The 121,896-nt window shown below is 47.6% G+C and overlaps 2 protein-coding genes and 3 pseudogenes across 2 annotated transcripts in view; 3 read left to right on the top strand and 2 right to left on the bottom strand.

The window, feature by feature from the left end:
* The first annotated feature begins 204 nt into the window (after positions 1 to 204).
* Positions 205 to 79,751, top strand: LOC136662157 (G protein-coupled receptor kinase 5-like). The gene is made up of 16 exons (XM_066639224.1): positions 205 to 334; positions 43,402 to 43,497; positions 46,071 to 46,183; positions 54,921 to 54,998; positions 57,764 to 57,864; positions 59,374 to 59,466; positions 60,076 to 60,139; positions 62,518 to 62,658; positions 63,199 to 63,389; positions 66,162 to 66,199; positions 68,186 to 68,275; positions 70,108 to 70,316; positions 71,381 to 71,518; positions 73,348 to 73,485; positions 76,601 to 76,732; positions 77,472 to 79,751. The coding sequence occupies exons 1-16, from the start codon at positions 283 to 285 to the stop codon at positions 77,559 to 77,561; spliced, it is 1,764 nt and encodes a 587-aa protein (XP_066495321.1). The 5' UTR covers positions 205 to 282; the 3' UTR covers positions 77,562 to 79,751.
* On the bottom strand, positions 14,546 to 14,665 carry LOC136662776 (5S ribosomal RNA; annotated as a pseudogene).
* On the bottom strand, positions 57,088 to 57,204 carry LOC136662742 (5S ribosomal RNA; annotated as a pseudogene).
* LOC136662595 (5S ribosomal RNA) lies at positions 69,695 to 69,814 on the top strand (annotated as a pseudogene).
* A 40,417-nt stretch (positions 79,752 to 120,168) lies between the features above and the next one.
* The window catches only part of STAR (steroidogenic acute regulatory protein), a 9,339-nt gene continuing 7,611 nt past the window's right edge, over positions 120,169 to 121,896 (top strand). Inside the window, exon 1 of the mRNA XM_066639678.1 lies at positions 120,169 to 120,232. Within this exon, the coding sequence (XP_066495775.1) occupies positions 120,169 to 120,232 (64 nt within the window). The remainder of the gene's footprint in view (positions 120,233 to 121,896) is intronic.

Raw genomic sequence — 121,896 nt, 5'->3', positions numbered from 1 at the left:
CTCGATCCCGGCCTGCTGCATCCTCTTCCTCATCATGATCTCTCCGTGGCAAGCAGACATGTTTGATCTGGTCTTAACATCTGGGGGTGCGTGGCTACCCTAAGATCTCCAGAGCTGGTGGCTTCCTTGGATTCATTTTTTTTTTGGGGGGGGGGGGGAGAACAACAGAAAAGAAACGGCCTTGCAGACTGGGACAAAAGAAAACAGCTTTTTTTGTGTGTGTGTGGGGGGGGAGCAATTTCTCCCACCGCAGCATCACCCCCCACCCAAAGCTGGATCACTATGGAGCTGGAGAACATTGTGGCCAATACCGTCCTACTGAAAGCCAGAGAAGGTAAGAGACTATGGGGCACCCTTGCCTTGCCTTGCCTTGCCTGCCTTCCTGCGGGTGGGAGGAAGGAAGGCGCAGTTTTTCGAACTAATGATTTTAGCAGAAAGTTGGGAACTGGGCACCCGGCATCTGCCAATGGCTCTGTGTTGATGTGGGCCTTGCTTGATACATTTGTCCACCCTGGAGTGTGAAAGGAAGGGCCCCCCCAAATGGGTGGGTGTGTTGGCACAGGGCAGTTTTATTTTCTGTCATTTGTATAAATATTACATTTTTTATCCTGCCAGTTTTCCTGAGAAACCCAAGGTGGCTACATGTTACTCTCCACTCCTTACAACAACCCTGTGAGGTAGGTTACATTGAGAGAGAGAGGGAGAGTTGCTGGCCCCCAAGGTCACCGAATCAGTTTTCTGGCCTAGTGGGGCTTGGAACTCTGCTCTCCCTGTTACACCACTGCCCCATCCTCTTCCCCACTAACTTGGTTGGGGGGTGGGAGAGTAACATCTTATGATACATCTGTATAGAGCAGATGCCAGAGATGTGGCGGGGGGGGGAAGGGGGAATCGCAGCAGCAAGACTGCTTGTAGGGTCTCTGAATTCAAAGATCTTTTATAAAAAGGAGTGGGTGATTTTTCTGCAGTAGTGAGATTTTCAGTTTGCATTGTGATTCTGCTTGCTTGGAAGTAAACCTCACTGAGATCAGTGGGGCTTATGCTTGAGAAAGTGTACATGGAATTGCAGCCCAAAGACTTTGGTCACACTAGGTGCTGAGGAGTTGTTGTCTGTTTAGAAGCTATCAGCCACTGTCCCTTAAGGTTTCCACCTTGTGCCCTTCCAGAGGGTTTTTGTGTGTGTGTGTGTGGGGGGGGGTATTCTTTACCCGAGATGGCAGGCAACACAATAGATTTGGCTTGGAATTCAAATTCCACCAGGTAAGGGCTTGTCGTGTACACAGTGCAATCTTTTGGCCTCTGGATTTTGTCTGTGAACATGGATAGCTGACCTTATTGAGTCCCTCCAAGGAAAGAGAGATACAGACTGTCAGACGTGATGTACCTTAAAGTGGAATTTACATCCATAATATTGTCATTTAGCATTTGCGTTGAACATCTTTTGCAAATGAGAATAAGGAAGCCTGCCTTGTGTTTGTGCCAAAAGGGCACATCACGTTAATTTCTGAACAGTTATGGGGCCGAGGTTGGTAATGATAAGGGCCATAGGCAGGGCGCAAGGTGTGGATCCACAGGTGAAATGGAGGTTTTAGATGTGCGCACGTATCCCAGTCTGTGCTGATCAGTGATGTGAAGACAAACCCTAAATAAATCCTGGGGGGGATCTGTGCCTAAGCAGGCAAATGTTTGCAAGCATTTTCCAGCATGTTTAAAACAAAAATCCAGGGGTGGTTAAAGAGGGAGATTTCTGATAACTCTGGATTGCCATTCATAGGAACAAGCTCAGAGTTATCCTGGCTTTTAAACTAGAAGCACATGATCCTTGCTGCTCACAGTGCATCTCTCTCTCTCTCTCTCTCTCTCTCTCTCTCTCTCTCTCTGAAATCTTGAGATGTGTGCGTGAGAAGATACCTTGCAGGGTGCTATTAATGGGAGCAGTAAATGCATAACCTAGATCCGAGGAAACCAGCCAATGTAGGCCTTATATTGACCTCGGCATCTGTATTCTAGAGGTGAGCTTGTCTGCAAGATGCAACAGAGACCCCTGGGATGATTTGATCCTATTTGTCATGTATTTGAGTAGAATTGGTAAGAGGACTGTTCTCAACTCCTGCTGAGTCAGCCATCAGTCCATCTAGATCAGTATCATCTACTCTGACAGTGTCATCTCTCCAGGGTTTCAGGTGGTGGTGGTGGGTGGTCTCTCTCAACCTTACCTGGATATGTGGGACATTGAAACTGGGACCTTTTGACTGCAGGATGGCTGCCCTGCCCCTGAGCTTCGATCCTTCCCCCTAGTTCTACCCATGGCACAATAAATAAATTGGTACAAAGGGAACCATCTCTCGACCATTGGAATGAATGGAGTACTTGAGAGAGATGTGATTCAGTGGTTGTCCCTATATAACCCCTTTTTTGGAAGAAAAAAAAAAAGGCTACAGTTCCTGAATTCCTAAACCTTTTGTAATTGGGCTTGGGGCCTCTTGAAATGACTAATTTGGTTGGGAGTTGGAGCTGTAAATTTTGTCTACTTACAACCCACCAAAAGAAGGAGCTGATTTTCCAGGTTTGAAAGATACTAGTCCTGGGAAGGGAACAATAAATCGAAAAAACAAGCCTGCTGGGTGGCACAGGAGCCAAGCGGCAGAGGTGGGAATCTCCCATGTGCCCCAGTATTGCATTACAAGTCTGTTCAGTCCTTCTTTAGCAAGGAGCTTAGCAAGGCTTTCCCCTCCTCTTTCATCCTCACAACAGCACAACAAGGTAGGTTAGACCAGTGATCTTTGACTTGGGCCCCATGTCTAAACCCCTAACCTGTAACACCTCTGAAAGCCCAGAGGGCAAGAGGGTTGGGCAAGTCAGTGGTTGCCAATTCATCTTTTCCCACTAGGCGACTGCCAAACATCACACCCTGCTAATGTGGTGTTCTGCTGCCTCTTTCCCTTTAAGCCAGGTGGGAGGAGAGGAGGGGCAGAGAGTGCTAAAGTCACAGTGCTTGCTTAAGTTTGGAGGGGGGAGTGGAGAGCAGAGGGAGTGGTATAGCCAGGGAGAGCAAGGCGGATGGGTGGAGAGATTGATGGAACCCAATGAAGATTGGGGCGGGAGGGAGGCTTGATCAAAGTGGTTGGCAACCTTCAGTCTCGAAAGACTATGGTATAAGCCTACAGCGCCCGGAATTCCCAGGCGGTCTCCCATCCAAGTACTAACCAGGCCTGACCCTGCTTAGCTTCCAAGATCAGACAAGATCGGGAGATAGTGTTCAGTATAGGGAGATGGTTGGCAACCTTCAGTCTCGAAAGACTATGGTATAAGCCTACAGCGCCCGGAATTCCCAGGCGGTCTCCCATCCAAGTACTAACCAGGCCTGACCCTGCTTAGCTTCCAAGATCAGACAAGATCAGGAGATAGTGTTCAGTATAGGGAGATGGTTGGCAACCTTCAGTCTCGAAAGACTATGGTATAAGCGTACAGCACCTGGTATTCCCAGGCGGTCTCCCATCCAAGTACTAACCAGGCCTGACCCTGCTTAGCTTCCGAGTTCAGACAAGATCAGGCTAGGGCTCGACACAGGGTAAAGGAACTGATCAAAGTAACTTGTCTCAAAATCTCTGGGAAGATCAGTTTCACTTAGGACCCCTAGAAACTTTTCACACTGTACAGAACTGAGCCTCAGAGCAAAATGGTAAAATGGTAGTGACCGCGGTGCCATGACCACCTCCCCACCTGAGACCTCAGATTTGTACTCAGAGCCAAACGACACTTTGGTGTGTGGGTGCGTGGTAATGTAACTGAGGGATGAGGATGAGTTAAACAACCAGGGCAGACAGAACCTGCCACCTCCTTTCTCTTTTAACCCTCTTCTGCAGTGCTATAATCCTCCTGTTTTGCAGCTGGATCCAACCTACATCTCTCCCTACCAATGCAGCTGCACCAATGGGGGCATGCCCTACATCCCACAAAGGGGGTGGGGGTCCTGGAGGCCTCTTCACAGTAAGGGAGCATTTGCTCCTTTGCCCCAGGGCAATTTTGCTGGCCCCAAGTAGGTGGATCAAGGCCAGGAAAGGTGGATAGGAGATTGGTGGAACTGCTGCCACCAACCCTTCTCTGACACACCCGCTCCCAATCTTCCGCTCTCACTCCCCGTTCCTCTCATCTCCCACCCACCCTGACCCACTTACCAGCACCAGGCCTTCGCCAGAGGCCACTGGCATGCAGCGGCAGCCCAGCTTCCCTGAACAGTGAGTTGTTTTGCAACAGCCATAAAGCACACTGAACTGCTTGAACATGTGTTCCAGTAATGCAGATGCCCAGTAGGATTGGGCTGTTCATTCCATGTTCAGAAATGTCCTTTTACTGGTAACATGGGAGTGGCTTCTACAAGAACCTGCTTCACCTCTTCTCCACTTGGGACTCCTTAACTAACCACCTGCTGTGGGACATAGGCACGGAAATGATAAAGCACTTTTGAACAGTATTGGATTGTGTTATTTGCTTAGGTCAGGGTGCCCAAACCCCAGCCCTGGGGCCACTTGTGGTCCTCAAGGACTCCCAATGCGGCCCTCAGGGAGCCCCCAGTCTCCAATGAGCCTCTGGCCCTCCAGAGACTTGCTGGAGCCCACACTGGCCTGACAAAACTGTAGTTAAGAACATCAGAACAGCCCCACTGGATCAGGCCATAGGCACATCTAGTCCAGCTTCCTGTATCTCACAGCGGCCCACCAAATGCCCCAGGGAGCACACCAGATAACAAGAGACCTCATCCTGGTTCCCTCCCTTGCATCTGGCATTCTGACATAAATGTCATAAAACATTTATAAGACATGCTCAATGTCTTATGACTTTCCTTAGTGTGCTTGAGAGAGTAAACGGAAAATCATTTTGCATTTCACAGGAGCCTCACTTAATACTGTTGCATTTGGTTTTGGGAGTGAGTGGGTGAGACATTCCTATGCTTCAACCAAGAATCTAGACCCTGGGGGCCAGGGTTTCCCATCTTCTAGGGTTGATTAGATGTCTTCAGGAATCTGCATCAATCTCCAGGTGGCTGCTGTAAGTGGCCCTGGAGATTTTAGCCCTGGATAAATTATATTACACTGTAATTGGGGGGGGGGGGGAGAGAGAGAACCAGATTATCTCCAGGAATACCTTCAATCAAAGCTGGCAAGCTTACCTGGGACAGTCTCTCCTAGTGGTGATGTCTCACAGTGTAGTGAACAAACATAATTTGTTTTGTTGTTTCAAATCCTGCTGAAAGAGAGCTGTCGATATTCAGGAACCCTTGAAAAGACAGTACAGGTTGGTCCTCTCTATCAGCAGATTTGGTATCCACGAATTTAACTATCCCTGGGTTCCGAACCCGCTGCATCAACCAACCTGTACCCGCTGGACGTCAGTGCTTGACTGGCACCTGCTGGAGATGCTGCAGGAGAATTTCCTGCTACAGGGATTAGACTAGATGACCTTATTGGTCCCTTCTGATTCTATTATATCAGCTAGGATTTGGTCAGCATCTTCCCTTCTTTATCGTTAGGGCCATAGCTAAAGTGGCAAAGCTCATCCTTCCCCTAAGGAAAATCTCAGCCTCAGTTCTTAGCTTCTCCAGGCAGGGCTGGGAAAAGACCCTGTCTGAAATCTTGCTACCACTTTGTAGACCAGGGGTGCTCACACTTTTTTGGCTCGAGAGCTACTTTGAAACCCAGCAAGGCCCGGAGATCTACCAGAGTTTTTTTTACAATGTTCGCGCCATCATAACATATAACATTTATGTGTACAATGTATGTTGGTGTACCTTGAGCCCCACTGAGTATAACAGGACTTACTCCTGAGTAGACATGCCTAGGATTAGGCTGTGAGGCTGCAATCCTAGCCACACTTACCTGGGAGTAAGCCCCATTGAGTACAATGGGCCTTACTCCCGGCGTTTCCTCCCAGAGGCACCTGAAGGGGGGAGTCGGCACTCCGCGATCTACTCATTTTGCCTCGTGATCTACTGGTAGATCGCGATCCACCTATTGAGCACCCCTGTTGTAGACAATACCAGAATAGACAATTCTGAGCCAGCTGCGCCAAGGTTCTAACTTTGTCAGGTTTCCATCCATGAGGCCGTCTGAAACAGGCACTCATCTCTGCCTGCACTTCTTTTTCCTCTCCCTGGACTGAAAAGGAAGAGTGGGACAAAAAGGAAGAGGAAAAGTGAAGGGGAGTGCTGAGATAGAACACCAGAGAGTGGGAAGAGCAGAGGCTTGTACATCATTGGGTAAGATGGAGCAGCGTTTGGCATGCTGCCTCAGACGCTGGGAGGTCTTCAGCCGTCCCTGAACTCAGTAGTAGACAGCTTTCTTGGTGTACTGTTCCCATCCATTGTCCCTGCCCCTACTCCCGTGTCATTGGTGGGATGAGATTCCTATTTGTGCCAAAGGTTTTGCTCCATTGATGCTGAATCAGAGGAGGGATGAGAAGCACCTGCGCTCTCCACAATCCTAGATTTAATTTTGCTAGTTAATTAGCATTGCCAATTTATTCCTAGCAAATTGCATTGGACCCAGAGGAGTGCACGTGGCTGTATTCTCTTGGCGGTCTGCAAATTGATCCGTGCAAGAGCGGAAGTGTGTGTTTCTCAAACAGGGGAGAGGGCAGCATCTGTCTGACTCATTGTGGTACCCAGCTGGTAATGATGTGGGATCGCAACAACTGGGCAGAGCTGATCAGGAGATCACTGTGCACACAATGAACCGAGAACTGCCTTAGTCAAGGATTCCCTGTGTATATTGATAGCTCTGGAGCAGGTTATAGATGACTTTCAATGTAAAGCCGGTAATGGTGGGGGAAAAGCATGAATTTTGTGCTCAGGCTTGTACAGACAAACTCACTGTAGTCTAAAAAAAAAAATCACACTTGCATAAATGCATAAACTTATTTTATTCCATGGAGATTTTGCTTGCTTTGACCTGAAAGAATCTCTATCTTCTCACTTATAAGAATCTATCTGGTAAGGATGTAGTCCAAATGGGACCATTCAGAAAGATGGTGAAGGTTTCTGGGTAGTGGCTAAACTTCAGAAGTGTCTTGGTAAAGAAAACCGAAGGGACAATAAAGCTCTAATGCTTTCTGTTATCTATGATGGCCAAAGGATTTTGTGTGTGTATGAGAGAGAGGGAGAGAGTCTGTATTCTTAGAGCAGTGGTTCTCACACATTTAGCACTGGGACCCACTTTAGTAGAATGAGAATCTGTCAGGACCCACTGGAAGTGATGTCATGACCCAAAGTGACATCATCAAGCAGGATAATTTTTAACAATCCTACGCTGCAATCCTAACCACACTTAACCAGGAGTAAGCCCCATTTACTATCATTGTTCAAAGAATATACATAGTAGCTTGTTAAAATTACAGGTCTGTAACATTTCCCCAAAAGCAGTCACATACCATGGTAGTATCAAGTCTAATAGATTAAAAATAAAATATTGAAATGAATGGGGACCCACCTAAAATTGGCTCGCGACCCACCTAGTGGGTCCTGACCCACAGTTTGAGAAACACTGTCCTAGAGGTATGTAACTATGACTTTCCTGCTGGTTGACCAGGAAAGGAATTTCAGTTCAAATGCTTTTACAAGAACATAAGAACAGCCCCACTGGATCAGGCCATAGGCCCATCTAGTTCAGCTTCCTGTATCTCACAGTGGCCCACCAAATGTCCCAGGGAGCACACCAGATAACAAGAGACCTGCATCCTAGTTCCCTCCCTTGCACTGGCATTCTGACATAGCCCATTTCTAAAATCAGGAGGTTGCACATACACATCATGGCTTGTAACCCATAATGGATTTTTCCTCCAGAAACTTGTCCAATCCCCTTTTAAAGGCGTCCAGGCCAGATGCCATCATCACATCCTGTGGCAAGGAGTTCCACAGACCAACCACACGCTGAGTAAAGAAATATTTTCTTTTGTCTGTCCTAACCCTCCCAACACTCAATTTTAGTGGATGTCCCCTGGTTCTGGTGTTATGTGAGAGTGTGAAGAGCACCTCTCTATCCACTCTGTCCATCCCCTGCATAATTTTGTACGTCTCAATCATGTCCCTCCTCAGGCGCCTCTTTTCTAGGCTGAAGAGGCCCAAACGCCATAGCCTTTCCTCATAAGGAAGGTGCCCCAGCCCAGTAATCATCTTAGTTGCTCTCTTTTGCACCTTTTCCAGTTCCACTTTATCCTTTTTGAGATGTGGCAATCAGAACTGGACACAATACTCCAGGTGTGGTCTTATCATCGATTTGTACAACAGCATTACAATATTAGCCGTTTTGTTCTCAATACCTTTTCTAATGATCCCAAGCATAGAATTGGCCTTCTTCACTGCCGCCGCACATTGGGTCGACACTTTCATCAAGCTGTCCGCCACCACCCCAAGATCTCTCTCCTGATCTGTCACAGACAGCTCAGAACCCATCAGCCTATATGTGAAGTTTTGATTCTTTGCCCCAATGTGTATGACTTTACACTTACTTACATTGAAACACATCTACCATTTTTCTGCCTATTCTGCCAGTCTGGAGAGTTCCTTCTGGAGGTCCTCACAATCACTTCTGGTCTTCATCACTTGGAAAAGTTTCGTGCTGTCTGCAAACTTAGCCACCTCACTGCTCACCCCTGTCTCCAGGTCATTTACAAAGAGGTTGAAAAGCACCAGTTCCAGGACAGATCCTTGGGGCACACCGCTTTTCACCTCTCTCCATTTTGAAAATTTCCCATTGTCACCCACTCTTTGTGCAAGATTTTGGAATAGAAATTCATGATTAATTGTCTGAAGGACAGAGAGATTCAAAGGGGGGGGAGAAATAGGAGGAAGGTTTGAAACAGAGCAAGAAAGAGCGTGGAAGGTAAGACTGTCTGTTGATTACTGGATGCTGCAATCCAGGACTTGCAACCTAACACTAGTCCATGGTATGATTATTCTGATGTAAGCTCCACTGATTCCAGTGGGACTTTTTCACAGGAAAATCGTTCATATTAAGTGGCGTTGCTAGGCGGTGTGGGCTGCACTGGGTGACACACACAGGGGGTGACACCACTACTGGCCAAAAATTTTTAAATCCTGATATTTTCGGATAATACCATCATGTTATACATCATTCGATGTGTGATTTCATGCAGAATGCAGTGAAACAAACCGCATTGAAATGTCTCTATTCTATCAAAAGTTATAGTCAAGAAACCAGAAGGGGTGGGGTGATGTTGCATCACCATGTCCACCACCCAGGGAAATGTCCCGCCCACTGCATGGGAGGAGGTCCATCATGGGGGGTGACACGCTGGCCTCCTGCACCGGGTGATGCAAACCCTAGTGACGCCGCTGTTCATACTACAGCATTTTGTTACAGGATAACTCTTTAGTAGCGAGCACCAGTGTGGCCATGGTTTGCATGGGATGCTGTGGGGGTGGTGCTTTGGGTGCATGTGCTGGGAAGCAGGATGGAAATTTAAATAATAGTAATGTCTGAGACAGACCAGGGACAGACTGCACTTGCTCCCAGTGTGGAAGGGATTGTCACTCCCAAATCGGCCTTTTCAGCCACACTAGATGCTGTTCCAGAACCACCATCCAGAGCGCGATACCAGAGTCTTCCGAGACTGAAGGTTGCCAACATAGCCTTCAGGAGAAACCAGACAGCCATAAAGACAAAGTCATGCAAGCAAAGCACAAAATCCCGATCGCCTGAGCCTTGCGGCTGCAAGAGCCAGTGCAATGTGGAGCCCAGGAGACTGACATTACCCATCGGATGACACTGCCAGCTTCCATCTCTCTTAGCTCAAAGTCCACATGACGCCTCTCCTCTGTTCTCCTCCCCCCCTCCTTCCCCATCTACCTTTTGAAAGCCATTAAGCAACTGTTCCGTCTGCCCAACCTGGCCAAGAGGAAGTAACATCCTTCAGCATGTGTAAACAGGCACATCCCCTCTTGGTTGCTTTTCAAGTGGCCCTGTTGTGTTATGACAGACTCAGATGCAAGGGCAGGAGTGCGTCTGTGTTGTTGTGATTTTGTGCTGGCTTGGTGAAGCCTCCAGCTTCAGGGGCAGAGGACCTAAATAATGGTTGCTGGAGGGGACATGGATAAGAGGGCTACTCTGGCCAGGGCCTCTGAGAGGAATTTTATCAGGGGGTACAAAGTTTCTTGTGGACCCCTTCCCTTTTCCATTGGATCATAATTTCATGCGATCATTGGATCATAATTTCTACTTAGGATATATAAAACTATGTAGGTTTACACAGAATGTGAATGCTGGTCTCCACAGAATATATGCAAATATTTTCTGAGATCCTAGGAAATTTCCAGCTCCCCTCCTTTGACTCCTGGGTCCTGCATCCCCCTCTCTTGTGACCTGACTCTGGCCATACTTCCTCTCTGGCCTTTTGGGGGGGGGGGGCAGATAAAGGCTGGATCACGTAACTAAGCCCCTCAAACCTTAAGGTTATTCATTTGGACTGCCTCATTATGAGAAATGGATTGGGTTTTTTTTGCAAATAAATAAATAAATACATAAAATATTACTTGTAAATAAATAAAAATATTATTTCTTTCTAGATCACCTTTTTTTTTTTAAAAAAAAAAAAGTCTTACAAAGCCAGTGGGTGGGTCCCAATAGTGTTATGTTAAAAAGTGGGTCCCAGTGCTAAAAAGGTTGAGAACCACTGCTAGTGAGTTTAGTCGTTGGATGAGCTGCACCCTGCCCTTTCTGCTAAGAGTTCATGTCACACCATTTTTACCCACACAACAACCATTTGAGGGAGTTGAGGCTGAGAGGTAACTGGTCCAAGGTTAATGTGTGGCCTTGTGCCTGAGGGGTCACCCCAGTTCAATGCTGGCTCACAGATGTTAAGCTGAGGTCACCAGACAGTAGATTGCTCATCAGAAAGCTCATGGGTGATTAACCTTGGAATGCAGACTGCACTTCTGCCCATTTTACAGACAGGAAGCAGAGGCTGGCCAAGAGAGACTAACCAAAGACCACCCACTGAGTTAACTGCCATGGTAGGATTTGAATCCAGCTTTGTGTGTATATATCCTTGACCACACAGGGGCATCGGCAATGGCTGCTTAAGTTATGGGAGGGGGTCGGCGTACCATTCTTGCTGCTGCCTTTAGCCTCCCATAGTCTAACAATGATCATGATCCTATTTTTTGTGTGCAGAGGGTTTTGTTCTCTTGATGGTGTCCTTCTCCCCATATTGTACCTGGAGAGCTGTGGGGAGTTTATGGCAAAGGTAAGATTTGAACGGGAAGCTTGGAGGAGTCCTGATTCACAAAAGAGCTCCCAGGGAGGCCAGCTCCCTGGGGAAACACGTCTTGAGCAGCTAAACGCCCAGCAGAGATTGGCATTGGAAGAGGGTGTGAATGCATGAGGATGGCTGGGGTGGGGGGGGAGGAGATAGAGAGAGAGAGAGAGAACTGGCCTTTGCCACATTTCCTGTTTTGCGGCTGCCTTAATGCAAACGTGGCTTTGCGCATACAGCTGTGCCGGTATCATGAAGCGTACACTGCCTTCGCCTGGGAGCTCCTCTTCCTCCTGAGCCCATTTTGTTGATGTCACAGGCTAGAGCAGTGGTTCTCAAATTTATTAGCACCGGAGACCCACTTTTTTTTAAACAACACTCTATCAGGACCCACCTAGGTTTGCCAGATTTTTAAAAAAGGAGATCTAGAAAGAAATAATATTTACTTACTTACTTACTTACTTACTTACTTACTTACAAGAAAGAAGAACCAGAAAAAGACTCTTAGGCTGCGATCCTGTACACACTTACCTGGAAGTAATTCCCTTTGAGTTCATAGGGGCTTAGTTCTGCGTAGACATGCATAGGATTGTGCTATTAAATATTTATGTCCCTGTATTTGCACATGCAATTAGTTATCTAACCTTACCCTTTGGTGACCCATCAGAGTCAGGTCGTGACCCACCCATGGGTCCCAGCCCGCAGTTTGGGCACCACTGGACTAGAGAATGCTGACGTCCCACCAAGTGGTGTGTGGGCTTCCCCTCTGCCCCCACCCCTTCAAGGCAGCGGTCCTAATTTGCATCCTGCGGCTTGACTGCTTTAACAGGCCTCCTTGGCAGGAGAGTTTCATACGTGTGTTTGATTTATGCCCCCAACCCAACCACCAAATAAATAGTGCAAACTTAACTGTGCAGTTTGGTGCAATCTTGGTGCAAGCCTTACAACAATAACTATTTGTAACCCCATACTGCAGATGGAAAGGCTGACAGGAAGTGGCTTGCCTAATGCCACTGAGTTATGGCAGGGGTGAGTTTTGAATTGAGGTGCCCTGGTTAGCAGTGCCATCTATTAGTCACCTCTCTCAAACTTGGATCCTCCTTAGAAACATGCATTGTAGGACCCACTTCCTGTTAGACATTGACCCATTCATGCCTGCTCATGCTTTGGCCAACAATAACAGGATACCGTCACTCCCTGTTCTGTGTGTGGGTGCTGCAGGACCAAACAGAGGTTGTTTGGTTGAGTGAGGAGAGGGGTTGAACGTGGAACCATTTAGGGCCTGCCACCTGGCTCTGGGTTGGATCATACCTTCCAAATGCTTTCTCCACCTGGCCATTGGCTTACCTCTTTAATCCTCATTCCCAACTGTAAGGAAGCTTTAAGTGCATGTTTTTATGCTGGCTGCATTCATCTCTCTCTCTACTCTGCTTCTCATGGTCCAGCTCAGGGGTGTCCAACTCATTTCGTGCAGTGGTCTGAATAGCATTCAAGATGCCTGCTGAGGGCAGGAAGTGATTTCACAAAGCAGGACGTGATGTCATTAAGAAGGCTGTGAAATAAGCACCTTTGCTCACTGAGGAACTCATTAGTTGCCAATGACGGAAGAGAAAATGCAAAGTTCGTGAGCATATTTTCAAGATAGGGCAGAGCCCAAGTATCATGTGGGCTGCTCTTTCAAGCAGTGACGCCTCGGCGCAGTTCAGTAGCTGATGGTGCTGCTGAGAGAGCCTGAGGGCACTGGGGTTTGCATAACTCAGTGCGGGAGGCCTACGTGACACCTTTGTGATGGACTTCCTCCCATGCAGTGGGCAGGGCAATGACATGGTGGTGGGTATGGTGACGTACTATCACCCCACCCCCACTAGTTTTTGGTCTATAGCTTTTGATAGAATAGAGATATTTCATGGTGGTTTGTTTCATTGCATTCTGCATGAAATTACGCATCGATTGATATATAACATGATGGTATTATTCAAAAATACCAAGATTTTAAACATTTTGGTTAGTAGTGGTGTCACACACACACCCCCATGCACGTCACAGTGGTGAAGCCACTGCCTGAGGGCTAAATAAAGAGCTTCTGCAGACTGCATCTGGCCCCTGGAAAAGAGGCCTTATGTTTGACACCCCTGGTCTAGCTTTTATTGTAAGTTCCTCAGGGCAGGGGCCTCCCTCTTTTTGCACGTGTAATTCTAGACCTCAGCACTTTGTGAACTTGCAAGATGGCAATTAGTCCCCCAAGCTGCTGTTTTAGGTTTGCCAGCCCATGCCTTGTCCCTGCAAATTCCGCATGAATTTTGCTACCCTAAATGCTTTTTTTCATACATATTCCCTTACTGGTGTTCCTCTATGGAGTAGAAACTTACTGTATTGGAAAAGAGACTTGGGCAGATACCAAATATACTCCAGCAGCCACTCGTTTTCTGCTTATCCCTCTCTAGAAGGTAGAGGATATCCTGTGGGCAGCTCTTCCATTGTGACGCTTCCAGGATTCCTAGAAGGGATCAACCAGTTGGCAAGGCTGTGTAGGGTGATGATGCTTTTGCTGGCTTTTTATGACTTGGGGGAAGCAAATTCTCCCAGGCTTCTTGGCAGGGCTTAGGCTGTAGAATCTTCTGCTGGGTTTCAAGCCTGGATGAGCGCAAACGCACATTCAAGGGAGCACATTGGAACCTTGCAAAGTGAATGTCAGCAGACCCTTTAAAATTCAGAATCTAGTCTGTCTTCTGCAAGGTGCGGACAAGATGGCAGTGGTGTTGCTAAGGAGTGCACTGGGTGACGTGCATGGGGGGGTGACACCGCTACTGGCCAAAAAATTTTAAATCCTGGTATTTTTGAAAAATATGTTTCCCACCCCCTCTTTTATTATCTGCTCCAAAGCCCTGGCATAAATGTGTCTTGAACTCCCTCTTCAAAATCAAGAGGAAGGGAGGCATTGTGAACATCCAGCAGCAGGGAGTTCCAGAGATGGGAGGCACCCCAAAAAGCCCTGTTTGCGTGCACGCCAGCTGATCCTCAGTTAGTAATGGCATGCAGAGCAGGGAGTCTCCCAATGATCTTAACTAAGGGGGAGAAACATGGGGCGGAAGGGATAGCCTTGAGATACCCAGATCCGAAACCATGAGAGCTTAAAGGTAATGACCCCCACCTTGACTTGAACCCAGAAACATGAGGCATCAGTGTAATTCATGCAGGTACTCAACCACCAAGGCCTGTGCCCAACCACATGGCCGCAGCTGGTTGGCAACCTTCAGTCTCGAAAGACTATGGTATAAGCCTACAGCACCCGGTATTCCCAAGCGGTCTCCCATCCAAGTACTAACCAGGCCTGACCCTGCTTAGCTTCCAAGATCAGACGAGATCAGGCATGTGCAGGGTAACTGTTGCTGCTTATGGCTGCAGCATTACAGACCAATTGTAGTTTCTGCTCGGTTTTCAAGGGCAGCTCCATGTAGGGTGCATTGCAGTAATCCATCCAAGATGTTGGAGATTAATGTCCTTGGTGTGTGTGTGGGGGGGGGGAACAGCTGTACTGCAGGAAATGGGGGGCCCATGAGGATAGAAGGGCGGATGGATTATAAGCATTTTAATACAAACAAAATCTGGGAAGAATAGACAGCAGTTCACCCCTGTTGCAGCAAAACTCTGTAACTCTAGGAAGTTGGGGCAAGCCGCCCATCCTTGCTGCAGTCAGCACAGGAGGGCTTGGGCCAACCCTGGCTCCTCTTACAGTCTTTGTCTTCATTTTGAGAGGGTTGTCTTTACATCCCAGCTGCCCGGCAGACTGTGGCTAACTGTGTGGAACGGTGTTATCAGTCGCTGCAGCTTGGATGTCTGATGTCGGGCACGCTGTTTCTTGGCGGAGTGGGCCAGTTGCATTGTCTTATCCTGGCCTCCAGCTGCAAAGGCTGCTTCGTTGCGCTTCCAGGAAGCTCGTTCCAGAGCAGAAATGCCCTCCGTCTCCGTGACACCCCTGTTGCAAAACCCGAGGGTAAATCTGTTCCTTTCAGCAGCTTTGTGGATTCTTGTGTGAGCCATTTTTTTGGTGCTGGATTTCATTTTTGCTGCAAGGAGGAAAAAGTGGAAAAAGTGCCAGCTGTCCTGAGCTTGACTTCATGTCTGTGTGGTGGGATCACCGTTCGCTTCATGCCAGGAACATTCTTAAGGATGTCTTGGGACTCAATAGGTTTCCTGTTGGAGAATGTAAATTGGAGAGGGAGCGATGAAAGAGCCCAAGGGTTGGCGTGGGCAGGTTACAGGGGACTGTTCTGTGAAGAGGAGGGGAGTTAGATGACCTGTTGTGGGTTGAAGGGCAGGAGGTGTTGAGGACCCCATGGAGGAGGAACCAGCCTTGGTGGAATGGGAGTTTAGATATTTTGGGGTCTACAGGAAGAGCTTTGCACAATATAAGGAACATATATGTCCATATGCATGGGTAGAGTAAGGCCTGGGGATTGGATCTGATGCTCTGACTGCTCCCCATTCTGGGCCTCAGTACAGAGGTGTATTTTCTCAGTGGCAAGGCAGGGCAAGTGCCCTTGGAGGGGGTGCCATTGCCCCAGCCACTGCTGAGAGTGCACATGTGCTTCTATCGCTTCCCCAGTTGGGAAGCTATGGAAGCACCTGCCACCCGGGCACTGTGAGTTCCCACGATCTCCAGCTGCTTCCTGACTGAGGAAGCAGCTGGAGAACCAGGAAGTCATGAAGCCATATAGCATCATGATATTGCTACCCAGACACCACAGGCCCTGGGTACCCCTCTGCCACAGATCACCTTTCATGCCCATGCATGCAGATTCTGGCAGTGCCCACCCAGCTGTAGCAGCCTTTGCACCCAGAAGCAGTACAAGTGGAGCCTATTTATCTCCGTTAGTTCCGTTCCATGACTCGGCACGATTAACAAAAAACAAGTTGTGCTGAATTCCGTAGAGTTACGCAAATACACTGCAGCCTGACACTTCCGGATGGAAGGAAACTAAGGCAGCTGTTATCAATCCGCTCCCCTCCAATCCGTACTCAGCCCTCCCCGTTGCCACCTGCCTGGCTTCTTTCACATGGGATGCTGATCTTTTAAGAGTCCAGCCCTATGTGTTTCTACTCAGAAGTAAGCCCAATTCCAGTCAATGGGGCTTACTCCCAGGAAAGTGTGGAGAGGATTGTAGGCTATATTGAATGCTTTGCTTGGTTGGAAGGCTTGCTTGTGTCTGTGATAGTCTGCACCATCTCAATGGGAGGGGGGAAATTTGGCAAATACTCCCTGGGTTTTTTTAAAGCAATCCCCTCTGTTGCTACCACACCTGCCCCTGTGTGAGTGAGTGAGTGAGTGAGTGAGTGAGAGCTCCACCTTGATGCACTTGTTCTGGCTACAGAGATTTTTGGCCCCCCTTCCCCTCTTTAGCCTCTTTGCTGGCTCAGGAGCTCCAGGAGTGTTACTGTTCCTTTGCAAGGGGAACCTCTTCCAGGGCTATTTCCCTGCCTGGGTGAGGCAGAGCCTTTATTCAGTGTTTTGGGCTGCCTGGAAATGGAGTGAGACACCAGCGCAGGGCAAAGGAGGCAAAGGTGTGTGTGACTTTTGGTTCCCCCACCCCATTAGCGTTGAGACAAATCCACAGATTAAAAATCCGTGGATAAATAGGCTGCACCTATTCTTGCTTGTGTGTCCTTGTAAGGAGGGTGCAGGCACATGCTGACTGAGCAACACTTCTGGGACTGAACCTGAGCATGCACATGCCCTGCTGCAGATCCTGAAACAGCTGACCATCAACGGACAGCAAGCAAGCAGGAAAGAAAGTCCTATGTTTTTCTTTCCAGAATCTCCTTCAATTCAGTAACTCAGAACTGGAAGAAGAAATGAAATGAAACTTGACAGTGACCTTTGAGTGTTTAAAAAAAGACTAGAATGCAAAGTATATATTTTTACAGCGCTGAAATCAAAGCGATGATGGCAATTATAATAGGAAGTAGGTATTATGGTCATGCTCGAAGAAGCCCTCGCCTGTGGCGATCAGGGAGGGAGTGAAAAACACCTCTCTGCTACTGGATGTGCTTTGCGAGAACCAGGACTAGATTTGGGGACTGGGAGAGAGGAAGACTCCTGCGTTGCCCTGCAGAAGCTAGCCAGAGGGAAAGAGAAATCCCCTTTTCATTGTAGGCAGCTAGGGAGAGGAAGGGGGTTTCTCTCCCTCTGCAGTCTGTCAGTCTTTACCCTGGCCTCTGTGTGCTTTGAGCACCAAGGCATGGCACAGGCTTCTGAGCAGGAAACTGTTTCCAGGATGTGTGTGTAGGCATAATGCTTGGTATTCCTCCTCTCGGGTTAACCCTGATGCAGCCAGGCAATCTTCATCTGCCCTTCCTGTGCATACCCTTCACTTCCTAGCTTACAAAAAGAACAGGGGAACAGCATGGAAAAGGAAGTGTAGAGGAGAGATCCTCTCCACACTTCCTCTCCTCTGCACGTCCTCTGCTGCTCTGTTCCCTACTCTGTGGTAATCCAGGTGGCCAGGTAGAGGGAAGGGGACAGGCTCCACCTGCCAATCCTCTGCCGGAGGCACCTTCTTCAGTTGGCCTCATGGTTGAACCGGCTCTGGCATGGAAGAAAGATACAGGTGCGTGGTGACCAACCCTTCATGACAGGGTTACACCCGAGCAACAACGTGTCCTTTCTGGGAGTGGTGCATTTTTGAAAGAACTGGCCAAGTTATTGGGGGACGGGACGGGGACTTCCTCTTGTCCTCCTCAGAACTCCTCCAATTCAAACCTGAGTGTTGCAAAAATAAAGAACAGCAGACAATGGATGTTGCATTCCGTTCTTTTTTTAACAGGCAAAACATGATGGTAATTATAACAACAAGGATGCATCATGATCCTCTCTGTGCAATTTCCATCGCCCAGGGTGACTCCGGGGCCAAAATGTTTGCCTACCCCAGTGCCAGCATTTGCTCTTCAGATTTGGCCGCGTAGCTCAGCACAGCCAAACGAACTGGGCCCTGTCCCTGCCTTAGGCAAACATCTCACAGGCAAACATGACCTGGGCCAGCTGGGCAGAGGCACCTGTGGCTGTTTGTGCTCCTGGGAGGAAGCAGAGGTTCCCTCACAGCCCTGTTGACTCTCCACCTTGCCTTTGCCAATTGCTTGTTTTTATCCAAGAGAAAAAGAGACTGGGAAATGGACATCGAAGAATTCCCTTAATTGGGGCTCAGGGCACATGCAGGAGTCCTCCGTCCACGGGTGCTCAGGAAAGGGTTGAGCCCAGTATGTGGGGCTTGGGATTGAGCCAAAGGGCTACCAGTTTGGGCATCCGGTTCCTGCAGTGGCCAACCTGTGGCATCCAGGAAGTCTATAAGCAGGATACAAATGCTCTTGCATGAGTTTTGCTGAAAGCAATCAGATTCTTTGCTGAAACGCACACATAGCCTGCAGATTTTGCACGTGTATGTGCAAAACGATGTAGATCAGTGTTTCTCAAACTGTGGCTCGGGACTCACTAGGTGGTTGCGAGCCAATTTCAAGTGGGTCCCCATTCATGTCAACATTTTATTTTTAAATATATTAGACTTGATGCTACCCTGATATGCGACTGCATTTGGGGAACTGTACTTTTAACAGGCTACTTTGTATATGCTTTTAACAATGATAGTAAATGGGATTTACTCCTGGGTAAGTGTGGGTAGGATTGCAGCCTAGGATTGTTAAGCATTTTCCTGCTTGATGACGTAGCTTTCGGTCATGACATCACTTCCGGTGGGTCCTGACAGATTCTCACTCTAAAAAGTGGGTCCCGGTGCTAAAAGTGTGAGAACAACTGATGTAGGTGATATCTACATTGCTTGCATTTATTAGGGTGCAAACCTGTTTTGTTTCTGATTTTAACATAATCAAACTGCAGTGTTTCCAGGAAAGCCATTTGAAAGTGGCAAAGCTGGAGAAGCATTTGAGAAGGGCAGGGGTGGCATCAGAGCTGGCCAGGTTCAGTAGCATAGCATCAAGGGGGATGGGGGGGTGTGCTGTGCTCCTGGGCGGCATTCCATGGGAAGCGTCACCTGCTACATGCCCCCTCTCGCAGACAGAGCAATTGCATGTGTTCTGAGTTGCAAAAAATGCTTCTTCTGCTTTTGACATCATGACGTCGCCACAATTACTTCTAGGTCAGGGGTGCGGCTCTAGAGTCGGTTTATGAACAGGCTTCAGGTTCCATTGTCTGGATTGCTATTGGATACTTAAACCTATTGGTTCCATGCCTGTGTCATAATAACATCTCATGGGCTCTTCGAACAGTCGGTCTCATTGGTCCGTTTCGAATTACTGAAATGTACTTCTTTGTTACATAAGACAGTTGCATTTTTGTTTTCTGTTTTTTTGGGCCATAACTTTTGATAGAATGGAGATATCTCACTCAGGTTTTTCTCATTGCATTCTGCTGTAGCCTCCGCATTGAATGGTATATGACATAATGGTATTATTCCTACAAACTGTGATTTTAGCGATTTTGGTCCCTTAAGGGGATTGGACAAATTTCTGGAGGAAAAATCCATCACGATTTACAGGCCATGATGTGTATGTGCAACCTCCCAATTCTAGAAACGAGCTATGTCAGAATGCCAGATGCAAGGGAGGGCACCAGGATGAGGTCTCTTGTTATCTGGTGTGCTCCCTGGGGCATTTGGTGGGCCGCTGTGAGATACAGGAAGCTGGACTAGATGGGCCTATGGCCTGATCCAGCAGGGCTTTTCTTATGTTCTTATGTTCTTAGTGCGCGTCACCCCCCCTGTGCCGTCACCCGGTGTGACCCGCGCCCCCGCACCCCCTACTGATGCCACTGGGTAGTGCAGAATGATATGCAATTAATTCATTTTTCATTCAAATGCTCGGCCCTAGAAAAGTGGTCATTTGATTTACGTAATTTGGGAACATGTTTTCCTCTGATCAAATGTGGTCTTCTGGGCGTGTTCAGATTGGTGGTTTTGGTGCTACAGGAAGCAGGCCTCCAACCTGGTTCATTTCACTCCTTATTCTGTGATCGGTTGCAGTTCGTTATCTCATGTCATGTTTTGCTTTTTACCCAGCCTTCCCATGCTTGCTCTGAAGTCTGATTTCCTGTCCTTTGTCCCACCTCTCTTTTTTCATTGTTGGATCCTTTTTCCTTTCATTGTCCCCTTCAATAAGAACTAGAATGGATTTATTTATTTATTTATTTATTTATTCCTGACCTATAGTTGAAACAAATCAAGTGACTCAAGGGAAAAAAAATGTAGAATGTGGAAATGCACTTAGGCAGCTGGTTAATTTCATTTACGGATTTCTTCCAAATGGAAGAGAGAGAGAGAGAGAGAGAGAGAGATGTGCAATTGCACGAATTCAGCACTTACTCATGTTTAAAATCTGGTGAAGTTTGTATTGGTGGAAAACCCTGTAAAGATCACTCTTGGCATCCTCTTGGAAATGCAGTTTTATTTGTTGCTTATTTTTTGTGAGTATTGATTGCTGTTGTCAATGGAGAAGCACAACATCCTGGCTTTTTTGCTTGCAAACATGACCTCTCCTGTCTGGTGGCATCAGCCTTCATGGAAACATTGTGTGGGCTCTTTGCACAGTGACAAATCCCCATCACGGCTGTGAGGCCAATGGGGATCAGGACAAGAGCTCCCCCCCCACAGCACCGCATTTTGAGATCTCTCTGGATGCCCTGGTGACCTTTCCACAGTTTCTCATCTGCCGTGTGATGAACTTGGAGAAGGAAGGAAAGCTCACCCCTGTTTCTACTCAACTTGTCGTCGTCCCCCACTGTGTGCATGCTTTTGCAGCTGCCATTTTTGTTAAATGGATTCTATGATATTAAGCATTTGGATGATCTGTGATGTGTATTTTGCACTAACTGTCTGCACAGGCTACTAGAGATAGATTGCCTCTTCTTTGCATTGAGCCTCTCTGTTGTGTAAGCAGATCCTCTGTGCTATGTGAAATCCTCTGTGCTATGGGAAATGCATTGCCTCATTAAGAGCATCTTTATTGTGCTTTGACCACCATCACATATGCGGTCTGTCATTAAGCGAACAATTGTTAGGTGTTCCACGCCTGTATATATGAGTATACACACACACACACATATACAGGCGTGGATGGCTTAACAATCATTCATTTAAGGATGGACTGCATATATGGAGGTGGTCAAAGCACAATAAAGATGCTCTTAATATAGATATAGATATATACATACATAAATGGTGGTGTGTGTGTTTGGATGCATCTGGTATATTTGAGCTGACGTTGGAAAGTCCATGATAAGTGAAAGGCTTGATAAAAGCAGAAATCTAAAGAGATATTCTTGTTGGCATCCTTCAGTCTCGGAAGACCATGGTGTCACGCTCTGAATGGTGGTTCTGGAACAGTGTCCTCTCCAGTGCGCAAAGCCTGGGTAAAGTAGGTATGGAGGATAGGCTGTTACCCATGCAGCAAATCCCCCCTCTCCACGTCGCTGAAATGGTCCAATGGAAAGGCAGAGGCCAATACGGTTGGTTCCAGCGGCGTCGCAGGAGTTGCCAGAATGGGACTGTGTTCAGCCATGAACTGCCTCAGGGACTCCGGCTCCGGATTTTGCCTAGAGGTTGACTCCTGAAGCCTTTTCCATAACTGGATGTAGCCACAAGGCAGTGGAGGTTTGGGATCAGAGTTTTCCTTCTCTCAGATGAGCTGCCTTCCCAGGCTGACGAGTCCCATCTACCCGGTGGCTATTTAGTCGCCTCTTACGACAAGTACAGCCAAACTGAGGGCCTATTCTTATCCCCAGCCCCCAGGGGGAAAAGAGATAAAGTGTTTGGCAAGTGTTTTGGTAAAGTGTTTTGGTAAGATAAGCTTACCAAAGAGATAAAGTGTTTGGTAAGCTTATAGATAGGGGTTGGCCTTACGCCATTGCCTCAGAAAACAGACTGGCAACATGGGGTGCTGCCCAGCCCTGTCTGCTGGTCCCTCCTCTCCCCATTCTCCGGGGATTTGAAAAGAAATGGGTCTGATTGGAAGAGGAAGTGTGGAGAGGAGAGTTGTGGGCTAGATCGCTAGGCACTCTAGCCCGCCACTCTCCTCTCTGTGCTTCCTCTCCCAATCAATTCCTGTCTTCAAATCTAGGGATCAGGAGGTTGAACCCACTGCTAGATCAGGGTGATATTTGGCATTCTGTCTCAGGGGCTGCTGGCCTGCTTGCAGACAAACATTCTGCTTCGGTGAACTGATATTCTTTCTGATATCCGCTACGTGACCTTATATCAGCAGCTCTCTGGAGCTGTTCTTTATCTTGTTGATTTTAGTGCGGTCAATTTTAACAGTTATGGTAGCAACTCTTTATTTGATGCACACTAAGTTTCCACATTCCTAGTGCAGTCCCTACGACTGTAGCTTCTCTGGGCCTCGTTTCCCCATGTGATTGGTAGAGAAAGTCACTCTGGCCTAGAGTTCAGAAGGGTCTCAGAGGGATGGAGTGGTCCAGGACTAGGTTACCATAGTAACAGGGGACCAGATAACAAAACTCATCAGAGAGAAAGCATGCACTATTTCTGTGTGTGTTTCCAGGGATCCACCAGTTTCGTCTTAAGGGAACAAGCAGCTAATTAGAGATTGTGTATTTAAAATGGCGATGATGATGATGATGAAAATAAACAAAATATTTCTTAATTCTGCCCATCACTGATGCCACAGTGATGGACACTTTTGCAGCCCGATCCTAACCAACTTTCCAGCGCTGATGCAGCCATGTTAAAAGGGTGTATGCTGCATTCTGCGGTGGGAATGTTTGTTCCCGTACCTTGGGGCTGTGTTGGTGCTAGAAAGTTGGTAGGCATGGCATTCAGAGGGTTGATGAGGAAGAGTCTGAGTTCTTTTTTTTGTCCAGATCATATGAGAACCCGGAGTCTCCCAATGAAACAAACCGGCTATAGCTTTATTTATTTATTTTTATTAATCTAAGCATTTATATTCCAACTTTGGCCTCAAGAGACACTCCCCCCCCACAACATTTTAACAGCACAATATGGTAGTGAAACACAAAATAAACAAATTAACACCCCCCCCCATCAACCCAGTTTATTTAAAGAAACTAAAGTTTCACAACCTTCTGACACCTGGAGCACGCCCCCCCCATACCTCTCACCACTCCTCCTCCCTGCCTCTAAATTTGAAAAGGAAGGAGCTAATGGTGCAGAAGTGGGAAGAGGAGAGTGGCAGGCCAGAGTGTCTGCTTTGGCGCATAGCTCCCCTTCTGTCCTTACAAATCCAGGGCATGAGAGGAGGAGGAGCAGAGGAGGGCAGGCAGATGGAGAAGTGCATTCTCCTTACCAAGCATCAGCCTCAGTTGACCTCATGGGTGGGCAGCCCTTGGGTGTGTTTGCTGGTTTGCCTCTTCCGAAACAGTCCAAGAAATATAGTGGGAGAGAAATTGCATATCTGTGTGTTTTCGTGCTTTAAAAAAAAAAAAAAATGAAATACCATCTTACAATTCCTTTTGAAACTCCAACCCTTGCTTTTCTGCAATTTCCCAGGGTGCAAAGGTGTGTGTCACAGACTGTCATCCAAGCAAAGGAGCATGCTAGGAATCTGCTCAGCCATCCTCTTTTACAGGTCTGCCAAGAGGAAGGCATCCATTGCCCCCTTGAGCACAGATCTCGAGACCAAGTACTCTGATGTCAAAGGGTGTGTCAAAGGGTCTTTTTCAACTGCCTTTCTCCAGTAAGGAAAATAACAGTCTGGGCCAAGACTAGTGGTGTCACTAGGGTGCGCATCACCCTGTGCAGGAGACCAGCACATCACCCTTATGATGGACCTCCTCCTATGCGGTAGGCAGGACAGCGCCCTGGGTGTATAGAATAGAATCTATTCTACATGTAGAATCTGTATACATCTATACATCTAGCCTTGCTCCTGCTGGTTTTTTTGACTGCAACTTTTGATAGAATAGAGCTGTTTCAGTGTGGTTAATTTCTTTGCATTCTGCCTGCAGTTACACATCAATTGATATATAACATGATGGTATTATTCAAGATTTAAAAATTTTTGGCCATTGTGGTGTCACCCCCTCTGTGCCCATCACCCAGTGCGGCTGGCACCCCACCACACACCCCCTAGCGACACCAGTGGCCAAGTGACATCTTGGGGATGTTAGAACTTCCATGGAGGAGCTGCAGATAAGTTGCTTGAAGAGCCAACTCATGGAAGGAGTTTGTCAAAGAGGCTTTGAAGCAGCGGTCTGCAAGCGCAGGCCATGGTGAAGGGAGCCAACTGACTGCCTTCCTTAACACTGCCGTAGCCTCGGGTCCTCCATGTGGCGCATACGCAGGCCTTCTAAGGAAATCTTGGTTTTCCAGGGATTGAGATTAGCAGCTGGGGGACCTGAGTGGAGATGGATGAGTAATGTGGCTTTTGTGGCCGGCTCAGTCTGTGCTTTGGCTCAGTCCCCCTCTGCGTGCCAGAGAAATGGTCATTGCCAAGCACCAAGCAGGCACAGCGCTGTTCTTTTCCTGGCGGAATAAGGGCATGTACCTAGGAACGAGCAATTCCGCCTCCCATGGAAGGCTGTAAAGCAGGAACAGATGTGGAATGCACACAAGGTGGAGGGGGGGGTCGGAGAGAGAACTGAGATTGTTGCCTGGCTGCGTCAAACCCAGTGTTTTATTTGGTGGAATTATTTTGCATGTCTGTGCACTTGAGAAAGGAATTTAAAAAAAATTCTTGAACTCTCAAAAATACTGCAAGGTAGATTGGGCTAAGAAGTGGCTCAGTCAACAGCGTAACTAGAGGGGGTGCAAAGCACTAAGTTTTGCAGGGAGCATTGTGCAAACAGCCCCTCCCCTTTGGAGCCATTCCGGGCCACCAGAGCAAAACGGAGGCATACATTGCACAGTCAGTGGTGTAGCTAGAGGGGGTGCAAAGAACTAAATTTTGTGCATGCCTCCGTTTTGCTCTAGCAGTCCGGAATGGCTTTGAAGGACTGCTGGCTCTGAAGGAATGGCTCTGAAGGAGGGGAGGGGCTGCTTGCATGGTGCAATAAGAATCACTGCAAAACTTAGTGCTTTGCACCCCCTCTAGCTACGCTACTGGGCACAGTGAGAGCAGCAGGTTGCTGGGGCCTCCCGTGAATTCTCTCACACAAGCAAAAGGACATATGTGCACAGGGCTACAGTGCGTTTGACGGCTTGTTCAATCCAGTGCTTGAGCTGTCCAGTGTGTCTCCTCTTTGCGGGTTTCAGAGTGGTCACTGTGTCTGTAGCAGCAAAAGCAACAGTGTCTCTTGTGCTGCCTTAAAGATGAGTTTATTTGTTTCAGCATAAGCTTTGGTGGAGTATTGTCTGTTCAGAAACATTTTTAAAAGGGCCTCAGCTGAGAAGAAGCTCCAACCTCAGCAGCAGGCAAGCTGAGAAATTTGCCCAGGGCAGAGGTTCCCAAACTGTGGGTCAGGATCTTACCAGTGGGCTGTGCACAATTTTGGGTGGGTCGTGAAACTGACAGGCTGATGGCTGATAATGAAAATGTACTGAGCCCTGTGAAAGGGGAACTGACAAGCAGGTGAATGTGCCTTGGCTCTTATCAAAGGCCAGGTGAAGGGGAACACAAAGCTACTGGAATGGTCCTGATCCAATGAAGGTGAAGCTCAACAAACACTCCAGAAGGTTGACCCCCACCATAGTAAAAAGGATAAAAACAGACGCTTGATTGGCTGGTAAAGTAAAACTGTTTTTTAGCCTCGTAAAGCTAGGTGGGTCCTGATAGACTTGTCATTTTAAAAAGTGGGTCCCAGTGCTAAAAAGTTTGGAAACCACTGGCCTAGGGGCATGGGTGCTGCCTACCTCACCCTCAATGTGAAATCTTCAGTAGGTGTGTGTAGGTCACTGGAAGAGGGCAGGCAGGTGCATGAAGCGAAAATCTCAGTAGGCTCATACATAGCAACACCTGGAACAGAGGAAGGAAAGAGAGATGCACCTGAAAATGGGAGGGGCAATTGCAATGGGGCTATCACATTATAAGCTTAAAAGGCCAGCAATACCTCCTTAAGGTCTCTTCCTTTAGCACCGTTTTCCTACAGCGGTCTTTGTTCTGCATGTGATTGACAGCTGTTCTAGCAGATAAGAGGAGTGTATACTGGGTAGCAAGTTGGCACCAGTTTTCTTTCTCATCCAGTGTTGAACTACAGGTATCCCCTGCTTTTTCAGTGATCCATTCTTTCAGCACCGTAGATGCTCAAGTCCCTTATATAAAAGGGATCAGGTTCCAATTGCAACTGTTACAATATAAGCCGTCTCAATTGCCCACCATGCTGGAGGGTGACTGGGTTGACGTGCCACCCCAGTGTCTTATTGGGGATGAAGTTTCCCCTGGTCTGCTCTTTGCTTTCTACCGTAAGAAGACACCCCAGAGAGAACTTTTTCCCATGGTGCACAACAAACACAGCACTTCATTTCTGGGCCACATGGCAAAGAACATTGGCAACTGACACAGAAATCATGTGCATTTAGGATTGGGAGGGCATAAAAGTGCCAGAGGAAAGGTAGCGAGTGCCCCCCACCAGAAGTAGCTTGTTCCTCACCCCCACTGCTGGACTTCTGTGACTCATGCGGTTCCACTTTTTGACAATTTCTGGTTTTCAATCAGAGGCATTACTGCGGTATCACCTGATGCAGGAGGCCAGCACATGACCCCCATGATGCACCTCCTCCCATGCAGTGGGTGGGGCAAAGCCCTGGGTGATGGGCATGGTGATGCACTATTGCTCCGCCCCTGCTGGTTTTTTTTTTTTGGCTATAACATTTAATAGCCATAGCCCATAGCCCATAGCCAGGGAGCCTTTTCAGCCACACTAGACGCTGTTCCAGATCCACCGTTCAGAGCGCGATACCATAGTCTTTCGAGACTGAAGGTTGCCAACTACTATAACGTTTAATAGAATAGAGATATTTCAACATGGTTTGTTTCATTGCATTCTGCATGAAATCACACATCGAATGATCTCTAACGTGATGGTGTTATTTGAAAATACCGAAATTTAAAACATTTTGGCCAGTAGTGGTGTCACCCCCCTGTGCGCGTCACCCAGTGCGGCCCACACCCCTGCACCCCCTAGCAACACCACTGTCAACAGTGCTCTGGTCCCTAACCCATCAGATAAGTGAGGGGTGCTTGTATAGCACTGTTTTCATGCAGCACTCAAATTTTGGGGAACTGATCCTCTGCAGTACAGGAGGATTCCTGTATGTGAGATACTGACTTCAGTGCTATCTCTCCTTCATCTAAGAGGCTCAAGGCAGTACTTTACCCACACTCTCTCTTTAATCTTCACAGCAACCCTAAGCAACCTTCACACTAAGGTTTGCATCACCTGGTGCAGGAGTCCAGTGTGTCACCCCCATGATGGACCCTCTTCCATGCAGTGGGTGGGGCAATGCCCTGGCCGGTGGGCATGGTGATACGCACTTGTTTCTTGGCTATAACGTTTGATAGAATAGAGAGAGAGTTCAATGCGGTCGGATTCTTAATAGTTCTGTCTCCATTCAAACTGAGCAATTGGTCTTGGCTGATTAGTGAGGTTCTCTGCGCCTCTGAACTGCTTGGTGGCCCTTTTGGCAAGTATAAGCACCTGCAACAGGCAGGGTTGTCGTTGAGGGAGGTGGGTTGAGAGGCAGAGCACTGGGACATTTTCCTATAGCAGTACAGTTCCAGCCCAGGAGGCGGCAAACTGAGAAATTTGCCTAGGGATGTGTGTGGTCTGCCTGTCTCCAGCTGTAAATGAATGATGGATGGGTAGAGAAAGGGGAGCAAATGGCTGGACAGATGGGAGAAGGGAGGGGAGAGGAGAAGATGGATGGAGGGGGGAGAGAAGGTCATATCTCCCCAGGGAGGGGATTGGAGGTTTCTTTTTTTACTTCCTGTCATTGGATGAGGGGCCCCAAGAGACGCATGCATCGGAAGTAAATGGAATTTCTTGATTAAAAATAAACAAATGCTTTGTTTTTAAAATGCTGCACATATGCAAACAAATTCCACAATCCCAAGAGACAGAAGGGGGGAGGGGAGATCTAATTATCTCAATTCTCATGAAAAGGTTGTGCATCAGAACCAAAAGATTTGCAATGCAATCCAATGTAGGTTTATTCCGTTCTTATTTAACAATGTCACTCAAGAAGTTTCAAAGTAGAAATTTAACTGGTGGAAGAAGAAAGTGCTCTAATGAAGAAATTAAAATTTATTGCATTTTAATGAAGAATTCTTTTTTTCGTGTGGCAGGGCTTCCTGAACTCTCCAGTTCACTTAGGACCTCTGCGTGTCTGTGCGGGGGCTGGAAGTGGGTCATGATTGCTTTGGGGAGCAGTTTTGAGGCATGGGGAGGTTGATAGAGGGGCCACGGGGACCCCTAACCCTTCAGAGGGCCAGTGCTACCCCTGGTGAACTAAAAAAAACCAAAACCTCTGTTTTGGTGGCTTTGGTGCAATCCTGGAAGTGCTGTCATCACAACATCACCATACCCTTTAAGAAGGTAGCAAATGGGTTCCCCTGGCTGGGGCATCGCAATGCCCCAGTTCAGGAATCTGTGTCATATAGTCTTAGTGAGCATGGCTCTGGGGACTGTATTTATTTCCATATTTTACTACAACTCCCTTACTTTTCTAGGGGGGGGGGGGCTTGCAGTTTTGCCCCAGGCAAACCAACCACAGAAACCACACATAGTATGCTTGTAAGTTGATCCCTTACACCAGGGATTCCCAAACTTTGAGACAGCAACTGTTACCCTGCACATGCCTGATCTCGTCTGATCTTGGAAGCTAAGCAGGATCAGGCCTGGTTAGTATTTGGATGGGAGACTGCCTGGGAATACCGGGTGCTGTAGGCTTATACCATAGTCTTTCGAGACTGAAGGTTGCCAACCATTTTTGACTGGCAGCTCCCTTGACCTACTGGGCCATTGGCCGCTGCTCCCCATAAGGGCTACAATCCTATACATTGCATAGGGCGGTGGGTTTTTGGCGAGGATTCTATGGCTCCCCTGGCTGGTTTCCGTGGCTCCCTGGGGAGCCACAGCTCCAGTTTGGGAATCACTGCCTTACGCTGTTGCAAGAAGTCAGAACCAATGAGGTTGGGACCCAAGGGGCAGATATTTTAGTAGCAAGGAGAAGATTTACTGTCCTCGGATTCACTGCTTGAGACAGAGCCTTCAGTGGATCTCACGATTGGGCTGGCTTTGGTAGTATCTCCAAAGAATCTTTTATTTCTTGCCAGCTTTGTCCTCGCCTTTGGGTTTCGGGAGGGAGGGAAATATGTGGGCCGAAGCTTTCTTGCCCCTCTTGGGGAAAGCACCTTACGAAGAGGATACCAATCTTGGCAAGGGAATAAGAGGGAAGGGACTAAGGGTTCCTCACCGTTGCACTTGGCTTTCTACTGTCCCTAAAGTCTATCTAATTATTGGCACTCATACATAGGATTCTGTCTCCTTATCGCAAGTGAGATCTCGACTCTTAAGGTGATGTGTTCCCTGCTTCTAATGTGTACCTGAGATGGGTGTGTGTGTGTGTGTGTGTGTGTGTGTACAGGATCCAATCATGCACTTTTTAATTTTAAGGTGCTCAGATTGTGATTGAACTACTGGCATTGTAGGAAGGGGGTGTTATCCCCTTTTCCTCCACAAAATATTCTCAAACATTTTAGCACTGGGAACCCCTTTTCAGAATGACAGTCTGTTGGGACCCACCAGAAGTGATGTCATTAACCTGGACATGATGTCATGACTGGAAGTGACATCATCAAGCAGGATCATTTTTAACACCCCATACAACAGAATCAAATCAAACAGTCAAGTAAGTAAATTGAAAGTTTACAATAAGTATAAATTTAAAAAATATATATATTTAAAATAAAGAACCCTCCTGACCCTCCCAAGAAGTTGCTGGTTTGTTTTTTGTTTTGTTTTGTTTTGTTTTTTGTTCTTTTTAATCCCCAAACATCCCAAAGGCTGCAATCCTATCCAGACTTACCCAGGAGGAAGCCCCATTGACTGTCATTGTTAAAAGCATAAACATAGTATCTTGTTAAAAGTACAGATCTGTTAACATTTCCCCAAATGCTGTCACATACCATGGTAGCATCAAGTCTCATAGACTAAAGATAAAATACACGTTGAAATGGAGACCCACCTGAAATGGGCTCATGACCCACAGTTTGAGAAACACTGCTCTACACTATTACCCTGATGTAAACAACACATGCATATTCAAGCACATGCTCTCTCTCTCTCTCTCTCTCTCTCTCTCTCTCACACACACACACACACACACACACACACACACACACACACACACACACACGGACACACACACGGACACACGCAGATACAAATCTGCCCTTTGCCATGCTGGTGAAAACTGTGAGCAAAGATGCAGACAGTGGGAGATCTGATCATAGATCGCCCATATCTTGTATAATCTAGCTCTTCAGGAGGGGAGGAACCTGGCACACAGGGACACTGAAGTCATTTACAACAGCCAACAACAGGTTGTTACAACAGGAAAAGTAAATTGAAGCGCCTGTGTGTACGGCTCCCTGCTGGTCCTCAGAGCAAGACAGGTTAATGGCCCTTGTCAATGGCACGCCAGCTACGTCAGCACTGACGTTACCCCAATTGGTCTGTCCCAGGCCAAAGGTGATCAAGGAAGTCCCCTGGCCACCCTCCAGGTGATAGAACAGTGTTGTTGGTGATCAGCGTCACAGCTAATTTGGCCAGCTGCCTACAGTGGCTGGACAGTTTGGGATTTTTCTCTCTCCCCCTTACCAAGGCTACTGAGTACATTGTGAATGAAATGCATAGGAAAAGAACGGGGATATTGGAGTATGCTGTAATGGAGGGCAAAAGGTCTTTGAGCTGTTAGAGGGTAAACACTGTCTCACCCCCCCCCCCAAACTGGGTTCTGGTTTGAGCTTTTTTTGCTGAATAAACAAGTGAACAATTCTAGCAAGGTGAGAGCATAAGGAAAGTCATGCTGGATTAGGCCAAAGGGAGCCCATCTAGGCCAGCTTCCCGTTTCCCGCAGTAGCCGATCAGGTGTCCCCGGGGTGCCCTCAAGCAGGAGATGAAGGCAACGTCTCCCAAACTCCGTTCTCCCCTGCAAGTGGTATTTGGTGGCATGCTGCCTCTCCTTCGTCTCCCGTTTCTCTGTCCACAGACATGTAGCCGGCCATATGGCACAATCCTGAGTGTGTTCATTCAGAAATAAGCACCATTGTGTTCAGTGGGTCTTACTCCCAGGACAGTGTGCACAGGATTGTAGCCTCAGCCATCTAGATCAGAGGGTCTCCGAACAAATATCTGGCGTAGTGCTGAGGGCCGGAAAAAAGTTTAAATATAAAATTTAAATAAATAAATTAGAGATGAAACTTAGATGAATGAATAAATGAATGAGTGGGCTCATTCACTCAGCCTCTCCGGCACTCAGAACACCCTCCAGATGCAATCAGAGCACAGCTCTGGTCATGTTCAGTCGAGTGGGCCAGAGGCTTTCAGGGGACAAGAGGCTGGCTGCGGGCCGGATAGAGGCTTGCTGCGGGCCGCATCTGGCCCCTGGGGCCGGGGTTTGGAGAACCCTGATCTTAGATTCTTAGCCTGAGCAATTCATATGCCTATATGCATGGCACTCACTTGATATTCTCTGACACTTCAGCTTCTTGTCTCGCCCATCAAAGGCAGCTGTTGTCATATGCAGGCTTAAGCTTTCTACGTGCCTCTGCAAATGTTGCTTGCCAACCTTTGTGCAGCACATATGATGCTGTCTTGTAGCACATCGGGCCACCTGTCCACCATCGTCTGCTTGGACCAGCAAGAAGCTCCCTCAGGTGTTTTCCAGCTCTGTTGGTTGGGCAGTCTTTGAGATGGAGCTGCTACATACTGAATCTGGAGTCCTTTGCATGCAAGGCATATGCTTAGCTGTGCCACTGTGACCCCTGCCACTGAGCAGCATGTCAAATAGCAGTGGCCTCTTCTAGGCTTCCTATACACCAGCAGAGCCCTTTACACCCCTAAACGGCATCTCGCCAGCACATGCACAGAGCCTCAGAGCCCTGGCACATGCACAGAGAGGCACAGCACTGAGCAGACAAGATGGCAGCGACTTATGGTATGGTTGTGGAGCCCCTGAAGGGGTCTCAGAGATCCCTAGGGCTCCTGGGAGCACGCTTTTACAAACATCACTGAACACCATCATGTGTTGACAAGCCTGTTGCGTCAGCATTGAACTCCAGCCAGGAGGGTAAACATGACCATGGAAATGTCTAGCATCTATTGTGTATAAGAAATACGTGTAAGTAGTATTATCCCCAGGTGACAGGTGGGAAAGACAGGCAGCCCAGTCTTAACTTGTGCTGGCCTGTGCTGTATCCAGCACAAGGTAGGTGCTGGCTGGAGGGCAACTGAAGGTAAGGGAATATTTTTTCCCTTTACGCCATGTCGCGCGGCAGCCACCCCTGTGGGGCTACTCGGTTCCGCACCAGCTATTTCTCTGATGCAAATCTGAGCCGCCCGTGTAAAGCTGCAGTGCTCGGGGAGTGAGGGTTAGGATTTGGCCTGCACTGCCTCAGCCAATCCCACCCCCTCCTGGGTCTGATCTGTCTCCCGGACAGCCCTCCCCCTGTCCAAAAATGTCCCCTCCCTGCCTCTGTTCTGCCCTCCTGCCACCCTCTCCCATGCCAGCCTGCCTCATTCAACATGAACTTGCCTCCATCAGATTTAGATTCAGCACCAGAAGGCTGGCACACATCTTTGCACGGCTGAAGAGGTGCAAAAGGGCTTTAGGGCATGTTTGCTACTCTCCAGGGCCAGCTCAGGGGGCCTGTGTGGATTGCACTCTAAGGCTGCGAAGAAGCTGGCTCGCTTAAGGCTGCCAAGTGAGTTCATGGCAGAGGAGTAAACCAGAGATGTTTTGATTTGCAGCTTAGCTTCTTAGCTACTCCACTGCACCCGCTGACTCAGCGGTGGAAAGCCAAGTCAAATGTGTGAATAACACATCGCCAGTGCCTCTCCCCTAAGTTAACTGAGGGTCTTGTTGGTCAGATGTTGGTCTATGTTGGGAGGTCTCTGATACTGAGTGCAAGGTCAGAGGCAAGCCCTCTACCACCCCCACCCCCCACCCACCTGGGCTGGGACAGGTGCCACAGATGTGAGGGCATTTGTCAGTGCCCAAGGATAAGCTTCTAGCTGTAAGGTGGAACACCTGATGTGTCTTCCTTAGGACCTCTGTCTTGGAAAACGAGTGGGTGCAGAATCACAGCCAAGAGATAGAGTTGAGACTCGGGTCCCTCTCTGCAAGTTTGTTATAACGTGAGATGATTTGCGGGGAAGATTTTGCACCTATGAAAACCTCCACCTACATGTTCAATATTCTGATGTCATTGAGAAATCGTACCCCGGAATGCACTTGGAATTATACTACAGAAGTAACTGGATTTTTCTTGCGTAGTTTTGTGGCTAAGGGACTGAGCTATGAATCGGGATGTTCCCTGATTCAAACCTCACCCTTTCCATGAACTTACTTGGTGGCTGTAGGGAAGCCACACCCTCTCAGCTTCAGTCTTCCGCATCGGCAGTAAAGGGGATGTTAATACATACTTAACCTTAACAGGGTGCCTTACGGTGTTCTTATAAGGACTTCATCAAGGTGATGCACCAGACGCATTTTCAGTCTGAAAGTGCCATTCAAAGGCTCTGTGGTGGTATTAACTACGGGGATGTGTGCATTTAGATCTGTGGTTCCCAAACATTTTAGCACCAGGACCTACTTTTTAAAACAACCCTCTGTCAGGACTCACCTAGGTTTACCAGACTTTTAAAAAAAGGAGTTCTAGAAAGAAATATTTATTTACATATGAATAAGTAATAATAACTAGAAAAAAAGACCCTCAGACTTTATCTCTCTGTATTTACACATGGTTGCAAACTGCAGAAGCTGAGCTCTTGGCAGGGTAATCAATGGCTACAGCATCTGATTTTTCAGTAGCCTCCAGGTTTGAGGCAATTAGTTATCTGATCTTTCCATCACTCTTTGGCAACCCACCAAAAATCAGGTCGTGACCCACCAGTGGGTCCCAACCCACAGTTCAGGAGCCACTGATTTAGATGGTTCTGTTCTCTGGTGAGAAGGGAACTCATACAAGGGCTGTAACATAGTGTAACATAAGACATAGTGGAAATGGAAAAGGTGTAAAAGAGAGCAACTAAGATGATTACTGGGCTGGGGCACCTTCCTTATGAGGAAAGGCTACGGCGTTTGGGCCTCTTCAGCCTAGAAAAGAGACGCCTGAGGGGGGACATGATTGAGACGTGCAAAACTATGCAGGGGATGGACAGAGTGGATAGAGAGATGCTCTTTACACTCTCACATAACACCAGAACCAGGGGACATCCACTCAAATTGAGTGTTGGGAGAGTTAGAACAGACAAAAGAAAATATTTCTTTACTCAGCGTGTGGTTGGTCTGTGGAACTCCTTGCCACAGGATGTGGTGATGGCGTCTGGTCTGGGCACCTTTAAAAGGGGATTGGACAAGTTTCTGGAGGAAAAGTCCATTATGGGTTACAAGCCATGATGTACATGTGCAACCTCCTGATTTTAGAAATGGGCTATGTCAGAATGCCAGATGCAAGGGAGGGCACCAGAATGAGGTCTCTTGTTATTTGGTGTGCTCCCTGGGGCATTTGGTGGGCCGCTGTGAGATACAGGAAGCTGGACTAGATGGGCCTATGGCCTGATCCAGTGGGGTGGTTCTTATGTTCTTAACCCTCAGCAACACTGAGACATTTCAGATAGCTTTCTCAATGAAGAGCTTAGTTGCCTGAGCTGCATTGGAAGTTTATATGACTGCAGTCCCGCCTCCTGGATCTGGTTGGACTTCTGGTTTTTGTTTTGGGGGATTTTTTTTTTTTTTTTTTTGCGAATGACTTCATTTATTCTCCCCCACTGCTTCCATCCAAGTCTCTCTGGTTGGCGCTTTCACCTGTGATCAGGTCTTAGCTAACTAGTGTTTTCTTCAAAAAGGACCTGGCATTAAGTGGCAAACAATGGGAAAGTGACAGGAGCTCCCTGGCAATGCAGAGTTTGCCCGAGGGACACTGAAAGGCTGTTTGAGAATTAATTGATGCTGGTGCCAGGCAGTTCTAGCCCAAGGACTCGTGGCTTCTGAGATGGGATGCTGAATGCTGCCCCCCCTTACCTGGTGATGTGCCCACCTCTGCTTCTGCACTCTTTGAATTGGAAAAGGCAGAGACGGTGGAGTGGAAGTGGGTAGGAGGGGATGATTCTGACACTCTAGCCACCACTCTCTTCTTCTCCACACTTCCTCTCCCACTCTTCCTGTCTCTTTTTCCAGTCCAGGATGTGGGAGAAGGAGCACTAGGCAAACAGAAGTGGGTGCTGTCCACCAATCAGCTACCTGAGGCAGCTGCCTCAGTCAGCCTCATGGATGGGGCAACCTTGGTGCCATCTTCCTGCGGGCTCTGAGGCAAAGCCCTGCATTGGAACTCTTCTACGTGGCGCCTCTGCCTCTGATGGTGCATTGGGCACTGCCGCTAGTACTTAGCATTCAAGGGTCAACATGACCAGGCAGGTCCTCTGATGGGTTTGAACTCTTGGCCACCTGCTACCTTTGGGTTGAATCCCCTTTTCCAAGTGCAGCACGTTGCTCCTGCATCTCTCCCATGAAATGGAGCAAGGCTGCTCTCTCCTATCCGGCCGCGCACATCTAGTGTTGTTCTCCGGGCGCGCGCACAAACTCCCAGCGACAAAGAGGAAAGGGCAGGCAGGCCTGGCACAATCTGCAGTGCCCACCCTTTCCCCCACTTTTAAAATCAATTCAAAACATATGGAAGAATGTCATTTTTAGTGGAACTCCAGACGTCTGCATTCTTATCGAGGTTTTGTGTTGACAACAGAGGTATGAGTAGCCCTTAAATAAGATTGTTATCGGGTTCTCTTCAAGTGCAGGGGAGGAAGGGGCCCTGAGGGTTCCAGTGCTTGCACTGAGATTGGGGGTGGACAGGGAGGAGGCAGAGGAGATCTCTCCAAGAGATGCCAAGTTTCAGTGTTGTTGTTGAGCTGGACAAAGGAAATCCAAAGCCCATTTCATAACCTCTCGAGTTGAAAGCCGCTGGCCAGGACTTCCCCGCCAAATAGTTTTAGTGCACCTTACCCTGGGTCGTGCAACCCCATGCAGATTCCACAGATACCCAAAGACAGTTGCATGCAGCTTCAGATCAGCTTCCGTCAATGAAAGTGGACTAAGGGCCAGATTCGAGCCAACTCTCCAGCACTGATGCAGTCACGCCAACAGGGTGTGTATTGCGTCCTGCAGTGGAAGGGCAGTCATGGATGCCTCTTCAAGGAAAAGCAATGTTTGTTCCCTTATCCTTAGGCTCCATTGTGACAGCATCAGTGCTGGAAAGTTGGATAGGATTGGGTCCGAAGTTGACAAGTCCTGCAAACACTTTCCTGGGAGTGAATCTCCTTGAGAGCAGTGGGACTAAGACTCTCTCATGTAAGAATAAATTTAAAAAAAAAATTCTGCTTGTAATAAGCTAGCACAGCAGATTCCAAACTGTGGGTCCATGTTCAACCAGTGAGCCACAACATAATTTTTGGTGGGTCACGAAACTGACAGGGCAGATTAGGCTACATGCATCAAGGGTTAAACCACCTGCTTAAGGTGAATGAACAGTAGTGCCCCTCCGATTATAGGCACGGAGTGTGAGTGGCTGGTAAAGTGAAACTTTTTTTTAAAGATGGGTCCCAACGCTAAAACGTTTGGGAACCCCCGAGCTAGCAAATGAGGGAGAAGTCTGCATAAAACCTTAACTCCAGTGTACTCATTTCATGCAGTGAGGTGTATTTTGTTTTTGCACCATTTGTAATTGAGCTGAAGGGTTTGCCTTCCAGTAGTAATGAACTCAGGAAAGCTTTGGCATAAAAGAAATTTATGTCAGAAGGCCAGATGCAAGGGAGGGCACCAGGATGAGGTCTCTTATTATCTGGTGTGCTCCCTGGGGCATTTGGTGGGCCGCTGTGAGATACAGGAAGCTGGACTAGATGGGCCTATGGCCTGATCCAGTGGGGCTGTTCTTATGTTCTTAACTACAATTCCCAGGAAGCCTTGCAGGTCTCTTGTTATCTGATGTGCTCCCTGGGCATTTGGTGGGCCGCTGTGAGATACAGGAAGCTGGACTAGATGGGCCTATGGCTTGATCCAGTGGGGCTGTTCTTATGTTCTTAACTACAATTCCCAGGAAGCCTTGCAGGTCTCTTGTTATCTGGTGTGCTCCCTGGGGCATTTGGTGGGCCGCTGTGAGATACAGGAAGCTGGACTAGATGGGCCTATAGCCTGATCCAGTGGGGCTGTTCTTATGTTGGCATCCCTGGCCAGTGTGGACAATGCCATCAGATCAGCCACTCAGTCACACATGTACCTGCACATTGGTAGTGCTGCAGCCCCAAAATTCTCACCACTTGGGAGGGGGGGAGGTTGGAGCAAGCACATAGCTAAGGCATGCACACCAATACTCCAAGATCAGGCTTTGTGTGGCGAGTTTATGGCAGTGCTTCCCAAACGTTTTAGCACTGGGACCCACTTTTTGAAATGACAATCTATCGCAACCCACTAGATAAAAAAGAGAATTCTAGAAAGAACATAAGAGTTTTTGTATTCATAATTCCTTTATTATGAATTATGAATTAATAATTTTCAGGGTCCTATGCTCCTGAGTCTGCTAGCGACCTTACATATAGTCCATGTGTGTATAGATATTTGCTACACTCTCCCTAAAAATTGAGTTCTGCTCCCCCAAACCAAACCATTCCAGCGTACCCAGAAGGCTGAACTGGAGAGCAAGATGTGCAGTTAGGGACTTCCAGGCCAGGTGAAAGGCTGAAACTGGGTTCACCCATGATCTGTGGCACACAAATTACTAGAGAAAATGGGAAAATGTGACATTTTAATTTGGGGTGTATGTAGATGACCTCATACCACAGGTTAGCACGCCAACTAACTGTTTTCTTTGGCAAACCAGGCAAGGGTGCTTGCAAAGTTTAAAGTTTCAAAAACTTTTCGCGACCCCCTGGTGGGTCCCGACCCACAGTTTGGGAAATACTGGTTTATAACCTAGTGTTGCATGGATTTTGCACAAGATTCCATCCTTAAAAAAGCGAGAGGTCGTGACTTGAATAAATCGTGCAATTGTGATCCACCAATGCGTTTTCAGTACCAACCAAAAGTGGTACTCAGAAGATCTTTGCAGGTAAAGTTCTGGGATCCTTTAGAGTAGGAATACTCATTGGGCGTGGTGGGGCATTAAAACCCTTTGTTGATTTTACATTTTGGGGGGGGGGGTGGCGCGGGGCGGGGCAGCAAGGTGGTGTTTACTAGAAGGGTTTGAGTGGGTCAGTTTCCTTTTTCTCTCTCCCCCTCCTTTCCCCCTCTTATTTATGGTAAGGCCTAAATGCCTTGTGTATGAAGTAATCCCTGTGGATATGTGACATCAGCACTCTTGACTGCTTGGGTCTGGTTGTCAGCCAACAGCAACCTCTCCCCTTGACCAGCTGCCATCTAAGAACTGGTGACATCAAGAGCAGCAAGCAGGAAGTGAAGACTGCCCACCCCACCCAGCCACCCCCCAAACCAGACATTGCACTGTCACTGCACGGGCAGCAATCGTAGAATGCTGCATCCCTATATAAACCTTGTGGAGAGCCCTTTTCTCTCCAAAGCCCTCCAGGGAGTCAACCGGGCAAGAACTTCCTGCTGGAACCCATTCACTTCCTCCTACATGAATAGGCCGAGCGTCAGAGCTGGGGCTGGCCCTTCTCAAGAAATACCACTCAGAAGAGAATTGCATCCCCTTCCGTTGCTGCTGCTGCTGTCTTAGGGCTGCCTCCCATTCTTCTTAGCTAAGGGCAGTTATCTTATCAGATTTGGGACTAGAAGCCAAAGAGATAAAACTAGTGGCATAGCTAAGGCGGTGCAGGGGGTAGCAACTGCACCGGGCAACAAACTTTAGGGGGTCAACAACCTGAGCTTGACACTAGCAGCCAAAATTGTGAAAGCCTTGGTATTTTTGAATAATACCATCATGCTATATACCATTTGATGTGGAATTTAATTCAGAATACAATGAAACAAACCACATGAAAATATTTCTATTCTATAAAAAGTTATAAGCAAATAACCAGAAAATAAAAACACAACAAAAAGTGGATTTCCTTAAGTCAAAACTGACCAATGAGACTGATTGTTCTGAGATCCAATTAGGTATTATTGTGATATAGCAGGGAACCAATAAGGTGTTACTATGGGGAGGGGAAGCCTGGGGAGAGGCAGTAGAGCAACTGGGCAGCAAGCTGCTGGAGAAAAGTGGGTTTCCCCCCATTTTTACTTTTTTAAAAGTCTGGGCATAATGTCACTTCTGGAGCAACATTTTGAGAGCAAATACTGGTATTGGTCTAAGAACTTAAGAACATAAGAACAGGCCCACTGGATCAGGCCATAGGCCCATCTAGTCCAGCTTCCTGTATCTCACAGCGGCCCACCAAATGCCCCAGGGAGCACACCAGATAACAAGAGACCTACAAGGCTTCCTGGGAATTGTAGTTAAGAACATAAGAACAGCCCCACTGGATCAGGCCATAGGCCCATCTAGTCCAGCTTCCTGTATTTCACAGTGGCCCACCAAATGCCCCAAGGAGCACAGCAGATAACAAGAGACCTGCATCCTGGTGCCCTCCCTTGCATCTGGCATTCTGACATAACCCATTTCTAAAATCAGGAGGTTGCGCATACACATCATGGCTTGTAACCCGTGATGGAGATAATTAGCTACACCACTGGGTAAAACAGAGGGAGAGGAGCCATAGCTCAGTGGACAAGTATGTGCCCTGCCTGTAGAAGACCCAGTTTCGATTCCCAGATGTTCCTCTTAAAACCCCAAAGAGCCGACACTAGCCAGTGCAGACAAAACCACGTGAGATGGGCCAGGGTTGCCATTCTGCACCCAGAAGACAGGACCAACCTGAGACCCTCCTGAGATGGCATGCCAAATACGGCCCAGTAATACCCTTATGCCTCCCACTCACCACTGTTTTAGCTCAGCACTCTGTTCTTCTCCCCTCCACATTTTCTCCTCTGATCCCCTGTTCCCTTTCCAACCCAGGAAGAAGGAGGAGGAGCAGTGAAAGCAAGTAGGTAGGCAGAGATGAACAACCCCCCACCATCTACTGCCTGAGGCAACAGCTTCAGTTGGCCTCATGGATGGGGTCAGCTCTGAAGGAAGACATGGGTCTCAGGCAGGGTAAGGATCACCCAAGCCACAGAGGAGGAGGCTTGATTTGCATATCTGTGTATTAACTAGTTTTTGGAAGTCCAAGGGCTCAGTGGTGGAGTACCTGCTTTGCTTGCGGAAGGTGCTGGGTTCACTCCCTGACCAAAAGCAAAAAAAATTATCTCTGAAATCTTGGAGAGCCATTGCCAGTCTGTGTTGACCTGACCAGGGCTGGCCCATATATGAGGTCAACTGAAGCAGTCACCCAACCCTTCTCAATTGGTGGACCCTCAGTGTAGTAGTGGGTTGAAGATCAGATTGAGCATGGGGTGTTAGACAGGTTCATATCCCCGCTCAGCTTAAGAGTCTCTAGTGTAGTAATTTTCAACGTTTTGTTTTTCCATGGCACACTGACCTCTATGGACTACTCTATGGTCTTCACCTCTTGTGATGTTACTTCCAGCTCCTGGGAGACTCATCTGGGTTCTGTAGCTCTGTCTCTAGGGCAACCACTGGTAGTAATGAATTTTATGCTGGTGGAGGAAGAGGGACAATTTGTTCGTACAGATAGATGCCCTAGCAACAGTGTCACAGAACTTGGAACAGATTTTCAGCTTGTTTCAACTGCTGTGTTCCAAACTCCCATGGCACACTTATGCGCTGCTGCACACCAGTTGTGAAAATTGCTGCCTTCGTGGCTGACTTTGGACTCATCACCTTGCCACCTAATTCTCTCGCAGGGTGGTTGTGGGGGTCAAATGGAAGAGGGGGGAGATGTGTGCCAGCGGTCTGAGTGCCTTGGAGGAAGGGTGGGGTCCAAATGCATGAAATAAATGTCCAACTTGGAATCTCCACATCATTACTTTTCAAAACAAAGAGACAGGCCTGTTGCTGCTATGTGTATTTGTATGTGTATGTGTGTGTGTGTGTGTGTGTGAGAGAGAGAGAGAGAGAGAGAGTGGTGACTAAGAGCCAGGAGGCTGGTGATTGTCCTCAGTGACTTCCGAAGCTTCCAGCATCAACATTGTATTGGGTCCTGCAAGCACAATGTCTTTGACTGCCCCCAAAGCCTGTTGTGGAAGATCGGTCAAGTCAGCCAGCCAGATAAGGAAGCCAAATGAATTTGAATGGGCAAACCCAGAGGATGGAGCATTGTTCTCAGAGGAAGTGGGAACCACCTCTGGTCTCCGACTTGTAGGCTCAGCTATGAAAACCAAAGGTCCTCGTCACTGGAGTCGTCCAGCCAGGTCACTGAGAGACAACAGTGGAGAAGGGAGGGGGAGGACTGGCTTGTTGGAAGCATGGATTGACTGCGACTGAAAACCAGATAATTGTGGCAGAAGCCATGAGAACGTGTTGCCTTATGGGTATACACTGAGGCCGTCTGTCCATCTAATATAGCATTGTCGTCAGCAGGCAGCTGGTCTCTAACGTTCTCTGTCCTATCTGGAGATGCTGGACAGGTGAATCTGGGTTCCCCTGTGTGCTCAGCAAGTGCTCCCCCACCGAGCAATGGCCCCTCCCTTGATTTACTAACCAACCTTGGTTTGTGCTTCCTAAGGTGGATTCATTTGGAGACGGGCTTTGAGGTTGAGTGCATAAGGTGCCTTCCTCCAATGATTGTAACCACATCTCACTTTTTCTTCCCCTTCTCCCCTCCGACTCTGGGCTCTGTAGAGGAAGTCAAACATCTAGTAATGACATAACTAGCAGCATTCCCACCTCCCAACGCAACTATTACATGTGTCTAAAGCAGACAGCATACTGGGCACAGAACAGTATCTGGACACAGACTGTAGCTCAGTGGGTAGAGCAAATGCTTTGCATGTGGAAGGTCCCAGATTTAACCTCTGGCATCTATAGGTAGGGCAGAGAACATAAGAAGAGTCCTGCTAGATCAGGCCAAAGGCCGATCTAATCCAGCTTATTGTATCTCAGAGTGGGCCATCAGATGTCTCTGGGAGCACACAAGACATAAAGATACCTGTCTCCTGTTTCCATTCCCTTACATCTGCCATTCAGAGATAAGCTGCCTCTCATCCCTGGAAAGTGTGTAGAGTCATAATGGCTTGTAACTTGTGATGGACTTTTCCTCCATAAACCTGTCCATTTCCTTTTAAAAGGCATCCAGGCCAGGGTTTACTTCCTTGCATCTAGCATTCTGAGATAGCCCATTTCTAAAACCAGGAGGTTGCACATAATCATTATGGCTTATAACCTGTGATGGACTTTTCTTCTAGAAATCTGTCCAATCCCCTTTTAAAGGCAACTAGGTGAGATGCCATCACCCCAACCTGTGGCAAGGAGTTTCACTGGTTAATTACACACTAGGTAAAGAAATATTTTCTTTTGTCTGTTCTAACTCTCCCAACACTCAATGTTAGTGGATGACCCCTGGTTCTGGTGTTGTCAGAGAGGTAGAAAAGCATCTCTTTGTTCACCCCCTGCATAGTTTTGTACATCTCAATCATGTCTCAGTAATGTCAGTTACGTCATGTCAATCATATCAGTATCTTAACTGTATCAGTACATATCTCCAGTAGCCACCCGTCTAACCTCTGAGGGCAGGAACACCTGAAGAAGAGGGACACTTCATCAGAAGATCTTGGCTGGTGGGCAGACTCACCTGAGACAAGGTGAACTTGTCGCTGCCCTGGTCGAAATTTAAACCTAAGAGAGTACAGCACTGCTAAGTGTGTTCAGCGGCCCCACAGAGGCCACTCTTGAGTATCTTTGGAAGGATCAAATGTAGTCGATCAGTAAGGACTTGCCGGGTTTAATCATCCCCATACTAATTTCCCCCTTCTTTCTTTTGGGCTGCAGGAGGTGGAGGAAAGCGGAAAGGAAGGAGCAAGAAATGGAGAGAGATCCTCAAGTTCCCCCACATCAGCCAATGCGATGACCTCCGGAAAAGCTTTGGTGAGTGCTACAGTCAGACGCTGGCACAGAGAGACTTTGCTGCTAGAGCTGGAGAGTCGGCAGCAGCTGGGCTTGCAAGAACCAGGCGAACCTGCTTGCTGTAGGATTTGCTGACTGCCTACTCTGAGGAAGCGGAATGAGGTCTGTTGCTGAATCTCTGCAACCCACCCAGATAATTCTTCCATCTGTTTTTGCCACTACAAGGTGTCCATGTTTCTGGCACAACATAGGGCCCAACCCAATCCAATTTTGCAGCACCGGTGCAGCTGCAATGCAGCCCCCAGGTAAGGGAACAAATGTTCCCATACCTTAAGGAGGCCCCTGTGACTGCCTGCACACCACAAGATGCAGTGCACGCCCCATTGGCACGGCTGCACTGGAACTGGAAAATGGGATAGGATTGAGCCCTTAGTGTCCGCAGAAGCCTCATGCGTTGCCTCTGGTCAGCAGGCCTCAGTCCCAACTGCTCTCTTTTGGGTCTTAGTCCCACCTCACTAAATCTGTTATGGAGAGGGAAATGCTCAGGGAGGGCTTCCTTTGGCCCAGCCTTCAGGACACTGTAACTTTTAAACGCAGGCAGCGTGGAGCAACCGAGCTCATGCCCAGCTCACTTCAGGGAGACAAGACCTGTTGCGCATGAAACGAACATGCTCCAATCACATGCACGCCTGCATCCAGGCCGCTTTTGTCCAGAGGGATGCAAGGAACAGCCTTAGCCTGCTGACGTACTGGGCTATCTATGCATGAGGAGAAGGAACACAACCCCCACAACTTGGATTTGTGTTCCTTCCGACTGCTCCGTGTTTGAATTGGCCTGCTCTTCTCCCATGCTCTGGTGAACTCTCCCTGATTCCTGGCTCTCAGAGTGCTCCAGAGTCGGTTCCCGCAGGGCACATGCTGAGACACCAGAAAGCACGTGTCCCTGCAACTTAGAAGTGTGTTTACTCAGAGGCCAAGAGGGGCAGCTTCCTCCATGGTAAAGGGGGGAGTGCAGGGAAACCGGCAAGAGCCGGACTGGACCGCTCGGCGAAGAGGCCTGGCATGCGGCGCCCTGCGACAGTCGGAGGTTGCGAGCCTGGAATTTGTAGTGTGCAGCTGAGCACAGTATGGGGTTTGGCCTCTGTGGCACCTGGGAGGAGACAGCAGTGAGAATCAACTGCCAGGCTAGCTTTACACATGACCTGCAGGCATAGTTATGACGGGTGGGCCGGGCCCTATCGCTTTCCGAATCCTTGGGACTGCTGATATTTTAAGGCTTGGCCGTTTCTTGGAACTCCCCTTCATGGTGGTAGGAGATGTTCAAAAGTGAGAGGAAGCCCCGGGGACTCTGCCTGTCTCCCCTTCTTGTGGGCTTCACAGGGACGGTAGGTGGGTCACTATCAGAAACCCAGTGCTGGGCTAGATAGGCCGTTATCCTGATCCAGCAGGGCTTTTTGATTATGTTCTTAGCTACGCATTATGCAGCATGAAGTGAAAGATGGAGGTGAGAGCATTCCAGATTTGGTCGCATCATACAGGTTGAGTACCCTTTATCTGGAATTCCGAAATACAGAATACAGGCGTGCCCCCTTCTCCGTAGGGGTTCAGTTCCGGAAGCCTCCGCAGATAGCTGAAGCCACAGATGTGGGCAAACACCTGTCCCCGCGGTCCAAAGGGGGACCTCAGGTCTCCTAATACCTTATTTAGAACGTCACTGTTTCTCCATGAAACTGGAAGTCACGTGATTTGAACTCAGTCTGAGCCCTCAGTCCCCTCGCCTCCAGAGGGACCATGCATGGAGGTGTGCACAAGGAGAGGCTGGACCCGATCCATGAATAACTGAATCTGTAGATGCGGGATCGACAGATATGGGGGCCCCATTCAGACTGGAGCTTACTGTTCTGCCACTGCGCCGCGTGTATTCCCAGTAGATCTGGGCACAGAGATGCTCTGGGCAGTCGCATCTGTTGCCCAGCATCCCAAAAGGCTGTGCAACAGGACTTGGAGGTGGATTGGGCGTGGGGGTGGGATCAGCTTCAGCACCTTAGGCCACACCCCAACCCCCGTCTCTGGCCAATCAGCCTTACTCAGGCCGGTCGGACTCACGTCATCAAAATTACTGGTACAAATTCGGGTAACCCCGTAGGGGTGGCTGGTGCCATCACACAGTAAAGGGTAAAAAATCCCCTTGCCCCGAGTTGTGCTCCAGCCAGCACCTACCTTGTGCTGGAAACAGCCAGCCTGCTTGTTGTAGAGCAAGTTAGGATTACGCCTTAAATTAAAGATTGAGACATGGCTGAAACAACCTTATCCATGTCACAATTCCCAGAATTTCCCTCATCTAGACCACTTAGCCCTGGTTACTGTTCACGGTGTGCAGGTTAGATCCTCATAAAAAAAAATGGCGGTAGCAGCAGTTCCACGACCCACCTGTGGCTGGGTAGCAACCCACTTTCTGGGTCCTGACCCACCCTTTGAAGATCTCTGTGTTAGAGGGTGTTTTTAATTTATACTCCAGTTAACTAGGAAGTGGACATGATGCCACCCACTTCACTGCAAGGGTGACAAATTTTCCCCTCTCTCTTCCTTTGCAGAGCGAGACTACAGCAGCCTGTGTGAGAGGCAACCCATTGGGAGGCTGCTTTTCCGTCAGTTCTGCGAGACCCGACTGGAGCTCCTACGATGCATTCACTTCTTGGATGCTGTGGTAAGGCGAGTGCAGTGCCCTAGGGCAGGTCCGGCTCAGAGGAATGTCTGCTGCCCCACGGAGCTGTCTGCGTAGTGGGGAGCTCCAATTCTGCACAACCTCGGTTGGAAGCCAAGAAGATGCGGTTGAGGTTGGGTGGCCCAGATCCGGAACATTCATTCTGGATCCTCTATGGAGGAAGATGTGGGGAAGCGAGGGCAAAGAGGAATGTGGAACACAAGGGCTCCGCACTTTTTGCTTTGACTTGTTCATTTCTGCCCAACGTTGCATGTACACAACAGGGATCAAATGTGCACACCTGTGAGCTGGGCAGAAATGGGTTTTAATGTACCTTCAGTTTCACTGTTAATTGTCAGGTGGGTTTGGACAATACTGTCCCATGCATGTCCCGGCTGCCCATCCCATCCAAGATTAGCATGGGATGGGAAAAAGGATAACCTTTTCCCTCTCACACAACACTAGATCCAGGGGGCAGCCACTAAAATTGAGTGACGGGAGAATTAGGTCAGACAAAAGAAAATATTTCCTTACCCATTTTGTGGTTCATCTGTGGAACTCCTTGCCACATGACGTGGTGATGATGCCTGACCTAGACATCTTTAAAAGGGAATTGGACAGATTTATGGACGAAAAGTCTGCATGTTACAAGCCATGATGGATATACACAGCCTCCTTTACACATTTTGCTTTTTTGTCCCTCTCATGATTCTCATCGTAGGATTTATCTAGAATCCTGGATTTCTAATTTTCCCCCTCAGGTATCACCCCTTCCCCAGTTGTTGGAAGACTCTATTGCTCCCTTGACGTATTCAGTGGCTAGTTTCCTGGCCTATATATTACAAAAAACGCCGGACTTTAGTTCTATAAAATCTTCTTTAAAATTTTTGTAGTCACCTTTTTCCATCTAACACCTGTTTTACTGAAAGGATAAGGTTGTCCCTTCTGGCTCCTTTTCTTTCTAGATCCTATCTCTTTTTTCTCTATTTAGTTTTCCTGAACTAGTCTAGTGGATAACGGTTGTATTGTTCCACTTTGTTGTCAGTTGTTTGCTGTAATATTTATAATGCCAATAAAGGTTAACTAACTAACTAACTAACTAACTAACTAACTAACTAACTAACTAACTAACTAACTAACTAACTAACTAACTAACTAACTAACTAACTAACTAACTAACTAACTAACTAACTAACTAACTAACTAACTAACTAACTAACTAACTAACTAACTAACTAACTAACTAACTAACTAACTAACTAACTAACTAACTAACTAACTAACTAACTAACTAACTAACTAACTAACTAACTAACTAACTAACTAACTAACTAACTAACTAACTAACTAACTAACTAACTAACTAACTAACTAACTAACTAACTAACTAACTAACTAACTAACTAACTAACTAACTAACTAACTAACTAACTAACTAACTAACTAACTAACTAACTAACTAACTAACTAACTAACTAACTAACTAACTAACTAACTAACTAACTAACTAACTAACTAACTAACTAACTAACTAACTAACTAACTAACTAACTAACTAACTAACTAACTAACTAACTAACTAACTAACTAACTAACTAACTAACTAACTAACTAACTAACTAACTAACTAACTAACTAACTAACTAACTAACTAACTAACTAACTAACTAACTAACTAACTAACTAACTAACTAACTAACTAACTAACTAACTAACTAACTAACTAACTAACTAACTAACTAACTAACTAACTAACTAACTAACTAACTAACTAACTAACTAACTAACTAACTAACTAACTAACTAACTAACTAACACAGCCTCCTGGTTTCAAAAGTAGGCTGTCTCAGAATGCCAGGCGCAAGGGAGTGGCACCAGGATGCAGGTATCTTGTGGTCTTGTGTGCTTCCTGAAGCAGCTGGTGGGCCATTGTGAGATACAAGATGCTAGACTAGATGGACCTTTGGCCTGATCCAGCTGGGCTCTTCTGATGTTCATCCTATCATCACCTGATCTCATTGAGGGATGGGGTGGTATTCTCTAGACCTTGTTGTTGGCAACCTTCAGTCTCGGAAGACTCTGGTATCGCGCTCTGGATGGTGGTTCTGGCACAGCGTCTAGTGTGGCTGAAAAGGCCAATCCGGGAGTGACAATCCCTTCCACACCGGGAGCAAGTGCAGTCTGTCCCTGGTCTGTCTCCCTGGCTGTGGGCCTTCCTTCTTTGCCTCTTTGCCTCAGTCTGTTGGCCAAGTGTCTCTTCAAACTGGGAAAGGCCATGCTGCACAGCCTGCCTCCAAGCGGGCTGCTCAGAGGCCAGGGTTTCCCACCTGTTGAGGTCCACTCCTAAGGCCTTCAGATCCCTCTTGCAGATGTCCTTGTATCGCAGCTGTGATCTACCTGTAGGGTGCTTTCCTTGCACGAGTTCTCCGTAGAGGAGATCCTTTGGGATCCAGCCATCATCCATTCTCACGACATGACTGAGCCAACGCAGGTGTCTCTGTTTCAGCAGTGCATACATGCTAGGGATTCTAGCACATGCCCAAACCCTGGCCCTGGGGCCACTTGCGGCCCTCAAGGCCTCTCTATGCGGCCCTCAGGGAGCCCCTAGTCTCCAATGAGCCTCTGGCCCTCAGGAGATTTGTTGGAGCCCACACTGGCCCAACGTAACTGTTCTCAGTGTGAGGGCAACTGTTTGGCCTCTCGAGTGAGCTGTGGGATGAGGGTTCCCTCCACTGCTTGTCGTTTCACGTCTGTGATGCAGTAGCAGCAGCAAAGGAAAGGCTAGCCTTGCTTTGTGCAAGGCCTTTTATAGGCCTTGAGCTATTGCAAGACCTTCATTCACTCATATAAATTCATCTTTAATATATTCATTTATGTAAATTTATTCAAATTTGACATGTAAATTAATTCAGCCCCCGACACAGTTTCAGAGAGATGATGTGGCTCTCCTGCCAAAAACTTTGAACACCCCTGGTCTAGACTCTAACTATCCCCTAATCCGGGGAGCTGGGTTGGATGGGAGTCTGAGATTAAGCATTTCAGCTCTTGACAAGTTGAAGACCAACTGTCCTAGGGCTGGGCGCTATACAAAACTTTCTCCAGGGTTGCTGTTCTTATCTATTTCTTATTGCACCCTGCCCCTAAGGTGCTTGGAGTGATGTTTCGCAGCCTCATAAGATCCCTGTGTGCTAGGTCAAGCCAAGATAGTGACTTTCCCAAGACCACCCAGCGAGTTTCATAGCTTAGCCAGGATTAGAACCTGAGGTTTGCAACTTGCAAATGTAGTGCTGCAGCCCCTCCCATACACGGATCTTTTAGATTTTCAGACCTCCCCCCCCCCATTGCCTGGGGTGGTGGGATGAGGGGATAGCCCATCATTGGTGGGCAAGAAGTCTTTGTTCAAACCAGAAAGTCTTTCCTGATTCCTTCAGTGATCTCTCTTTCCTGAGCCGTTTTCTCTTCCGTTCTCCCCAAATTTTCGACCCTCGCCTTGCGGGACTGCTCAGGAGGGAAAGGCAACTTTTAAAAAGTACCCACAAGAAGCTGAATTCCTGGAGAACAACCTTTCCGCTGGGGGGAGAGGAGAGTACGTTTCGCAGCCCATTCAAAAGTCAACGGTGCAAAAAATTCCATCCGGATGACGTGGAATAAATTCAGCCTCGGGCCTTCATCTGAAATAATATCCTAGTGTTTTCATAAGTTTCTCCTCTCCCCCACACTTTCTCCCATCCTTCCCATTTCGTTCAAGAGCTTACTGCTTCTGAGTGCATCTTGCATCCAGCAGGGCAAACTGTTGCTCCAGGTTATGTCAGCTCATTTGAGCTTGAAGGAAATGCTTGTGTGTTTGGCAAGCCAAACACAAAAACCCTGCTTGCTCTGAAATCCATTTGCTCCTGCTCTCTGTTGACACACAATGCCAGGAGGCCCTTTTCGAGGCTACGTATTTAAGAAGAGAACACAAGCCTCATCAAATGACCCGTGTTTCCCATTACCAAACTGTTTATGCAACTGAACATTGCTCTCTTCTCCCCCCCCCCCCCACACTCAGAAGCGCTTGTTGAGCCCTGCCTTGTTGGGTTGGTGGCACACGCAGGGAGGAGAGGCCAAGCCCTGCCAGCAATTTTCAGATCAGCAGACCCAAAAGTTAGACCTTACTCCCCCCCCTGTTTTTCTCCTTATTTGCATACGCTCATTGAGGGTGAGTGACAGGCAAGCTGATCTGGTCAGATGGGAAACACATGCTTGGAAAGCGATCCTCTTCAAAACTGCAGCTCTTGGAGACGGCACAAGGCTTGACGATTCCAGCTCCCAGTTTTTCAGCTCTGCTCAAAGCCTGGCTGAACTTGGGTGCCCAGGGCTTGGCTCTCGGGTGGCTGATTCATGCAGGGGGTCTTTCACCTGCCTCTGCCTCTCTCCCATCTGCTCTCTGGATGTGCAAAGCAAGAGGGGAATCGAACACAGAAGCAGTGACGATCCCGGCCACTGTGCTGCCTGGGGCCAGAACAGCAAAAAGTTGCCCCCCCCAAGGTAAATGCCGGGAGGGGACACTAGTCATGTCTGGAGTCCTTCTGTGGACTGGAGAAGCTGCGTGCAGCCTCAGCCCTCAGAAGGCCTCCAGAAGCTCTGCTTCCGGTTTTTTGGCAAAAGCCAATGTTTTAAGGTTCTCTGGAGGCCTTAGAAGGCCTTCTGACGGCCTTAAAACATCACTCCTGGTTTCACCGAGAAACCAGAAGTGACGTTTGAAGGCCCTCTTGAGGTCTTAGAAGGCCTTCTGAGGATTGGCGGCCTCTCCAACCCTCAGAACGCCTCTGGGCAGGGAGGCAGCAGGCACAGCAGGGGTGGCGTGGCGGGGGGGCACCACCTCCCCTCAGCCATGCTACCGAGGAGCACTTGGCTCCATAGACCCTGCTTTCCAGTACACCACTGAAGAGAAGGAACTGTACAGAAGTCACACTCGCCCACTGCTCTCCTTTCCTCCATGTGGCTGCTGCAACTCTGTTTGCCCTTCCTTTCAGAATCCAGGGAGCAGGACAACATCAGAGGGTACCGAGGAAGCTGCTGCCTGCAGTCAGATCATCGGGCCGTCTGGCTTAGAATTGCCTGCACTGCCCGGCAGCAGCTGCCCAGGGTTTCAGAGGGCTCATTCCCATCTCTCTCTGGACCAGGGATCGAAGCAGGGACCTTGCGAAGCGCGTGCTGTGTAGCCACTGCGGTATAGCCCTTTCCCAACCGCTGCCTCCGGGATATGAATTATGGTTCCGAATGCTGGTTGCTTGCCATGCTTGTTCTGCAGCCCTCCAACTAATCCCTGGGGCCTCGTCCTTCAGCAGGATGCCATGCGTCTGTGTGGGAATCACAAATGTACTCGCTCATCTTTTACGGATTTGTGTCTAATACTGTCCCTTCGAATCGCCGTTCCCTTGAATACTTTGTGACTCAGCAAATGCAGGATCTGCAACCGTTCAGCCTCCCCGGCTTCTTTTTGTGTGTGTCTTTTTTTTTTTTTCCAAGCCTCTTTGCCCATCCCGGACTCTCCCCCCACGACATCCCCCTGTGTCTTTTCATGTCCTAGCCGTGGGTGGCCATGCTTAGCGGCTCCATGCAGAGCTCCCAGCAAGCACCCCAGCGCTCGGGGGCCAGATTAGAGCGCTTCCCTCTGTCCTCTGGGGAGATGTGGCACATTCCTTCCCATTTTGTTTCTCATCACTGTCGCTCAGTGGCCTTTTCGGTAAGGAAAACACAGATGTCACTTGAGCCTTGAGAATGGCAATGACCCATAAGCCATCCCGGCTCTGTGGCCTGCGCAGCTTCCTATTTTGGTGCTTCCTGTTTTTAAGAACGGAGAGGTGGTTTTTTTTTTTCTTTTTCTTCAACACCTGCTCCACCCTTGCCCTCTGGTTGGCTCCTTCTTCCACCCTGGTTGTCCTTTATTGGCCTACGCATTGCAAGCCAGCTTCATTACCTGACTTTATTGCGCTCTTCTGCTGAGGTCAGTTCCAGCCAGTGCATGCCAGGTCAATTAACCCTTTGCCTCTTCTGCCTCCCCACCGCTCGGGGGGCCATTTTCTTGTTGCACTGGTCTCCTAGCACCAAGCCTTGTTCCAAAACATTCAGGAGGGGACCTGCGGGTCAGATTTTAATAGCAGCCGTGTTCTCTTCTCAGCGCGAGTCGAAATGCTTGCATCCTGCGGAGAAGAGCCTGGAAGGAGGGAGGTGGACATCAGGGGAGGGGGGGAAGAGAATGGTAATGGGAACCTCCAGCAGGGGTTTGAGATTCCAAACCCAATGCTGGCCCAATGTGCCATGGGAACAGCCAAGTAGGTTGAACAACAAAGTGAGGAATGACCCACCGCATTCAGATTTTGTGTTGTTCCGCCAGGAGTCTCACGATTGTTCTGGAGGCCACCAGCAGGTTTGCAGTGTAGGGCACTGATATTCATTTTATCAAGAGCTGGCACTCTCCTTAAACCCCGATCTGCAACATGGGGCGATGGCTGGCCCAAGAGCTCCTGATGCCAAATGCTGCCCCCCTTTCCCAATGATGTGCCAGCCTCTGCTTCCCCCACACTCCGACTGGTCTGGAAGGAAAGAAGAGACAGAAGGACACCATTGCAGCGCATGCTGGTTGGCCACCACTAGTGTGGAGTGGGAGAGGAAGATATGAAGGAAGAGAAAGAGTAGCAGTCTATTGCCTACCCTCCTCTAATGCGCTGGCCTCTTGAAGGCAGGTCCCATGAAGGGCTGGCCAGCTGAAGCAGTTGTCTCAGGCAACAGATTGGTGGAGAGGTGCCCATCTCTCTCTGCCTACTTGCCTCCACTGACCCCCTGAAAATCGGGGGAGCAGAGTCTCTTCTGCTCCCTGCCTAACCTTTCAAAATTCAAAAAGCAGGGCAAAGGGTTACGTTCAATTTTGAAAGGTTAGGCAGGGAGCAGAAGAGAGTTGGTGAGAGACTGGAGGGGGTCTCCTGAAAATCGGGGGGCCGTTGCCAAATCAACCCCATTGAAACAAAAGTATCTGGTGGAAGGGTAACCTCAACTAGGACCCCACGCCCCAGCTCCTCTACAACTGCGCAGGCTAAGCAGAGAAAAACGTGTGCATTTTTCTCCCCAGTTACATGTACTTAAGTTTTGTTACAGTAGGGAATTGGGACTGAGGCTCAGTGCCAAAGACCGTGGAAAATATGTACTTTAATAGGGGATTTGGAGGGAGGAAGCTTCCAACAGGTGTCTCAGGGGACAGCCTGAAGCAGAAGCAATAGCAAGGGGGAAAGGGTAGCAGCGGTTTGTGGGGACAGGAGACCTTCTGAAGGTTGAGAGTGGTGGAGCAGGAAGAGGAAAGGGCACAGATAGGAGTGTTGTGGGTTTGAGAGCTGAGCAGGGTCAAGGCCATGAGGGACTTTGAAAGTAAGGACCAGGGATGGCATCAGAAATTGGGCACTAGCTGGCTGTCCTGGCCTGGTTGATCCCCAAACCCAAAGTCTTGATGGCATCCCCTGGACTACAAAGGTGTACGCGGAGGGCCATTTGGGGTCCCAGTGCAGGGTTTTTCCCCAGTGTCCCCAGCAAGCGGGAGTTTCTGCTAGATCCAGGAGCAGCCAGGAAAGCCAGTGGAGAGAATTAAGGTGAGGGATGTGGTGTCATCAGTGTTCCAAGTGAAGGGCCTTGGCAGCAGAGCATTGGATGGAGGTGGGAAGGCTAAGACAAACCTGTGGCAAGCCAGCGAGGAGGAGGTTGTTGGTGTGCAAGGAAGAGAAGGTTTGGAGAGGGCAGCTGAGGCAACCGCTTCAGTTGGCCTCCTGAGTAGCTGAGATTGAGTAGTTGAGATGAGTGAGTTGAGATTGAGTAGGGCCAGCTCTACTTAATCTCAGCCTGCCACGCAGGGTGGTTCTGAGGGCAAACAGGGACGGGAGGAGCTCGTTGGAGAGGTGGTGTCAAAATGCAGGAAATCAGACAAAAACATGACTGCCCTCTCCCTTCACACCCCTTTCCCATAAACTGTCACAAGCTGCATGTGAAGCTCTCCCATGGCCTTCAGGCAAGAATGAAAAAGTTGTCAGCTTTGAGTTCTGAGGGAAGCAGAACCATAGCTTCCAAGTTGGTTCAGGGAGCAGGTGTAGAGTGCTGAGTCAGCAGAATCAGCAGGCACCTGGGACTGACACACCTTGGGTGTGACCAAGCCAGCACTGATTGGCTAAGCTGACTACATAAGGTTAGTCTGCTGGAGCTTCTGGTGCAGTAGTAGGGGAGTTGTTGGAGATAACTGAGGAACTGCTGCCAGTGACTGAGGAGGCTGGATACTGTATGTATATGTTATTACTGACTTATGGACTGAACCTTTGACTGTGTATTGCTGGGAACTGATTTGGATTTGTTATACTTGGACTAACTGCTCTTCGTGCTGACTCTTGGACTGTTTACTGACTACTCTGCTCGTGATATCCCTTGCTCAAATACATCTGCTGAAAGTACTCTGCTGTATTTGCTGCTTTTCTTGAAGCCTGCTCACATTGGGACAAAACGGGGGTCCTACACCAATCATACCATAACCAGAAAAACCTTAACAAAAGTGCCCCCAAATGTTGCTTTAAAAAAAGGAGGGGCAGGGGGCACCCACCAAAATGAAGAATGGGGAGCTGGCAGAGACCGAGGAGGGAGCCCCACATCTCCAGGGATGCTCTGCTTGGCCCACAGCTGTTCAGACAGGCTTGCTCAGTCTCTTTTCCTCTTTCTTCTTCCCCAGGCAGAGTATGAGCTTTCCCCGGACGAGAAGCGCAAGGAAATGGGAGAAGAGATAATTCGCAGGTTCTTCAAAAGTGGGGTGAGTTGCTGTCTGTAGGCAGCCTCTCGGTTTCAGGGGTAGCCTCTCTCTGAATGCCAGGGGCAAGGGAGTGGCAGTAGGATTCAGGTCTCTTGTTGTCCTGGGTGCTCCCGGAGGCATCTGGTGGGCCACTGTGGGATCCAGGAAGCTGGACTAGATGGGCCTTTGGCCTGATCCAGCAGGGCTCTTCTTATGTCTGCCCTGCAGGTTGCAAGAGGTGGGAGAGATTGTGGCACAGGCTGGCGGTCAGCAGGCCCGCCACAGCTTATTAGGGGTGCCAAGTGCACAGTGCCCTCTAGAGGCCCCTGTGGGAAGATGCTCAGCTCCATCCTTGCTGCAGTGATGTTTCAGTGTCTGCCTTGTCTCATGGTATTTGTGCACGTGAGGTGAGCTGTGCGGGGGATATATAATCTTAGTAGCTGTTACAGTTGTCCTGTAAGGTAAGCTAGTAGTATTAACCCATATTTCAGGCAGCTTTCTCAGTTAGGCTTGTCTAAGCACAATCTTAGACAGGTCTACTGATTGATTTCAGTGGGACTTTCTCTTAGGTAAGTGTGTATAGGATCGCAGCCCTAGTGAGTTTGTAGCTAAAGCAGGGTTTGGCCCAGTGACTTCCTAGCTCACACTAACCACTAAACACCAGTTTACAAGCATCTGGGTTTTTGTCTTGTTTGAACCGAATCTGCGCTTTGATGTCACCTTTTTTTACTCAGGAGTCAGTCCCACTGATTGCAGCAGTGCTTACTCTCGAGTAATAAGATTGCTCACTTATTCACAGGATAGTGTCATGGTGCTGGTGTTGGACTTAGACCTGGAAGTTTCAGGTCCAAATTGCTGCTCAGCCACAAAGCTTCCTGGGTGACTTTGGGCCAGCCACTGTCCCCCACCTTAACCTACTTCACAGGGTTGTTGTGAGAGCAAAAGAAGGGGCCACATACTCCACCCTGAACCTCTTGGAGGAAGGGCAGTATGAAAATGTGAAGAATAAATATAAAATGAACACGTGCAGTGCGCATTGTCATCCTTCCTGTAGCTTCTGGAGGCTTCCGAGGTTCCTTTCAAACTAGTCATGCAAGTGTATTCAGGAAGGTTGGAGTTGGGAGGGATCTAGGAAGCTATCGAATCCAACCCCCTACTCCAGGGGCATCAAACATAAGATCTGTGGGCCAGATGCGGCCAGTGGAAATTCTTTATGCGACCCACATGATAGTTGGGCTTTCCCAGCACCACCATTAGCTGCTGAGCTGTGCTAAGATGTCACTGCTGAAAGGGCAACCCTCACGAAAACTGGGCTTTCCCATATCTTGAAAATATGATCAAGGTCTGTGTGTTTTCTCTACTGTCGTTGGAAGCTAATGGGTTCCTAAGTGAGTATTTATTTCTGATCCTGCTTATTGACATCACTTCCTGCTTAATGACATCACTTCCAGCCCTCAGCAGGCATCACGAATGCTGTTTGGCCCACTGTATGAAATGAGTTTGACACCCCTGTTCTACTCAGTGAAGGCATCTGCTACGGCTTCCCTGACAAGTGGCCTTCCCTGCAATGTACCCCTTCCTGCTCTCCCTGCTCTCCTGCCCCTTGTTGGTTGCAATGGATGGAATGGAATTCCATGTTGACTTGCATGTGAAGTTTTCAAGAGTCAGAGCATATCCTTCCTTCCATGCTCCTTTTTGTTGCCCCTTGCTGGGGGTGCATCCTCCACATTGTCTCATTAAAAATATTAATTACAGTCATGCTCCATTACAGTTATTAACACTCTGTCATGAACCTGCGTAGTGCTTGTGATCCTTTTCTTTCCGTTCATGCTTGAAAGAAGGATGGCAAGCAGAGGTAAAGATAGTTGGTGGGTTTTGTGCAGTAACTTTTTCCTGGCTCCCCTGCTGAGTTTTGAACGTGTGCATGATTTCATTCTTAGGGAGCTGTCATATTTCATTGTACGGTGCTCAGAGAGCTTTGACTGAGCTAGTAAACAAATCAGCGAGGACTTTTCTAGACAATGGCAGCCTGCCCAGGTGAATCAGTGCACAGTACACTCATGTTTGTGCTTATGGTTGGCAACCTTCAGTCTCGAAAGACTATGGTAGAAGCCTACAGCATCTGGCATTCCCAGGTGGTCTCCCATCCAAGTACTAACCAGACCTGACCCTGCTTAGCTTCCAAGATCAGACGAGATCAGGCACGTGCAGGGTAACAGTTGCTGGGTTGTACCACAAGATTTCTCTCCATTTTAGAATCCAAGGGGGGTGTGTGTGTGTGTGTGTGTGTGTGTGTGTGTAAATAAACTGGTGTAGGCAAATGTCATGTGCTGCCCTCCATCAGTCGGTGATATGCCAGCCTCTGCTGCTCCAGCTCTCTGAACTGGAAATAAGGGAAGAGGAAGACAGAGCAGAAGAGGAACTGTGAGGAGAGGAGAAGAAAGGAGTCTCAGAGCTGGCTTTAGACCAGCCATTTTCAACCACTGTGCTGTGGCACACTGGTGCGCCACGAGTGGTCCACAGGTGTGCCACAGGAATTTGGGGGAAAGTCATTTATTCATAGGGCCAATGGGAGATGTGAGCCCCCACTGGCAGCATGGTATGCCTTGTCAATTGTCAAAAACCTGGTGGTGTGCCTTGACCATTTGAGTGCCTTGTCAGTGTGCCGTGAGATGAGAGAGGTTGAAAATCACTGGTTTAGACTGCTGTGAGACAGATGGGTTTTTCCCTACTGATGATGTTGCCATAGGTGTCACTCACAGCTGCTGTTACCCTCCTTATTTCAGTCCCTGAACTACATGGCAGAGATCAGCCAATCCCTTATGAACCAGTGTACAGAGAACCTGCAGAGAAGCCCCTGCAAAGATCTCTTCAGCAGTTGTGTCCAGTAAGTGTTGGGTCTTCAGGGAGGCGGGAAGGGGTCTCTCACTAAACTTTGACAAGAGAGCCTATCAGTTAATTACAAGCGGGGCAGTGCTGGGGGAACTCCTTTCATTAATGTGTGTGGCCATGTGCGAGAGTGTTTGTGTTCTAAGTGTGTGTGTGCTGCTATTATACGAACATTTCAGTCATATCCTGCTCAGATTACTGATCGGTTGGATATATTCATTTTAACAACGTAACAGTATAGGATAGTCTTCTCCAACCTTGGGGTCGGGGCCCCAATGGGCATCATGAAGCCTCAGTTGTGGGGTTGTGGCAACTTACAGGTACAAAAAAGATTGAAGACCACTGGACTAGAGCACCACTAGGTAAAGACAGAGGCATCTGGTGTACCACCTTCAGGTACCAGGGGATTGTGTCCCAGTCCTACTCAGGTACTTATCTGGTTACAGTGAGCAGTGCTGGAGGAGCATTATGGGGGCGAAGATTGGGCAGTGACAGAGGAAGGGGTGAGATGGTATGGTCCAGGGGGGCAGATCGACGGTGGGTTCCCAGTCTCATACTGGATGGATGGATGGACTGGGATTGTGGCATGAAAAGGCTGAAGACTACTGGTATGATTTAACTTGTTTATAGTTCTTGGTCTGGGCTGCCAACCCTCAACTGTTTTTCTTAATTTATTAATTGTTTTGTTTATTGTGTGCTTTGTTTTTTAAAGGGAAGCTTGTAAGCTGCCTTGGGCATTTCCCTTGGCAAAGGAAAGATGGGATACATTTTAAAAAAAATCAATAAATAACTGTGTGTGTGTGGCTCCTAGACTGTTCACTGGGTGTCAAACACTTTTGATCTTGAGAGAGACTCCTCACCACATGTCTGAATGGGGAGCCTCCATGTCTGCTCCGGGAGTTGGCTTCTCACTAGGGAAGCCTATCTATCAACCTGGGTCAAGGCAAGGGCAACCTGGTCTTCACTTGGCTTCCTCTTTGGCCCCGGATCCAACATAAGCTTCTCCTCCTCACTTTGAGAGTGACCTTGCCCACCTCCCTTATGTCCCCACTCCCAGTGGCTTCACTTGGGATTGCGTCACCTGGTGCGGGAAGCCAGCACGTCACCCCCATTGTGGACCTCCATTGTGAATTGAGCAGCGTCGCGGGCAGTGGGCGTGGTGATGCACCTTCGCCCTGCCCCACCGGTTTCTTGGCTCTACCTTTTGATAGGGTAGTGATATTTCAACGCAGTTTTTTTCATTGCATTCTGCATGAAATTACGCATTTAATGATATATGACATGATAGTTATCCCAATAGATACCAAGATTTTAAAAATTTTGGCCACTAGTGGCCCCCCCCGGGTGCCTCGTGCACCACCCACACTCCTCTAGCAATGTCACTACCCCCTCCCATAGCCCACTGCCCTCTTATTTTCTCACTCCCTGCAAGGTGCCGTGTACCTAGATAGTGCTATGTAAATTAATAAATCACAACAAACAACAACAAATTCCATCTCTTGCACAGCCGTCTTCATGAGTACCTGAGCGGAGCCCCTTTCACCAACTACCAGGACAGCATGTATTTTGATAGATTCCTTCAGTGGAAATACCTGGAAAGGTAAGGCCAGCGGCGTTCATGGGGGTGCATCACTCAGCGCAGAACTCAGCAAGGTAGAAGTTTGGCAGTGACATGATGACATCATCACGTTGCTTCTGGGTTGCCAAGCTTTCCATGCTGGAGGGAGGAGAAGCCAGCTGTGGTATGCCGGGTGAAGGTGCACCTGCAGGTGTGCATCAGCTCCAACCACGGCAAGCTGCACGCTGCTCTTTGGTGGCAACTTCACCGCCTACTGACCAGGTTGCAGAATGTCTGAGGCTGGTACAACTGGGGCAGGCGCAATGCTGGCACCCCTTTACTGCCTTCTCATGGCTTGTACCCAGGGTAGACTGCACCCCTTGCACCCCTGCTGCTATGCCACTGGGCAAGGCCACACCATATATTCCTGGAATCCATCCCTCAACGTCTCAGTTCCTTGGAGGGCACATGGCTTGTTGACAGAGCCTCTGCTTTAATGCCAGGTTTAGGGCCAGGTTCAAGTGCTGGCCTCTCATTGGGCAGTGTTGAGTTAGGTGGGCCAGTTGCATGACATGGCCAAGCAGCTTCTTATGCCTCCCCTCTGTTCCAAAGAACCAGCTTTCAACATGCCTTATGATCTTGTTGTTTTAGGCAATCGGTGACCAAAGATACCTTCAGGCAATACCGGATCCTCGGCAAGGGTGGCTTCGGAGAGGTAGGGGGCTGCTGCAACCTGGGCTGCTGCCAGAATTGATGGTGGTTTTCAGCTCAGCAGTGGCGATACTCAGCTGGACACTTAACGCCTACCAAGTATTTACTTGGTGAATCATTGCATCTGTTAATCAGAGGTGGGCAAATCCAGCATGGCTTGACTTGAGTCGAGTCACAAGATTCCGCCCCCTTTAATTCAAGTCCAAAACAGGTTCTAATGGGCGGACTTTCTGAGTTGCCCAGAGCGTTTTGGGGACTCTAAAAGACTTGAGTCCTGAGTCTTTTCTTTAACAAAAAATCAGCTGCAGCTCCACAGAAAAAAAACAGAGCTGCTGCCAAGGTGTGTGTCTGAGTTCTCTTTAACTACTCCCTTGATGTCCCTGCCCATCCCATCTGCAGCCCAATACCCATAAACCCAAACAAAAAAATTAACCATTTCCCTCCACCCCCAGCCCGTCTCTGTCTCCTAACTGAACATAACATACCCTACTGCTGATTGCTGCTGCTCACTCAGATCTGAATGCTTGGCTTCCAGATCACTGCATGAGGCCTTTTGGGCGACATGGAAGTGGCGCAACATCAGAGTACACAAGCAGCAACCCCCCAAGCCGTCTCTGGGCGCCTTGAGTCGTCCAAATCCATGGCACTTTCTGAGTCAGTAGCCCCAGACTTGAGTGTTTGCCCGAGTCTTTGACACGTGTGACTCGAGTCCTCACAAGTCAGTGAAAACACATGTTTTTGCAACTCTGAGGCTGCAATCCTAACCTCACTTTCCTGGGAGTAAGTCCCATTGAACACAATAGGACTTACTTCTGAGTAGACCTGGTTAGGCTTGTGCCCTGAGTCACTTAACCCAAGTTCCAAGCCCTGCTCTTAACCAGCTGAAGAATTTCCTGCTTGCACTATAACAGTCTGCTTCCTACAACAGTTGGCTGTCTCCTGCTAGAGGTGCTCAGGCAGAGGTTAGATAGCCACTTATCAGGGAGACTCCAAGAGTTTCCTGCACTGATCAGAGGGTTGGACTAGATGACCTCCAATCTCTTGCATCCTTTGGTTCTATTTTGAGTTGTGTGTGTGCATTTTTTTTTTAACATGGGGATAATATGATCTCATTTCATTCCTCCACCTGGAAGGAAATGATTACAACCTTAGCTATTGCATGAGTCTTTTCATGTGTTATGGGCCTAGCAGCTACATACGTAGCACAACTAACAGGAAGCACCAGGGACTCAGGCTTCCGGTTTTTTCCATTAGGCAGTGCCCAAAGCCGCTTGAAACATTTGCTGGTGCGGGAGAACTGCGCTGCAGGCATCCTGGAATTATAACCCAACAGCCCTTTAAAAAAAAAAAATTAATTGCAACAGCTAAGGGACATGATTGACAGTGCTAGGGAGATCCCTTAACCCTTCCTCTGCCTTGTAGTTTCCCTACTCCTGATCCTTTTCATGTGTGGAGGACAGTAACGATGAGAGTGACCTGCTTCTCGCTCAAGCAAGCGGAAAGCAGATCATTGGGTGGCAGGTTGGAGGAAGGCAGCAGGCTTGGGTGGAAAGGCACCCTGAATCTGCCACCTCCTTGGATTCCCCCCACAACCTATTGCTGGTGAAGCCTGCACCGCACGGCCTCACAGGTGGGCTGGCAGAGGTAGAACTGGGGTCACCCAAAGAAACAGATTGGCAAGAGATTTAGGGCAGAGTAAGTGCAATATTCACACAGCGCACCATTCATTTGAGGAATTGGCTTCCTTAAGAGGTGATGACGGCCGCTGGCTAAGTTGACTGTAAAGGAGGATTAAGCAGTGTCCTTCGGGATCAGTCTACCAATGGCCACCAGACCTGATAGCTACTACCTCCAGGTTCAGAGGCAGCTTGTCTCTGCATAGCAGTTACAGGGGAACAGTGAGTGGAGAGGGGATATGCCTTTGCTTGTGGGCCTCCCAGTGGCATGTAATTAATGCTGCAGAAAAACAGAATGCTGGCCTTTGTGCGTCTTTGGCCTGACCCAGCTTGGCTTCTCTTACTTTTTTGTGATGCCCGATACATAGCTTTTGGAGGATTTGTGAGAAGCCTCTTTCTCCTTTATACTCACATGGAAAGGAAGGGGTGGTGTCAAAAACATTGTCAGGCTTGTGGGTTTCTCCTGATCAGGAGCAACACAGAGGGGGATCTTTCCCTTATTCAGTCTCTAAACTAGATGGTGAGAAATCTTCATTAAGCGTACTCTGAAGACCCAAATGGGTTACACCTTGGCTGCATTGACAGCATTTGGGGGAGGGGGGAGACAGGTCCTTCGTGAGTGCCAGGACCTCATTTGAGCAGGTTGGGGTTTCCACTGGTTATCGGGCAATTCCCCAGTCTGACTCACTTTGTCTTGTTCCCTCAGGTTTGCGCATGCCAGGTGCGAGCCACAGGAAAGATGTATGCTTGCAAGAAGCTGGAAAAGAAGCGCATCAAGAAGCGGAAAGGGGAGGCCATGGCTCTGAATGAGAAGCAGATCCTGGAGAAGGTCAACAGCCGGTTTGTGGTAAGTAAGAGGCCTGCCAGGCTTGCTGATGGCATCACTGGGCACCTGCACCAAGTGGAGGAAGCCTGTTTTTCTAAGATCCCAGTCCTGCAATTGAAGTAAGGACTTGGCTTAGACTTCCTTTGGCTAGTGGCCACTAGGGATAGGGCAGTGTGTCAGTAACAGAGTGCATCCCTTGCATCGAGATGTTCCTGGGTTCGGTCCCGAACATCTCCAGGTAGATGTTGGGGGCCGGTCAGTGTAGACAATACCAAGTTATTGTGCCAAGGGTCTGACTCAACGAAAGGCAGCTTTTTAAAAAAATGTAGCAGTGCCTCATTGAGGAGATCAAAGCAGTTCATAGTTGTTTGGTCTCCTGGACATGGAACCTCCTTGGTTGTGTCTAGAAGGATGTGTCTAGAGACAGATCTACTTGTTGTGACAGCAAAATGCGACCTCCTTGGAAGGATGTTTCTGGATTGGTGACTGTGGGAAAGAGGATGATGGACCTTTCATTCTGATCCAATGGTCCTCTTAAGCTCCTATGTTCTCTGCCAACAGGTCAGCTTAGCCTATGCCTATGAAACCAAGGATGCCCTTTGCTTGGTCCTCACCATCATGAACGGCGGTGACTTGAAATTCCACATCTACAATATGGGCAATCCTGGGTTTGACAACGAACGCGTCACCTTCTACGCCGCAGAGATTTGCTGCGGCCTTGAGCATTTGCACCAGGAAGGCATTGTGTACAGGTGAGCAGTGCGCTTGATTTCCAAGCAGGTAGGAGCATGGAAATCACCCACTGTGCTGTACCCAGATGCATAAGGCTATGTATCTGTACCAGGGTGCATATTTCTGTGTGAATGACCATTCCTGGGTTCATTTCTCCAGTCAGCATTCTGTGGTACACTCTGTATTGAGCTCCATTGAGCATCACCTCCCACATCTAGCTCCACCGTCACTTCTTGTAGTGGCCGGCAGAGGGAATATTGGAAGCAAAGGCGTCCACTAGAAGAAGTGGCAGCGTAGCCAGATGTTGAAGAATGAAGTAAGCCTCCTCTTCCACCCTTCCCTGCTGACCTGTCTCCTCCATGTTTTGTTGCCTGAATCAAAAATTTCCAACCTGCTTCATGGCTGGGCCAGCCCTGTGGGAGGTCCTCCTTGTTGCACTCTTGGCTTAAAACAGCAGATTTCAATTTCTTATGCATGGCACACTGATCTCTATGGTCTTCGCCTCCTGTCAGGCTTCTGGGAGCCTTGTTTGGGTTCCACGGCTCTGTTTCTAGGGCAACTGTAGGAACACAATGCCTGTCAATGGAGGAAGAAAATCAGTTGGCATCCTTCAGTCTTGGAAGACTATGGTATCGCACTCTGAATAGTGGTTCTGGAACAGTGTCCTCTCCAGTGCGCGAAGCCTGGGTAAAGTAGATATGGAGGATAGACTGTTACCCATGCAGCAAATCCCCCTCTCCACATCGCTGAAATGGTCCAATGGAAAGGCAGAAGCCAGTACGGTTGGTTCCAGCGGCGTTGCAGGAGTTGCCAGAACGACAGTGTTCAGCCATGAACTGCCTCAGGGACTCCGGCTCCGGATTTTGCCTCGAGGTTGACTCCTGAAGCCTTTTCCGTATGGATGTAGCCACAAGGCAGTGGAGGTTTGGGATCAGAGTTTTCCTTCTCTCAGATGAGCTGCCTTTCCAGGCTAATGAGTCCCATCTACCCGGTGGCTGTTTAGTCGCCTCTTACGACAAGTACAGCCAAACTGAGGGCCTATTCTTATCCCCCAGCCCCCAGGGGTAATGGAGGAAGAGAGGCAGACAATTCATTACTACAAATAGTAACCCTAGAAACAGAGTCTCAGAATCCAGAAGAGTTTTTCAGCAATTTTCAACCACTGCCCTCCAACTCCTGCGGCACCCCTGTGGATCTTTCACGGCCCACTGATGTGCACACAGGTTGAAAATCGCTGGCTTAGAGCAGCAGTCTCCAAACTGGAGACTGCTGCGCAATGGGAAAAGCATCCCCGGCACGACCGGCACTTACTGTTCTGCAGGGGAGTCGCCCTTCTCTGCTGCCGAACTCCCCCCAACCCAGCCCGCTACCCCTCACCAGAAATCCGGGTGCCGAGGGTGCTGGGGTGACAGAACCCAGAAGCTGTGGGCCAGAGCTCCATTTGAGGGAGATTGGCAGTGGGGAAGGACAGCTCCCCTGCGGAATGGTAAGTGGTGTTCACATGGGGGAGGAAAAAGGCAGGGCGTTGGATCTGGCCTGCAGGACGGGGTCTGGAGAGACCCTATTGCATATTACTCTGTGCAGTCCCAGTCCTGCCCCCTTGCCAGGTGGAGTGCAGGGTGCATGGCCAAAGAGCCATTCCTCTGTGCCAGCGTCCTTTCCTTCCCACTTCTCCTTCCATGCCATATTTGAAAAGAGGGAAGAGGACAAGAGAGGAGAGTGGTGGGGAGACACACCGGCCAGAGCATCCACTTGCTTCCTTTCAGCTCCAGAGCAGAAGGGGAAGGATGGAGTGAGAAGGAAGGGGGCAATGAGCAGCTGCCTGCCTGGCCTCCTGGCACATCAGGGCGATGAGAGGCCTCACTTGTTAGAGTGGCCAGCCTGCTCCATGATGGCAGTAGGGACACAGGGTGACTGGACTCTCCTAGTGGGCTTTAACCCAAGTGCACAGGACTGGGGGGGGGGGGGAGAAGAGCATTCAACCATGTGAAATGCCTTCATAAGAACATAAGAACAGCCCCACTGGATCAGGCCATGGGCCCATCTAGTCCAGCTTCCTGTATCTCACAGCGGCCCACCAAATGCCCCAGGGAGCACACCAGATAACAAGAGACCTGCAAGGCTTCCTGGGAATTGTAGTTAAGAACATAAGAACAGCCCCACTGCATCAGGCCATAGGCCCATCTAGTCCAGCTTCCTGTATCTCACAGCGGCCCACCAAATGCCCCAGGGAGCACACCAGATAACAAGAGACCTGCAAGGCCTCCTGGGAATTGTAGTTTAAGAACATAAGAAGAGCCCCACTGGATCAGGCCATAGGCCCATCTAGTCCAGCTTCCTGTATCTCACAGCGGCCCACCATATGCCCCAGGGAGCACACCAGATAACAAGAGACCTGCATCCTGGTGCCCTCCCTTGCATCTGGCATTCTGACATAACCCATCTCTAAAATCAGGAGGTTGCGCATATGCATCATGGCTTGTAACCCGTAATGGATTTTTCCTCCAGAAACTTGTCCAATCCCCTTTTAAAGGCGTCTAGGCTAGACGCCAGCACCACATCCTGTGGCAAGGAGTTCCACATTCATTCATTCACAAACTGGAAAGGTGCAATCCAGACGAAGGTTCTCCCTCTGATCTGTGTGAAATAGTCGGAACCCATCATGTTGGCTTTGGGGTGCTCCTGTCTGAAGGTGCCTGATGAAAAAAATTCCATGTACTTGGAGGGGATTTGAACCATTGGGAGCTCGGCTGGGGTTCTCATTTGGGGTTGTGTCTGTGTCTCCCCTGCAGGGACCTGAAGCCAGAGAACATCCTTCTTGATGACGATGGTGAGTGATAGATACTGGGGCGGGAGGCACATGCAATGAGTGGGGAACACTCTTTCCCTGGGACTCTGAGCCCCATGTTGCTAACTTGCTTGGCTTAAAAAAATGCAAAGGCCGAAGAATTGCGCTTTTTAATACTATACTGAACACTATCTCCTGATCTTGTCTGATCTCCGAAGCTAAGCAGGGTCAGGCTTGGTTAGTTCTTGGATGGGAGACCGCCTGGGAATACCAGGTGCTGTAGGCTTATACCATGATCTCGGCAGCTAAGCAGGGTCGGGCCTGGTTAGTACTTGGATGGGAGACCGCCTGGGAATACCAGGTGCTGTAGGCTTATACCATGATCTCGGAAGCTAAGCAGGGTCAGGCCTGGTTAGTACTTGGATGGGAGACTGCCTGGGAATACCAGGTGCTGTAGGCTTATACCATGATCTCGGAAGCTAAGCAGGGTCGGGCCTGGTTAGTACTTGGATGGGAGACCGCCTGGGAATACCAGGTGCTGTAGGCTTATACCATAGTCTTTCGAGACTGAAGGTTGCCAACCAACCAATACTTCCCCATCAATGTGCATGGCATTGTACAATAGAAGAGAAGGCAGGACCCCTGCATCAGTAGGCTCACAATTTAAAATAGGTGCAAGAGACAACAGAGGAAAGGTTGGGAAGGCTGCCTAGGTCAGTGGGGGAAAATAGGTCATTATTTCATGTGTGTGTACTTAAGTTTAGCTGCAAATATAATAAAGGGTGTAGCGCAGGGGTGTCAAATCTGTTTTATATAGTGGGCTGAATAGTATTCATGCAGCCTGTAGAGGGCCAGAAGTGACATCATTAGTTGGGAAATGATGTCATTAAGCAGATGATAGGCATTCTGCTCTCACCAAGAAACTTATTAACTGTTAATGACAGAAGAGAAAACGTGCAAATCTTGATCAGATTTTTTTAAGCATTGGGAGAGCCCAATTATCATGCTGGACGCCCTTTCAGCAGCGCCACTTCTGCCGCAGCATCACTTCGCAGCTTAGAAGCTGAGAGGTGGTTTATGAAGTGATATCTTGGAAGAACTGGCGCTGCTGAAAGGGCAGCCCTCCTGATAACTGGGCTCTCCCAGCACCTCAGCAGGGTCTCCTTCTCTCATTCCTCTTGGTCTTCCCCTAAACCCATACTGTTCCTTGCCTTTTGAGTCCTCTTTCCATCTCTCCTTCCCAAAGCCTCAGCAGGAACAGTGCTGCTGGGACAGCCCAGTTATCATGGGGGCCATACAAAGAGATTCTGGGGAGATGCATCCAGCCCACTGGCCTTATGTTTGACACCCCTGGTCTAGGGAGTAGGTATGCTAGGGAGTAGGTATGCTCATCAAGAACGACCCCAGGAGCTTCCAACATCCCAGGCAAGCATCCCAGGCAAATTAGAGTGCCTCTTTGCGGGAGGTAAGCACACACTGTGTGCTCTGGTTTGTTCACACCATGCTCTGGTTTGTTCCCATTATACCAGTGCATGTGTATGAACAGGAGGGGAAAGACACGGGAAATGAGAGTGCCACTTTGCGGAAGGTAAGCACACACCTGTGTATCCCAGTGCTTGTGCCTTTGTGGGTGAACATCTGAATCAGGCCCTGGGTTCCTTTAGCCCAGTATTGCCTCCATGGTTTCAGGCTGGAGATCCTATAAGCTGGAGATTTCAGGGACGGAGCATGGGTCCTTGTGCATGCAGGACATAGATTGTACCATTCAGCTACAGCCAGTGTTCCCCTTAAAAACTGTGCTGCTGAGTGGAGCAGCCCTCCCCTTTACAGTGTGCTGGCATCTTCCCAGCATTCATTGATGACATCATTATGCCACTGCCGACTTCCAGTTCAGCTGAACTCCAAGCTGCGTGGGAATGCCGGCTACAGCACCTCTCCAAAACATCACCTGATATGACCGATGATGGGACCTGCCCTTCCCCTTTGCTCAACTTTCATCAGCTCTGTCTTTCTCCTTCTTCCCCATAGGTCACATCCGAATCTCAGACCTGGGCCTAGCCATCAAGATCCCAGAAGGCGAGACCATCCGTGGCCGTGTAGGAACCGTCGGGTATATGGGTATGTCTTGGAGAACCAGCTGTGCGACTGGCTTAGAGCTGGGCCCGGTACTGCTGGGTGGGAAGCTTGCAGCACAGCCTCCCAATTACGGCTGGAATGCAGCCTAACTGTATAGGGTCAGGGAAATTTGTGCGAAAAGCACTGGGATCAGGGAGCATGGAAATGATTTGGCAGTGATGTAGGGCTTAGAAACAACTATTCACAGCAGAAGGAAATGTGGCCTGCGCGTCATTGTCTTTGCTGTCACTGCATGTGGCTGAGGGTGGGCAGCTGGCTAGGCCAGTGGTTCTCAAAACTGTGGGTCGGGACCCACTGGTGGGCCACGACTTGATTTTTGGTGGGTCTCCAAAGGGTGACGGAAAGATCAGATAACTAATTGCCTCAAGCCCTGAGGCTGTTGAAAAATCTGATACTGTAGCTGCCAATGAGCTACAGTATCCTGCAAAGTATCCTACAGTATCCTGCAACAATGACCTGCAAAGAGCTCGGCTCCTGCAGTTTGCAAGGCAGCTGCTAATTGCCCTGCAAGGAACTCAGCTCCTGAAGTTTGCAAGCACGTGTAAATAGAGGGAGATAAATGCTTCAGGGTCTTTTTCTGGTTATTATTGCTTATAAATAAAATGTTGTTTCTAGATCTCCTTTTTAAAAAGTCTGGTAAATCTGGGGTAGGCCCTGATAGAGTATTGTTTTAAAAAGTGGGTGCTGATGCTAAAAGGTTTGGGAACCACTAGGCTAGACAGCAGCAGTTTGAAAAATACATTTTGCAGGTGGAAAGGGGCTTGTCCCTTCATTTCTGTTACTGATAGGCCCTGCTCTTCACAATTGCTCCCAAAGGTTCCCGGCTTAACCACTACGGACCCTTGGATGAAATTTTCATCCAAGGTTTTCATTGGTGAAAATGAATGAAACTGGTTTTCATTCTCCATGCACCATTTAACTGGAGCTTCCAGTTAATCTCCAGGCAGGCCAGGGGTCTGCCAAAGGCCTCCTGGCATTTGAGGCAGTGCACCAAATGCTACTGCCCTTCCCCTTACTTACCACCTGCCTCTGGCACTCCTTCCCCCCCCATTCCCAGTCTCTGGATTTGAAAAGAAAGGAGGGTATGGCACTACAGGAAGAAGAGCCGCAGAGGCTGGCAGCAGACCTGCCCATCCCCTACCTGAGGCGACTTTCTAAGCTGGACTTCTGAATGGGTCGGCCCTGTTCAGGATACTGTGGGCAATAAATGGGTGACTGTTGCATCTGGGCTGTGTGTGTACTATGTTGTCATTTTTTTTAACCAAGAGGCTGTGTCCAGTGGTGCTCAAATTTTGTACCAAAATGAAAAGAGCTGGATTGTGAGCCGCATGAATTATACAGATTCAGGATATTTGCATAATGTACTCTGTTATCCCTGGTCATGGGGAAAGGCAAGGAGATATCTGTAGCAACTGTGACCCTGCACATGCCCGATCTCGTCTGATCTCGGAAGCTAAGCAGGGTCAGGCCTGGTTAGTACTTGGATGGGAGACCGCCTGGGAATACCAGGTGCTGTAGGCTTCTACCATAGTCTTTCGAGACTGAAGGTTGCCAACCATTCAGAGCACCGAAGTCCCTCTTCTGACCACCAAAAACCTTATGTTTGGCTTCTGAGAATCCATTAGGCATTGCTCATAGTAGGCTGCCCTCAGAGCCATAAGGGCTAGAAACTTGATTTGGAAGGATGAATGCTGACAATCTAAAGAAGCTGAATTCCTGATATGACATTCTGTGGGGTTTGTTCTGGACTTCTTAGGCAGCATCTTGATATATACACAGCCCCTGACGGCATTCCTCCATTCTCCCTTCCCCAGCTCCTGAAGTGATCAACAATGAGCGCTACGCCTTCAGCCCCGACTGGTGGGGACTGGGCTGTCTCATCTACGAGATGATTGAGGGCCAGTCACCTTTCCGTGCCCGCAAAGAGAGGGTGAAGCGGGAGGAGGTGGAGAAGCGGGTACAAGAGGAGCAGGAGCAGTACTCAGACAAATTCTCTGAAGATGCCAAAGCCATTTGCAAGGCGGTGAGTGGTGTGTGGCCGGGCGGGGGGGCGGAAGCAAGCAGGGAAAACAAGACTGGTAGGGGGAACGGAGCAGTGGGGTCCCTGTTGGTAGATCCAGGCGGCCATGTGGTACTGGGCAGCAAAGCTTCCATGTGGTATCCAGGAGCGCTCAGAAAACCTTCTGAGACTTTGGAGGGCCCTTAAACATCACTTCTTCCGACGAAAACCGGAAGTACTGTTTAAAAGCCCTCTGGAGGCTCTGGAGGAAGTACTGTTTAAAAGCCCTTTCCAAGCTCTGTTGGATGCTGTGAGAGGGTCCGAATTGCCCAGGTAAGTGAAGCCCTCTGGGGGGCTCACTCTGCGGTCATCCAGGAGATGACTTATCAAGGTGAGCTGTTTTTGTAAGAAACACTCTGTTCTGCCATTTCCTCTCAGTCTGTGAAGCTTGTCACGAAAGGTTCTCTGTAATTCTGAGGGATGTGACCTGGGCTGGGTTGAACAGTGGTTGGTTCTTAAGACATCTGCCTGGCCTTGGTTCTCAAGGGCTGCGGGGTCAAAAATCAAAGGGCTAAGCCCTTCGGTTTGCTCGGATCAGGTTTCCACAAACATTTGCCCATTTCCATCAGCAGTATGTGTGAGATTGGATGAGGGGAATTCTAGGTATGGGGAATGAACTGGGCAGGAGGTCTGGTCTAGAGGGTTGAGCCTCCATTTGCCTGAAGATAACATCCGAAGGTCGCCAGTTCGAGGCCACCGGCACCGTGCGACCTTGAAGCAGCTGACAAGCTGAGCCGAGCTATTCCATCTGCTCTGAGCGTGGGAGGATGGAGGCCAGAATATGAAACCAGATCAAGGAAGAAACATCTGAATGTTGTGGTTTCTTGAAAGATAGAAACCTTCTTTCAAATTGTAAAAATCCCTACGGGGATTTGAATTGCCTGCCTATGTAAACCGCCTTGAATAAAGTCTAAGGAGAAATCTGAGGACCAAGAAAGGCGGTATAGAAATACCTGTATTATTATGATTAGGGCCTCTGGAAGGGAAGGGCATTTTGGTTGATACTGGCTCCCTTTTTCCACCCCCAGCTCCTGACCAAAGACCCCAAGCAGCGGCTGGGATGCAAAGCAGATGGAGCAGTCCAAGTGACATTGCACCCGTTCTTCAAGACGATCAATTTCAAGCGCCTGGAAGCTGGGATCATGAAGCCCTCCTTTGTGCCAGATGTAAGTTGCAAAACATCTGGAACGAAGCATGGTCCTTTTCACGCAAGCCCTTTTCATCCAAGGCTTTTGCACAGAATGTGCTCATGAGTTCTACTTCCCAACCTCTGTGCGCTTTTACAGTGGTTTAGAACAGAAGCTATGTGGGATCCTAGTTGAAAACTCTGCAAAGCACAGGAGCCAGATAGTTCCAACGTGGGATTCCAGGGACTGAGCCTGGGACTTCCCACATGGAAAGCAGGCACACTCCCACTGGATGATCTCACCTCCCTCCATGCCGAAAAGATGGAGGTTGGGGTCTGGCAGGACCTCACTCCCTGTGCTTGTCCCACACATTCTCCAAGCAACATGCAAGGGGCGTGGCCGCAGAGGGTCGTTGGGCTGGTGGCACGTGCTGCGTGGAATGCTGATGACGGGGGGGAGTGGGCTACAGGAAGACAAGAAAATGAAGGATCCCCAAATGGAGATCCCCAAATGGCACTGTTTGTCAACCCCTAGGGCCTGGAGGATAAGAATAGGCCCATAGTTTGGCTGTAATAGTCGTAAGAGGCGACTAGCCACCGGGTAGATGGGGCTCGTTAGCCTGGGAAGGCAGCTCATCTGAGAAAAGGAAAACTCTGATCCCAAACCTCCACTGCCTTGTGGCTACATCCAGTTATGGAAAAGGCTTCAGGCAAAATCCGGAGCCGGAGTCCCTTAGGCAGTTCATGGCTGAACACAGTCACGTTCTGGCAACTCCTGCGACGTCGCTGGAACCAACCGTATTGGCTTCTGTCTTTCCATTGGACCATTTCAGCGATGTGGAGAGGGGGGATTTGCTGCATGGGTAACAGCCTATCCTCCATACCTACTTTACCCAGGCTTCGCGCCCTGGAGAGAGCACTCTGTTCCAGAACCACTATTCATAGCGCAATACCATAGTCTACCAAGACTGAAGGATGCCAACATAGTCTCCAGGGGATGGTTGTGTGAGTGTAGGGGGTCATACATCTGCTGGAAGCTTGGATGAAGCGGAATCCAGGAGGAGACTGACAAGTGTGAGGAAGCAGAAGGATTTGGGCAGCCCAAGACCCCCAGGATGGAGGTTCAGTGACAGTCACAGCCTTTTGTACTGTTGAAACCATAGTTCTTTGTAACTCGGTGGTAAACTGCTTGTGGGAGGTGCCTGAGATTGGATCTGGGATCTCTAGGTAGGATGATAAAAGATTCCTGATCCTGCAGCCTTGGAGAGCCACATCCAATCAGTGTAGACAAGGCTGAGCCAAATGGATCAATGATTTGACTTGGTAAAAGGCCATCTCTCAGTCTGCCTGCCTGCCTGTGTGATTTTCTTAAAGCAAGATTCAAAACTTATGCTTGTAGAGGTATGCGTAAGAATGCACAAGTGTTGTCTGGTGAACTGAGATTTCACCAGAGCTTCTGCCAGAGCCACCAGAGCTTCTGCCAGAGAATGGGTGGGCAGTGCTTTCCACTTAGTTGGTAGCCTGGGGAATGGGTACTTTTTTTGACTCCTTGTCCTACCCTTATCTTGCTCCTTCCTGAACGTTGTCCCTACGCCTCACCTATCTCCCTGCTTCCAGTCTTTCCATTTCATGGCCCAGTCCTTACTTCCCCAGACCCTAAAGAGTTTAGAATTATCTGCCTCTGAAGCCAAATAAACAATGCAAAATGTCTGCACATGCAGAGGACACATGTTGTCCTTTGTTGTTTCCTTGTTGAAGAATTTATGGAGATTCACCGCAGCAGAAAATGCTTCTTTGGCTGGGCCGTATGTCTCTTGATGCGCAGGGCCCGGTGATGCAAGTCTGATGGGGTCTCCATCTCTCCCACAGCCTCGGGCCGTGTACTGCAAAGACGTGTTGGACATTGAGCAGTTCTCCACGGTGAAGGGTGTCAACCTGGACCAAACTGACAACGACTTCTATGCCAAATTTGCCACAGGCAGTGTCCCGATCCCCTGGCAGAATGAGGTGAGAATTTCGGGGGCCGTTGGGATTCAGCAGTTTGTTTCCTAGCCTTCAACCAATGGCTCGCCACAGTGTTGCGTCCACCATTTTGTTTAGCGGCTTAGGCCACCACGGTTTGAACAGCAGCTGCGATTAGAGGTTCCCAGCCAGTAGAACCCACTAGAAGCATTTGCTTTGGCCAAGCTAAAAGGGCCCTTTGGAAAGTGTGGCTCTTCCATAGTGCTTTTTGAGCATGTGGAGTAATCTTTACTGCAGCCCTGTAAGGTCAGCCACCTTTTCCTTTAAAGGGGCCAGTCATTCCATGGTGAGATCATGATGTCACCGCCGAACTTCTGGGTTGCCAAACACATGGCCTGTGTAGAGCCACCCAAGTTGCAATGTGCCTGACGGGGAATAGTGGAACTCCATGTGGGCTGGATTCAGTCTAGAAAAAAGATATTGTTGGGGGGGGAGGGAGGCATGTTTGAGATGTACAAAATTATGCGGCAGGTGGATAGAGGGGTGTTCTTTTCCCTCTCACACAACACCAGAACCAGGGGACATCCACTAAAATTGAGTATTGGGAGAGTTAGAACAGACAAACAAAAATATTTCTTTACCCTGCATTTTATTAGTCTGTGGAACTCTTTGCCACAGGATGTTGTGATGGTATCTCATCTAGATGCCTTTAAAGGGGATTGGATGGATTTCTGGAGGAGAAATCCATTGCAAGTTAAAAGCCATGTGTCTACTCCTGATTTTAGAAAGTTGCAAAAGAGTGGCAACAGGGTGCAGGTATCTTGCTGTCGTGTGTGCTCCCTGAAGCATCTGATGGGCCACTGTGAGATACAGGAAGCTGGACTAGATGGGCCTTTGGTCTGATCCAGCAGGGCTCTTCTTATGTTCTTATGACTTTGGCTGTTGGACTGGATCTGGCCCATTTTGCATATGTTGCTGACCCCTGCCATAAGTTAAGCAAGTATAATTATCCCCACATTGCAGATGAAGAACACTGAGACTGAAGAGGGAGTGGCAGGTCTAACGCCATCTAGTGAGTTCTTGGTGGAAGTGAGACCTGAACTGGGGAAGTCCTAATTCTAGCTCAGTATTTTCACCACTATGCTACATTCATTCACTCACACCCCTCCAGTAGACCCCTTCAAATTAGTGGTGGCAGTTGCAGCTTCACTCAGCAGCAGAAGTATGGCTTATGGGGCCAAGCTTCTTGGCCAGAGAGCTCTTGGAGAGCCCTTGTACTCTCCGGCTGAAAGGTCCTTTGTGGACAGGTCTCCTCTGAATATTTGGAACAGGTAAACTCACAATCACAACAGTTAAGTCCATGACCTTGGACCCTCATGATAATCTTTGTTGATCTGGTTGCAGGCAGGGATTCCAGCTCTGCAGTGGAGAATGCTGCCCCAAGAGAACTTAGAAGATAAGTCCAAGGGAAGGGAATGACTTGGTTCCTTTCTCCCTTTCTCAGCAGACGCTGTTTCATTCAGCAGCCCCCGGCTTAAGAAACTAAGCCCTGCTAGATCAGGCCAAGGGCCCATCTAGCCCAGCTTCCTGTATCTCACAGTGGCCCCATTCCCGTGTTCACTGACCTTAGGCTTCTTTCCCTGTTGGGTGGTTCCGGCCAAAGGAAAGAAGAAAAGGGCTAGATGGGGTAAGGAGCGTTCAGTTTCTTCATACAAAAGACAAAGAACAAGCACAAGTTAACACAATATTCCAATTTATTAAACCCATTAAAACCCAAGTCTAGATCTACAGGGAGACAATTGAAATGTTTGGTAGAGAAGCATACATTCACATGTTCATGTACTTTCCCCAGCTAGTGCATGAATAACTGCAACCTAAGGAAAACAAAGCCAAGCTAAGACCTTAAAGGGATCTGCACATTACAACCCCCTCCCCCCAAGATGCCTTTGGGAGCACACAGCCCTGCACATGCCCAATCTCATCTGATCTCGAAAGCTAAGCAGGGTCAGGCCTGGTTAGTACTTGGATGGGAGACCGCGGGGAATACTGGGTGCTGTAGGCTTATATCATAGTCTTTCGAGACTGGAGGTTGCCAACCATCTCCCTATACTGAACACTATCTCCTGATCTTGTCTGATCTCGGAAGCTAAGCAGGGTCAGGCCTGGTTAGTACTTGGATGGGAGACCGCCTGGGGATACCGGGTGCTGTAGGCTTATACTGTGATCTCGGAAGCTAAGCAGGGTCAGTCCTGGTTAGTACTTGGATGGGAGACTGCCTGGGAATACCGGGTGCTGTAGGCTTATACCATAGTCTTTCGAGACTGAAGGTTGCCAACCATCTCCCTATACTGAACACTATCTCCCGATCTCGTCTGATCTGGGAAGCTAAGCAGGGTCAGTCCTGGTTAGTACTTGGATGGGAGACTGCCTGGGAATACCGGGTGCTGTAGGCTTATACCATAGTCTTTCGAGACTGAAGGTTGCCAACCATCTCCCTATACTGAACACTATCTCCCGATCTCGTCTGATCTGGGAAGCTAAGCAGGGTCAGTCCTGGTTAGTACTTGGATGGGAGACTGCCTGGGAATACCGGGTGCTGTAGGCTTATACCATAGTCTTTCGAGACTGAAGGTTGCCAACCATCTCCCTATACTGAACACTATCTCCCGATCTCGTCTGATCTGGGAAGCTAAGCAGGGTCAGTCCTGGTTAGTACTTGGATGGGAGACTGCCTGGGAATACCGGGTGCTGTAGGCTTATACCATAGTCTTTCGAGACTGAAGGTTGCCAACCATCTCCCTATACTGAACACTATCTCCTGATCTTGTCTGATCTTGGAAGCTAAGCAGGGTCAGGCCTGGTTAGTACTTGGATGGGAGACCGCCTGGGAATACCAGGTGCTGTAGGCTTATACCATAGTCTTTCGAGACTGAAGGTTGCCAACCAAGTCAACAAGGTACCTGTATCCTATTGCCACTCCCTTGTAACTGACATTCAGAAAAAGGCTACCTTAAGAACCCAGAGGTTGTAATTCAATGACTATAAACAGTGCTTTTATCGTCTCAAGGTTTAAGGGGTCTGGTTTGTGCTACTGTGGGCTGTAAGTGTGCGATGGGAGTGCGCTCATCGCTAGTTGCGTCATCTTGTCTCTGCTCTCCAGATGATCGAGACCGAGTGCTTTAAAGATCTGAATGTCTTTGGACCAAATGGCATCCGCTCCCCAGACCTGGACTGGAAGCAGCTCCCGGACCCCCCCAAACGAAGCCTGCTGCAGAGGCTCTTCCGACGGAACGTAAGGCCCAGCCCTTCGTGTTCCCTGGGAGCGTGTCCCTTTCTTGCTAACTAACTGCCCATCTCCACCTTTACGCCCTTCAGTGGACTGCTGCCATTCATCAACATGCATCATACCTGCTTTGGGCTTTTATTGCCAACTTGGGGTGGTTCCTACAGACTCCCGTTTGTAAAAGAGAGCCAAAGGTTCTAGCCCTCATGAAGAAAAATACTCAGGCAGTTTTTGCCAAAAAATATTCCTTTCTTCATCCAGAAGCCTTTGTATCCTGCCTTTCCACCCATGTAGGTTTCCAAAGCAGAGGTTTGGCTGGATCACCACAGGATCAAGCCACTGCTGGCCTGTGCAGTACCCAATAGCCTGAAACTTGGGGTCTCCAGTGATTCCACCAAAATTCCCCAGCCCCTGTTGCTTTCACCATTCTCTGAATGCCCACTTTCACATGGAGTTAAGAAAAAACTAGAGTCACCATGCAACTCTAGATTTTCTAATTCAGCTTCTGCACTGATGGGGCAGATCAGCCAGAGAGCCCTATCACATGCCCTGATAGACCCAAGATCCGATGCCCCCCGTCCTCGCCCCTTAGTTCTCAGTAGAGGCACGATGGGCATTCTTGGCCATTGTGGAATCTCCTTGACCTGGGATGGCCTCTTCTCTCTGTGCCCATTGCCCATTGGACTTCTTGACCTTCCAGCTACCTGGCTGACTCACTCACATCTCTTTTCTACATTCTTCCCTGCAGCCAAGTGACTTCACCATCACGACCAACGCACACTCCAACCTGACATCAGCTCCCTCGCCAGCTCGGCCCACGGCACAGGCTCCCTCCTGACCCCCGGCCTGGAGGCCCCCTGGAACCTCTCCTTTTTCTTTGCCTTCTCAGGGTTGCCTTAGGCATGGAACTGAAAGTGGGACATCCCCACCTTGCTGGGCTCCCTTACCAGTTAGGAGCTGGGATACACCATCACAGGATCTGCAGGATGGACAGGCAAGCCGGTCAGAAACCCTCACCACTTCTTGGTGCTGTCGCGGACCATGGCTGTTGGGATTCTGGTTCACTTGATATCCAAGAACCTGGGCTGCCCACAGCCCAGAATCGCCCTTTCTTTCTTTGCCGCCAGATCACACATGCTGTTGACTTCCAAGGCTGCGTTTCCTCTTTGTCTCACTGCGCAGCCCTTGCACCAAAGTATTGTGAGATGGGCAGAGGAGTGTGTGTTTGTGCGCCTGGAAGGGGAGCCCGGCTGTCGGAGATGTCTCACAGATGGCAATGGAAGCCTCAAAATTGGAGGAGGGGAGGGGGAGAAAACGGCTCAGGGTGAATTGGCAGCTTAGAAGCAGAAGCCCCTCTGCTGCCAATGCAGCTTTTTTCTTGTGGACCTGGAGACAAGCAACATCCAGCTTGGGGCACACTTATAAGTCTGTGTGTGTGTGTGTACATAAACAATTCCTTTTGGTTTATCCAGGGTTTTCAAGACCGCTCAAAACAGCGGTAGAGCCTGGGGTCCTTTTTAACAACAGGGCCCCAAAGCATTTAAGGAGGTCAGGGAGGGAGAAGGCATTCTGGAGGCTAGGAGCAGGCAAGGGCTGAAGCTGTTTGGCAGATTACATGTCAGGTTTGTGGGTCAAGTCGGTTGGTTGTTGGTTGGTAACCTTCAATCTCGAAAGACTATGGTAGAAGCCTACAGCACCCTGTATTCCCAGGCGGTCTCCCATCCAAGTACTAACCAGGCCTGACCCTGCTTAGCTTCCGAGATCAGACGAGATCGGGCATGGCGGAAGCCTTCATCATCCCCAAAGCCAGAAATAACCTCAGGCCAGCACTGCTCGATGGCAGCCTTGAGGCAGACCTTGCCCCAGGCCCCCTCATTGGTGCATTTGGACACTGTCTCTACCTCAGTACTAACAGTTCAGAAAATAGCCCAGCCAGGTGGACCTTCTGATGTGCATGAACCCTTGGCCAATGGCTGTTCTGGCTGACCTCTTGTTGTGACCATTATGAGATCTGAATTTGGCCATTTTTCTTCTGCTGCCCTCCCTGGTCTTCCTTCCCCTCATTTCCCAATGTCAGTGCCAGGCTGTGGAGGGCTGCAGAGCAAAAGCCCTATGCAGGGGCTCCCAATGGATGGGCTAGGACCCCACCTACCTGATGGCCAGGAGGCAAGGCAGCAGAGTGCCCTGTGGTGGGTTGTCTTGACCCACACTGTCTTTCTTTTTTACAGCCATCACTGTCCCATCAGTGCATCAGTGACGCAGCAATGGGACAGGCACCACAAATAGGTGGTGATGGACAGTCAACCTCTGTGAAGGACTCTGGCTTGCATCCATAGCCCATGCTACTCCCATGGTTCTCGACTCAAGCATCAGACAGGGCCGTGGATATTTTGATGCTCCTGGGCCGCTGTCTGAGCCTGGGTTGGCCGATCCCTGTCACTACCTTGCCTCTTTCCCTCAGTTCTCCTCTTTTGAAAAAAGGTGACTGTGGCACTGCTTGTGAGACTTGCCAAGAACCTGGTCCCCGCAAAGCAGCTGAATGTCAGCAAATAGATCAGCTACGGGTTTTCAACTGATTTTCCACATGTGTGTGTGTGTGTATAAAATCCCAAGTGCTCAATCTTACCTAGGTTCCTTCAGAAGTAAGACCTGCTCTGCGCTTACAGCAGGAGGAGGAGGAGGAGGAGGATGAAACAGAAACCAGAGGGAGTATTTTGGCTTGCACCCCACCAGGCAGCAGCTGGAGGCTACTGTGTTTGACTTCTCTGCTAGAGAGAGAAAGAAAAATACTCCTAATCTGCAGGTTCAGGATCTGCAGATTTAACTCATCGCAGATTCCAAACTTGTGGTGGAAGGCCAAACATGAGCTCCTGGACATGACTGGAGGCACTCTCCAGTCACATCAGGGAGCCTTTCGAAGACCTGTAGAAGCTGTGTATGGCCTCTAGGACCTTGGAACAAGGTTCCAGTCACATATGGAGGCCTTATTGGATCCTAACCCACGGATTTAATTTTTTATATCCATGGGGGGGGGGGGGGTCCAGGAACTGATCTAACTGTACCTTCATACAGGTAAAAAAAATCAAACTGCATACTCACAGCCCTGGTTAATACCATCTGTACTTGTAGGTGATAGCCCTCTGACTCTCTGATACTGCATGGCTTTTGCTGCTGGGGTTCCAGCCAGAACAGTAAGGAGGATGGCACTGAAAATGCTTTTTTTTTGGGGGGGGGGGGGGGAATCCTGCAGAAGCCAATAGGGTGCATTGCTTCTGTCCAGGGTGGGCTGTTTCAAGAGCTTGCCTTGGGGTCCTTTGCCTTCCAAAATAGGTTATGAGGTGGCCAGATCCCACGAATCATGCCCAAGGCCACAGCTGGTTGGGAAGGCCAGGGGAAGAGGGATTTATTTTTGCCCTGAGCTGCTCTGCTTATCTTATCCTTGACCAGCAGTGTGACCTACAGCAGGGAAGGGTCTGCTCCAAGCCTGGGGCTCAGTTATCTTTCAGAATTTTCCCTGTGCAGAGAAACAGATCTGGCCTTGGAGCAGGGAGGACTGGCAGAGGGAGGTTCTGGGGTGGGTGCCCAGCCTCCGAATAGATTCTCCAGCCCAGCTTTCCAGTGGGTTAGCCTTGGGCACACAGATCATGCTCTGCTTTTTTTTTTTTTTTTTTTTTTTTGCTCCCAGTTGCAAAACAGGAGATGAAGTCTCGCTCAAGCCATTTTGAGCTGAGTGGACTGTTGACTTCTGAAAACTGATGCATCTGAGGAAATGCCAGCCTGTGACAAGCCCTGGGTAGAGGGTTCCCACATACATGAGCATGATAAGGCAAAGACAGCCTGGGGAATCCTATGCCTCCTTCGGAATGTGTAGCCTGACCATGAAATTGAGAAGCCAGAGTGATGGCAGGGATTCCCATGCAAGCTTAAACCCCAGAAATGGTATTCCAGCATTATTTCTAGACCAGTGGTTCCCAAAGTTTTTAGTGCTGGGACCCACTTTTTTAAAATGACACTCTATGGGGACCCACCCAGGTTTGCCAAACTTTTTAAAAAGGAACTCTAGAAAGAAACATTTTATTTATCAATAATAACCAGAAAAAAAGGCTGTCAAACATTTATCCCCATGTATTTACACATGTTTGCAAACTGCAGGAGCTGAGCAGCTACAGTATTTGATTTTTGAATCACCTCAGTGCTTGAGGCGACTAATTTGATATTTCCATCACCCTTTGGTGACCCACCAAAAATCAGGTCATGACCCACAGCTTGGGAACCACTGTTCTAGACCTCCCCCCTAAATTGTAGGTCATTGGGTTGGTCCTTATAAGGCAGAAATCTAGAACCATAAGTTCTTTTGGTTGGTCAATGTCTTTATGAAGACCTACTGAAAGAAGACCAGGTCTTAAACAGTCTCAGAAAGTGTTAACCATAGTGGGAAGCAACGGGTTTATTGAATTTGTAAAAACATGATTTCTGGTATAGGGCTTTTCTGGTCTCCAAGGTTGACTTGAAGCTTTCCCCCTGAATGGTATAGAGTAATTGTCCTGGAATGTGTGATGGTCACTAAACAGGGCTGGCCCCACCTAGGAGGCTGAATGAGCCAGTTGCCTCAGGCAACAGATTAGCAAGGGAACTCGGCATCCATCTGTCCATGTTTCTCCCCTTCTGCGCCAATTCCCTGGCTTGGAAAAGAGGGGGAACAGAGCTGAAGAAAAAGTGTGGAGGAGAGGAGAATGGTGGGCTAGAGCCCATCACCATCCTCCATATTTCTGCTTTGTCTTCCACATCCTTTTCCCATCCAGCAGAGGCATCACCTTGCCACGTAAGGGGGCAGCATTTGTCAACTCTGGGAGGTCTTGCCCCAGCCCTAATTCCAAAGCACTTGAGACAATCCTCAATCTTACACAGCCCCCAAAGTTGCATTGAAATCAATGACAATCTGTACCAATGTCAAGGTGTTGAGGGCAAAGACTGGTCTAGGCCCACCATTTCTACTGGGTACTGGGGCGTCAGGGGTGAGCCCCGTGGACACCCTTGGGTATAGACAGCCAATGCCCCACTTGGTTGACCCCTGACACTGTATGTACTTGTATGTGATGCATTTAGAATCTAGGAGTAACAAAAGGGGGGGTTACATTTGGGGGGCTTCTCTTCCATCCTCTGTGGATTTCCTTTCTCCTTTTTTTGAGCCTGAGATGATTGTGGATATGAAGAGTTAGTTGTTAAACTAACTCTACTGCACACCAAGGGGAGGGAGGGTGTAGCTCATTGGTAGAGAACCTGATTTACAGCAGGTTCTAGTTTCAGTTCCTGGCATCTCCAAGTTAAACTGGGGAGTTCCCTATTTGAAACCTACCAGCCTTGGTCAGCACCCTTGAGCTCTGACTTAGCATAGAAGTTCTGTCCAAATGCCTTTTAAGTGTGAGTTGCCAGCCCTTGGTTTTGAGGAGGCTCTTGTCCCCTAAAGAGTTGCACTGAAGGGGACATTCCACCAGTGTAGCTTTTCCCTGTCCCTGGACCACTAGAATGGGGAAAAGCTGCAACTGGTAAAATTCTCCCAGTTCCATATAACTCTTGATGGTACAAATGCCCCCTCCTGGTTGAGGGCCAGTAACACCATGATGTTATGACAAGCTATCTTTGGATGTACAGTCACCTCCTGCCCAAACCCCACCCCCCTAAAAAAAAAAGTATTAGCCAAAATCAAGTGGATAACTATATCGCTTTAGGGAATAAGTCTGTGACTTTAATCTGATACCCACAACAGCACACGTTCCTTCACACCTGCTCTCATCTGGCACTTCCACCCCCTGGCTTAACATAAATCTCAACATATATCAAAGGGGCAGGGAAGGAAAATGGGTATTAAGGGGTGAAAGATCTCAGTCCTGTGCCTCAGGTTCCTTCAAGTTTCTGTCTCATGGGAAACAAAGTAGGAAGCGGCCCCCAATAACTTTTTGATTCCTACTCAAGACTTGGTCTTGGGCTGAGACAAGCCACAGCTGGTCCTCACAAACCTCAAAGGGATTTTTAATCTTGGAAGGGTGGAGAAGCCGAGCCGACATTCACCTTCTCGGGACGATCAAACCCCTATGAACATGTCCACAGTTGGATACGGAGGCCTGAGCAGTGTTTCTAACAATTGTTTTGCCAAAAGACCAAACCACACAGGCAGCCGGTTCACCGAAATCCATCCAGGGTCAATCACTGCCAATGTTTCTACCCCCTCGAGCAAGGAATTTTTTTTTTAAATTCTTTGATTGACACTGCCAGACAAATGGACAGGGTAAAAATGAACCTTTGATTTTAGAGTTTCTGAATGGAGAGAAGAGTGTGGCACACACAGAATACAATGCTTCATAGGAATACAGAGACCATAGGGGGGGAGTTTCGCCATATCGTTCTGGACTTTCCAGCCCACTGTGCGATTCAGTCAATGCGTCAAACGGACAGGCTTTCATTCTCTGCAGAGAAAACGCCTTCGTCCCATGCAACCGGTGATCCCACACCAGCCCAACAACCCCCCTCGCAAAAGGACCCTTATATTTTTCTATTTTCCCCTTCCTCCACTTCTTTTTGCATCAGTGTCTTTTGAGGTTGGTTTGTTGCTGAAGTGTTTTTTTTTTAAAAAATTTTTTATTTGAACGACACTGTTAATTTCCAATTATGGCGCCTTTGTTAGTTTGTTTACGGTTTTCATTTTGTACATTTGTAAATATTTCTATGTTAAATGCCTGGATGTACATTTTTAAAGCTTTAAAAAACTGCAAGCCAAGCCATCTGGTAATGTGACCCAGATGTGTCAGGGATATAGAAATTTTTATGGGGGAAAATGTAGAAGGGGGGGGGAAAGGGGGATATGATTAAACTGCTCTTTGCAAAGAGCAGCTGTAACTTTATCCCAATCAAGGGAAAACACACACACACAAAAGAAATGACCTAGATCAGTTGGGTGTTTCTTTCCTGATTAGAAACATTAATCACAGGACAACATATATGTATTTTTTTTTCCTTGTTACTTATTCCCAGGGCTGTGTGTAATTCTGCACTGAAAAGGAATAAAAAAACATTCTGCACCAACGAAAGCTGAGTTCGGCCCACCTGATTCCTATATGCCCATGGTTCTCAAACTTTTTAGCACTGGGACCCACTTTTTAGAATGACAGTCTGTCCAGACTCACCAGAAGCAATATCATTATTAAATTAGAAGTGATGTCAAGGCTGGAAGTGACATCATCAAACAGGAAAAATTTCAACACTCCCATATGACCAAATCAAATCAATTTGAGTCAGTAAATTAAAAGTTTAGAATAAGTTTGAAAATGTATTTAAAATTAAGAATCGGTTGCTGATCTGTTTAACAAAAAAATTCCCAAACATCCCAAAGGCTGCAATCCTACCCACACTTACCTAGGAGTAAGCCCATTGACTATCATTGTTAAAAGCATATACATAGTAGCCTGATAAAAATACAGATCTATAACATTTCCCCAAATGCAGTCACATACCATGGTAGCATCAAGTCTATTAGATTACAAATAAAATACACATTGAAATGAATGAGGACCCATCTGAAATTGGCTCACTACCCACCTAGTAGGTCCCGACCCACTATATTTGCAAACTATATGCAAATGAAGTCTGCATAATTCTGTTCCTGGTGGGAGCGGTAGGAGTTCTGCAGGGTTCTTCTGCTTTCCGGGGTCACCTGTTCAGCTTACCTCTGAGAATTCTCCCTATCTCCGAGCTTGTCATCTACAAAAGATGCAAAAGGGACACCAACAAACAGCTGCTGGGATACAGTTGCTGGGTGTCGTGGTTCTAGTGTTGGACTTAGAGCTGGTGAATCCAGGTTCAAATTCCCACTCAAGCCACAGAGTTTCCTGGGTGACCCAGGACCAGTCACTATCGGCCTCACCTACCTCACAGGGTTGTTGCAAGGACAAAAGGAGGGAAGGAGCCGTGTACGCCACCCTGAACTCCTTAGACGAAGGGTGGTATAAACATGATAAATACATAAATACACCGGGGACTTTGGCTTTAAAGGGTTGCATTGGCCAAGCCCCTAATTGTTTGCAAGCCCCCAAACTTCCCTGCCACTACACTTCCACTCCTGTGCCTCATCTCACCTTGCCTCCTCGTTTACTTTCAAAACTGAGTACGATGCCACTCTATTGTCGTCCCACTCTGACCCCCTTTTCCTTCCATTTGACCCGAAAATAAAAGGGGGGGCAGAAAGATACAATAACTATGGCAGTGATTGGCCACCAGATGGGAAAGGAAGGGGAGGAAGGTTGCAGAGTGGCTGCTCACCCGTTGCCCTGTGAGCCACTGAAGGTGGCCCCATGTTGTTGGCTGGGGGCCAAGGTGGGCTTCAGCTTGAAAAAGCCAAGGTGGGCTTTTCAGTTGAAAATCTTTGGTCGAAATGGCTGCAAAGAGTCTAGTGATCCACTAGATGGCCTCATAGGGCTGATATGCGGCAGGGAAAACTTTTCTGATTCACTTTTAACAGGGCAGGGTGAAGGAGGGAGAGCAGCTGGTTAGGGCCAAGACATATCCAACCCTGAGCAAACTTATATATGTACGCCCTTTGAAATAATTTAATAAATGGCTTTTAAAAGGTTTTATCCAACTAAGCCCATGAGAGCAACCTCAACATATTGCCCAATTTAAAGGAAATTGCATCTTTGAGTTTAATCAATAAAATAAATAGATTTGCGTATGGGGGAAGGAATTTTTCTTGCTTTAGATGAGAGATTCTCTCCTGCGTGGGGATAGGCAATAGATTTGCTAACATGGTGCCCATTGGTTGCCCTGGTTAAAAGTAATGATAGCTTAAAATCTGCTCTGCAATTAACTGGGGGGGGGGGGGTTAAATTGATCAAGAGGTTTTTAATCAATGACTCTCATTGATAAAGCCTGAATTGCTATTCATGCTTGCCTGGAAGTAAATCTTTGTTGCACTCACTGTGACTTACTTCTGAATAAACGTACCTAAGATTGCACTGTAAACTTACAGTCTTCTTAAAATTAGTTTGCCAAGGTGGGTGCACCCAACACCTGTGATGTCTGAGGGGCAGGACCAGTGATGTCATAAGGCCTCCAATTGCGTGGTGGTTGGACTCTCTTGAAAATGATGGAAAGAAATCTGGTGATGGTGGTTGGACTCTCTTGAAAATGATGGAAAGAAATCTGGTGATGATGGGCTCGGTGGCAGCCCCCAAATGGTCTAAGATTAGCCTTGGCCTATCTGCCTGACAACACAGAAAAAAAGCTGGAGGTACAAGGTCTGTTTTTTTTTTTTAGCAAGCTTGCAAACCTATACTTACTGAAAACTTGAGGCTTCATAACCTGAACCTATGAATGTCTATGGGAATTGATCCATTGATTCCAAAAGAGTCTATGGAATCTATTATTCTATTAGAATAATATTATAATTGTATTGGAATTTTTCTGTTCCAGTGGTTCCCTACCTGAGGGTTGCAACCCCACTGAAAACCAGAACCAGTTGATTCCATGACAAAGGGGTTTCTTTAAGGTACCTGGAGATAGTACCCAGCCATCTGAAGGGTGCAGGGACTCAAAATCCCCTCTGCGGGACTCCCTCTGGCTCAAAACAGCTCTGAGCTGCTATTGTGACCCACTTCTAGGTTTGCAATAGTAAACTGGAAGTGGGTTGCAATCACAACTGTTTTGATCATTCCCCCTCACCCTCCTGATGGAAAGCACCCCCCCCCAGGTACCTTTAAAAAAAACCCTTTGTCACTATGGTGGTGCAATTGCTGAGGTACTATCACCCCTCCAACTCTGCCACTGCCCATGAAGACTTATAGGGTTCCCAACCTTTGTGTAAAGATTGGGAACAGCTGTTTTATTTCAATAAGAATAGACTTGATCAGGGTGGCCACCCTTTCAACTTTAGGGCTCCTGGACCCTTCCCAATTGTGCAGAGGAGGAAATCTGTGAAATGATAAGGTGCACCTGCTAAAATTTCCTTCTCTACATGATTGGGAAGGATCCAGATGCCTTAACATTGAAAGGCTGGCCACTGACCCCTAGACTAGATAAACATCATCACAGAAAAACCTGCCCAGCTGTTCTCTGGTTTCCCCTGGGAGATACTCTTGGGCCTTGAGATGCTGGCTGCCATCTATATGCTTTCAGTGCCAGGGCCTTAACCCTTTATGTCCTGCACCCATTGGGAGTCAGGAAAACGGTTAACAGTGGGTTTCCTTCTAAGGCTGCTTGAAAAGCAAGAACTAATATTTTTTTATGAATTCTCTGGATTTCTCTGTTTCAGATTGCCAGGTGAGTGGTGGAGTTGATGGAGTGGTGGAGTTGGTGGGTAGCCTTGATTCAGGCTGGGCTCCTCTCCCTTATTTCTTTGTACTGGTAGGAGACAGATATTCAGCGAGTTCAGATCTTTCCTGTATGGAGTGACTCTGATGGGATAAGCTGCCCTGTGGAACTTCTGCCTGCTGGGCAATGCTTCAGAGCACACCAAGGAGGCAGCTGCTTTTGGGGGCCTGCGAAGTGGATCAGTCTATCCCAAAACTGAATCAGGTAGGATTGTCTGCAGGCCTCAAAGATTGTGAAGCTCTTGTTACAAGCCTCAAATGTGAGGAGCCACTTGTATGAGAAATGGCATGTAAACAAGACCCTGTTTAACTCTTATAAAGTCCATTGCACCATCCATGGTAAAGGGATTGTAGGAAGTAAGTGGGCATCAGTAAAACTCCTCTCATTTTTTGCTGTCTTGCAATCCCTAGATAAAATTGCTCTCCTTTTGCCCTTCCCTATACAAACACTTGATGCATTTCAATACAGTTATGTGCTGTACATTTAAGGCACTAAAGGCTGATCCATCCAAGATTTACACATACAAAAACAAAAGGACATGACATGTATATCATAAAGGGTAGCAAACTGATTTTTTTCTGTTTCTCATGTATTTAACTCCTAAGGCTACAATCTTATGCACCTTTCCTGAGAGTAAGCCCCACTGACCATAATGGGACTTACTTCTGAGCAGACATGCCTAGGATTTTGCTGTAAGTTGTACAGGATGCCAAGAACAAAATGGGGTCCTATATAACTTACAGCACCAAGTCTAGGCATGTCTATTCAGAATTAAGCCTCATTGTGTTCCATGGGGCTTACACCCAGGACAGTGCATATAGGTTTTCCATCTTATGCCCACATTGCCAGATGTCTACCCAAGATTCCTTTTGGCATGCCTGAGGCAAGCTGGCAGAGGTAATCCAAACTGTATACATGTTCATGTGCTAATGTTGTTCAAATGTATGTATGAATCAAATGTTATGTTAGAGAGAAATATGTATGTTAGCATGTTCACAAGCACAGTTGCCAAGAAGAGTTTAGATCCATTTTACCCAGAAGCCTTAGAGGAAGGACTACAAGCTGGGAGTCCTCAAGGAAAAGTCTGTTAGGAAGGAATCAAGGATACATCCTAATTGCTCTTTTATAAGAACAAAAATTAAAGGAGAAGTATAATAAGTAGAGGAAATGGGTAAATAAGTTAGGGAATAAAAGAATTAGTTTGGAAATAGGGAATATCAAATGAACTCTGTGTCACCCTTCAGAGTCAGAGCTAGCCTAACACAGAGAGGTCCCAGATGACAAATAGAGGTAGTTAATTGCTTAAGCAATAAACCAATTTGACACAATCAAGATAACAGCAATTAGTTGTCAAGCTAACTAGGTAAAATTTATAGAGTCAAGCTGAAGCTTCAAAGAATCCCCTTGACAGATTTATGACATCTGAACTCTAACTGGATGGTGAGGGAGGGAAAGGGGAGATAAAAGGAGACTTAGAGATGGCAGAGAAATTAAATGAGTTCTTTGCATCTGTCTTCACGGCAGAAGACCTCGGGCAGATACCGCTGCCCGAACGGCCCCTCCTGACCGAGGAGTTAAGTCAGATAGAGGTTAAAAGAGAAGATGTTTCAGACCTCATTGATAAATTAAAGATCAATAAGTCACCGGGCCCTGATGGCATACACCCAAGGGTTATTAAGGAATTGAAGAATGAAGTTGCAGATCTCTTGACTAAGGTATGCAACTTGTCCCTCAAAACAGCCACGGTACCAGAAGATTGGAGGATAGCAAATGTCACGCCTATTTTTAAAAAGGGAAAGAGGGGGGACCCGGGAAACTATAGGCCGGTCAGCCTAACATCCATACCGGGTAAGATGGTGGAATGCCTCATCAAAGATAGGATCTCAAAACACATAGACAAACAGGCCTTGCTGAGGGAGAGTCAGCATGGCTTCTGTAAGGGTAAGTCTTGCCTCACGAACCTTATAGAATTCTTTGAAAAGGTCAACAGGCATGTGGATGCGGGAGAACCCGTGGACATTATATATCTGGACTTTCAGAAGGCGTTTGACACGGTCCCTCACCAAAGGCTACTGAAAAAACTCCACAGTCAGGGAATTAGAGGACAGGTCCTCTCGTGGATTGAGAACTGGTTGGAGGCCAGGAAGCAGAGAGTGGGTGTCAATGGGCAATTTTCACAATGGAGAGAGGTGAAAAGCGGTGTGCCCCAAGGATCTGTCCTGGGACCGGTGCTTTTCAACCTCTTCATAAATGACCTGGAGACAGGGTTGAGCAGTGAATTGGCTAAGTTTGCAGACGACACCAAACTTTTCCGAGTGGTGAAGACCAGAAGTGATTGTGAGGAGCTCCAGAAGGATCTCTCCAGACTGGCAGAATGGGCAGCAAAATGGCAGATGCGCTTCAATGTCAGTAAGTGTAAAGTCATGCACATTGGGGCAAAAAATCAAAACTTTAGATATAGGCTGATGGGTTCTGAGCTGTCTGTGACAGATCAGGAGAGAGATCTTGGGGTGGTGGTGGACAGGTCGATGAAAGTGTCGACCCAATGTGCGGCGGCAGTGAAGAAGGCCAATTCTATGCTTGGGATCATTAGGAAGGGTATTGAGAACAAAACGGCTAATATTATAATGCCGTTGTACAAATCGATGGTAAGGCCACACCTGGAGTATTGTGTCCAGTTCTGGTCGCCGCATCTCAAAAAAGACATAGTGGAAATGGAGAAGGTGCAAAAGAGAGCGACTAAGCTGATTACGGGGCTGGGGCACCTTCCTTATGAGGAAAGGCTACGGCGTTTGGGCCTCTTCAGCCTAGAAAAGAGACGCTTGAGGGGGGACATGATTGAGACATACAAAATTATGCAGGGGATGGACAGAGTGGATAGGGAGATGCTCTTTACACTCTCACATAATACCAGAACCAGGGGACATCCACTAAAATTGAGTGTTGGGCGGGTTAGGACAGACAAAAGAAAATATTTCTTTACTCAGCGCGTGGTCAGTCTGTGGAACTCCTTGCCACAGGATGTGGTGCTGGCGTCTAGCCTAGACGCCTTTAAAAGGGGATTGGACGAGTTTCTGGAGGAAAAATCCATTATGGGGTACAAGCCATGATGTGTATGCGCAACCTCCTGATTTTAGGAATGGGTTAAGTCAGAATGCCAGATGTAGGGGAGAGCACCAGGACGAGGTCTCTTGTTATCTGGTGTGCTCCCTGGGGCATTTGGTGGGCCGCTGTGAGATACAGGAAGCTGGACTAGATGGGCCTATGGCCTGATCCAGTGGGGCTGTTCTTATGTTCTTATGTTCTTATGTTCTTATGCTTGCTGCTGGAATCCCCCCCCCCTTCATCTGCAATTCCAAGACAGCATTAAGCAGAGAAGGGGAAAACACACAGAAGAGCATATTGGATTATTTTAAAAACCAAAAGACATTGTTAAACCAAAATAAAGTTTAAAATGTATTTACAAAGGAACAGTGTAACATCTAAGAGTTAGGCTGCAGACTGAAAGGCCTACATTTAGACAAGAGAGAGCCTTCTATGATCTCTAAAACAGTAGCAAGATTATGAACCCTAATGGGGTAATGAGGGTTAACTGATGAAGTCGTAAACAGAAGCCACATGGTCCACAAATGAAAATGCCAGCTTCTGAACAGTTTGATTCAGAAGCTCCAGCACCAAATAGGGACTTTAAAAGCTGTTCTAAAGTCATTTAAAAAGGGAAAGTAGCACATAGAATGTTACAAAATTTATTGTTTGTAAACTCAGAAGTTAGCAAGTATATTCTTTGCTGAATATTAGTTAAATTAATAAGGGAAAACAAAGTTAAAAAGATTTTAGTCTGCCTTAGAGTGAGGCTTGCAAAATAAAGGCAACATAGCTAATATGGAATGTGGAATTCTTATCTAAGCAGGAATATTTCAAATTTGACAACTAACTAAAATGCCCAGACTTTCCTAGGCACCAGAATAGTGAATTTAAGAATATTTCTAGTAATAAGAATAATTAATCTTGGAAGACATGGACTCATTAGCAGAGAGTCTGTGCATTTTCAAAGTTGACAGAACAGATATGAAACTAGTGGAACTACACATATCAAAGTTGGCAGAATCCGATAAGGAAGAAGCCTCAGGAATGTGGGAGGAAGGCCTCCAGCTAGAGATTTCTCTTGAAAATGCAACTTATATCAGAGAAGAGAGAGATTTTACAGAAATTAGAAACCAGTTAATAACTTCTTGTAGAAAATAGATATAAAATATCTGAATCCAGAATAAGACAGAGGATAAAATACTGATTAGAATAAGTATAAACACAGATTAAAATAAATGAATTATTACAAGATTAGTGTAATTGGGAAAATTAGGATAGAGGCACACTGCCCCCTTTTGGAACAATATTGTCATTACAGAAAGGGGAGGAGTTCTCCAAAATGGTGAATACAGAAATCTGAGATATTTAAATGTATGCTCCAGATATGGCAATAGCCAATGAAAAATCCCCATTTCTGACATCACAGGCTCTAACAAAAATGATTGAAGTTTTCTCGAGACAAAGAACCTACAGGTATATATGGTCACACCCAGCAGGGAATGTTGCTTTTTCTCTGGGACACTGAGAGACCACAGCTCTCTGTGTTCCTCATTTTGAACCACCGAGAGAAGCCCATTGCTGGCAATGAATAAAGACTTGGAAATCACCACAATTTCAGTCTGCTGAGTTTGTTTTGAACCCTAAAGACACTGTGCAACATGCCCTAATAGAATCTGAAGAGATAACTTGTCCAGCTCCAAATTCCTACGAGACTTAAGGTCAGGGTCTGTAATGCTGCTTTTGAGCTAAAATCCTGCCCCTTAATTTTACAGGGGGACAGCTGTTCTGGCATGGTAGCCTCAAGGACTACAGGGATGAACTTGTATTCTCTGAAGAAGGTCCATGAAACATCCCCTCCACAAGTTATCACTGACCCTTTGCAGGTGTCCTCTTTGGAGCAGGCACTGACTTCAATAAGAATTCTGGTGGGGATGGAAAAGCAGCCTGCCTGAATTAATCTACACAATCTGATCAGAGTTAAAGTTGCTTTTCTTTGTCCCAGTTTTGCTGGACATGGTTGCATTCACTGCTGGTCAGGCTTCCTAAAAGCTGCTCCAACAGGACCCATTTTTCATGCTACCCTTTCCATCTTGGACATAACCTCTGCTGCCCTCATGAGTGCCCAGAGAGGATGAATGGAGTGGGATGGCCTCATTCTCCTCTGAAGTTTTCTGGGAGGAGGCTGGGATGGGATGCTTCTGGATCCGGAAGCAGATAGCATAAGCAAAAGCTGTTAAGTGCAGAGCACAGACGCAACAGAAGATACCCACCACCGCAATGGTTGGTGGCTCCCACACCAATGTCTCCATGGCAGGGGCCACTGAAGGACGGGTGTCATTACCAGCTTGGGGAAAGCTGCCCCAAATCCTTTCTGAAATATCCGTGCTGGCCCCAGGTTTCCTTCTGGTTAGAAGCTTCTGAGATAACCGTGGTGAAGACCTTTCAAGACTGAAAAAGCAGAGGATGATTTTGCTTTTATTCATGTAGCATAATTGAAGCACTTGGTACTTATGGAGCAAAAAGACAGCCCTTGGAGGCTTCTGATCTAGATATTGGCACAAGGGTGATAGGCCGAGAGGAAGGGGGAAAGAAGCAGGGGTGAGCAGGGGTATATCACTGGCATAGCTGATCACCCCCCCCAAGTGCTTGACTGCGGTGCAGTTGCTCTGAACAGCCATGGGGGGGCCTCCTCGCTGCCACAGTACTTTCTCTTGCACCCCTCCACGAAGCCTACCCCCCTCATGCCCTCACTTAGCTGTGCTAATAGCAAATGTGATATTTCAGCTTAGTTACGGTAAAGAAAGAGGATTAAGATATGGTACCAAAGGCATCACAGAAAAGATGGGTTTTACAAAGGGATTTAAAGGGAGGGAGTGAGGAAGCGTCACCCAGAGGTGTTCTAGGAGGCAGTTCCAAGCCTAAGGAGGAGCAAGGGAGAAAGGATACAGAGCCCAATCCTATGCTTGTCTACTCAGAAGTAAGCCCCATTATAGTCCATGGGGCTTACTCTCTGGTAAGTGTGGATAGGCTTGCAGCCACAATTCTCTGACCACTTCAGCTCCTCATGAGGCCAACATCTGCTTATGAGGTCACTCCCTGGAGTTTATGGAGTTCAGATGATCCCATCAACCACAGTGATTGTGAACAAGCAAAGAAGATGTGACAAGCTCATGTGCTTGCCTTCTCATGTGCCTTGCTAAATGCACCCTTTCCTGGTTTGTAAAACCCGTTGCATGTGCTGGTTGAACCAAGGGACTGATTTTTCAGAGCTACCTGCAAACTTGGGTATTGAAACCTGTTTTGATGCTGGTGTGATCACTTAAACCACAGCAGTGGCGTAGCGAAAGATCATGTAGCCCGGTGCCAAGCTCAGAATGTTGCCCCGGAAGTGATGTCACAACTGGAAGTGATGTCATGCCTGGGCTTTTTTAAAAGTTAAAACACAGAAAAGAGGGAACTCTATACAGTATTAAGTATAACACGCACTCTCCATTACCTTAAGTTGTTCTTGCTTTATTTACAAGTCCTGAACAGAATGCGATGATCAGGCCAGTAGACTGCCAGATCGTTAACAGGAAGCAGCTTCCTGTTGATGTTCTGATGGCCTCTACCTCTAGTGTGCCTCTAAGTGCATTATTGCCATGTTGCCATTAGGACCTGTGAAGCACTCTGTAAAAGCAAGAATCTTTGTTTTCTGCCAAGGGTGCTGTTTGCTCTTCTCAGGTTCCACGCCCCTCACCTCCATCAAACAAGGATAGAACATGGACATATAAAATCCCCTTCTCACAGTGTTCAGTCTGTAGTCCCCTTCAAGTCTGCCAGCACTCCCCAAGGGGCCATATGGTTTCTGTTGAGAATGGCTGGTTTAGATAGATACAAGAAAAACATAGAATTGCACCTTGAGATTTCCTTCCGCTTCTACAGCAGAAAAGAGGATATAGCTGAGAAAGGGGAGGGAAATGGAGGAAGGGGCAAATATAAAGTTATTTCAGGTACTTGTATGTAAGCTAAGTGACTTACAGTAGAATATACTAAAATGCTGTACAGAAGGTTTTGCAGAAAGTATGGGCTTCAGAAAATAACTCAGAGATGAAGCATTGCTCAGGAGTGCCAGGGGGTGGCCCCAGGTGTAAGGGAGACATGATGGAAATGTCGGAGGAAGCAAGGAGACATTTGAAGGTAGAACAATGTTTCTCAAACTGTGACTCGCATAACCATTTTTGGTGGGTTGCAGACCCACTGCAACCAGGAAGCTGCAGGGAAATGTGGCACACGACCCAGAAGTCACTTTTGGTTGCATCAGCCTGCAACCATATCACTAGCTGCATCACGCTAAGATGCAACCCAGAATGCTTTCTGAAAGTGACCAGGTTCAATGCACCCAATGACGCAGGTTGAAGGCCAGCACGATCTGGAAGCGGCTTCTGGGTCACATGTCATATTACCCTGCAGCTTCCTGTTCATCAGTGACAAAATGGGTCAAAAAGGTAAGGAGTCTGAACACTCTTTTGGTAGAGCAGGGGTGATAAACATAAGGCAGATGGGACAAATGCGGCCCCCAGGAGCAATTTATCTGGTCCCCATTATAACAGGGCTCTATCTTGAAAATATGAACATGATTTGCACAGAGGATACTGCCATTTGCAGCTAATGAGTTTCTATGTGAGAACAAAGTACTTATTTTTGACCCTCATTTGCTTAATGATGTCACTTTCTGCTTAACGATGTCATTTCCAGCCCTCAGCAGGCACCATGAATGCTAACTTCGGCCCTCAGTAAGAAACAAGTTTGACATCCCTGTGGTAGAGGGTTGTGGAGCTGAAACAGAAAGGACAGAAGTGAAATACAAGGTCTGAGAGGTAGCAAGGAGCAAGGCCATGGATGGTGTTGATAATTTATTATATTATTTGTATAGGACCATGCATGTGAATGGCACTTTCAGTTTGGTCTTATGAGATGTTGTTTAAAATGGGCTCCTACTTGACAACATATTGCATAATATATGCTGTTCTATATTGTTTTACTACAAGTCACTTTGGATGTGATTTACAGACAGGCGAGTATGAATTTTAATGATTAAATGTAAATTGTGGGCTCATGTGAAAGTTAACAGAGTTCAGCCCAATACCCCTTTCCAGAATGTTTACAGCCAAAGAACTGCTACATTCTCTTTAGATATTGACTTATGATTCGAGACTCAGCCTAGCAACCTGGGCCTGTGTGCCCTTAAACCTTGAAGGGAATCAAGATCCAAGTAGAATATATGATACCCTGTAAAACACTAGATACACTAGAAGCAAAACTCTCCATATGAATCAGCACTAAAGGGAATATGTGTAACAAGTATCTTTTACTACATCTAAGTAGTGTCTAATCTTTCATTACATGTATAAAAGCAAACTCTTTGCAATTATAAGAAATAAAAAGGAAGTGGGGGGATGAGAGACTGAGGGTTTGGAACAAAAGGATAATTCAAAGAATGTTAATTTACTACTTTAAATGCTAATTTACTAATTTCCCCTGGGGGCTGGGGATGAGAATAGGCCCTCAGTTTGGCTGTACATGTCATAAGAGGCGACTAGACAGCCAGGTAGATGGGACTCATTAGCCTGGGAAGGCAGCTCATCTGATCCCAAACCTTCACTGCCTTGTGGCTACATCCAGTTATGAAAAAGGCTTCAGGAGTCAACCTCGAGGCAAAATCCAGAGCCGGAGTCCCTGAGGCAGTTCATGGCTGAACACAGTCACGTTCTGGCAACTCCTGCAATGCCGCTGGAACCAACCATATTGGCCTCTGCCTTTCCATTGGACCATTTCAGGGACGTGGAGAGGGGGGATTTGCTACATGGGAAACCATCTATCCTCCATATCTACTTTATGCAGGCTTTGCGCACTGGAGAGGACACTCTGTTCCAGAACCACCATTCAGAGCGCGATACCATAGTCTTCTGAGACTGAAGGATGCCAACATGGAATTTACTAGATTCAACACCTTTAGCCCCAACAGCAGCATAACATGAAGTTCATATGACCAATAAAGATCAACGTAAAAACTTATCAAAACCTCAAAGCCATAAAGACAACATCTTTCAAGATGATACACCCACTGATATGTCAACACCTGGTCGTATGTCATACAGAACAAGACCTGGACTAGGAGAGTGAATTACAAAGAAAAGATTCAGAAGGACTGGCAATACGTCTTGCAAGAGATCTATATCCCAACAAATTGTCAGAGTCCAGTTAACACAACAGCAGGCCAAGCTGCCCATTAAGAACTTTATATGTCCAAGTTCTTTGAGCCTTGGGATGGACTAAGTTGTTTATCTTGAAAAGCAAAGTGCCCAGGGATCATTTAAACAAGTAAGTATACAAAACAGTTCTTCCCCAATGATATGATAGATGGCATCAGATTAATTAGGACAGCTAAATCTACATTGTAAAAGCCTCCCACTAATTCAACAGTTTCTCGATTAACCTTGTGCCCTAGTGCTTAACAATTGTTTCCAGTATCACTATCTGCTATTTTAAAATGGCACATGCCATTTCACACACGCACATGGGGGGGGGTCACTGCCCATCAAATAAACAAATACACATCAACAGGAGAGTTTCAGGAGCAGTCACGGCAGTTGGCCCTACTAAGGACCATAGAGAATAAATCATCAAGTTACTTAAGAATGCAGGATCTGCTGAACACCACCAGCCCCAGCTGTAATCATCCACACAAATTAATATCAAGACCACTGGATAACAAAACAATTCACTGTTTCCAGCCTCTTAACCTTCTGCTTACCTGATGCATAGCTAACATCCCCTCCCAAACTCTCCAGACCCTATACATCAACAGATACCTTTTTAAAAGGATCCATTCATTCACTGCCACATATTAGCTAAATATCAGCATGCTATCCAGTGAAACCTCTACATACAGAGGCAAGGAGACATGAAGAGATATAGAACAGGGGAAGGCCGCTGTCTTCACGCCCTGCTTATGCTTATGAACTGCCAAAGGCAGGGAATTTAAGGATGGATCTGGCAAGGCAGTTCTTTGGGCAGGAGGTCTGGTCCAGAGGGCAGGAGGTCTGGTCTAGAGGGTAGAGCCTCCATCTGCCTGAAGATAACATCCACAAGGTCGCCAGTTCGAGGCCACCGGCACCGTGCGACCTTGGAGCAGCTGACAAGCTGAAGCCGAGCAATTCCATCTGCTCTGAGCGTGGGAGGATGGAGGCCAAAATGTGAAACCAGATCGGAATGAAACACCTTGAATGTAGTTGTTCTTGAAAGAAAGAAACTTCTTTGAAATTGTAAAAATCCCTATTTAATAAGGGATTTAATAAAGCCTGCCTATGTAAACCGCCTTGAATAAAGTCTTGAATAAAGACCAAGAAAGGCGGTATATAAATACCTGTTGTTGTTATTATTATTATTATTATTATTATTATTATTATTATTATTATTATTATTATTATTATTTTATTCTTGTAAAGGTCTTCAGAATAAGCCCATTGCAGAACCCCTTGATATTCCCATCTAACAGCTCTCATTCAAACATACATGGGAAGAAAAGGTTTGTTTCTAAGGAGCCCCTGCCACAAAGCACAGGCCTTAGTGAAATTTCACCATCATAACACCAGGGTGTCACCCGTTAACCCTCAATCCGGTCTCTTTATAGCTCTCCCGCCTCCTCCCTCTCCTTTGGGCCACAGCTCCATCTTCTCTCCTGCGCACAAGCAGAGGAACTCCCCATTCCTCATGGCAGCTGCCTCTAGCTGCAGGGTTAGCCCCCCCCTCCCAAGGCAAATCTGCCTCCTCCCACTCTTCCTGCTCCCTCACCTGCTGGCAGAAGGATGCCACAGATCCACTTGTCTCCCATACATCTGCTTGTCTGCCCCCCCCCCCCACTCACATACACCTACATACTTGGGGCTAAAAACAGAAAGAGTGCCCCATATCTTCCACCCAACAGAACGGGGAGGGGTGTTGGTGAACAGCTGTCCTTCCACCCAACTTAAAAAGGGGATACTTAAATAGTCACTAGAGCAGTTGCTGTTAAGCAATTATGAATGATAATTATAATAATAATGCTCCTCCATCACCCGTTAAGGCAGTGGTTCCCTAACCTTCTGGACCAGCGGCTTCCTTGACCTACTGGGCCATTTGTCATGGCTCCCCTGTTAGGGCTATAATCCTACATGTTGTCCCCATGTTTTACTGTGCTTAAACACAATGCCACCAGGCTGAACATTGCATGAAGGGGCTAAAAAAAAAAAGCAATATTTGCCTGTGTGAGGAGATTGAGCCTGCTCAGTGTATTTTGAGTGTGTTATCTGCCATGACCTATGACAAAAAAAAAAAAGTGTTTTAAACTTGTTTTTGCAAGGTAATGAAGCCTGTTGGAATACTATTGTTATGCAGGATTGAAAGAGACCACTAACACCAACTAACTGAGTTTAAGGCTTTTATTAGAAGGAATGGAACCTGAACCAAATAAAAGCAACCTTGTTCCAAAATTTTTTTACCTCAGAGTTCTTGTAAATTACAATACTTGTAATTACAAACGGTCTGTTAAAAAAGGCAGGAAAGGCAGTTACGGAGGCCTCGGACCAGAGGGAGAACTCACATTCTCAGCTCCAACAGCAAAGACCTTGCCTTATATATGGAATAACATTTAGAATAGAGTTTCTCAAACTGTGGGTCGGGACCCACCAGTGGGTCACAAACCAATTTTTGGCGGGTCATGAAAAGTTTTTAAAAATTTTCATACCCCCCTACTAAAATGTCACGTTTTCCAATTTTCTCTAGTAATTGGCATGTCATAGACCAGGGGGTGTCAAACTTGTTCCATACAGTGGGCTGAATAGCATCCATGATGCCTGCTGAGGGTCAGAAGTGATGTCATTAAGCAGGTCATGACCAGTAATACACACTTTTTTTGTCTCTCTTATGAACTCATTAGTTGCAAATGACAAAGGAGAATATGCAAATATTTTCAAGATATGGGAGAGATTAATTATCATGCTGGCTGTCCATTGAGCAATGACATCTCAGCACAGCTCAGCCAGGGTGACCAGATGTCATAAGGGCAAAAAAGGAGAAAGAACCCCAAAATGTAGCACATCAAAGAAAAATGTAGGACATGACAAAATCAAAGATAAAGCACTTGTATGTTGCTTTCATGTGGTAAGCAATGAAAGTATGAGGTGAATTTAAACACTATGTTACTTATTAAATTTAAAACTGTATCACCTATAATTTATTGCATATAATTTATACAAGAAGGTTCTACAGTGACAAGGAGGTCATTTAAGTTCTTTTCCAGGACACAATGCTAAAAAAGAGGACATGTCCTGGAAAAAGAGGATGTCTGGTCACCCTGATCTCAGCAGCTGAGAGCAGTGATGATGGTGGTGGAGGGAGACCCTGAGGGCCAAATAAAGAACTTCTGGGGGCTTTAGCAGGCCCCCAGACTTTATGTTTGACACGCCTGCCACAGACCATGTGTGAACCCAGTTTCAGCCTTTTCTCTGACCTGGAAGTTCCTAATTGCACATCTTGATCTCCAGTTCAGCCTTCTGGGTACCCTTGGAATGACTTACCCTGGAATATTTCTTTACCCAGACTGTCATTAATCTCTGGAACTTCTTGCCACAGGATGTGGTGTTGGCATCTGGTCTAGATGCCTTTAAAAGGGGATCCCCCCCCCCAGTCAGTGGCATAGCTAAGGTATCTATCTGTTATCTGGGGTCAAAGAAGATTTGTCGCCCCCCCCCCCAGACAAAATCAAATTAATTAAGTAAATAGTGTGCCCCTGATAGGTTCAAGACACTGTGTTGGGATGAAGAGAGATGCTTATTCTCCCCTTGCTAAATATAAGAGGGGTACCACTTGAAAAAGTGTCTTTTACCCAGTTAGCAGGGGTAACTGTATTATGATACATGGAAATGAGAGCTGACTCATATTAATCTTAGTGGTTTCATAAGACCTTATTGGATTCATAACCAATGAACCAATTGGTAACGATTTATAACCATTCATAACCAATTCATAACCTTATTCATAAGACCTAATCTTATTGGATTCATAACCAATCTTATTGGTTTCATGCTGTACCATGATAACATGTCATTGCAACATGTCAATAACATGATCATATGTCACTGGCTCTGAGGACAATCAGGTCAGTTTTGAGTTAAAGAAATTTACTTTTTGTTCCATATGCAGTTGTGTTTTCATTTTCTGCTTAATTGGCCATAACATTTGATATAATACAGATATTCCAATGCAGTTTATTTCATTGCATTCTGCATTAAATTACCTTTCCAATGATATATAACATGATGGTATTATTCATAATACCAAGATTTTCACAGTTTTGGTCACTAGTGTCAAGCTCAGCTTGTTGCCCCCCTAAATCCTTGTTTGGATGTCACGGGAAACTGCGGCATAATAATAAGGCCCGAGAGGGAGGGAGGGATGGAAGAGAAGGAATTGCATGGACTTGCAAACTCTTTTGCTTGGGAGAAAACTACAAAATGGATATGGGCAGGAGGTCTGGTCTAGAGGGTAGAGCCTCCATTTGCCTGAAGATTAACATCCACAAGGTCGCCAGTTCGAGGCCACCGGCACCGTGCGACCTTGAAGCAGCTGGCAAGCTGCAGCTGAGCTGTTCCATCTGCTCGGAGCGTGGGAGGATGGAGGCCAGGATGTTAAACCAGATCGGAGTGTAACACCTTGAATGTGGTGGTTCTTGAAAGAGAGAACCTTCTTTCAATTTGTAAAAATCCCTGCGTGGATTTAATAAGCCTGCCTGTGTAAACCGCCTTGAATAAAGTCTTGAATAAAGACCAAGAAAGGCGGTATATAAATACTGTATATTATTATTATTATTATATACCAGTATGCAGCTTGAGAAGTACCAGTTTAAAACTATTTGCTTTTTTTTTCAAGGCATTGAACAGCCCAAATACGAGAGGGTACAAACAAGGGAATAAAGCATTCATCGTAAAATCATAATTCAGTCTTAAAACAAAGAAAATAATATTCCTCATAAAATAATAAATTCAGTCTTAATTTAACTACAGGTGTGCCCCAGGATCCACAGGGGTTCCGTTTGGGAACCCTTCAGATACCTGAAACTGTGGGTACTTGGGAGTGGCTTCCCTGGCCTTCATGATGCTTTTTAAAAGCATAAAAACATCACTTCTGGTTTTGCTGGAAAAACTGGAAGTGACTTTTTTTTTGCTTGAACAGGTTAAGACTAATTATTCGCGTGGGTTCCAAGCACTCATTAGTGCTCATTATAGCAAATCAATTTAAAAAACAAAGTTTCTTTGCTCTGGTGGTTTAAAAAGAGCCTTGCTGACCTTTGTGATGTAAGATAAGAGTTATTAAGAAGACAATCCATCAATCAGTTGTCCTCCAAAGCTTACAAAGGTGCTTCATGCAGTCCCTCCCTTCACCAATGCAAAGTGATCACCTTTCTTTCATGTGCTCAGGGGGAAGGGATGGGTCGCCTGGAGAGAGAAGGATTGATGGATTGTCAGCCAGCTGCCCTCTCTCTCTCTCTCATTAAGGAGGCTATTGTTCAGTTTTTTAAACTGATTTTAAAGGGATGCATTTTTCCTCTTCTCCAGGGATCAGCACATTCCTTCTCATTTGCAGGGCCCATTTGTCGTGAATCAAATCCGTGTATAAAAAATCAGTGTATAAAAAGGCTGAACCTATAATAGTCATTCTGAGCCCCATAGAGGTGTGAGGCCTCTGCGGGGCTCCAAAGAACCTCTGGAGGTGAGGGGGCCCTGCATTCACGAATAAGGGATGCACGGATATGGAGGCCTCCCCTGTATTAATGGTGGTATGACAGCATCAAACTAGAACCTCACCTCACTGCTCAGCTATGAAAGTCATTAGGTCAGTGTTTCTCAAACTGTGGGTCGGGACACACTAGGTCAGTCGCAAGCCAATTTCAGGTGGGTCCCAATTCATTTCAATATTTTATTTCTAATCTGTTAGACTTGATGCTATCATGGGATGTGACTGCATTTGGGGAAATGTTATAGACCTGTACTTTGAACAAGCTGCTATGTATATTCTTTTAACGATGATAGTCAATGGGACTTACTCCTGGGTAAGTGTGGGTAGGATTGCAGCCTAGGATTGTGAAAAATTTCCCTGCTTGATGATGTCACTTCTGATCATGACATCATTTCCGGTGGGTCCTGACAGATTCTCATTCTAAAAAGTGGGTCCCGGAGCTAAACATGTGAGAACCACTGCATTAGGTAACTGACATTCTCTCTCTCTCTCTCTCTCTCTCTCTCTCTCTCTCTCTCTCAGTCTCTGGGGTATCATTTAGATCAGGCATGTTGGAGGGGAGGTTTCAGGGCTGACCCAAGATCTGCTCCCAGCCCACGGTTCCCCAGCCCACAACCACTCCGAACACACCATAAACCTGGAAGTAATTGGCAGTGATGTCATCAAACTACCACAGTTTAGGCACTTGGCAAAGGGAGTGACATCCAGCATCATGGCCCCAGGAGCCAGATACCCCAGCTAAGCCACTGTGAGGCTGAGAGGGAGTGATTTGCTGAAGTCTACCCAGTGACTTTGGGCAGAGATGAGATTTGAACAGGGGAAGTCCTGGCACAAACATGTGTCCACACTGGACCTGCTCTTGCTGTAAACAGCCTTTGGATGCAAGATTCAGGGCCTGGGAGGCGAATCTGACTGCACCTCCCTTTGCACAACAGCCAAGTGACGTTGCACGTGGGTTGCCAATTTCCTGACTGTTCCATCCCGTGCTGCTGGCAGGCAGCTCTACAACCAAGGCCATGCTGTCCGCTGGGCCATGATTTACGGTTTGTGAATGCCCAGCTTGCTCCGATAGCAAGGTGCCCAAGGGGCTTTGGAAAACTTTAGCGGAGATGGTGACTGCCATTGTTTTCAGCTGAATGAACTGTCCTCATTTTGATCTGCTTCCCACTGCCACGCTGGGTTGTGAGCACAGGCAGAGGATCCTGCAGCTGGACATGAAGTTTAGAGGTTCAGGTTGCTAGACCTGTTTTTTCAGGGTCACCTCTGGTTGATCAGCAAGGCTGCCAGATCTCAAGTTTTGAAGGGTAGCTGCAGCCCCCCAGGATCACAGGCTTGATCCAAATATCAGTTTTCCAGTCTTGCCTTGGAGATGCCAAGGACTTCACCTGGGACTTTCTGCATGGAAATTGGGTACACTATCACCAAACCACAGCTGTATCTCTAGAAATAGCTCATATAGAGCCCCCCCTCCCAAATCTGATGTGGACTGGAACAGTGGTGGCTGGTGAACTTCAGCACAGAAGGTATGAGGAGTGGGGAGGGAAAGGGGAGGACACAAAAGGCTCCTATCACTCATTTTCTGGTTTTAATCTCTGCAGCCTTGGCCTCCTCAGTCAAGGTAAATGGCCCTGACAGCTCTTTTGGGAAATCTGTTTTTTTCCTCAGTGTCTCTTTGATGGATGTAGAGAGTATCTCTGGACACCAAAAGCATCGTCCTCCAGGGCAACACCAACCTCTCTGGCTGACCTGAGAGTGAGCCGGAAAGGGAGGGTGACTCAATCCTCCCCTGCCTCCCTTGAGTGCTCTAGAATTTTATTTACGAAAGTATAGCCTCTGACGTTTCACTTGTTAAAAGTTGTAACTTGCTCTTCTCTCACTCAAGATCACTGCCCAAGTCATCCTCTCTATCACATGGTTGATAGACACATGGTTGAGGGTCCCACTCTATATACTGTATACCAGCCCATTCCTGGGCGGTGGGCGGCCCTGGGGGCGGACGAGCAGGGAGAGGGAGGTGGGACTGGGATCCGGCAGTTATGATCCCAACCCCTGTTCTCAGGACGGGAACTTCCAGGACAGGCTTCAAGCCACTCCACTCTCCTCAGACTTGTGCCAGCTCAGGAGGTGGCGCAAGTCCGAGGAGACCCATAGGGACCAGCAGCCCTTACCTGAAGGGGAAAAGTTTCCCCTTGCCTCTGGCTAAGCCGCTTCTGACCTCAATCCTGCGCTGGATACAGAGCATGCCTCTTGGCTTGCCTGTTCCAGAGCAGGATAGCATTGTGCCCTATATGCTGTTTTGCAAGCCAAGTTCTCAACTTCATATTGCTCATCTCCCAGTCCCAAGGGTGGAAGAGTCACCTCTGCAGACCTGGGGTTGATCACACTGAGGAGAGTAATCTTTAGAAAGAGAGTACAAAACCTGACTTAAATGCCTTTCTTAAACATCAAGATGATTCTAGATGCTGCACTGAATGCAATGCAATCAAAGAACAATAGTTCTCATAGTGAAGCATTCCTTCTTCCACAAGCATACGCAACTGTTTGGCCAGGGCCATTGGGAGCTTAGGTGATGGGAGAATGACAGTCATGAGCTGCAGCTTTCCAGTGTTACATGATGATCTTCTTCAATGTGACGCTGTTCCAGAACCACCATTCAGAGCGCGATACCATAGTCTTTCGAGACTGAAGGTTGCCAACATATGTAATATAATATAACTTTTTACATCATAACCCTAGAGTTGATGATCTCCTGTCTGCAGTTGCAGAGAGAAGGGATTAGGGGGTGACAGCATAGAGATGTTTACAATTCTGAAAAGTCCCATCTGGGTCAGGCTGACAATGGCACCTTCCCTATCTACTCCCACCTAACCTGGCATGACTGTCCGTCAACCTCCTAGCCTGGGCAGAGTTCTTGGCCAAGGACCCCAAATCCATCTTGCTGGATCTGTTTAAATAAGGTTGTTCAAACATTGCCCTTCAGCTCATGCCTACCCCAGACAAATTCTTCTGCAAAACTTTGGTTCCTGGTTACATAACCCCCGCTTATTTATTTTATTACAATATTTCTATACTGCCTTTCTCAAAGACTCATAGACTTGAGTCACAGAATCAAAGTGGTTTACACAGGCAGCCTGACTATAAACCTCATTTTTTTTTTCCAAAATTGGATTTTTATAAGGTCATTCTATGAAAAAAAAAACTCATCGGATCCCCATTTCTTCATATGTTTCCCTTCGTGGTGCCATCATGATCCTGGGCGCACAGCTTTTGTGCTTTCTAAGCTTCCACAGGCAGAGGCAAAACACACATCAGACTGGTTCACAGGATGTTAGCTACTTATTCCCAGTCCACAATCTTGCATCTCTAGCCTCTCTGCTACCGGTCTGCCATCCAGTGCAGTTGCTGAAGCAGCAGTCCAACAGAATCAAACTGCCTAGCTCTAGTAACTGCCCAGGCCACCACCATCACTAATTGCAGCTTCCAAACCATCTTCAAGGGCAGTTAATCCGATAGTCCTTGATAAATTGGGATAGTTGGAGAACATCTGAAACCTTCTCCTTCGCCTACTAGTCTTGCAAGGCTTTTCTTTTCCTTTCATCTCTACAAAGCCCAGCCCCACGCTTGCTTAATAAGTGACATGTCCAGCTTTCCACATCGGAGGTTCTTTGAAGGAACTGTACATTCCCTTTGTCCTCTCGCAGAAGGCAGAGTCCAGGTTTGTGGTTTGGGCAATCAAGGAACTGATAATACAAGAGTCTCTTTCCACCATGAGCCCTTCTGTGATTTTGTGTGTAATCTGCTGTGATACGCGATATGCTATCTGTCCATTAAAAGGCTTGCTTCCCGCTGCCCCTTTGCCTGGGCAAGTGCCAGCTCATTTATTTTTATGGCCCCCTTAAAAGCTTGGTATAGGGTTATCTATGGTGAAATAAAACGTGGCTTGCTTTTTGATATGGTTCCCTCGGTGCCAAGTGTTATAATGTGCTTTGGGAGGTTAAGCTCTGGCTTTCAAGCAATGGGGAGAGGCTTCAGCTTGGGAGGGGGGAGAGCAGGGGGTCTAATTTTGGGTATTAAAAGGAGGATGATTTGAACGGCGAGTCCTAGGAAGAGGCGTGAAAAAGATCTCATTCCCAGAGTACATTTCTCAACTTTACAGTTCTGTTTTGGTCAAATAGGTATAGTCTATCTGCTATGTCGCATTCAGGGCAAGTTGCCTGCATTTTCCCTTTTTCAGGAAAGAAAAGGGAGTTTAACAACTTTTGCTTCCTTTGCCTAAGCAGTCTGGCTTATCTTTAGAAACTGTGGACCCAATCCTATCCAATTTTCCAGCCCCGGTGCAGCCACAATGCAGCCCCAGGGTAAGGGAACAAATGTTCCTGTACCTTAAGGAGGCCTCTGTGACTGCTGCACAACAAAATGCAGTGCATGACCCATTGGCACAGCTGCACCGGCCCCTGAAAACTGGATAGGATTGGGCCCTGTCTCACACAGGGGTGCAGTGGCAATATCGGTTTCCTGGGGGCCTTAGGACAAAGCACTGCTATGGTCCTCCCATGGTTCCCTCTAAAGGAGGTAGGAAAGTCATATCAGCCAAACAGTGCCTGGGCTGGACTCTTAAGGGTAGGCAGCTTTCACAGAAATGATTTCTGGGAATGTTATTCCCTACTGTGATGTACTGTTCTATTATGCCGGAGACCCCGTTAAAATTTCAAGGATTGCTTTTGGTACCTGGACACTGATTCTGATTCTTGGAGACTCCAGGTCAGTCCCGCAGGGATGATAACACTAAAAATATGTTACATTTTTTTGTTTCTTTTCTTTTGAACACTCAGTATGGGGGGGTCCCCTATATCTGCGGATCCTGTATCCACGGATTAACTTATCCACGGATGGGGTCCACCAGGCCCCTACTCATGCGCCACACTGGCATGTGCCCCCTCCCTCCCCTTGCCTGCAGAGGGTCCTTTTGAGCCGAGACATCTGTCCACAGCCTCTGCCAAGCTCAGACTAACTAAGCCCTAGAATGAAAAAAAAAGTCAGTTCCATTTTTTTCATAAAACTAGAAGTGACTTTTTCCCATTTTAGGGCTCAGTCTGAGCCCAGGGTTCAAAAGGCCCTCCAGAGGAGAGGGAAGCAATGCTGGAGGGTGGGTGGGTGTTTGCTGGTATCCACGGTTTCAGTCAACCATGGGGAGGGGGGTTCCAGAACCCTGCGAATACCGGGGCACACCTGCGAATACCGGGGCACACCTGCGAATACCGGGGCACACATTTTCATTGTAATGTGAAAATCCCCCTTTTCCTTTTAAATTGTGATTTTTATATCTGGTTATGTATTATGAACTAAAATATCATGCAGGCAAAACCTCAACATACAGGCCACAATCAAGTCAAGTCACAAGCGCATGGCTACAGATCATCCAGTTCTCTAGGGAGACAAGTAAATGTCTCCTAAATGTCTCCTAAAAATGTGTATTGTTTAACCTAATCACTGTGCCTTCTAATCCAATCACTGGGTATGCAAACACATTAAGCTTCTCACAGGCAAAACTTCCAAGAAACCCTGGTCAAGCTACAACACAACTTCCACCTTTCTAGGTTGGAATAGTATATCATTGCTTAAATGTCTTCTATTCAATGTATTGTTTTAACTCAATCACCGTATGCAGATTTGAACGGCCGGCTACCCCCCCCTCCCAGGAGGCCAGTCACGCCTGATAGCTGACTTCCTGATTATCCTGTTTTTGCATGCTCCACGTGCCCCACTGTGTGTAGTGAGCAAGCGCATCCAGATCAGCTCTGGGACACATCCGGGGCATCCAGGTCAGCAAAAACCCTTTTAAGAGAGAGCTTCGCCACATGCTCGCTCTCTGGGCTCCCCCCTCGGAGGACAACACATCTGTGTTGTGAGGGTCCTCCATAGGACTCCCCCCCCATCCAACTGCTTTTCAGGACAGGTAACTATACGCGTCTGAAGCTCTTTCCCTTCCTTCTTTCCCATCTATTTTTCCCTCCTCTCCTCATCTTTAGTTAGCAACTGGGTTTAGAACAAACCAGGGACCCCATAAATCCTTCCCTACAAATTTCCCTTTTCCTAATTTCTTCGGTTGTACCAAATACCCTACACACACAACCACCATGAAAGCTAGGTACAATATATTCAAGAACTAGAACCAAGAAATGTGCATTATGTTTACCTCTGTGCTTTTGTAATAAAACTATAATCTTGTCCTGAAAGTTGTCTTTCTCTCAGTCTCCCTTTTAAGCAAAAAGGAATTTTCTCTGCATTACGCCGTCTTGTTATGTAGCCTGCGATCCTGAAGTTTCCAAAAAGGGTAACAGCCCAATTCTTTTACTTCTCTCTCTCTCTCTCTCTCTCTCTCTCTCTCTCTCTCTCTCTCTCTCTCTCTCTCACACACACACACACACACACACACACATAGGTTGAAACCAGCAGTCTTGATGGTAGAAAGTGAAAATGTTGTCCTAGTTTTTTGGCAAGCTTAAACATATAAGGCAAGCACGATGACCATCACAACTGGCATTAACAACTCCACAGCAATTAATTAAGCAGTTAAATAACTTTGTTGTGTGATTTAAAAAAAACAAAAACCCTTGTCCTGATTGAGGCCTTGCCGCCTTCCGTTTTTATAAATAAATATAAAACTTTTAAAACATCTTCTATAGCGTTTGGAACTCTTCAGTCTAGAGACAAAAAAGGTACCTGAGCAAGGATAAGATCTGATGCTGGAATTCTATTCACACTTACCTGGGAGTAAGTCTCACTGAACTCAATGGGCCTTACTTTTGAGTAGATTGGCCTAGGGTTGTGCTGTGAGATGCATCAAGTTATATACTGTACGGGGTGGATAGAGGGAAGTTCGTTTTCCTCTTGCACAACCTAAGAACCAGCAGACATCCACTAAATTGACTGGAGGGAGAGTCAGACAAAAGAAATATTTCTTTGCCCAGAGTATAATTAATCCATTAAACTCCTTCCCACAGGATATTATGATGGCACCTGGACTAGATGTATTGAGGATTGGAGGAAATGGTCCATCACAGTTACAAGCCATGATGGGTATACAGGATGAAGTTATCTTGCTGTCTTGAGGCATCTGGTGGGCTACTGTGAGATACAGGAAGTTGAATGAAATGTACTCTTGGCCTGATCCATCAGGGCTCTTCTGATGTTCTTGATGATTTACAAGAACAAGAGAGCATCTGTGGTAAATAGGAGCATACAGTTGGAGCATTCTGCTGTCTCACTCACATCCAGCTATGTATTGCAACCGGGGGGGGGGTCCAGTGTTTATGTTTGTGGTGGGGCCATGAGCACTACCTTAACTCCAGAGTCCTGGTCAACCAGGCAGGTAGACCTGGGCTCTTGGTTGAACTGCCTTCCTGGCCAAGGTTTGCTGGGTGGGTAGACCTGGGAGGTAGACCTCCTGCCTGGACTTGGAGCCCAGATCTCCCTTGGCGCCCAGTTCTCCCTGCCATGTAGAGCTGGGCTTCCATTCCAACAGCCCTCTGGAGACACCTCTTCCAGGCAGGTAGACTTAGGCTCCCAGTTGAACTGGCCTCTGTGGCTGATGTTTGCCAGGTGGGTAGACCTGGGTTCCAGCTTGCATTTGAAACTGAGATCCACCTGCCAGGTAGACCTGGGCTCCAATTCTGCCTCTTCCAGGCAGATAGACCTGGACTCCCAGCCATGCTTGGGCTGCTCCCCATCCTGGTGAGTGCCCTGCCCCACTGGTGCAGTAGTTTTGGAGGGCCATGTACTCAGCCCCCCCCCCATCTGCCCCTGATTGCAACAATAAGGATGTGTGATTTTATATTTACAGTTCCCAACACAGCAAGGAAGTCCACCTTGAAAGAACCAATATCACCATGATGGATCAGGCTGAGCTGTTCTTTGTTTTCAAATGTCAGATCTTCCCTAGCCTTCTCTGCAAAAATCTTGTCCCGACCATTTGTCATTCCACTACTGGCTTTTACCAGATCCACCCAAAGTGATGTCACAGGTATCAAGACACCCTACCACAGCCCAGCACATAGTGCCCATGCTTGTAATGTATATCACTTCATTTGTTTGACATAAGGGCTATCTTTTTATCGACAAACATTGAATGCTTGTTGGACATGAATCATGACATGAGTCAAATGGAAGATCATGGGGGAAAAGGGGTGGCAGGGTCGGCTGGGGGAAGGCATGGGAAAGCAATGAATGAGACCTCCAGGCATGGAACAATGATATATGCCGTGGCTGTGCTTGATGCAAGCATGTGAACATGACATCAACTCTCAAACGCTGACCTCTTTCCTTGGTCACAAACAGTTCCTGCTTTCTCCCCAGCCCCCTGATTTGTGGTGTAGATTATTAATTTAAAAAGGGGAGGGTGAGCTTAATATGGTACCCTGAACAATGATGTTGAATATGGTTTGTGGTTCTCTTATATATCAGTGAGACTAAGAATAGCTCCGAGCAACCATCACACCCCAAAATAAGCTTTGTGGCACCACATACTTCATCCCCAGAAGACTGTCCTCTAGAACAGTGTTTTTTTGTGCCATGACCCCAATGAATGAATGAATGAATGAATGAATGAGACTGGGGATTCATGCTGAATCAGACCCCTTCCTGGGTGCACCATGTATTTCTGATTAAATCCCCCCCAGCTGCTATTGTTATATGGAGCGAAATACATATGTGCCAGTATGTACCTGTATGTAAGCCTCAGGGAGGTGGGCAAAGTATGGCATGGAGGCAGAATCCAGCCCAGAGAGCTTCTCATTTGGTCCTCTGATTTCTCCCCATCCATGGTGAACCATCTGGCCCTTGGACCTTTTACCTGTGCATGCAGGTACATAAACAATGCTGGTACTGTTCAACCAAATGCCCTTAGAATGAGTGTGGCAAAAAAGGGATAGTGATCAATGAATGTTACATGGGCAAAAAAAGATGGAATGCACAATTTTATTTTTTTTTTAAAGGGCTGGAATTAAAGTCCTGATGATGATCTAAAAACAAGCAGGCAGTAGGGTCCTCCCTATGATTTCAATACCCCAACTTGGCCCTTAGGCTCCAGAATTTACTTATCTGGTTCTTGATTAGGGGTCTTTTCCAGATCTACCTAAAGATACAAAGAATTTAACTCTGGGGCATATTGATGCAAAGCAGGGGCTTTGTCCTTTTAATATTTGCAAATGAACCTGCAATGGAGGCCAGCAGGTCACCCTCCTGCAGGGACAAGAAACTGGACAGCAATTGGGGCAGTGCCCCAAGGTCACCCTCCTGTCCCCAGTGCTGTCCCATGTGTTCTCCTTATTCCAGATGCAAAACTGTTGTTTCTCTCCCCCCCCCCCACACACACATACACACATCTGCCTGGCCTTATCTCAGAACACCATCTTTGTGAATTGCCCATTCCAGCAAAAAACCTGTTAGAGGAACATTAAGGCTCTTTTGTTAAGTCCTTGACTACCATTAAGCAGTACTTGAGGCAGTACTCATTCAAAGGAACTGAAATGCACATAGCAATATGAGAGGTTTGATTGTTCTGTTTCACCCAGGGTGCCCAATAGCTGCAAAGATGCCCAAATGCAGCCAACATTAATAGAAAATAGAACAGGATCTTCCTCCAGGTTGTTTACTCTTGCACTGTCTCCTTCAACAGGATTTGAGTTTGAAGTGGGTTGTAGCATGTGCCATTTACAGAACACCACACTATCTGTTTTCTTTCTGGAAGGAGGGCTCTGACAAAACACCAGAGCAGGATATTTCTGTGCTTCCCAAGTGCAAATACAATATTGGGGTCCATATGCACCTTCCAAGCTCATGCTCAAAAGTGTACTGTTGTTGATAGAGCAATGTGCCACAGCACATTGGTGTGCTGCAAAGGGTACACAGGTGTGCCACAGAAGTTTGGGGGAGGGTTATTTACTAATAGGGACAACTGGGGGATGTGAGCCCCCCCCCCCACCAGCAGCAGCATGGTGTGCCTTATCATTTGTCCAAAAAGATAGTGTACCTTGGCAATTTTAGCACCTTCTCAGTGTGCCATGAGATGGAAAAAGTTGAAAATAGCTAGGATAGAGTGTTGGATTAGAGTTGGAGAGATCTGGATATAGCTCCTTTGCCCAGGCCTGAAACTTTCCAAGTGACCTTGGGCCAGTCTCCCTTCTTTCAGTCTAATCTACCTCATAGGACTGTTGTGAAGACAAATGGAGGGCAAACCATGTGATGCACCTGCTCCTTGGAGGAAAGTTACAATTAAAAAAATATTGCAATAAATCCATAGAAATTTCAGAGGCAGATAGGGCCACTTGCCCAACTGATAGGACTGTCCACACCTCAAATCACTCTCTACCAATGGCTCTCAAACTTTTTAGCACCAGGACCCACTTTTAAAAATCACACTCTATTGGGACCCATTGGTGCAGCATGGCCTTTCCCAGTTTGAAGAGACACTTGGCCAACAGTCTGAGGCAAAGAGGCAAAGAAGGAAGGCCCATAGCCAGGGAGACAGACCAGGGACAGACTGCACTTGCTCCTGGTGTGGAAGGGATTGTCACTCCCGGATTGGCCTTTTCAGCCACACTAGACGCTGTGCCAGAACCACCTTTCAGAGCGCGATACCAGAGTCTTTCGAGACTGAAGGTTGCCAATATATTGGGACCCACCTAGGTTTACAGGATTTTTAAAAAAATCTAGAAAGAAATAACATTTTTACTTATTTACACATAATAACCAGAAAAAGATGCTCCAGTATTTTTCTCCTTATTTACACATGCTTACAAACTGCAGGATCTCAGCTCCTTGCAAACTGCCATAGCTCAGCTCTTTGTAGGACAATTAGGAGCTATCTTGCAAACTGCAGAAGCTCAGCTCTTTTCAGGGCTGATTTTTATCTGATTTTTGAAAAGTCTCAGGGCTTGAGGCAATTAGTTATCTGAACCTTGCATCACCTGTGTTTTCATCGGAGGCTCTACTTAGCTACTATGGGACCCACCAAAAACTAGGTTGTGACCCACCAGTGGGTCCGAACCCACTGTTTGGGAACTACTGCTCTATACCACTTTCTCCATAGAGAAGAGACCATAGCACAGAGGCTTGCATGAAGAAGGTTCCAGGCTCGATCCTTGGCATCTCCAAACAGGCCAAGAAAAAGGGAAGTCTGAATCTCTGGAGAGCTTCAACCATTCCATGTTGAGCTGGATGGATCAATGATCTGGCTCTGCAGAAGAAAGATTAAGGGGTGCGGCAGAAAAACACACATCATAAAAACTCTCCCCTCCTTGACATCCAGACTGATTTCAAGTGGTAATATAGCATGTGATTTGTTGGTTTATTCCACTGCAACCCCTCATCCTGCGCAACTGGTAGGACGTAGGTGAACATCATATGGCCTGTGGGGAAATCTGTTCATACTAGGTAGTTTTCAGCATGAATTTCCTTTGCTGCATGATGGAGAGACATGATTATGTACCCCCAAACATAGGGTAATGTGTTGATGATTGGTGCAAAATAATGGAGCAGATCAGTCACAGTACCAGCTGTAGAGCACCAAGCTGAAGTCCTATCCACACATACCTGTGAGTAAGCTCCATTGAACACAATGGGACTTACCCCTCTGAGTAGAGGTGCATGGGATTTGGCTAACAGTGTCCTGACACTGTGTAACCACTGAGCAGCACTGCTTCCGGCAGTGCTTCTAGCATTTGCAGAAGGTTCTTGGTTCTCCCAGAGTTTTTGAAGAGGCAACCTGGAAGGTCAGGCTCCCCGTCGAACAGTATGAAAAGCTGACGTCAAAGGAAGCAGCTGGTGATTCACTGGCTCTCTGGTCGGCATATCCCTCTGGCTGTAATTCATCTGTGAAATATCATCCCATCCTTGACTGTTATCATCTCCCTTGACTGCTGGGGGGAAGATAAGCCAGCCCATTTCACCAGCACAGCTCTCTCCACGTGTATGTCTCTAAACAGAAAAGGCAGCCTCCATGAGCAGCCGATGTCCCCTTTCACTTGGCTCCTCGTCAAGAGCCTCCCAACATACACCTACACACCCGGTATCCCCACACGCGTACCCAGAGCCACACAAACCATCTTGTATTGAGCAGGGAAGCATCTGTTCCACAAGCTGTGGTTTCTCTTTTAAGAGCAGATGGTTTGGAAGCCAGAATTCTATTTGTTCTTCTGTCCCCCCCCCCTTTTAAATACTCAACATTGCTAGTTTAAAATCACTTTGGGATAACACCATCTGGTATCTGGACTTTCTATACCTGTGCCTGAAGAAGGATTCTGTATAATTTGAAAGCTTGCTTGCATCTTTTGGGACTCCATTTGCCTTTACAGGAATCCCATTTGACTAAGTTGTATAGAGCAGTGGTTCTCAAGCGTTTTAGCACTGGGACCCACTTTTTAGAATGACAATCTGTCAGGACCCACTGGAAGTGATGTCTTTAACCTGGAAGTGATGCCATGACCAGAAGTGACATCATCTATTTCGGTTTCATACTGAAGCCACAAAGGTTCCCGTTATACATGTGCTCGTGCTGTGATTTTGCATAGCTTAGAATTCCAACATTCCAGCTTGGAAGTCAAAGCAAAACTTGGACTTGGATCCTTCTCCAACCCCACAGCCCTTCCCCCTTTCTGGCATCCCATCTTCCCACCAATTTAGGGCAAAGCACATGCCTCTCTCCCACTGGGACCCCGTCCTGCTCTGCAACCCTGTATTTTCAGCTCTGTTATTTCAAATGGCGACCGAGATAGGTGCTACGGGACCCATCTGAAATTGCCTCATGACCCACTCCCGACCTACAGTTTGAGAAACGCTGGTTTAGAGTATTGCCCGCAATACAGTCAACACTGCTCGTATTACAGTAAGTGTTACACAATCGTTGCAACATGAGATGCAAAGCTCTTGCCTCTGCCTGAGAAATTAGTGGAAATTCCCAACCTAGGACCCTCTGCTCCCAACCCTCGATGTCAAGGATAACCTGAACTTGGGCACTTAGAATACAAGGAGGGTTTTACCGGCAACCCAATCCATTTGTACGCTCATTGAGAAATTATTTTTTCTTCCTAAAAATGATTTATTTAGAGGTTGCATTCTGGAGGGAGGGTTTATGCAGCCTTTCACATGTCCCTACTCATGTCCCAGGGCTGAACACCAGCAAAGCTTCCCTACCCCTCATGTGGCAAAGCTTGCCATTTTATGGCTTAGGAACATAGGAAGCTGCAGCATACGGGGTCTCTGTCGAGCTAGCTAGCTCAGTGTGTTAACACTGACTGGTAGTATCTCTCCTGGGTTTCTCCAGGAATTTTCCTCTGCTGCAACAGTAATAGTGTCACTAGGGTCTCGTCACCCAGTGCAGAAGGCCAAAGCAACCCCCCCATGGTGGAGCAATGTCCCGGAAGGTGGGCATGATGGTGCACCATCACCCAACCCCATTAGTTTTTTGGCTATAACGTTTGATAGAATAGAGATATTTCAACAGGATTTGTTTCATTGCATTCCGCATGAAATTCCACATCAAATGATATGTAACATGTTGGTGTTATTTGAAAATAACCAAGATTTTAACATTTTGGCCAATAATGGTGTCACGCGGTGCAGCCAGCACCCCCCTGCACCCTTCTAGCGATGCCACTGTGCAACAGGAGATAGATTGAACACAGAGACCTTCTACATACAGAGCATGGGCTGTACTGCTGAGCTATGGTCCCTCCTAATTTTTTTTTTTTTTAATTTTCCCTTTTTCATTATATGACAAAAAGACTTCGGAGGTTTCATGGTCTCCCTCTGCCCCTACCCCATTGCATGCCTCTTTTGATTGTTGGCATCCTTCAGTCTCAGAAGACTATGGTATCGCGCTCTGAATGGTGGTTCTGGAACAGAGTGTCCTCTCCAGTGCGCGAAGCCTGGATAAGGTAGATATGGAGGATAGGCTGTTACCGTGTTACCCAAATCCCCCCTCTCCATGTCGCTGAAATGGTCCAATGGAAAGGCAGAGGCCAAAACAGTTGGTTCCAGCAGAGTCGCAGGAGTTGCCAGAACATGACTGTGTTCAGCCATGAACTGCCTCAGGGACTCCGGCTCCGGATTTTGCCTCAAGGTTGACTCCTGAAGCCTTTTCCATAACTGGATGTAGCCACAAGGCAGTGGAGGTTTGGGATCAGAATTTTCCTTCTCTTAGATGAGCTGCCTTCCCGGGCTGACGAGTCCCATCTACCCGGTGGCTGTTTAGTCGCCTCTTACGACAAGTACAGCCAAACTGAGGGCCTATTCTTATCCCCAGCCCCCAGGGGATCCCCAGCCCCCAGGGGATACCCCCCTCCTTTGATACCCCCGCCTCCTTTGATACCCCCCCCCCCAAAGCACCACACTCTCCTTGGAAACAAAGCTAACTCCCATTCCCTCCTTGCATTGAGTGTAGACAATATACTGTACCCCTGACATTTGTAGAAGAGCCACTTTTGAATAAAGGATCCATTTTAGGGGTGTCCAATCAGACATAGCCCAAACCTGGAGGTTTCTGAGGCACAGCCTGGTGATGTCATGGGACGGGTCATGGTGATGTCACAAGATTGCCAACCTTTGAAAAATGGGGAATGGGTACCTGGCACTTTCCTGCCAGGGCCCAGTAGCTTAACAGACTAGAGCAGTGATTTTCAACCTTTTTCATCTCATGGCACACTGACAAGGTAAATTGCCAAGGCAAACCATCGGTTTTTGGACAAGTGACAAGGTACACCATGCTGTTGGTGGGGGGCTCACATCCCCCAATGGCCCTACTAATAAATGACCCTCCTCCAAACTCCCATGGCACACCTGCAGACCATTCACGGCACACCAGTGTGTCACGGCCCAGTGGCTGAAAATGGCTGGACTACAGCCTAACAGCAGAAGAAGCCAAACCTGGTTGCAGCCCCCAAATGGCTTGGAATTCATCATTGCCTCCTGCAACAAAGCTGGAGAAACAGTGACTCTAATCCTACCCACACTTACCTGGGAGTAAGCCCCACTGACTCTGATGGGATTTACATCTGGGTAGACATGCATAGGATTAGGCTGAGTCAATTTGGACAAATTAGCAGCCCAAAGACATTCACAATTTTGTTTTGCCCTAAAAGCCCTAAAACGATGATCTGTTTTGCCCTTGTGGCCTTCTTGATGACGCCCTTTTCTTTTGAAAGCAAAGCAAGGTCCAGATCCTGTTTTGCATCATTGCGAGTCCATCGAGTGCTTAGAAACCCCATGTGCATGTCGGCACAGAGAGACATTACATCACACTACATCACATTACATCACACGGGGTGTTTGAGACATTACATCACACACACTTTCCACTAACATGCATTGCACAAGGGCTACATATTTATATCAACAAAAATAAATTGGAACATGGCAACAAGCTTGCATGATAAGCTTTGACGCATCAGCCACATTGCTGAGGTTTCGTTGGAAAACCAACACAACAAAGAAGGTTGGTGGGGGGGGGGGGGGAATGTCTAGTGTTGGACCAGAAAGTGCCCCAAAGATTATGCTGAAGCTGCACTGAAGGGACGGCTGTCATTTGTAACCATCAGAACTCGAGGGTATTTTGTGTGAAAAAATATATTTCCAGATTCCAGGAATCTGTCCTAGAAAAATCACAGGCGGCAACAGCTAAGGGGAGCAGCTAAGGGGGTACAGAGGGTAGCTATTGCACTGGGCAATAAGCTTGCGGGGGGGTGCTACAAGCTGAGCTGGCCAAAAAAGTGAAAACCTTGGTGTGTACGAATAATACCAGCATGTTATATATCATTGGAAAGGTAGTCTAATGCAGAATTCAATGAAATAAACCACATTGGAATATCTGTATTCTGTCTAAAGGTATGCCCAATAACCAGAAAATGAAAACACAACTGGCTTATGGAACAAAAAGTGGATTTTCTTAAAACTGACCTATGAGATTGATCTTCTGAGAGCCTGTGAAATGTTATTATGATACAGCATGGAACCTATAAGGTGTTAATATGAGTCATGTTTCATTTCCATGTATCACAGTTACCACTGCTAACTGGGTAGAAGCACTTTTTCAACAGGTGTTCCTCTTATAAAGGGAGAATAACTGTCCCTCTTCACCTCAGCACAGTGTCTCTAACCAATAGGTAGCACACTTTTTATTTATTCACCTAATTAAATTTGCTTTTGTAGTGGGGGGGGGGGGCTACAAAATCTTCTTTGACCCCAGGTAGCAGATAAATGCCTTAGCTACTTAGCTACTCTCGGCATCACCTGGCAGGACAAAGTTCCAAACAACACAGTCCTGGAACGTGCTGGAATCCCTAGCATGTATGCACTACTGAAACAGAGACGCCTGCGTTGGCTTGGTCATGTCGTGAGAATGGATGATGGCCGGATCCCAAAGGATCTCCTCTATGGAGAACTCGTGCAAGGAAAGCGCCCTACAGGTAGACCACAGCTGCGATACAAGGACATCTGCAAGAGGGATCTGAAGGCCTTAGGAGTGGACCTCAACAGGTGGGAAACCCTGGCCTCTGAGCGGCCCGCTTGGAGGCAGGCTGTGCAACATGGCCTTTCCCAGTCTGAAGAGACACTTGGCCAACAGACTGAGGCAAAGAGGCCAAGAAGGAAGGCCCATAGCCAGGGGGACAGACCAGGGAGAGACTGCACTTGCTCCCGGTGTGGAAGGGATTGTCACTCCCGAATCGGCCTTTTCAGCCACACTAGACGCTGTGCCAGAACCACCTTTCAGAGCACGATACCATAGTCTTTCGAGACTGAAGGTTGCCAACTACTAACTGATGGGGGGGCGGCGGCGGCAGAGCAAGTGGGTGGAGAGCTGTTGGGGGGAGGAGGTGGGTTTCCTCCTGATTTTCATTTTTTAAAAGCCAGGGCATGATGTCACTTCCAGTTGTGACATAACTTCCAGGGCTACATGATCATTAGCTATGCCACTGGGTGACAAAAATGTGTATTCTGAGCAAGAAGCATTTTTCGATTCCCAAGATCTGTAAAGAGCAAGGGCTTCCCGATTGACAGGTGCTGCCACAAATGGGTTTTGGTAGCCAAAAGCTTGCAATATCAAGCAGGGAGACATCTGGTACCCATTTTAAAGGGATGAGGCCCAATGATAAAAGGGTGAAACTCAGTCGCAGCCCCCACATTGCTTCAGCCTAATCTTTGCAACCTTAGAGAAAAGCAAGAAGTGGGAGGAATAGGGTTGTTTGGGGGCAAACTAGCAACCAAAGCTGGCTCATTATTGAGGCCAACTGAGCTGGTTGCTTCAGGCAGCAGATCAGTGAGGAAGCACTAGCCCTCCACTTTCCTATGCACTTCCTCTTTCGCTCCTCCCCCTTTGCAAGTTCTTTTTTCTGAATTTCTTTGCAAATTCAGGGAGTGGGAACTGTGAAGACTGCAGATGGCACACCATGGTGGGGGGGTAAGGGGGAGAGGTCAGCTATTTTTCAACCCTTTCCATCTCACGGCACACTGACAATGTGCTAAAATTGTCAAGGTGCACCATCAGTTTGTTTTTTTTTTTACAATCGACAAGGCACGCCACACTGCTGGCTGGGGACTCATATCCCCCAATGGCCCTGCTAATACTTCTGCCACCCCCAAACTCCTGCAGTGCATCTGTGGACCATTCACGGCGCACTAATGTTCCAGGGCACAGTGTTTGAAAATCAGGGCTCTAGCTGGTCAAGATACAGCAGTCTCATGGGGCCGGAGGGGGGGGGGGATGACCCAAAGCAGTCCTTTCAGCAGATGAAAGGGAAACTTTCATCCACTGAACTGGTTTGTCTCACAGCTGTTCACAGTCGAGGGGACCTGCCAGGAAAAGAGTTGGCAACTTTTGCTCGCAGGTATCCCAGGTTCGGTGGCTTGTGGATTGCACAGCTTACCCTCTGATGGGCTTCCGCCTGTCACACCCACACCGCCCACTCCTACCGCCATCAAGAGCACGGGACGATGGGTTTGGCCTTGGTGTCAGTGCTGCTGCTGTAAATCATGTCTTTCCTTATCTCCTTGCTGACAAACCAACATCCTTCATGGGGTGTATTTAAGGGCTGGAGAGCGGCGAAAAAAAAACCCTAGACTAGCAACACAGCAGCCTCAGAAGAGACACTACAGCCGGGAGCCTCCACCGCTTTGAGCCCAAGACCACGATGCTGCCAGCCACATTTAAGCTCTGCGCCGGCATCTCCTACAGGCACTTGCACAACATGGCAGGTAAGGGCAACAATGAGGATGCTGTGTTTAGGGCACCAAGACAGCACCATCTAAGATGAGGTGGTATTTTTGCACAGAGAACTGTTAACTTGGTGAACATAGTGCTGATCTAGGGATATGACTGCAGGCATGACTTGGGAGCAGGGCCTATGAGAGGGGGTGCAGGGAGTAAATTGTACCTGGGCCGGGGGGTCTTAAAGGGGGCTCGGGAGCCAAAGGAGGGCACCAAAAATTTGCTGGGATCGTGCATTTTCCTATCTCACCAGGGCCCATGAGAGGGGTGTGAGGGGGGTTACATCGTACCTGGGCTCAGAGTCACAAAAAATGGACCTGTGAGTCATAGGGGCACATGGAATTTTCCTGGGATCTCAGAAAATGTTTGCATGCATGTCATGAGGACTAACATTTCCATTTTGTGCAAGCGTACATAGTTTTACATATCATAATTCATAAAAATCATGATCCAATGATCATATGACATTATGATCCATTGGAGAAGGGAAGAGGCCCCAAAGAAACTTTGTACCCCCTGACAAAATTCCTCTCAGCGGCTCTGCTTAAGAGGGTGAGCTGAGGATTGAGAATCCCTTTTGCTGAACGCTTTGCCCGAGGCTGTCTGCACAGGTGGGGCTGGTGGGCCGCATTTGCCCAGCCACACTTGTGCCCAGCCAATTTCTGGGGCAGAGAGGCTCCCCTCCTGCCACTCCTCCTCCCAGCTGTCCAGTAGTAAGCCAGGGCCCCTGGAGGTTCTTGCAGAGCGATGGTGGGGTCACAAGGATTATTGGGTTTGTTCTGTACCATCAAAGGCTTAGCAGAATTTCAAGATGAGAATGCATGAAAGCATCTGAAGTGCAAGCTCATGTCTGTGGTTTTGCGCACTGTGCCTCTTTTCCTTAGCTATCCAAGCATGATATTAAGTACTGGCCTACTTCACAAGGTAGTTGTCAGGACTAGGGAGACAATGCATTTGAATATCCAGGTTAAAAAAAAGCACTATAAAAATCTTGAGTAGTGCTGAAATGGTGACAGAAAGAAGACAAAAGGATGGAGGAGGAAGAACTCTGTAAACACAGCTCAGGATGACACAGAGACACAGGCAGACAAGCCTTCTCAGTTCATTTCTATGGTCATTCAAGAGGGTAATTTGTGTTGGAGATGTTCTATGAACAAAAGCACTTTGTAAGCAATCATTTATCCTTGCTTTAATGCAGTGTTTCTCAAACTGTGGGTCAGGACCCACTAGGTGGGTCACAAGCCAATTTCAGGTGGGTTGCATAGCACCTAGTTCAGCCACCATTGAGAAGCCAGAGCTGAAAATACAGGGCACAGACCTGCCGGACAGGGTGAGCTCCTGGTGGGAGAGAGGCCTGGTGCTTTGCCCCGAATAGGTGGGGAGATGGGCTGCAGGAAAGGGGGGAGGTCTGTGTGGTTGGAGAAGGATCCGAGGTGTGTTCTGTTTGACTTCCGAGTTGGAATGTTTGAATTCCAAGCCATGCAAAATACCAGCACAAGCACACTGTGTAAGGGGACCTTTGGCTGATCACAGATTAGGTTTGAAGCCTACTTTGATGATGTCGCTTTCGGCCATGACATCACTGCCAGGCTAATGACATCACTTCCAGTGGGCACTGATAGATTGTCGTTCTAAAAAGTGGGCCTTGGCG

Source organism: Tiliqua scincoides, chromosome 11, assembly GCF_035046505.1.
Source record: "Tiliqua scincoides isolate rTilSci1 chromosome 11, rTilSci1.hap2, whole genome shotgun sequence".
NCBI lineage: Eukaryota > Metazoa > Chordata > Lepidosauria > Squamata > Scincidae > Tiliqua > Tiliqua scincoides.
Note: the sequence above shows the minus strand (reverse complement) of the source record. Positions and strands in the feature narration are given on the sequence as shown.

Bases quoted from the DNA above. Each gene is read 5' to 3' on its own strand.
- LOC136662157 (XM_066639224.1), top strand. From the start codon at position 283: ATGGAGCTGGAGAACATTGTGGCCAATACCGTCCTACTGAAAGCCAGA. The intron at 59,467-60,075 runs GTAAGGCCAGCG...TTGTTGTTTTAG, and splicing joins CAGTGGAAATACCTGGAAAG to GCAATCGGTGACCAAAGATA. The intron at 66,200-68,185 runs GTGAGTGATAGA...TCTTCCCCATAG, and splicing joins CATCCTTCTTGATGACGATG to GTCACATCCGAATCTCAGAC.